This window comes from Triturus cristatus, chromosome 8, assembly GCF_964204655.1.
Source record: "Triturus cristatus chromosome 8, aTriCri1.1, whole genome shotgun sequence".
NCBI classification, from domain to species: domain Eukaryota; kingdom Metazoa; phylum Chordata; class Amphibia; order Caudata; family Salamandridae; genus Triturus; species Triturus cristatus.
Window position 1 is genome coordinate 1,304,576,838 of NC_140591.1, and position 144,179 is coordinate 1,304,721,016.

The window sequence follows — 144,179 nt, forward strand, 5'->3', positions numbered from 1 at the left end:
TGACGCAGCAGGACCAAATCTTGTTCCACAATGTCTATAGCAGAGGATACATTGTTGCCCAGTGAATATATCCTGGATGAGTCGTTAACCCATGGTCGACCAGAGCAAGAGATTTCTTTAAATTAATACGATGAATATCTCGTATTCTTTCTGCGGCGTCTGCTTGGGTAACCTTCCATATTTCATTATAAGCAGCATCGATGCCGGCATATATGAAACGTTTTTGACGCAGTTTTCTTGGACCTAGCAAGAAATCCTTAAGGTCTGCACCTTCTTTAAGTAAAGATAAGTGTTGTTTCACATCCTCTAGTGTAGAGTTTTGTAGCCAATCAAGGCATAATTTTCCTACACTGTATGTTGTTACTACCCCTGGATGCTGTCTTTAAATATTACGTGGGTCTGGCCTATCGATTGTAAAACCCTGTATTCTGTTCAGGAATCTTTCTTGACAGACGTTTGTGTCCATGGGCCAGAGCAACCATTTTTCCCATTCAGGATCTGATCTGTTGTTTTGTAAAATAGTATATACGTCGACCTCCCCCTGTGTAGTGCTATTACTTGCAGGTGTAGGTATGGACATCACGGTGTGTTCATGTCTTTGACCATCGCTAACCCAAGGCAAGACATTTGTTAGACAGTGTCATTCAAAAACAATATTTGCTGTGGGATGATGCAGGCTCTAAACAAAGCTTCTATACCCTGCACTTGCCAATCTTTTGTACCCCGACATATGTTGTGTCAATTGTGTCTTTCCAAAAGTCGAAACCCTGTCTAGACAGTTGGGCAATAAAGGCTGCCGAATAAATCTGTTTTGTATTAGTTAACATATTTTTCGTTCCTGTTTTGTTCACATTTTTAAAGTAAAACGTTTCCAGATTGGATGTATTTTACCCTGAAAAATATGGAACCTTCATTGCAAATGTTTTTGAGCTACCCCTTGGTGGTGTAGGACAATGTTCCCATTGGTTATACATAAATACATTTCTAGGTGTTGCAGATCTATGCAAGAAATGATGACCATAGTGGTTGTAACAATAATGCTTTTCATAGTCTGTTGAACCCTCTAAGTATTCATGGTTAGAGAATGCAGCAGATCTTTCTAGATCAAACATCATGTTATTAACAGTCTCAAAGTGCAAATCATCAGAATAGGTACAGGAGGTAATAAAGTCACTTAATAACATTTTAAATAAGTGTGGAATCTTCAGAAGTTCCGACGGGCAGAATATATCATAATCCGTTTTGTCCCAAACTATACCATTTTGTATAGGAACGGCTGTAATGATTACTGCTGACAAGTCTCTTGCTTCACGAAGGGATGTTTTGTGTGGTTTCAAAAGTAAGTTCACATTTTTACTTTCTGTGTCCGAGAGAATATATCTTCCATTTAGCAGCATGCTCAGAGTCATTACTAAAGCTAGCCAAAGCAGAGAGAAAAGTATTCCAGAAATAATCCATAGTTCAATCCATGGTGAAACCAGCTAAGTCTTTTTCAGGAGATGAAAAAAGTTGTGTGCTCGTTCTTTGAAAGTTCTTTTGGCTGGCGTTGTTTCCGGTTCGCTTGGATCCTCAGAAAATGTATCAAAGTTAATGAAATAGCCAGAGGCAGTTCTGTCAATGGTTGAAATTGCATCAGGATTCGTTGAAATCGCTGGTACCAGTTGATCACGTGTTACGTTGGTGTAGACAGGTGTATCAGGACGAACTGTTATTTGGGTTTCAAGAGGAATGAGTTCCATAGTATTGTTGCTTAGTCCTTCATTTCTTACTGCTGAATTCTCAATGGTGATGAGTCTTTCAGTCTGAACCTCTTGGAAGGTAGCTGGAGGAGCGCATCTGCTACTTGTTCAGAGTCCACAAGGCCTACTGCTTAGTATTGGCCACATAGAGTGGTTTGATGAGGTCGATTGCCACAAATCTTTTCTCCTTTTTTCCAGCAAGGGGCGGCAGTAGTACTGTTCTTGTTCCGTGGTTGGCTAGGACAGGTACTGGTTGTCTGTAAGAAGCCCCAAATTCCTTCTTGTCTGCGATCTTCTCTCTGACTAGATCCCCAAGCTTTGGGATCCAGACAGGCCTTGCTGAGATGGCTGGAATTTCCCCAGTGGTGGTGGGCTTCAGGAACACGGTGCTTTGTTTCGATCTTAGTTCATTTAACTCCTGTAAAACAGCCAAACAATCTTTGATATCAAATGGTTTATTTTCCACCACTGTGCCTTTACATTCGAGATCAGGAACCCACATTCTTGACCCAAATAGGACTTCAGATGGAGTGACCCCCCCTAGAGAACTTCTTGGCAAATTGTTTAATGCGCGTTGGACCCCATTAAGATGTTTGACCCACCCATCACCCGAACCTAATACCCTAGCTGTTATAGACTGCTTTATGTCCCGGTTTTTCCTTTCCGCAACAGAATTTCCCTCAGCATGGAATGGAGAGGAGTACCTCAATGCAACGCCCAAACTGACCATGGCTTCTTTGTAAGCCCGAGAGCAAAACGCAGGGCCCTGGTCAGAATGCAGTGTGGCAATTGCGTATGTGCCGATAAAGACTCGCAAATCTTTTATAACAGTTCGAGAGTCAGCCGAGCGCTGAGGCCACATCCATAGGAACCTTGAACATGAATCGTTACCATCCCTTTGCAAGGGACCGCAGTGATCCAGGTAAACACAAGCTAATGGTTTATCTGAAATTAACAGGGGCGTCTGCGCATGACGTTTCACTGTAGAGACTTTCATCTGTTGGCATATTTCACAATCCAGAACATAGTTTTTGGTCTGTTTCCAAATGCCGGGCCACCAATATCTCTGTTTTAATAACAATACTGTGGCAGAAACACCTGCATGGGCAGAGGCTATCTCTTCATGGGCTGCTTGGATTAGTCCTGATCTATGTTCCATGTTTGGAATTACCCTATCCCCCACTCCAGGAAGTCGAGCAAACAGAACGATGTTCCCATCAATTATGTACGAGTATTTGAGTGGAAATTTTTTAGGTAATGCTGCACCACTGCCTTTGCTTGATGCATTGACAGCCAATAATATCTGCATTGACAGCCAATAATATCTCACTGTCTATTCTCGTTTTTGAACGAGTGATCGCAGCTACAGAAGCCGTTTGCACAGCCCCCTTCGTGGCTTCGTCAGCCAATGAATTCACTGCAACGTGAGTGCCATCACGTTGATGACTCAGCGTGTGTATCATGTGAGTGTTTTGTAGTCAGTTTCGCAACTGAACTACTTGTTCCCAATGCATTTTATGCTTGATTTTGCCACCTTTCACATCTTTGAAACCATTTTGAAGCCAATTCTGTAAATATTCATTGTATGATTGAACACAGTAAAAAGAATCGCACACTATAAGTGTGGGGAAATCGCGATCCATATTTTCAAGTGCCAATTTGAATGCTTGTAGTTCAGCTCGCTGAGCTGTACAATTTCCTAGAGATTGTGTTTTAGTGACCATTGGTCGGAATTTACCATTGCGCATGCAACCTTTAACAATTGCGCACGCTGCACTGTAAGCTTGCTTACTTTCCGTAGCGGGTTGTGCTGATCCGTCAGTATAAATTATAAATTCGTACTGCTCAAGAGGGAGAATCTCAATAGGCAGAGTACATTCATGTTCATATTGCAGGAATGCTTGTGTTTTTAAATAAGGATCAAAAACATATTCAACATCCGTTGCAGCAAGAAAATTAACCCATTGTATCCATCTTGGATGCAAAGCTTTTGCATTTGGAATGCTCGCTTTTGTAACTGCCTCTAAGGCAGGTACCGGAGTCACGACAATAATGCGTTTCCCCTGAGCTAGAGCTCTTTCTTTTGCTACTGTGGTTTGAACCTGTCAGAATTTTTTCTGTTGAAGTGAAGCTAATTTCCGCTTGTGTATCCAAATGTGATTTGTATGCAATTGGTATTTTTTCACCTTCATTAAAAGTTAAGTAGGTGAATCCGCATTGACCTGAAATTATTCGGATCACTAAATTGCGTGTATTTACGCGTGTTTGTAAGTGATTTGTTGCTAACATTTCAGCTTGAAGTGAACCCAGGATATCTGTGTGTTCCTGTGTCCAGTTTTTGATTTTGAAATCAGATTTGATTAGTTCGTAGAGAGGTTTTGCCCTTTCTGCATAATTTAGAATGTAAGTTCTTCCACAAATCAGGAAACCTAGAATCAACTGTAAGTTTTTCAGCGTTTTTGGAGGTTGAAGCAGAGCACACTTTTCTAAAAAGTTAGCTGCCTTCACTTGAAAGCTCATATCCTAGAAAAAGGACATTGAGATGTGCAATTCTGGATTTTTTAAAGTTGAATTTATAGCTCTCAGAGGTGAAGCCCAGTGTAATGGTATTCACCCTGTTCAAGTGCCTATCCAGGTTATCGTCTGTCAGATAGATGTCATCGACATATGACAATGCCTCGTCATCATAAATTTGTAGTAACTCTGTATAACCCCGGGTTATTCTTGAACCCTGGTGGGAGTCGGCAAAAGTGATGCTGGGTCCCCATTATAGATAAAGCTGTCAAGTACCTACTTTCAAGTGCTATGTTTTGACAAAAGAAACCATTTGAAATGTCTAATGTGGTTTTATATTTTTTACGCACAATGTTATTCATTAATGCTGTACTGTGTGCATTATGCGCTGCAAATGTCTTAGAACAAGTGTTTAGGTGTCTGTAATCCAAAATTAGACGGTATGTATTGTCTGGTTTGGATACAGGAAACAATGGATTGTTCATTGATGAGGTGCATGTTTCAATCTCCCTTTGGTATTCATGTTGATCTAAGAGCTCCCTGACCTGTTTTTTAGCCTCTTACCTAATTGGGTACTGCCTTTGTGCAGTAGGTTGATTTTTTAACTGTATCTTGTGGTGAGGTGAGTCCTCATCCTATCCTACATTATTTTTGTATAATGCTGGGGCCTGGGCAACTGCCCATTTCCTGGCATATGTATATTTTAGGTGTATTGGAACATGGTTGGAGAAGGCTGGCATAATGATGTCTTCGCCATGTGGGCACTCCCTGACAAATACTGGTGGCCAGTCAGGTTCTGCTAGAAGTGTATCATAACCCCTTGAAAGTTTCTCCCAAAAGAGTGCTCTAACTTTTCTTGGTATGTCTCCCTCCAGTGTTATTTCATATAACCTTTGTGGAGTACTAACCCTGGTGTCTACAGTCTCAACTGTGATGTACTCATTCAAGTCCACTATCTCCAGAAGTTTCTTCAGGTTATGGCGAGCTATTGTTACTTCTGCTGCACTGCCCAGCATTGTCTGAGCCCATTCTCCGTTCTTGAGTTGTGTTCTCAGAATTCTCGGCATGTCTGATTTTCAGACCTGCTACCTTCTTCTTAGTGAATTGAGGTTTTTGTTTGTTTTTCTGAACGTGTTGATCGTCTTTGGACTTCACGCGTTCTTCTTTGTGATCTGACCGTCCTCTTTTTCGGATGTCTGTGACGATATCTGAAAGGTACGAGAGGAACGTGTATCAGTATCTTGATACCTGTCAGGTTTTCTCAAATTATCCCTATTCCTGAGGTTATACCTGCTTTCAGAGGGCTCCTTTTGAGGAGACCTACCTCGGGATTGAGAACGTTTCTCTTTTGAATGTTGTGTGTTATTTTCCCACTTCTTTTTAGAAGATGTAGGATTGTGTTTAATAGAGTCCTTCTCCGGACCTTCAGACAGTTGAGGTTTAACTGGTTTTCCACCCAAACTATCTCTGCCTAATTCTTCATAGGATTTTTCTATTATTCTGTGTAGTTCTTGTTGATGGTCTGTTACATCAAATTCCCTGAAGCGTTGGCGGATCGCCACTGATGATGCCTCCCCTTTAATATTAGATAATATTATTGTTGAGACCTGGTCGAAGTTCTTTTAGTAATTTCATACCTAAATTCAGAGTAGGCTCTGCCCCGTATTCATTTTGAATTTGTTTCAGGACATCAGGTATTACCGCAATAGACGGAACGCCATGTGTTTTAGTATAGATAGCAGCAAAGACTGTGCCCCAAGTGGTACAGTCTTCCAGATGTAGTGTGATCCCCATTGGTAAACAGATTGTTAGGATTCTGTGTTTCTCATAAGGGCTAGTATTAGGAAAGACTGCTTCGATTTGAGTAATTTTATTAGCTATCCAGAATGGAATTTGTTCACGTTTTGTGGGCATTTTACCCATGACTGTGTGTAAAGTCTGTGGAGTAATTTTTTGTGTATTCCCCTGGTGAGGGGTTTGATTTGGAATAGTTAAATGGTGATTGGACTGTGAAAGTCCGCATGACATATTGTACTAACTGTCTGTAAAATTTTATTAACTCTTTAAGTTGAGTGAGTAATTCATCGGCTGACATCTCTTCAATGTCAGGATGAGGTGTGTAGCCGGCTAAAATCGGCCATGTTGCTCCTGGTCTACCTAGTGGACCGAGCCTGGTAATGTGATTGTAATGTTTTAGGTCGCCTTTAAACCAGAGATTATGCTCCTGGTATGTGAGTGGAATTTCAACATCCTCGGAAATGAATATATTCCTCAGATGGTTCATCTTCACTTTTATTACTGGATTTAATTCTGGGAATACTATTCATGAATAGAATACCTCTGTCTGAAAAGAATCATGTGCCTCTATCACAAAAACTGCTCTACCACCTCTTGGTGTTATGTCGTGTTTTATAAGTTTTAGAGTGATGGCTCTCCTTAAATTTGGATGGATGTTTATAACACCCTCATCGGTTTCATTTAAACCTGTAAAATTAAAAGCTGTTACAACTTGGTCAGTCGTAGCCTCACTGGTCATGGTATTATCATCTCCGTTTTGGGACATTGTTTTTGAAAAATGTAGACCAAGTTTCAAGGAAACAAAGATAAAGTGCACAATATTTTGGAACACTGTATCCTTCAACGTTGAACAAACCAAACAGCTAATACATAGGATTTTCGTCCTACTCAGCTATGGCGGATATTAACCCTACCCACTCCAGACGTCTTATGGAGTATTATGAGTAAGGGTCTCTGAGAAAAGCACGACTGAGTTACTTCAGTGTCTAGCATTAAATTAGTGCCTTACCAAACACGTTGTGCGCCATGTAGTGTAGTTCCTATTTCCCTTATAGGCTCTGCGCATTGGAATAATATACACTATATTTGTGGCATAGGACTGAGGTCGTTACTCGGCTGATTTTTGGTGAATATTTTAAGATTTGAAAAGTCCACACTTAGAAGAAATTTCAGGAAAAAGACAGTCAATGTTACCCTCTGAGGAAAATAGAGTTATCGGTTTAGGGTAAGTACTCGACTGGCAGAGTTGAGGTTCTGGGCATAGACTCAGGGGTCCCCCAGGGTCAGGTAGGTACAGTTGGTTCACCCTTAGCGACTCTAGGGCGGCGGGGTGCAGAGAGAGTTAGGCCCAATGTTATCCTATGAGGGATAGGGGGGCCTTGGTTGGTGGCTGCTGACTGGCAAGCCACACGGCTGTGGGAGCTGGGCTCCTGGTCACTTACTCAGGGCAAGTGGGGAAGTAGGTAGGTGTAGAGTTTTCACTGCAAGGGCCACTCGGGCGGCTGGGTGCAGGGTGCTTTTGAGCCTTCGGGCGCTCAATTGATTTGAATGGGAAATCTCCGGTTTAGAAAAAGACTGCAAGCTCGGGGACGAGGACTCTTCATGTGCCACCACCACTTCGAGAGGTAAGTTGGGTAGTTGGAGGTTAGGTAGGTACCCCGGGATTGGGCACAGGGGGCCGCAGGGCGCCGCGTGCAGGGGTGCCTTTTGGTGTCGGGAAATCTTACCCTCTGTTGATCGCGGTAGGGGGGGGCACCTTGTTCTGAGGCTGCAGGTTTCTTCAGGAGTTTCGAGGGAGGTCTTTGGGTGCCGGACTCGGGGTCACAGTCGCCGTGGGGTCGTCCTCGGGGTCTTTGTTCACTCCGGCACTGGCCAGGCTTGGCTGGTGCAGAGTGTGCTGGGTTCGCGGTTCCGGGCTGCTGCCAGGGATTAGAGGTAGGTTTTGAGTAGAGCCTCTACTCGTGGGAGTCCCAGGGGCTTAGAGCCAAAAGGTAGCCAGGTTCTCTGGGGTTGGTGAGGTTGCTGGCCACAAGAGATGCCGGGTTGGAGCAGGAGCAGGTTCGAGGGTCGACAGGCAGGTAGGGCTTGGGCCAAAGCAGTTGGTGTCTTCCTCTTTTTAGCAGCTGCAGGGCAGGTCTTCTTTCTTCTTGCTCTTCTTTGTAGTTTTGAATCTGGAATCTGGGGAAGGAAGGTTCAGGGTGCCCCTAAATACTAGATTTAGGGGCGTTACAGGTAGGTGAAGGGCAGGGACCAATGGGTCCCTGTCCTGGGGTGGGTACACCCCCTATCCTGCCTCTCTCCTGTGGGGGGGGGGCAGTAGCCTAGTCCTGATAGGGTAGGGCTTCCCATCTTCAAGATGGCGAGAGCCCGGAGATGTGCTTCACCTCGCCTCCCCCACCTGAGGGGTGGGGTTGGCAGGCTGGCACATCCCCTGTCCTTATTTGGGGTTTCCGGCCAAAGCTTCCCGCCAGAGTGGGGGGTTGCAGTGGCCTGGGAAGCTCACAGAGGCGGCATGCCTTTGAAGCTTCCCCCTGTCCATCCTGGGGGAGGAGATTTAGCACCCCGCCCAGGATGTGCATTGTTGCAGGCCCAGGAGAGCAGGGGCTCTCCTACCCAGGGGTCCAGCAACATGTCTGCTAGGTGGCAACCTAGGCAGCCTCAGAGCAGACGGGGGTTGTAGGTTAGGTTTAAGGGGGCACCTCTAAGATGCCCTCTGGGGGGCTGGGTACATTAAATCCCACACTGGCATCAGTGTGGGTTTAATGTGCTGAGAAGTTTGATACCAAACTTCTCAGTCTTTAGTGTTGCCATTATGGTGCTCTGGAGCTCGTGTTTGACGAGCTCTCCGCACCATGTACTTTTAAATGGCAGCACTGCACTTACAGGGCCCGATTCACAGAACTAACTTAAGATAAAATCCTAAACTTACTACTTTTGGTATTCACAGAAGTTAGGACTTAAGACAGACTTAAGACAGACTTAAGTCAAAGATAAGACAGACTTAAGACAGACTTAAGACAAACTTAAGACAGACTTAAGACAGACTTAAGACAGACTTAAGTTAGGATTTTGTCTTAAGTTTGTCTTAAGTCTGTCTTAAGTCTGTCTTAAGTTTGTCTTAAGTTTGTCTTAAGTCTGTCTTAAGTCTGTCTTAAGTTTGTCTTAAGACAAACTTGAGACAAAATCCTAACTTCTGTGAATACCAAAAGTAGTAAGTATAGGATTTTGTCTTAAGTTAGTTCTGTGAATAGGCCCCACAGTGTTCAGGAATGGACCTGGGCACTGTAGGGGCATAGGGCTCCTGCTCCTGTGCCCACACCATTGGCATAAGGCACCCAGCTAGAGGGGTGGCTGATGTATGCCATGGCAGTGTAGGTGATGGGCATGGCACACAGGGATGTGTGCCATGTCGACTTTGTTTTTGTCTTGCACCCAAACACTCAGCCTGCAAAGGCAGTGTGTGTGTGTAAGGGTACAGGGCCTCTAAGGGTGGCACAAGGAGTGCTGCAGCCCTTAGAGGCCTTCCCTGGTCACAAGGCCCTGGGTACCTAGGGTACCATTTACCAGGGGCTGACATGTGGCCAGGGTTTGCCAATTTGGGTTTGGTTTGTTTTAGGGAAGGAACATAGGCCCTGGGCACCTGATTGGCAGGAGCCCAGGGCACACTCAGTCAAAATACATTCAGCAATTCAGCAAAAAGTGGGGGCATACCATGCAAGAAAGATGGCACTTTCTCACAGCAAGCATAAAGCCGCATTGGTCTGGAGTATCAGTGTGTATAGGACTTGTTTGAGCCGGGTGTTCAGCAGGATCGCAAAGATCTTAACTTCCCCGTTGATGAGCGATATTGGACCGTAATCGACGCATACCGTAGATGGAGGTTGTGTTTAGGAGTAACCACAATCGTGGCAGAGTCTATCTCCATTGAAAGGGTGCCCAACTGACCAACCTCCTTATAGAGGGCAAGGAGTTGCGGGGCCAGGATATCATGAAATGTAGTGTAGTACTCCACAGGAAAGACGCAGGGCCTAGTACTTCCCAGGAATCACCACGAAAAGGCTGTTACAATCAAGGGCATGCACGAAGACAAGGCCTTCATGCAAATGGGTGAATGGTGTGTTGTGCAGCTGATGTGTGTGTAAATTGACGGTGTCTCGGATTCCATACCCTCCAGGCTTCGCAGTGGTCTAGGGTGGTAGAGGCAACAGAGTCCTGAGTCCTGAGTGCCTAGATACAGCGGGCTACAGAGGGAAGTCCAGTGGCATGGTCGTCCGGGACAGGGACAGGGACATTAAAGTCACCTCTGATTACTGTCAACCCTTGTGGAAGATCCAGGAGGATCTTGGACAGATCGAGGAGAAAGGCACCAAGAACCCCGGGCAGAGCATAAACACTCACCAGTGTAATTGTCTGACCTTCCCAGTGAGTGCAAGGAAGTGGCCCTGTGGGTCTCGGACCTCATGAGAGATCGAGAGGGGGAAGGAATGCAGCAGCAGGCTGGCCACTCCATGGAACCCACGGATGTGCCACGCATGAAAGACCCTATCTTACCCTTTGCGTGCCTGGAGCAGGAGAACCTCGAGTTGGTGTTGGTGGGCAAAAGTTATGTTATGTTATGTTATTTCCACTTGTAACGTGCTTGGCTACTCAAGAATGTCCCGGCGCGAACCTGAGGGCAAACAAAGACATTCAAGCAAAGAGGAATGTTTTAAGCTTCCTTTTAAAGGCTACAGGCTCCTGAGTGAGACGGAGATCAAGGGGAAGGGCATTCCAGGCCCTGCTGGCTCTAACCACCAGAGAGCAGCCCCCAATCCTCTGTAGTTTATATCGCGGTATCAAGGCCAGGCCTAAAGAAGCCGAGCGCAGGACCCGCGCGGGGACATAGAAGGAGAAGCGCCTCTGAAGGTATAGAGGGCCCTGACCATGGAGAGCACGATGAGCCACGACCAGAGATTTAAATTTGATTCTGGCCGCAACAGGTAGCCAATGAAGAGAGTGCAGATGAGACGTGACACTCTTCCTTGAGGAAATACCCGATAGCAGTCTAGCCGCCGTGTTCTGGACCACCTGCAGTTTCTTGATCAAATAACCAGGAGACCCAACATACAAGGAATTGGCATAGTCTAGCCGAGAAAGAATCAGAGCACAAGTAACTGTAACTCTGGCTGCCTGCGGAAGAAGAGGAAAAAAGTTCATAAGGGTTTTGATAAGACCAAAGCAGCAGCCAGCAGTTTTCTTGATATGGGTGGAAAATGAAAGATTCTCCTCAAACCAGACACCCAAATTCTTGGCGGGCTGTCCCTCAGAGAGAGGAAGAGGAAGCTCCTGTGGCCACAGCCGTTGACGAAAATCAGATGGAAAAATGCCAAAGAGCAGAATCTCTGATTTCTGCTCATTACACATGAGCTGAGCACCTGCCAGCCAAGTGAAAATGGAGTGAAGGCACTGTTGGGCCGCAAGGACCGAACTGGAGGCCTTATCCCAAGTAAAGAGCAGCTGGGTGTCATCAGCATAGGCCAAGACCTTAGCACCAAGAGCTTCTGCCAGATGGATCAGAGGCGTAACATAAATGTTAAAAAGCAAAGGGCTAAGGGAAGAACCCTGCGGGACACCTGTAGTGACCAGGTGGGGGGTGGAATGAAAGGGAGGGAGCCAAATCTACTCAACCCTTTTGTCTAAAAAGGACCTGAGCCAGCCCCATACGGCCCCAGACACGCCAATCTCAGTGAGACGAGTCAACAGAAGATCGTGCGGGACCGTATCAAAGGCTGCCGAGAGGTCCAGCAGAATCAGAGCTGCTCTGCCCCAGCATCCAGGCACGTCCGAATTGCCTCCACAACCTCAACCAAGACCGTCTCAGTGCAGTGGCCCGCCCGAAACCCTGATTGCGCTGGGTGGAGAAGAGCCTCCGACTCCACAAAGTCAGACAGTTGTTTGTGCACCACCTTCTCACAAACCTTAGCGATGGCTGGCAGGAGAGAGAGGGGGCGATAATTGCCTGGATTAAGCAGGTCTAAGGAAGGTTTTTTAAGCAATGGAAGAATCTTGGCCTGCTTCCAGACCTGAGGTACCACCTCCCACTGTAAGGAGAGATTCATAATCAGAGTGACTTCAAGATAAATGCTCTTAGCTACATCTGCCAGAAGTCTGGCCGGACAGGCATCTGCCGGGGACCCCGGTTTAAGTCCTCTAAGAATTTTGAGAATTTCCAGAGGGTGGACAGGGATAAAGTCAGACAGCAAAGTAGGAGGAACTGCCCGATCAGTCCATGTCCCTGTCAGAGCACCAATGACAGGAGAGAAAGAGGCCTGAATGGCCATGATTTTATCTCTGAAAAACCCAGACAGGGTATTGCACCAATCAAATGAAGAAGGAGTCGCACTAGTTTAGGCCAGCGGGGAGGTGAAGCTCTGCACTATGGAGAAGATTTCTTTCGAGTTATTCCTGGCCACATCAATGCGGGCCGCATAGAAAAGACCTTTAGCCACAGAAATGGCGGCATAATAAGATCTTTGCATCCCTCTAAGTCTGATTTTCGCCACAGGGCAGTAGTTGCTCCTCCGCCACACCCGCTCCAAAATTTTGCACTCATGTTTAAGTGCTTTAAGAGCAGGAGTAAACCAGGGTTTGGAGGGGGTGACTCTAGCCGGTCTGATGGGTCGACAAGAGGTGATGGAATTCACTGCTCCGGACACCCAACCCGTAAACCCTGACATACACTCCTCCAGACCTCCAGACAACACGGGCCTGGCTATGTCCAGAGCCTGAGCAAGTTCCAGAGGATCCACTTTCCCCAGAACAGGCTTCGAAGAGCCAAGCACCAGAGCCTCGACCCTGGAGACGGTCCAAGAGAAGTAGGATATAAAATGATCAGACCACGTCACTGGGAGAGGATCTGTTACCAGAATAGGGAAATTGGAGCAGATAGGGTCCAATATGTGACCAGCCCGATGAGTGGGAAGGCCAATGTGCTGGACAAGTTAGGCAGTGTGAAGATTGTCCAACAAGTCAGTCACCTCCCTATCCTCAGGCATATCCATATGAAAGTTCAGATCAGCCAACACCAGAAAATGGGAGAACCTGACCGCCCTAGATGTGAGAGCATCTCCCCAAGCCTGAAGAAAGGGGCCAGAAGGTCCCGGCGGCCGATAGATCAGGGAAACCCCAAGTGTAAAATGGGCTGACAGACGGGCACTAAAGTCAAGTACCTCGCAGCTGGCCCAGTCCTCTGAGTCCCCCCAATGAAGATCCCATCGATCTTTATATATAACTGCGACACCACCTCCCCTTGACCCCTGGCGATCGACTCTCAGGATCCTATAACCCACCAGGGTAATCAAAGCAACTATGGGAGCGGAGGAAGGGTCAAGCCAGGTCTCAGTGAGAAATAACATGTCTAAGGAGCCATCCTCCAGCAGGCCATAAACGTCCTCATGATGTTTTTTTAGTGAGAGGACATTGATTAGTGCTGCCGAAAGCTGCGCAGATTTAGCCTGCTCATTGAGACTAGGGATGATGTTGGAGAGCAAGCTACAACCCCCCCCTAGCTGGAAGCCGCAGAGACTGCATGCTCCTAACGGCCTCTTTGCCACATCCAAGGAATGAGGGTGATGACAAGCCGCCACATCCATGCCCCTAAGAGCAGCACCAGAGTAGGAAACCCGTGGAGTGGGTTCAAAAGAAACTAAAGCCCCCAAAGTAGCCTCTCTGGCGCTGGTCACTAACGGGGCGCGGACGGGCGCAGACGGGCTTGCCTTAGGCGTGCCTTCGGCGCGCCAGCGGCACGCCTGCTGCGCGCGTCCGCTGCGCGTCTGTTCGCCGTGCATTACATGCGCCCTGGAGCCGAAATGCTAGAGCGCTAACCGGCGCCGAGCGGCAAGATGGCGTCCCGAGGATCGGAGAAGCCCTCCAACCCTCGCAGGGATCACCACGCCAATGAGGTAGGAAAATAAGTAATGTGCAAAAAAATGAGCAAAGATTTCTTTTTTAAAGTGCGGGTATGAGTATGGTGTCAACGGAAATAGCAGCAGGCAGAGAAGGTATAATTAAAAACAGATTCACTAAAAATCAGATTCACTGAAAACACATCAAAGTAAAAACACGCAATCAATCAAAATGAATGTCTCACTGGAGAAACCAAGTAAGCCCCTCAGGTGAGGCGCGTCCGTTCGGCGCGCATTAAATGCGCCCTGGAGCCGAAAGGCTAGAGCGCTAACCAGTGCCGAGCGGCAAGATGGCGTCCCGAGGATCGGAGAAGCGCTCCAACCCTCGCAGGGATCACCACGCCAATGAGGTAGGAAAATAAGTAATGTGCAAAATGAGCAAAGATTTCTTTTTTAAAGTGCGGGTATGAGTATGGTGTCAACGGAAATAGCAGCAGGCAGAGAAGGTATAATTAAAAACAGATTCACTAAAAATCAGATTCACTGAAAAAACATCAAAGTAAAAACACGCAATCAATCAAAATGAATGTCTCACTGGAGAAACCAAGTAAGCCCCTCAGCAAAAGTGGGGACTGTGGTGCGTATAACATGGTCTAGGAGGCCGTTATCGATCCAGTATAAAATGCAAAAGGATACCATTGTGGGAGTAAAAAGTGGCCTGTGTAATAAGGAGGAAGCGGAGGGAGATGCCCCTTTATATATTTGTGCACAATTGATGGACGGAATGTTGAAATATGCAAATATTCACCACAGTCACAAAGATCTGGGTTTAATCTATAGTTCCTTTGCTCACCACGCCACCCCGTATGTGTGGACATGAGTGCAGCCTGCAGTGCATGAGTAGGATCCGACCATTAGCATACGGCGCTTAGAATATATGAATGTGTGTCGAGTAAATGGAAACAAAAAACGAACAATAAAACAATTTAATATTAACAAACGTGACATTATACTGAATCCTCACCCCCAAACTCCCTCCCCACCCAATACTTACATCCCAAAAGCATCTATCACCCTTAAAAGGAAAACAAGGAAGTAAAACAACATGTATGAAGGGGGAATAAGGAGCAGTGGACCCCTCCACAGTTGAAGGAATAATGACTGCCATGGAAGTAGGGTCACCAATGTTCAGTTTAGAATGCAATCATGTTCTGGAGACACTAAGGGGCATATTTACAACGAGGCGATAAAAAATTATCGCCGCTTTAGCGGCCGTTTTCGGCCGAAAAGCGGCGATAATTTTATTGCTATATTAGCAAGGCCACGCTAACGCATGAAACCTTGCTTTAGCGTGGGGATGTCTAACGCCCAGCTTTGCATCTCTAATGAGATGCAAAGTGGGCGTTCCTGACCTGACATGATAGGAGAAATGTCGCTAAGCGACATTTCTCTTATCACCAAGCCCTACGCTATGAAGCATAGCGTCAGGAAAAGTAGCGATAACACCTGTTATCGCTACTTTCCTAACACCTGCTTCAGGACTGACTTAGCCATGATATCCTATGGAAGGTGGATATCATGGCTAAGTTTGTGAGTCCCTATCAACTAGCTAACGTGAGATTATAGCTGGGTTTCCAGCGATAATCTCACGTTAGCCAGTTAGCGCTAGGATTTTTATCGCTGATGAGATAAGCGTTGCTAATACCACGCTATCTCAGCGATAAAAATCGGCGCTAGCCGGCGATAATTATCCGAGCGCTAAGTGTGCTCAGCGATAATTATCGCCGGTTGTTGTTGATATGCCCCTAAGTAGTGGAAGGGTTACAGTGTGGGACTCTGAGAGAGATCTGTGTCTGCCAGGTTCTCTGCAGGTAATGAGGATGCTGCGTCCAGGGGAATTTCTTTATCCGATCTCTGCTGCCCTCCACCAGAGGCCTGAGGGGTGCTGCAATAGAGAAGGAGAGTGTCCTTGTGTTTGAGGAGATCTGAAGGGAGATTTGCAGTAAGTGACACGCACGGTGCCCCCTCTGTGAGCAAGTGCAGTATCTGTGTGGCTTGGGTGGTAGGGTGCTCCCAGCTGGTCCAGTGGGATGAGATCCCCGCCGCAAAGCCTCCGCATGGGCCCGAAGCGGGTGTTCCTCCATGAGCCATGACCAGGCTGACTCTGGATTTTCACAGAAGAAGGATTTGTTGGAATGGATTACTTGAAGCCTGAGGGGAAGCAGGGGGCAGTATTGGATGCCCATGGCCCTGAGTCTCTGCTTGACCGCGATGTAGGAGCACTGTTGTTGCTGCAATTCCAGGGAAAAGGAGGACCCTGATGTCTCCACAGTGAAGCTCTATCCGGGAGTGGGCCTCCCTCAGGATAGCATCCCTGTCTCCGAAGTTGAGCATGAATGCAATCACTGGTCTGGGAGAGGCAGCAGGGGAAGATTTTGGAATAAGAGCCCGGTGGGCACTTTCTATTGCGAACCAAGAGGACAGTTGGTCAGCGGGCATCCATGATTTGATCCATGTTTCCAAAAAATGCACAACTTGCTGAAGTTCAGTGCCTTCGGGATGTCAATCACGTACGCATTGTTGCATCGGGATTGATTCACAGCGTCTTTGGCGGGATGGTGCAGTTCTGATGTGTACATGAGAAGACTGGAGACCTGAGATTTAAGAGATTTGACTTCATGCTCTGTTATGGATATCCAAGACTCATCCTCAGTGTTCTGGGCCATGGCATCTCGGAGATCTTGATGGTCCATGCGCAACTACTCTGTGAAGTTTCAATTGCCTGGAGGATTGTGGCAAGATTCCCCACCATTGAGGTGGCATCCCCCCTCTACCCTGGTGTCTCTAGGATGTCCGTTTTACAGGTCCAGTAGTGTTTTGCACCATTTGAGTCTCTGAGGTCGGTGGGCGGGCAGGTTTATCTTTACCGATGACACTGGCACAGGGACTTTACACAGCACCCCTTGCAGTGGAGATACGGGCCGCTTGCCACAGCTCTGCGGCAGCATGAGCAGCCGATCTTGCGGCAGGAGAGAGTGTCGTTCATGACAAGGAGAAGTGACCGGAGACGGCTAGTTAGATGAGTGCCGGGCGCTGCCATGGTTGGCACGAACAAACTCCACAGGGTCTCCCCAAAGGCAGGGCAGGAGTGGAGCAAAGAGAGAAGGAGGTCTGTAGCCCCCCCACGGCTCAAAGGAGGAGAAGGTGTGGTGTTGAAGCCTGGAGTGTGGTGTTAGGCGTTAAGGCGGTTAGGTCAACTTATACCAGCAGGAAACCCAGGCCAATGAGTATGCCTCTCAAGGTAGTCCAATAAAAGCAGACAATCGTGCAGCCCAACGGAGGCAGGATAGGACCAAGAGCCACCACCACCCACCTATAAATGCAAAGAAGAGCGAGGGGTGGCCAGCCACCTCCAAAATATAATATGCTGAGGTTGTTTTATAGTGATGCACCTTGTGGGTAATGGGGCCTCCAAATCTGGGTGCTGAAAGAGAACAGTTGTGCCACTCCTGAAAGTTGGTCTAGGCCCCTCACCCCTCACCACTCACTTCACCTGCACCAGAAACAAATGGGCTACTCAAGAGGGTTGCGCTGCCCTTCACTCACCACTGTGGACCAGGCCCGGGCTCCCATGTTCCTCTGGTGGGCCCCGGAATTCTGTGGCTGGTGGCCCTTGGAGCACAGCATGGGAGGAGAGCTCAATGCCTGCAGCCTCTGGGCCTAAGCTAGCTTAAGCAGTCAGTGCCCAGCAGCAGGAGTCTCCAAGGCCTCCAGTCCCTACTAATGTCTGTGATGGTGAGCGGTGACATGGCACAGTGCCCTAGACTCACCCACACAGGTTTGCAGGTCGCAGCACAATCCTTCATGGGCCCCAGCACCCTCAGCGGTGAAATGGGTGCTCCTCATCGTCAGCCTCTCAGGGCAGCACCACAGCAAGTCCAAAAGCCCAGGGGGGTCCAACAGTAGTTAGGGCCGGGTTGCAGGCAGCGAGAAGGGAAGGGCAGAGTGGATCCGATCCGTGGAGCACCAATGCCGATCGCTTGGCCCGCACCTCACGGCTTAGACAACCAGCGGGTGCAGTCAGACCACCCCCACAGCAGCGCTGCAGTTTAAGGTTGTTGGGGGGAAGAACCGTCACCGATGCTCCACCTTCCTCCACCCTTAATGAGGGCATATGCTGCAGTGCAGCGTCTCACCACCAATCAGTGCAGTCCAGCAACATAGCAGCACACTGGTCACCTCTGCAAGGAGTCTCAACAGCATAGGTCACATCTGCCACTATGCCTTTCAATAAAGAACGCAAGGACTGCAGATTGATGGGCAATGGCAGGTATATTACCGGATAAATGCCGGATTAGAGGGGTTCCACTCGGAGCTCCGTTAGAGAGCGTCCACCATGTCGGCCTCTCAAGCCTCACCCCCTTATATTGATATATTTGATGGAGTTTTATTAAGAATATATGAAGAAATAGGGGAACGACCTATAGGACCAGGAAGACGATCTAAAACTAATTTGTCTTCATTAAGGTAAATTCAAAATTAGTACAAATTATGGACTCCTTCACACTTAAAATTATGCCAGTATGGTGTATTTTCAGGTATAAGTATATCTTCTCAAGGGAGCGGGTTGTGGAAGTTCCATGGTGGAACACTTGCAAAAGGTGGTGAACTTGGACACACTAGCAAATGTGATGGCATTTTTCAATTTTTGGTGGGTTTTATCCATGCTGAAAATGTTTTCAGGTTTAATACCTACAATACAAGGAGTAAACCAGTTTTTGCTATAAAAAAAAATGTGAGAGAAATGCTCCCCAAAAGAGGTTGGGGTGGGCGGAAAGAGAAAGAAGAAAACACAGAAATTAATTGATTATTCTTTTGTCTTGTGCATTCACACATGAGGAAATGTGTACTTGCTGCATTTCTGAATGTGTAAATATTGAAATGTGTAAACCTACAAAGTGCTGAGATAGAATCAGTTTCTGAAGAGTTAACCGGCAATTCTTTGTGAAGGCCAAGACAGCAGGACATTTGCTTGAAACATAGAAGTGACCCTATGCATGCAAATTTCCAACAACATTGTGATTTTGGTACAATAGTGTTAATGCATTTCTAAAAACAAATATTGAACTTTGAATGGGTTGTTGCAAGGAAGTCAAAGAGGTTCGACCAGTAGTATCATCCCGGTATTGTAATGGTCCAATGAATTTGTATGCAGAGTGCAGACTATGGTTCCTTTACATGTCAAGCTACACGTGGTTTAACATGCAAGAACCCGGTGGCGAGTGTTTAGAAATGTCACCTGACAGATATACATTGGTCTAATGCCTTGTCCAAGCAACCATTGGTAGAGTACCTGTAAGATCCACCTCACGCAGGAACATAGGAGGAGGCAGCAGTAAAGTTGAAGTAATCTTTATTAAGATGCTAAACAACAGAGACCCCATACAGCACCGGAGACTGGCAACTGTCAACTGACTAGTTTCACAGTCTACCTTAGCAACCTGGAGTTCCACATTCCATGCATGGTCATAAGGCAACATTATTTTATGAAGCAAGACACTACAGTACCGTCCCTGCAGCACAGGGGTCAATTCCACGAGGCTGTTCGGGACATTTAAGATGAATTATATTGGGGGCATCACCCCCTCCCTCTAAAAGAATAATATCCAACTGTGAACACAAGGCCGGGCATTAGGAAGTGCAACTTCTGCAATTACAAACGAGAATCCTTGGCCCACATTCTATTCTGCTGTCCAGCCCTTCAGCCAGCTCGTAGAATCTATCTTAGACCGATCCTCCTTCAATTGGGCACCCGTACCGCAAAAGAGGCCGTCCAACAACTTTATACTTTGGATATTGTAAAGCACATGGCCAGCTTTGGGAAATTTGTTTACCACACCCGCACATTATTGAAGGGTAAGTGAGGTGTACCCTCTTGAGTTCTTTAGAAGGGAGGGCCTGGGTTGTGGATGCTTGGACAACACTGAACTTTTGATTTGCTTTGCCCATAAAGGTTTTTTCAAATCACTGTCTTATTTTATGAACAAAAACAATTGCAGTTTTTAACAACCTTTCAAACAAATATTTATTGTTTTATACTTATAAAAGTGGTTTTCTTCCTTTTTTAAATATGGTGCGTTTTGTAATGGTTTTGATTAACTGCACAAATAAAGTATTAATTCATTCTTTCATTCATTTCTCAATCGGGGCTCCCAGAGGTACTGTTTTTATTGATTTTTACAAATAAATACCAATGTTTTTTGTTTTTTTAACGGAAACTTGGAATTTCTTCAAGTGGTACTATTTACTCTTACTCTTGACTGTCAAGTCAAAAGCTGCACATACTTTTGGCACAGGGAGTTACAAAACAAATGCTTTTCCCTTAAGAAGCGTACATTCTTGCAAATACAGGTGTCATTTTCCATAGTGCTAATTTGTTTACGAGTATATTGCTGCATTCTGTATGGCTGCTTTCAGCACTATAAACCTAAAGGCCATCCAAGAGAAAATGCAAAATCATTTATTTAAATAACATGGTCATATACTAGCTGCATCATAATTTCATCGCTAGAACAAACACTAATGTGGATAAATACTGATGGGAAAGTCAAAAAGATAAATGCCATAAAGCCATGAGCCCTAATTATAAATCATACACTGGTGCTGCACAAGCTGAGATGGTCCATCTAGGGACTCCTGGGCCGCCTTCCAGATTGTTTTTTTTTGTTGTTGTCTTTGAAGTGCATCCCCTTGAGCTAAATGTGGCTGCTACTTCAGTTTTAGCGATATTAAGACCTGGGCGGCGATAGGACGTGGGCACAGCAGTGTTATTATTGCTATCACAGTGAAGCCTCAGAAGCTGCCAGAGAAAGGTCACGGGGCACTTTAAAGTAAGCATCACAAAGTAGCTGTCACTTTACGCGCTGTGTAATGGCCGGAATAGCGTCAGGGAAGTATTTCAGTAAGCGGGAATGTAGGGCAATCACTTCCAATGTTTTTCAGTGTAATTTGTTTTGAGGGGTCAGTTTATGTAATAACTCTAAAATTAGAGGAAGGTGCCGTTTACATTTTTAGTCTATACAGAGCGGTTTATTTTGAGAGAAGTTATATGTGAATGGACTGCAGGGAAAATTAACTGTTTTTCAGCAGCAGCTGAAGAATTCTAAACATGTGATCGCGCAATAACTACACTCCACGCTATTACTTGAAGTGTAAAAGGCCATTTTATTAGGACAAGGTTGCAATCAATTAGACTTTATTCACAATACATAAATGCAATAAGTATACTTTTCCATCCCATACCGACTCATTCCCTTTTAGCCTTCTCAAACCATCACCTGTTTGGCTCTTCCTCATTCACTCAGTGACCTCCTTCCTCTCCCCATTCTCACCTTCACTTGCCCTCCAAGCATCCGCTGTTGAATTTCCTTCATTGCTCATTGCCTCCCGCACCCCGCTATCAGTCACCTGTGTACCGTTCTCCCCCCCCCCCCGAGGGGTGGATCTGCCCGTATGTGACTCACCACCCCTCCAAAGTACCGCCAACCAGGAAACCCCCTTTGGGCAGTTCCCTGCCCCACCCCCCTAGTTCTTGTGCACCTTTCGCCTCCCGTCAGCCGCCCCTGCGGCACCATGCGGACGACCATCCATCTCCTAGAATTTGCATCCCGTGTAAAAAGTCATATTTCAGGGACAGTCCCCAAACCGCGAAAGGTACACTATCTCTAACAAGACCACTTGTTTCCCCAGTTCCCGTGAACTTCTCGCCTCCGGTCAGCCGACCCTGCGGCACCCTGTGGACGACCATTCACCACCTAACTTGCTTCCTGTGTAAAACTGAATATTCCTGGGACAGTCCCCTGACCGGGAAAGGTGCCCCATCTCCAAACCAAACCACTTGTTCTTTCCCAAAAATGTTCCGTTACCTGCGGGCCATAGCCCTTGAAGCATGTTTGACAGCCCCTTCCCCCGTTCCATCCTCTGCGAGGCACAATTCATTCATGTAACCCACTACCCCAAGTTCCATTTTACTGAACCATATCTCCCCTCTATATCTTTGTGTGATGCGGACCCGACATACCCCAGAATACTTACTCTCCCACCTGTCCTACATATCGGGGCAATTCCTGTTACTTATTGACACGGTTTACCCGTCCTGGCTGCAACGCCCCCCAGGTACATTCCACTGTATCCCCCATCATATCACATCCTGGTGACTGTGCTCCCGCCAGGTGCCATCCATACACCTGCTAGTCTGCATCCGTTGCCGCCTAATGGCCGGGAGAATGGCCACCTATCCAGGTGACCGTCCTGGTTCCTTGTCTACTCCCACGTCCTGTAGTAGAAAAAGAATGATTAGTCCCGCCAGAAATACTTCCCCGTCCCCTAGCCTTCTTTCACCATTTGTTCCAAAACCAATACTAACACCCCTTTTTCAGTACCTACATCGTCACAGCACACCTTTCTGACTTCCAACTCCCCCATCCTTCAACTTCCGTTCTCCCCCAAGGTCCCCCTTGAAGTCACCTCTGCTACAGTCCCAAGGCACAGGAATCGTATGTCCCCGTAGGTTGGCCCACCACTTCTACATGGCCCTTGTATGAGACCCCTAGTGGCCAGCAAAATTGCCCTTCTCCCTTCCAATTTGGAAAACAAATTCCCCCAGCCAAAAACCTTCCCTTCCGTGACCCCAATCACTACTATGCCCTCTCTATGCCTCCCTCTGCTCTGTTGACACACGCTCCACTTTTCCTGGCCGCTGCCTCCAACATCACCAACTCAACCATCCCAACTCGCCTTCGCCCCAGGCACACTATCCCATCCTCCCATATGCTCCAAAGAGCCGACCCCGCTCTGCCTGAACCTCTTGCCACGTATTCCACCTCAAACACGCCTGGCACTAAACAAACCTGGCATCTCAGCCAGGGCCCCCTTGCCCACTCTCCACATTGAACCATATCATCCTGTCTCCATGTTTTGCAACTACAGACCCCCGTTCCACCAACCCTTGCAGAATTTACCATATGGTTATATGTCTTTCCGAGTCGACCACTGTGTGATGGCTCCTTTTCATACATTCTCAATCGACTCCACACATACCCTTCTTCACCCGCACTTGCTACACCCTTTTGCACCCGTCATAACAGCATCCCCCTCCGACACCCATTGTCATCCTCGCACTCTGCCTTACTTCTTCCACACCCCAACTGTTCTCCCCCACCTGAACCACCCTCTACGGTACCGCAATCCCACCCACCATGTCTTGGCATCAGCACTGTATCTCCCAGGTACCTCCTCCCAGCCTACCCTTTTTGTAACTCCCCCCAAGCCCTGTACTCGCTGCCGCACACCCTTCCGTATATCCTGCCCTTGGCTCAAGAGACCTCCTGACCCTATGGAGAAACTTTGTCACGCCACCACGCTCCCCCTTATTAAGATGTCACCGACTACAACCCCATAGACCACCCTGGGCCCAACCATTTCTCGCAGCACCAAAGCCCCACCACCTGTTTACTTCCCCCCAAAGCATTGTCCTGTCTCTCCCCCTGAACCATAGGCTCCCCGTCTTTCGCACCCTCCTGCGCTCAGTTACTGCGACGCACCAGAGCCCCCACCACACCATCTGACACAAAAACATCCCCTTGAGTATCCTACCCAGTTCTCGACAAGGAAAACGTACGTATCCAGCCCCCAGGCAAGTTTCCCCTATATATAGTTGCGCCCATCATGCTGCACAAACGCTTGTGCCCAGTTACTGAGACCCCCGCAGCTCCACCGTTCTGCGTGACCCAAACCACCCACCAAGTGTACTAAACTTATCAGTCAAGCCCTACCCGTGCATTGTCAAGCATTGACGAAAAACCATATGCGCACCAACATTTCACTCTTCAACTGCGCAGTCGTCCCTTCTGACAGACATCCCCAACCGCCGAGACACACCGCCCCCCCCGGGGACCTCTATTACTCCCAATCCTGAACTTCCCCCTTTCAGATAAACTTAACCATGTTCTCCCTTAAAGGGGTGGGGCGGTCCGTACAGGACAGCAACGTCCCTCTCATTGCCCCCTTTGTCCCCAATCCACCAGCCCTTGCCGTAGTCAACCCATTTCAGATTGCCTGCCTCTCCAGGCCCTCGTAGTCTCGTTCTCAATCCCTGACCCACATCAGACCACACCCTCTTTTCGCCATACCACCGGCTTCTTCTTGGGAGTCGTTGAGCGCGATAGACCCATGGCCTCCAGCTAACCGGGAAGGACCTCCTGGCCCCTGACTACCCCTCCATTGCCTTCCCCCCTTTCTTCCAGAGTGGCCCAGCTTGACCTCGTGAGTGGATGACTCTCCTGCCCATGTACCATCCCTCTTAACTTCGTTGGCTATCTGACACGGGAGCATTCACCGGTCTCCCTCATCCCCAAAGTGACCTGTCTGTTTGATGATGTTCCCAGGAAACTCGCTCCCCCTCCCCCCAGGTCAACTTCTCTGCTCCTGTTTAAGTGACCCTTAATGTAAGGGCCTCCTGTAAAGTCACTAGCCTGCCCCAGCTGTGGGTAGCATCTGAGTATTGTGCTGAAGCCCCCCCCAGTTGAACCAAGGTTGGACTGACCTTATCCCTTCGCCCACAGTTCCAAGCCCAGCGAAAACCCGATCCCTCGTGCCACACAGCTGCTATCACTGGCTTTCTGCAGTGCAACTGCCCTGCCCCCGAGCCCCACACCTTAATATGCTGTCCCACTTTCTCGAGACCGATGTTCTCATTTTATGTTAATTGGCATCCCCGGCCCATATGTCACACTCCTCCAACATGGCAAATAGTGATAGGTGACCCAATGCTTGCACTTTTTCCTTCCGCTTGGTACCCCATCGTCCATTTCGACCCAACCCTACTCATTGCTTGGCACCAAGTTGCCCCTTTTTTTGGAAGCATGCCGCATCTGAGCCTGTATCTCCACCAAAATCCCCCACAGCCCCCAGCCGACCAGCTGGATTTAATTTTACCCTGTGCTCCCTAGGCCCCTGGCATTTCCCTTATTCTTTTACCTGAGTGTCCGTCCGGGACCTCTCCATCCTGACCAGAGTCGCTGTCTCCATTTGGGCTTGTCGCCACCAGCTCCGTCTTAGGCCGCACTTGCCTCCTGCAACAAACAACAAAACAGTCTGGTTACCTGAACAAACTGGCAACCCCCCTGGCAATCCCCACTCAGCATCATCCCTTTTCGCACTTCATCTACAATACCACATTCTCATCCCCGGCACACACCATTACATTCCTCATCTTTATCTCCTCAACAGCCACGCCATCCATCACAAAATGCACTCATGACTTTGTAGCATTCATAATGTTGCAGTGCGATGCGCGATCCCACGTCGGAGGGTAGGCCGCCGCGGATCCTCCCTACTGCTTCCGGCCAGCGTCCCGAGGCCATCATGCACCCCGCCGGCATCACTCCCTTTCTGCCGGCCTCAATCACCGGTCCTGGTTCCCCCCACCCGGTCACTCCAACCAGGTGAGTCACAGGCACCACCGGGCCTCGTGCCGTGCTGGCAGTCCCTCGCCCTAACTCTAAGTACCCAGGCAACTGCTGCCTGCAGCTCCCTGACAGCCCCCCCAAGCTCCCCCACCACCTTCCCGAGCAGAAACTCTTGCACAAAGCCCTGCCTCGCCCTCTCCCACACAGCATCCCCCTCCGGGCCCCCCCAGCACCCCGCCACCAAAAACCCAGAGCCGGTCTGCTGTGCCTGCTCCTAGACAACGGTGCTGGGGAAGGGCCCACTGCTCGCCCCCTGAAGAGGCTCCACACTCGCTGAAGGTATGCACTAGCCAGCTACCGAGGCCACCCCCCCAACCACGCCTCATCAAACTTCTGGGGCAGTACTCTGATACCGGATATTCCCTTTCTGAAAAAACAGCCCCCCCACCTGGGGAGCAGAAGAGGAGGGCTCCCTCCCCTGTACCCCAGACCCCGGTGCTCGCAACGTGCCAAGAAAAAACCCAGCCACAATGCCCCCCCCTGAAACCCCACCTTGGGGTGCCTGTCTGCAAGTAAGGAGGCCCCCCACCCTGCAAGATTTGGTTAGGCCCCATCCCAAGGCTCCATGACGGGTCCTATGCGCAAAGACCAGAAACCTCCCCCTGTCCTATGTGGCCTACCCACTCGCTCCCTCCCTCTACTGGGCATGTGCAAAACCACCCCCCCTTCCACCCAGGCCCACTCCATGCACTGCTGGTCCCGGGCCCAGCCGGGCCAACACACGATTGACCCCCCCCTACTCCAGGCCTCCCTCGGTGTAGGCGCCCTGCCGTGCGGGCAGTCCTCCTGCTCATCCCCCCTCCCACATGAACGATCACGGCATGTTCGCATCAGCAGGCAGACGTGCAAGCAGACTCTGCCGCCTGCCCACGCGCGTCCCGGACACCAATTTTGGCTGCCCCCGCCCCCTACCTGAAACGGCCGTCGTTTCCCGGTAGTGGCTCTTCCTTCCAAGCCACAACCGCAGCAGAAACTCCCACGTTCGCCCTCCTGGGCACGTGGGCCAACCCAGCCCACACCTGCTGCCACACACCAGGTTGTAGGAGGTCCACCTGACTGGGCTAGCCAAGGCCTCGGCGCGGTGCGGACGGCTTCCGCGACGAATGTCGCCATCAAGTACAGCAAACATCGAGGAAATCTCCCTACCCTACCCTGCCTAAATGGCAATAACAATCCCCCGCCGATCTCCTGACACCTTATATATCCACCCAACTCCCGCCCCTTCCCATAGTCCTCTAATCCCACCCCCACCTTGCCCTTCCGGCCATTGTGCGAATAGCCCCGGGGGAAGATTGGTCTGCGACTTTCACTTCCCCTGGGGGCCGTCATTGTACTGAGGGCAAAAGAAGGAGCGCAAAGATTTTTTGGGGTTTTGATGTTTTTCCATGTTAACAGTAAAATTGTTAGTAAATTGCGAGGCTCCCAAAGGAAACTCATTTCGGGGAGATAGCCCAGCTCTTTCACGCCTTTATAATTTAAATGAATAATAGATGCTTTCGCCAAGGCTAGGATTCTCAGCTGCAAGTGATGTGCTGTTTTTCCCAATACAATGATGTCTAATTTCAATGCACTCCTATGCAAATTCGATGGTAGAGAAGGAGTCCTGCCACAGTTAAGGTGGCCAGGTTGTGAAAAAAAACCACAGGAAATTCAAAAACATAAAAGAAAGACTACAGTTTTGGAGCAACCATGGGGAACAGGATGACTTAACTGATGGTACCTATCGACAGGGAATACCCTCGCCAGTAGGGTACTGCGAGGAACTGTTTGGAACTGTTTTGTAATTGCCTTTATGGAGCCTTGATGACATCTTGGATCGGTGTTAAAGTGCTTTATGTTGAGCAGTACAGTGCTACCGAAACCAAGGTTACGAGTTAATCCAGTGTAAATAAGTGAGTAAAATGTATTGATTGATTACTAAAAATCATGACAATATATACTAATAAAACAGGTGTAATTTTTTTCTACTTATATAAACAAATAAAACAGTTGCCACACTCATCACATCAGTTAAAATCAGGCCAAAAATACAATTTGCTCAATCATTAGATGCATATTATTTACCTGCTGTTCTTAAAAACAGGAATACTACCTTAGGTAGCAATAATCAATGCATACATTCCACAAGTTAATTCAATAACGTAGTGTGAGCTGTGATTTCAGGAATTATTGCAGATTGATATTAAAATGCTTACAAGCTCCCGATCAACATCAGACGCGCCCCCACTCTGCACATCTCCAGGAAGGCCCTCATGATCTAGCTCTTTGACTGACTGGAGCTGGACCGCCCCCCCCCCCCCCCCAGGGCCTTGAGACCCATACGAGTGAGTAGTGCGCTTCCCAATTCCCTGGTTGATTGATTGATATAATGAGAATGCAGGCTAGACATTATTAAATGAGTAAATCCTAAGGCAATACCAGACTGGATATAATTTTAGGCAGCTGTTATAATACTTTTGAGTCTGTCAAAACAATCTTAACATTGCAACTAAGACTACCATTCTATGATCATTTCAGGATTCTATTGCTTATTAATGTTAAGAAACCTAGGCCATCTATGCCATAAATGCGATCAGTCCATCAATATTAATAACACAATACATAATATTCAAAAGTAAAACATATAAGTAATCTCGATAAGGATAGTAATCATTCTTTCATATTCCTCACCTTACTTCCAGGTCTCCACCCAATTCACTTTGGCTTCTGTCAGACATTGTTCTGTGGCCCACCGGGCAAGCAGGGGACACTAGGCCTCAGTGTGGGGAGTAGGGTTTGATGCCTCTGCTTTCTTGGTCTGATAGCTCTGCAAACTGGGCCAAGTGCAACCCCTTTAGCACTTGACTCTCAATGGTAATGATGGTGTGCCATTAGTCTTCCAGTGAAGTAATCTTGGGGTACATGTGCTCAGCACTCAACAGTCACCCAGAAGTGCAATAACTGAATGTTCAATCTAGTGCTTTACTTTAATAAAAGAAAAAATATTTATTCCACACACTGAACATATTCTCAAAACCAACCACAATACTTATCTGGAAGCTAAGGTCACTGCACCTTGTAGTCTGCTCAAGGTTGCCCCTCCCTTTGGATGGATTTAAATACCTCCACCCTGGGGTTAAGTGTATTTCTAGAAAGTCTCAAGGCTTAATTTCAGATTGCCTTTTCCTTCACTCTCAGTGTTCCGTGTCTCTGGTAAATACCATCTCAGAATTACAGTCTCATCCAGTTCAGGCCTCAGAGAGCAAGTTTGGCTCTACCAGCTGGGGCCTGCAGCACTTGTCTGACCTTACTTCTGCTTCTGGGACAGACCTGCTGGCAGCCATTATGGGGATCACTTCTTCAATGGCTCAGCACCTCATGTATAATTGTTTAAAAGGCAGCTGCATGGCCCTTCTGAGCACAATCATAGGAACAGCGGCACACTCTGTCGTGGCACAAGCTTCTTCATGATGATACACTCCACCTAATAACAACTTTGTCATGTTGGAGAACTCTGCTTCAACACAAGGCTATGATTGGTGGCATGATCTACCTTGGGCACAGTCTTCTTTGAGGCAACGGCAATGCCTTCAAAAATCAAATACACATGGAGTCACATGGAGTCTGCAACCCAAACGCCTTAGGGCACACATATAACTTTCACTCTCCTCAGTCTTCCGTTTGCTGTTGGACCCAGAGTGCTCCGGGGGTCAAGCAGCTCTGGGGCTTTAGGTCAGTCACTTGTCTGTAGGGTTGGCTGGGTCCTTCCCTATTTCAGTAACAGGTTAGCTTCAGGATGCTTCATATCAGAGATTCGGCCTCTTCTAGCAAGGCCAGACTCCAGATTCTTCAGACTTTACAAATGCACTGGGGACCTTGTTGCTAGCCCTTCATCCAGTGGGACAGGTGCATGATGGTACATTGGAATTTATTAGGGTGATAATACACTTGTCTATGGATAACCTAATGTGGTCCATTTATTAGTGTTCAATTAGTCTAGGGACCCAAAGGATTGGGACATAGGACCAAAGTTGGGATTTCAAATTTGTGAGACTTTTGGAGTCCAGGAATTGTGCTAGCCACTTCCCTTGCTCCCTCTACCTTCAAAAAGGTCAGAAATTCACTTCCACTGTCTGGGAAAACAACCATATCTCCATCGTGTGCATAGGAACAGGCCAGGGGCTTCCAAAGTGGAACCCGCAGCACTCCATTACCCTGTTGCACCCATTCACGCAATGCATGTACCACATGGACCAAAAACACGCACATGCATAGCACACACTGAGGACGTGTTAGGTTTGAAATCCCCATTCCCGCAATGCACTTGTTTCAGGCTGTATTAGGTCAACAATGTGTGGCTAAATAAACGATATATGTGCTCGCGTTATGCAACCCACTGAGTTATCCCCGTAATGTGTAGGCTTCAGGTAGGAAGTGTGACTCCATTTTGCATTTCGTAACCTCTATTAGGCTGCTTAGACTGTGCCCAAGTTAGGCCTCGCTCTCAGATTGCCTGCCTCAGCAGAACACCGTATTTAGTTATTATTTTCTATGTTGTTCAAGGCTGTTTTCTAACTTGCTAATGAAGAGGCCGTTCTGCCCTGCCATACTTATCTGAATGTGTAGTTACTGCTCCCACGTTAGTAGATGCTGAGAACTGGCACCATGGCGTTGGAGCTGTGATAGCGTGTACTCATCTGGCAGATGTTAGCTCATCCAATTGTGCCTCTTTGTTCATGTGCGGCCCAGGCCGGTATTTTTCCATGGTGGGCGTGGTTGTGGGCATCACAAGAGGAATTATTATCCACTGAAGACTGTTAGGGGGCCAGTCCCTCGACAAACATCTTAGGGTGCAGGTCATGATGGACTCCTCTGCAGAGCATTGCTAATAAAATTAACTGCTGGTATGCTCTTCTGTCTGACCGACTCTTCATTCTCGGGAAGGCATAGCAGGTGGTTGTAAGTAACCCGCGTGGCCCCTAAGGGCCACGTCCTTCAGACGTTAGCACTAAGAGCTGTGTTATACATAGAACGTTACTTTACACAAGTGGGTCAGTAGGCCCACTTGGGTTGATAGAGATAAAAAGGCCTGGCCATAACTACTGATATACAAAACATGGTAAACTGCCACCACTGCTCTATTGGCCAAAACCCATGACAGGCCCACAGTTAGTGAAATAAAGGTACACTTTGTGTGCCCCTACTCATAGTTTGCGAGTACAAAATTAGTAGACTTACACAAAAGTGTAAGTTTACCTTTGTGAATCAGGGTCCAGCTCTCCTTACAAGCACTAAGAGTATTCAACCAAGTACCCGAAGACCTCATAAGCAACCAAAATCTTCCTTGTCTATTTGTTTACGTATACGCTATAAGGCTACCTTGAAAAATAAAATAAACTATTTGACATTCAGAAGAAACCTTTAACCTATGTATGTTAACATTTTCCCATCATTCTCAATATGCTAGAAAAATTATTTTATTACCATTTTTTTTCAGCTTTCAGCCAAATGGAGACCGCGGCCAGTGCATCATTGCTGTTGATTGGAGGCAATGAGGAGTGGCCCCTTCAGTTTCACGTGCACATGTCGGTTTGGCCGGCTATCTTTCTACGACCAGCCCGACATGCGCAATTCAAACTCTCCAACCCTGGTTAGAGAGCAAGCACAGACCTCCAGTTTCCTTTGGAGCTCTGAGACTCCCCGCTCCAGCAAATCCAGACACTTCACAGCATGAGAGCAGCTTCTGCATTGGATAAGGTAGTTAGCTTTGGGACGTCACCTCACGTTTGAAGGAGTCAGAGGCACAGACTGGAGAACATGAGGGCGTGCTGCAAGCTAAGGTAAGTGAAACTTTTTTTAAATTTGTTAAATGTGGTGCCTTCCTGACTCACGATATATTTTGATTGTGTGTGTTTGTGTGGCTGTGTTTCTGGTTGTGACTGTACGTTTGTATGTGTTTGTGAGCTTGACTGTGTGCAGCACCATTTTTGTATGCCACTGAAGTGTTATGGTGCAGAAATAAAACACCATATACCAGGAATACGAAACAAAGGATTTATTATAAATAAACAAGCCGGTAACAGCTTGCAATCACAGGTTGAAAGTCCACAGCCAGTGGGAAGAAGAATGCCCGTCCCCCACAGTGACGTGAGTTAAGTACGTCTACAGAGTTCCAAAATGACGTAGGATGTACACACCAATAGGATTAGGCGTAACACAAAATCATAACCCAATCAAGTATACAACATCTCCCTTTCTAAATGAGATAAAAATTAAAAATGCAAAGTACTAACCAAAACATTTACACTAAATGGTACCAACCCTCCATTACATTTACTTATAAGTCAATACACAATAAAATCTTTATACAAGTTTGGAAAACGTAATACTCTTCCAGATGTGGTGCATGTGTTCTCATTTATTTTATGAGACGACGCCTCACTCTTTGATGAATTACTGCCACTTAAGTCTTCAACATTTGGGATGCTTGCCCCCTGGATCTCATCTTGTGTTACGTTTAGACTTTTGTCCTCACACGCCTCTTCAGAACTATTTTGTGCTAGAGGACTTGTTTTTACATTAACTCTCAATGGATCAGACTTTTGCTCCACTTTTTTCGAATGAATATCAGATCCAAATATCTCATTTTCCTTTTCACAAACATTATACCATATGTTGCTTTGATCAACGTCAGCACTTACTCTGCCTTCTTTAAGTATCAAGTCTTTCTGGTTTTCTTTAAGTTTAATGACATCGGATTTATGCCTCCATCCTAATTTTTGCAAACGAACTGAACTATTTGATACATCCATCACTTCTTGAGGTTCATAGTATTTAGATTCTCCTTTGAATTTTACAAAAGGTTTCTTGACTAACACCCAGTCGCCAATTAGGATGTCCTTTATTATTGCTCTACGAACCTTATCGTGGTACTCCTTTGACTTCAATTGATGTTCAATAATTCTTTCTTTAACTTTAAGCTGAGAATTCTTTATTTCAACCATTTTTGAACTTCTTTCTCTTTGAATTGTGAAATTAGGTGAAATTGGTGAGATACAATGTCTACCCCTCATGAGGAAAAATGGAGAATATCCAGTAACACTGTTGGTTGTATTGTTATATGTATTCACTCTTTTTTGAGTAAATTCTTTTATAGGATAACCTGCTGCCAGTGCTAACTGAATACTTTCTTTTAAGAAACGGTTTACCCTTTCCACTTGTCCATTTGATTTTGGCGAATAAAAGGGTTTTTTTTCTTGCAAGATATTATTTTGCTTCAAAACTTTAACCATCTTTTCTGAGACAAATTGTTTGCCATTGTCCGATACTAAAATTTTTGGTAACCCTTCAACTGCAAAACAAGACTCCAAAAATGTAATCACACAATTTGAATCGATGACTGATACAAATTTGAAATAGATCCACTTGCTGTAATAATCTCTTAAAGCAATCAAAAATTTAGAATCATGTTCTAAAACATTGAATGGTCCAGCAAAATCAATGGCTATTTTGACCCATGGAGAATTCGGAATTTGACTAATTGCATTTCTTGTACACGTGGCTTCCAATGTTTGTCAGAATTAAGACAAACCACACAACTGTCTACAAACATGTTTACATCAGCGTCTAAACCTGGCCACCAATAATGATCCTTTAACAGTTTTTTAGTCATAGTTGATCCCAAATGGCTTTTGTGTGCAAGCTCAATTAAATTTCTTCTTATTTTTGTCGGAGGAACTAATAAATCCCCCCTTAGGATAATACCATTATCAATACATAATTCATTAGCAAACTGAAAATATGTTTTGAGATCAGCTGACAGATTTCTAATTGGAGGCCAATAGCTCACAATAAATTCCTTAACCTTAACTAGCACTGGGTCAATTTCTAATAAATTCAACCATTCTGCTTCATCACAAACTTGTACTTAATGGTTGAAATCATTTACAAAAGACACAAAAAGACACAAAAGAAATTAAATTTCTTCTTATTTTTGTCGGAGGAACTAATAAACCCCCCCTTAGGATAATACCATTATCAATACATAATTCATTGGCAAACTGAAAATATGTTTTGAGATCAGCTGACAGATTTCTAATTGGAGGCCAATAGCTCACAATAAATTCCTTAACCTTAACTAGCACTGGGTCAATGTCTAATAAATTCAACCATTTTGCTTCATCACAAACTTGTACTGAATGGTTGAAATCATTTACAAAAGACACAACCCATTCAGTGTTTTCGTCAACTCTTGGTTCAGAGATATTCAAAGGTAAACGTGACAAGAAGTCAGCTCTTACATTGCATCTGCCTGAAATATGTTGTATTGAAAAATTGTACTCTTGTAGTTTTGCTAATAATCTTACTAATCTTGCTGATAAGTTTCCATTACCTCTGCCATAACCATCCATTAAAAATGTTAACGGTTTATGATCAGTAATTAACTCAAATAGTTTTCCCCATAAGTACATTTTTAGCTTTGCTACAGTCCATACACATGCTAGAGCTTCCCTTTCTATTGTACTGTAATGTACTTCTGCTTCTTGCAATCGTCTAGAAATGAAGGAAATCGTATGTACTTTACCTTTTACCTTCTGAGTGAAAACCGCGCCAATGCCGACTGAACTTGCGTCAACTGTAACAATGTTGACACCTTCAGGATCATATGGTTTTAACGAAGGAGCAGAGACTATGGCATTTTTGATATTAGCAAATGCTTCATCTTGAAAATTAGACCACAAAAACTTTTCTCCTTTGCGTAATAACATGCGCAAGGGTTCGACAACATCTGAGTAATTTTCAATAAAACGTGAATAGTATTCACTAAGACCCAAAAATGATCTTAAAGATTCTTTATCATTTGGTACAGGGGCATCTGTTATTGCTTTTACTAAATTAAGTTTAGGTTTAATTCCCTCACTAATTATAATGTGGCCTAAATACTCTATTTCAGTTTTTAAAAACTTACATTTTTCTTTTGAAACTGTCATACCTCTTTCACTTAGCCTGTACAACACAGTGTCAAGAATATTGTTATGCTCTTCAATGGTACTGGCATAAATAAGAATATCATCTTGGAATTTCTGTACACCATTAACACCATTTAAAATACATTCCATTAGTTTCTGAAAAACACTTGACGATGAAGCCAAACCAAATGGAAGTTTTCTAAACCTGTACGCTCCTAATGGAGTGATGAATGTCGTATAATCTTTTGATTCTTCAGACAATTTGACCTGGTGATATGCCAATTTGAGGTAAATGAGGGAAAAATACTTTGATCCATTAGTTGCTGCTAAAATTTCTTGGATTTTTGGTAAAGGATAACAATCAACTAAAATATTTTTATTCAAAGATCTCAAATCGGCACATAGACGGACCACTCCATTTTTTTTAAATTAAAACTATAGCAGAAACCCACTCTGCAGAATCAGTAGGCTCAATTACTTCTTCGTTAACTAATTTGTTAAGAACTTTTTGCAGATCTGATTTAACTGATAAAGGATTTGACCTTACCTTATGTTTTATTGGAATTGCACCACTCTTGAGTTTGATGTTGTGTTCAAACCCTTTAACGCACCCAATTCTGTCTTCAAACAAAGACATATACTTGTTCAACACCTTTTCTACGTTGCCTACAGAAGACACAGGACTAGAAGAAGAAATTGAGAACACCCCAGAATCATCCAAAACAATAGGGTCCTCGGCACCTGGCTTTAAAATAATTCCCAAACGTGCCAAATCCTTCCATCCTACTATATTTCTGCCACGCTCAGCAACATAAACCTTTGTAGAGATAGATATACCTTTGATGTTTAGATTATCCTGAAAATAACCTAGCATATTGATGTTGAAATCCCCAAATGCCTTGGGGTTGACATCTGATGCAAGAAGATCTACGTGCGGCCAACATTTTTCATACTTTAGGTCAGATACAATTGTAATTGGTGAATCAGAATCTGCCATAATATTTAACTTCACTATGCCAATATGTGCAATACCTAGTGGACCTTTAACAGAATCGCATTGATCACCCAAAGTTAGTACAATATTTGAACACATATCTTCATCGAAATCTTCTACAGTATTACTGAAAGTGGTGCAGTTAGTTCAGGTGCACATTGAGACATTTGAGGTGCTACACAAATTCATCCCATGCCATATTAAAACAAAAATAAACCATCTGCTAAACTCACGCTTCATTCATTAACCCAAAAAAATTTAATACCAACTTTAGCAAATTATAGCAGGGTTGTTTCTGCTTAGGCACCTGGGCACCTGCTATACTCCTTCTGCTGATATAGAAAGTGGACAACCCAATAAACCCTTGAGGGCTTGGGTAAAGTTAAATGAACTGGTAAAAAGATGCCTTCAAGGGATTAGTTTAGATACTTAGTTGTATAGTTGTCAATTATTTGATATAGGATAATTATATTCCTATAGAACTGAATTCAATCAGCATTCATGTATTGTAGATTGTATCTCATACATCATTCATATAGATCAACATGGATGAATAAAAGAAACAAATTGCACTGAGAGTCAATCAAACTAGAAAAAGCAACGGGTGTGTAAAAAAAGGAAGTTTATATCAATCAATGAAATCAATGAAGTCAAGGGTACTGAAAATAGACAGTTATACATACTTGAATGTGTGCGCATTTCTTTATGTGAAAATGTTTTCATATTCCATAACACCTTTTACCAACAACAGAAAGGAGTAGCGATGGGAGCTGTTTATGCCCCAGATATTGCTAATATCTACGTATCCGCATTCGAAAATGATCTCATCCTCAATATATCTAATCCATTTTTTACTAACATCAAGAAGTGGCTTAGATATATTGATGATGTGTTTATGGTTTGGCGTGGCACACAAGAAGAACTTGAAGCATTCCATTGTTGGTTGAATTTGAGAAGTCCACATCTACAATTCACCATAGAATTTGACAAAATCAAGATGAATTTTCTAGACATCATTATCCAAAATGACACTACTAATCATCTATATACCTCTCTATACACAAAACCCACCTCTAGAAATACACTTCTAGAATACCAAAGTCATCATCCTCAGGCATTAAAAGACGGCCTGCCGTTCGGCCAGTTCCTACGCTTACGTAGGAATTGCACGTTCAAAGAGGATTACTTCATAGAGGCAAATAAACTGAGAGAAAAACTTAAAGCTAGAGGTTATCCATCTAAACTCCTCAAGAAATCCATGAAACGTGCATGGTTTAATAATAGAGAGGCACTACTTAGTGTTAAAGAACGTCCAAAAGAGCCACGATTAGTCTGTGTTTCCACATTTGGTACACATACAAATGCGATCAAAAAGATCGTAAATAAACACTGGAATCTGCTGAGGAATCTACCTGAACTTATCGAAAAACCACTTTTCTCTTTCAAAAGAGGCACCAACTTAAAAGATAGGTTGGTGAGGGCCTATGAAGAGGATACAAAACACACTGTGGATAATATGAGACAACTGTCTCCTATTATTGGACACTACAAATGCAATATGTGTCTAGCGTGCAACACCACACAAACTACGAAGACTTGTACCATTAACAACATTACGATCTCACTCAAAACTTTTTCCAATTGCAATACACGAAATGTGGTATATTGCATACAATGCCCGTGTAATCTTCACTATATTGGTAAAACGGTTCAACCTGTGAAGAAAAGAATTTTACAGCATCAATCCCGTATCAGATGCTTGACGGAAAATGCACCTCTTGTGGACCACTATCAAAAATATGGTCACTCTGAAAATGAAATGAAATGGTGGGTACTGGATGTAATAAAACCCACTAAAAGACAAAATAATGTAGATCAGGTCTTAACCATGCGAGAAGGTAAATTAATATGCCTTACTAACCTGATTCACCAAGGACTCAACTCATCAACTGAATGGCATACTTTAGCATGCTTATAAGACTGCCAGGTTCCCCTGATATCTTTATACTCCCAATATTTATTCTGATATCAACACTATAGCAACACTTTCTGTGAAATGTTTGAATATCATCATCTCACTGGACAGATAACTAATTGTGCTTTTTCAAAATGTACGTTTTGTATTGGATGCTACTGTATTGATAATCAATTGTGACACGATGTTTAAATGTACGTTATAAGAATGAACTTGTAGACGCCATTATTTTTGCAGCTTTGATATAAATGTTGTTTAAATTTGTTGTGTCAACACTTTGTTTGTTTTATTATCCCCGTCTACATGCCCCTAATGTTCACGAAATTAGATTGTTCATTATATATAATGATTAATAGATTGTATTTGTTTAAATCAAGTTTTACTATTTTGATTGAAGATCTTTATGTGAACATCATAGACACGTTTGGATAGGCTGTGTAGTACAAAACAATATTGCATATTTATTCTTGTTGATTTAACAATATCGCTTTAAATTAAGCATTTGATGACATACACTTTATAAATATAATGCAAAACCATCTGAGACTGATTCACATGCGTTTTAATATTTTTAATATAGATAAATTCATGTGAAGCCGCTATGTTCGCTAACTTGTTATCCCAAACCAAGATGGCCGATCGATTATCTTCGTGCTAAATATGTTGACCAATTTAAACACTTTCTTTCTTTTTCTACCATTAATAAGTTTGTAGAGTAAGTCAATATTAATACATGTTTTTGGTATAATAGAAGCTAGAGTTAGTGCTCATCTGATATCCAAAACGGATGACACTTTGTCATGTTAAGATGGCCACCATATGTAGTGACTGTATGTCCCAAGGCTCTGGTTAGTCCCTTTTCGGTTACTACGTATACTTTAAATGTGGTTCAGTGGCGCGCGGTCTCTGCTACTCGACTGCATGCTGCCCGTATAATCGTTGGTGAACCGCGAGGTACGTTTATACCATTTGGATGCGGTATATCGCCCAACTTGACGATTTTCAGACACGTTGTCTTAAAAAATGTTTAAATATTCCCTCTCCTAGTTTTATCCGAATGAGGACACGTGCCGGTTGAAGTGAGATTTAAATTCTCCTTCTATGTGAGTAAAGCCACTCGATTTTTGGATTTGGCTACATCTACAAAATAACCACTGAGAATTGCCAGGTTGGCATTTGATAATTTTGCGCGTCTTTCATCGCTTGGTATTGTCTGCCGACATATTCTAAACGCCCAAATATTCTCTTTCCTGGTAGTATTAAATTGAAGATACGCGCTTCATACAAGTGAGATTTAAATATCACCCGACTTCTACACTCTCCAATTTCATCAGATTTTTCTATTGGGATACAATCCCCCGAAGAATAAGGTACTATGAAGTCTACATGCTGTTGTCTAATTAAGTTCATTAACACTCTTAAAACGTTCCAATATCCGCTTTATAAAATATTCTGTATTGTAATCTCTGAATGGGGATATATACATTTGTGAGTATGATTCATTGATCACCTTGTTTTCTATACTAAGCATTTGGTGACTCTTTTACTCTCTAAGGTTTCCTAATATAATGCTATATTCCTCTGATTTGGAAATGACGTTGGTAGTCACATCTTATGAAAATTAGACCAATTATTAATTTGGATCTACCATTATATTCAGAAAGTTAGATTAAAAATACAGTATAGCATAGTATATTGCAAGGATACTGGACAGTTAATTGTCATAACCAATATATACGTTTGCTTCATTTTGGATAAAGCAAATTGGCTATGGTTCGATCTTGCTGTTATTTAATTAAAAAAAAGTTAAATATTCAGTATATTATAAATATTTGTTGCAATCTAGGATGCTCAATTGGATGTACGACCATCTATATGTTCTATGGAAATAATTCAGTAATGATTGTCAAATTTGTACTGATTGCATCTCTTCAATTGGATGCTTATTTTATGCACTTTTTATGAATCGTATTTCTTTATGATGTGCAATTGAAATTGATTTGTCTATTCTGCTGTAATAGAGATTCTAGACTATTTTGTACGGGTGTGTGTTATGTTTAATTTGTATTTTTATTTTTAGGGGTCAACTTTTAATCGACTTGTCCTGAAGATGGTCTTATGAATGGATATTTAAAAGACCGAAACGTCGACTGTCACACTGTTTTCTTTATAATTATTTACTATTATTATGAAAAAGTGTTTGATTAAGTTTATGTGAAGGAACAATTGATTGTACCATCTCCTTCCAATATTTGTATAACTGTCTATTTTCAGTACCCTTGACTTCATTGATTTCATTGATTGATATAAACTTCCTTTTTTTACACACCCGTTGCTTTTTCTAGTTTGATTGACTCTCAGTGCAATTTGTTTCTTTTATTCATCCATGTTGATCTATATGACTGATGTATAAGATACAATCTACAATACATGAATGCTGATTGAATTCAGTTCTATAGGAATATAATTATCCTATATCAAATAATTGACAACTATACAACTAAGTATCTAAACTAATCCCTTGAAGGCATCTTTTTACCAGTTCATACTCCTTCTGCTGCACCCAAAGAAAGTTATATGCCATCTACATCACAATAAAAGACATTTTATTAATATTAAGGGTTTCAATTTTCAATACCGAAAAAAACAACAGGGATTTGGAACATCAAACCTGACCAATATTCAAACGAACAAGAATCTAAATGACAAACTCGTTATCTCTTTCTTCTTTTGTACTACTATACGTACTATTTAGGAGCTGTTATTTTACTCCAACTGACTTAGTGGCATTTAAAAAAAAGGAATTAAAATTATTAATGTCGTTGAGACCCATACGAGTGAGTAGTGCGCTTCCCAATTCCCTGGTTGATTGATTGATATAATGACAATGCAGGCTAGACATTATTAAATGAGTTAATCATAAGGCAATACCAGACTGGATATAATTTTAGCCAGCTGTTATAATACTTTTGAGTCTGTCAAAACAATCTTAACATAAATGCCATCAGTCCATCAATATTAATAACAAAATACATAATATTCAAAAGTAAAACATAAGTAATCTCGATAAGGATAATAATCATTCTTTCATATTCCTCACCTTATTCCCAGGTCTCCACTCAATTCACTTTGGCTTCTGTCAGACCATGTTCTGTGGCCCACCGGGCAAGCAGGGGACACTGGGCCTCAGTGTGGGGAGTAGGGTTTGATGCCTCTGCTTTCTTGGTCTGATAGCTCTGCAAACTGGGCCAAGTGCAAACCCTTTAGCACTTGACTCTCAATGGTAATGATGGTGTGCCATTAGTCTTCCAGTGAAGTAATCTTGGGGTACATGTGCTCAGCACTCAACAGTCACCCAGAAGTGCAATAACTGAATGTTCAATCTAGTGCTTTACTTTAATAAAAGAAAAAATATTTATTCCACACACTGAACATATTCTCAAAACCAACCACAATTCTTATCTGGAAGCTAAGGTCACTGCACCTTGTAGTCTGCTCAAGGTTGCCCCTCCCTTTGGATGAATTTAAATACCCCCACCCCGGGGTTAAGTGTATTTCTAGAAAGTCTCAAGGCTTAATTTCAGATTGCCTTTTACTTCACTTTCAGTGTTCCGTGTCTCTGGTAAAGAACATCTCAGAATTACAGTCTCATCCAGTTCAGGCCTCAGAGAGCAAGTTTGGCTCTACCAGCTGGTGCCTGCAGCACTTGTCTGACCTTACTTCTGCTTCTGGGACAGACCTGCTGGCAGCCATTATGGGGATCACTTCAATGGCTCAGCACCTCATGTATAATTGTTTAAAAGGAAGCTGCATGGCCCTTCTGAGCACCATCATAGGAACAGCGGCACACTCTGTTGTGGCACAAGCTTCTTGATGATGATACACTCCACCTAATAACAACTTTGTCATGTTGGAGAACTCTGCTTCAACACAAGGCTATGATTGGTGGCATGATCCACCTTGGGCACAGTCTTCTTTGAGGCAACGGCAATGCCTTCAAAAATCAAATACACATGGAGTCACATGGAGTCTGCAACCCAAAAGCCTTAGGGCACACATATCACTTTCACTCTCCTCAGTCTTCCGTTTCCTGTTTGACCCAGAGTGCTCCGAGGGTCAAGCAGCTCTGGGGCTTCAGGTCAGTCACATGTCTGTAGGGTTGCCTGGGTCCTTCCCTATTTCAGTAACAGGTTAGCTTCAGGATGTTTCATGTCAGAGATTCGGCCTCTTCTAGCAAGGCCAGACTCCAGATTCTTCAGACTTTACAGATGCACTGGGGACCTTGTTGCTAGCCCTTCGTCCACTGGGACAGGTGCATAATGGTACATTGGAATTTATTAGGGTGATAATAAACTTGTCTATGGATAACTTAATGTGGTCCATTTATTAGTGTTCAATTAGTCTAGGGACCCACAGGATTGGGACATAGGACCAAAGTTGTGATTTCAAATTTGTGAGACTTTTGGAGTCCAGGAATTGTGCTAGCCACTTCCCTTGCTCCCTCTACCTTCAGAAAAATCAGAAATACACTTCCACTGTCTGGAAAAAAAAACATATTTCCATCGTGTGCATAGGAACAGGCCAGGGGCTTCCAAAGTGAAACCCGCAGCACTCCATTACCCTGTTGCACCCATTCACGCAATGCATGTACCACATAGGGCAAAAACACGCACATGCATAGCACACATTGAGGACGTGTTAGGTTTGAAATCCCCATTCCCGCAATGCACTTGTCTCAGGCTGTATTGGTCAACAATGTGTGGCTAAATAAACGATATATGTGCTCGCGTTATGCAACCCACTGAGTTAACCCCGTAATGTGTAGGCTTCAGGTAGCAAGTGTGACTCCATTTTGCATTTTGTAACCTCTATTAGGCTGCTTAGACTGTGCCCAAGTTAGGCCTCGCTCTCAGATTGCCTGCCTCAGCAGAACACCGTATTTAGTTATTATTTTCTATGTTGTTCAAGGCTGTTTTCTAACTTGCTAATGAATAGGCCGTTCTACCCTGCCATACTTATCTGAATGTGTAGTTACTGCTCCCACGTTAGTAGATGCTGAGAACTGGCACCATGGCGTTGGAGCTGTGATAGCGTGTACTCATCTGGCAGGTGTTAGTTCATCCAGTTGTGCCTCTTTGTTCATGTGCGGCCCAGGCCGGTATTTTTCCATGGTGGGCGTGGTTGTGGGCATCACAAGAGGAATTATTATCCACTGAAGACTGTTGGGGGGCCAGTCCTTCAACAAACATCTTAGGGTGCAGGTCATGATGGACTCCTCTGCAGAGCATTGCTAATAAAACTAACTGCTGGTATGCTCTTCTGTCTGACCGACTCTTCATTCTCGGGAAGGCATAGCAGGTGGTTGTAAGTAACCCGCGTGGCCCCTAAGGGCCATGTCCTTCAGACGTTAGCACTAAGAGCTGTGTTATACATAGAACGTTACTTTACACAAGTGGGTCAGTAGGCCCACTTGGGTTGATAGAGATAAAAAGGCCTGGTCATAACTACTGATATACAAAACATGGTAAACTGCCACCACTGCTCTATTGGCCAAAACCCATGACAGGCCCACAGTTAGTGAAATAAAGGTACACTTTGTGTGCCCCTACTCGTAGTTTGCGAGTACAAAATTAGTAGACTTACACAAAAGTGTAAGTTTACCTTTGTGAATCAGGTTCCAGCTCTCCTTACAAGCACTAAGAGTATTCAACCAAGCACCCGTAGACCTCATAAGCAACCAAAATCTTCCTTGTCTATTTGTTTACGTATACGCTATAAGGCTACCTTGAAAAATAAAATAAACTATTTGACATTCAGAAGAAACCTTTAACCTATGTATGTTAACATTTTCCCATCATTCTCAATATGCTAGAAAAATTATTTTATTACCATTTTTTTTCAGCTTTCAGCCAAATGGAGACCGAGGCCAGTGCATCATTGCTGTTGATTGGAAGCAATGAGGAGTGGCCCCTTCAGTTTCACGTGCACATGTCGGTTTGGCCGGCTATCTTTCTACGACCAGCCCGACATGCGCAATTCAAACTCTCCAACCATGGTTAGAGAGCAAGCACAGACCTCCAGTTTCCTTTGGAGCTCTGAGACTGCCCGCTCCAGCAAATCCAGACGCTTCACAGCATGAGAGCAGCTTCTGGATTGGATAAGGTAGTTAGCTTTGGGACGTCACCTCACGTTTGGAGGAGTCAGAGGCACAGACTGGAGAACATGAGGGCGTGCTGCAAGCTAAGGTAAGTGACACTTTTTAAAAATTTGTTAAATGTGGTGCCTTCCTGACTCACGATATATTTTGATTGTGTGTGTTTGTGTGGCTGTGTTTCTGGTTGTGACTGTACGTTTGTACGTGTTTGTGAGCTTGACTGTGTGCAGCACCATTTTTGTATGCCACCAACCGCCACTGAAAGTGGTGCAGTTAGTTCAGGTGCACAGTGAGACATTTGAGGTGCTACACAAATTCATCCCATGCCATATTAAAACAAAAATAAACCATCTGCTAAACTCACGCTTCATTCGTTAACCAAAAAAAATTTAATACCAACTTTAGCAAATTATAGCATGGTTGTTTCTGCTTAGGCACCTGGGCACCTGCTATACTCCTTCTGCTGCACCCAAAGAAAGTTATATGCCATCTACATCTCAATAAAAGGCATTTTAATAATATTAAGGGTTTCAATTTTCAATACCGAAAAAAACAATAGGGATTTGGAACATCAAACCTGACCAATATTCAAACGAACAAGAATCTAAATGACAAACTCGTTATCTCTTTCTTCTATTGTAGTACTATACGTACTATTTAGGAGCTGTTATTTTACTCCAACTGACTTAGTGGCATTTAAAAAAAAGGAATTAAAATTATTAATGTCGTTTTATTTTTCCCTACTTCCTCAATGTGCTGTAACATTTTCTTGCTTTTACATAAAACACAGACAGCATGTATTTGAAGATTTTCAGATGAGCAGATGGTTTATCCTTAACAGCTGCACCCTATTAAAATAACAAAAGAAATAGACCTTTTAAACTTAAAAAAGAATTTTGAAGATGACCTTCCACCAAGGCGCTCAGCTTCAGTGACTGCCAGGAGAAAACAGTCTGAGGAACAGGATGTGTCTGATGGGAGGATTTTGTTAATGCCAAGTGGCTCAATTGACAAATTACTGGTATTCACAGTGGGTAAAGACAGCCTGTAAATCACATTAACAGTTCTAATCACTTCCACGCACAGTACTGTATACGTGCACCCATATGCCCTTTTGTTAAATCACAAACACGAATGGCATGGCAGAACGCCAATCCGAAATGCTTGTGCTGTAAACACAGAACAGAGCCCACAATCGGCCCCTGGTGGCTCGTAGTGAAGAGCGTTTTGCTGTCGCTGATGGAAGTGAGAAGTGCTATTTAATGGGCATGCTGAACTAGGAGAGAAATATGTAGAGTCGTTCTCTCTCAGATATTAAAGGTTTGAATGCAAACGTGTGTTTGTGCCTATTTGTGTGTAAGTTTATATGTACGTGTTCAGTTGAAATCAGATTACAGATGTGATGGGGATGTAATTGGACAGTGGCGGACAACAACTAGAATTGTAGATGGGTCACAGTGAATTACGGGGATGTTTTTCACCGAGGGGGTTCTGAGTGGTAATGAGACTTTCCACATTTTGCAAACTAAACACATTTATTTGAAAAGTGCTAATTTTAATGCTGTATTAAACATGCATAGTAAATGAAAAATATTTTAGTAGGTAAACAGAGGCATTATTAGCAAACACATGAATAAACATATTAGTTTGACTAAGTTAGCCTAACTGCTGATGTCAATTCAAGTGTCTAACTTTACACATTAGCGCTAAGGTGCCTGTTTTCACATTTGACTATTGTTTTGCATGATATGCTTTTTCTTTCTTCCTTCTACAGATACTTGCAGAATCTTTCAGTGAGGTTGTGAAAACGCATTTGTTATGTATTGGAGTAATGATAGTGAGGTTGTCATTGGTGAGGAGGAGAAGGCAGGAAACACGACTCAGGGGGGAAAATCTGTAACACACCAAGGACATGATTATGTAGCCCATTGTGAAGACAGGTGAAAGTGGTAAGGTTACCTGCTACTTGCTCCCAAAGTTTGCTAAAGACTGATTGGTTCATGGGAGGGGGAAATGAGAAAATTGTTGCCATTAATTTTTTTATCAAAACATATTAATGTGTGTTGCTCAGAATAAGAGAAAAATACCCCCCAAGAGTTTGGTTCAGAAATTGGGAGGCAGATTGTAGAGATACTTGTTGACATAGAGCTGAGAATACCCTTCCAGCCTCTGCTAATCTTCACTGCTTTCCTTGGCTATCGTCCCATGAATCCGCAAGACCAGAACTGGAGGAATGTCCATCTCCTACCTCACCTCCAAGACATGGAACACCCTGCACATTCACCTCAGGTAATCACCCTCGCTGATGCAATTCAGGATGGACCTCAAGACCTTGCTCTTCCGATGAACTCAGCACTTAGTCTGATCTACTGCACCCCCCCACAACGCTTTGAGACCCTCGTGGGTGAGTAGCCGCGCTTTACAAACCCTGATTGATTGATTGACTGCTTGAGCGCTAAGGCTTCATACATAAACATTCTTATATTCTTATCCGAACCCTTCATTTGGGTTACCCTACTTGCTGAAATTAAATGCCCCTTTGCCCAATCTTCATTCATTTAGATTAGGGATTTCCTTTAGGGAACACACTTGCTACATTTTCTCTATCGTGTTTGTGATATGGTCTTCTATCTTGTTTTGAAATATCAAATTTTAGATTATTTGAATATGAAGTATGAATGACTAAAAATGTAAATACTTTCAGAACTACTGATTGATTTGAATTGATTTGTTAATAAACCCTCACACTAAATCTCTTTGTCAATTTCTGTGAAGCCCCAATTTGAGTTCACTGCTCATGATAATTAATGTAAATGATAGCTCCTTATCACATCTCCTTGTCGACTAACAAAGGTCTATATGACCAAAGCAGGAATTATTTAATGAATATACTTGATGAATAAGGTATATGAATCCCTACTGCAGCTTGAGTGACATGAAATAGACAGCAAGAGCAAAGCTCAAGTTGTCTGTGATGTCATTCAGAGCCCTGAGGTGAAACACATTCCCATAATTTGCTTTTTACCCATCTATAATGCTATGGTTGCCCCCCCACCAACTCTTCTACCCCTTCTTTCAGCTGCTAAGCAGGGGCAGAAGAGTAATGGGAGACCTATATATAAAATGGCCACTTCTTCTTGTCCAAAATCAAAAAAGAAAATACCACACCTCTCTCTATGCCTTCCCTTCCCTTGGGGAAGCACACATTTTGTACAGGCGAAGTCTCTACAAACTCTTCTAGGGTACAATTACTGGCGGTAGCGGAACCACAAAAGGGTATCTGCCTGCAGTGTTTGGAAGGCCTACCCTATTGAGGGCGGTCATTCTTATGTAGATATTCTCTGCCACAATCTGCTATACAGGCATGGCAGACCCAGGAAAATAAAATCGGTGATGGCCATCACAAGCAAAAGAAAATACTTCCTTGTCATCAGTCATTATTTTTTTGCATTTTAGAAACAAACCCTTGATTTGGCAGTTTGCATCTGATATAAGAGAACAAATTTGGGGCAGATTGCAATAACACTTCGGCCCTCCAGGCATTTAATTTTGATGAAACCACTTCTACAGTATCAGTTGAAACACTTTTGTCAGGCAGACAGGGATCCCTCCATGTGGTGGAAGTTCTGCCATTGGGCAGGCATCAAGGCAAAGGTAAACATCTATGCCATCCTGATAGTAAAGTGAATCACTCGCTGGACCCTCAATAATCCTCTAATTTTCTTGATTAAGGCCCCTATTACGCGTTCAGTCGGCCATAGGATTGTCATACCTGTGGTGGCGGTCCGACGACCACTCTCAGTTTTACGAATGCAGCGGTTGGACCACCACAGAACCGCCGGGATCAAGGATCCCTCTGGGCTGGTGGTATTTCACTGGCAGGAAAATACTGGCAGTGGTGCAGCTGGCACCACAGAGCATATTCTGAGTTGCCATTTCACCGTCCTTTTCATGGCGATGAACCCGCCATGAAAAGGGTGGCAAAATGGCAACATAAAGGGACCTAACAGGGCCCCCTGCCAGATTTGGGCCTGGGGTGCATGCAGGTGGGCACATTTAGTGCCCTCCTGGATTTGCCCCCCTTGCCACATGGTGTGGCATATATGCCACACCACGCAGGAAGGTGGAGTCTGACTGTGGTGGTCTGCATAAAAGGCTCTTCTATGAGCCTAGCAGACTGCTGGTAGTCAGACCACTGCAGGACTGCCTGCCAAACCAGGATTAAACTCCTAATCTGGCAGGCGGTCACAACACAGCTTTGGTTGTCATACCATCTGCTGTAGGACCGCTAAAGTCGCAATAATGCCACAAATCTCATGCCCTTGAGTCGGAAAATTATGCTTCACCAAATTCCACAAATTATTATGCTCTGACCAAAGAAACAAATTGAGTTTGGCTGACAAAAACAAGGGTGATCTATAAGATGCACTGTACTCTTATGCTTAGTTTTAGTATTCACAAGCACTAGGGATCAATAAATATGTTCATGTCAATGCACAGTTAGAATGTATATTGTTGATATACACCCTTTGTCCTTAAGACTACATTGTGTATACAATCCGTTGCATAGAGTACCCATTCACAGAGTTTGGTGAAGTTGACAAATATCTCTTAAATATCAACAGTTAAATTACAGAAGTGCATTTTTTGAATAATAAAAACTTATCTCATGATGTTTCTCATTTCATTGTATCATTAACTTCATTCGTAACAGTTGGTAACCTGTTTTTCATAGTAGTTGCAGTCAGCCTGAATTATTGTGTGTAATAGATATTTTTACCCCAAAATATTGATAAATTGTGTCCACTATTTCTAAGGACAATGGGGATTACTGTGTAACTATGCCCTTGCAATCCAAAGCCAAGCTTCAGTAATAGTAAAGTATACAATAACTGCATATTCCTGTTGAATCTCAGAAGACTATCCAAACACAATGGGCAAATGTAACTTACACTTTTGAGTAATTTACATTTTTGAGTAAGTTTTCCAGTTTTGCCTATTCACAGTGCCCAGTGTTTTCTGAGTGTAAATCACTAATAAAAATAAAAATCAAAGCTCTGGTAATTTTATCACCACACATGGTTAACAACTGGTACTGCAACCCCCTCCCATAGAAATTAATGGAGGTAAGGAACTAAAATAAAACCCCATAGGAAATAAAGTTACATTCATTATTTTTAAAAATGAAATACGTTTAATTTAATGCAAACAAATATATAAGTAATATATATTTATTATTTCATTTTAAAATATTTTAGAACTATATTTTAACTTGTAATATTAATTTAACAATATGTTTATTAAAATATAATTACATTTATTTTAGATAAATCTATATACCACTTTTAATAATTATTAATGCATAATACATTTCTGTTAAACTTCAAAAAATGAATTTAGTTTATTTTTACATATGTAAATTTAAAAATAGTATATAAAATGAATTGACATTATTATTTAATGGAAAAATATTTTTAGTATTTATTCATTTACTTTTGAGTTAAATAATCTTTTTTATTTTATACTTTAGCATGCAGAGACTTTTGCCCACACTGGGGATAGCCATTGAATCAACCAATAACTTTTTCTTGTAATGGAGGGGTAGGAAGGATTTGAGATTAGGATTCTGAATAAGAAAAGGGTTTAAGGCAAGGCTATGAATGGATAAGGGGTAGAAGGGAATGCAAAAGACATTGGCTGTGTTAGTTCATTCGTGCCATGCTGCACTGTCATGGACGTTGCTAGTATAAGACAACATTGGGGGTTCATGACCATGATGACCACTCTTTCTCTCTCTGCCACAGAATGTTTTGACTGTTTGATCAAGAAAACCACCAACATGTTTGGTGACTAGAGTACTACCTGGGTTTGGCTGTGTAATCCTCTTTACATTACCAACAATCTTTTCTACTCTTGGTACTACACAACAATACATGTAAGAGGGGCAAGGGGATGCTTAAGAAAAAGGGAGCAGGAGTGAGGCATAGACAGGCGAAAGTCAGCCACGGAAACAGGAAATATAGAAAAAACACAGGGAACTGTAGGGATAACAAACAACATCCAACATAAAAAAAAGTATGTATACTCAAGAGCATACTTTTAGTAGTGGGGAATAAAAATAAACTGCAGAGGGCAGAAGAACCATCAGCGGTGGCACTGGTGCTGGTGGTACCAATCACACCTGCTGCAGCACTGGTGGCAGCCAGCCCAGATGCCCTCTTGCCCTTGGGTGCATAAGAAAAAAGATACAAAACAATGATTTGTGGTACTCTATACAAAAAAACATTTTGCAGGCACAGCATTGTACTTTTTAAGTTAGATAGCTTACTCCTTATTTCATAATCTTACACCTCAAAAATAACATTTTGAACCTGGCAGTATCATTCGCTTGACTTCCACTCCCCTCCTACGTTCCTAACTTCCTACATCCTCCCTATCAGTCTTGCACCACGCACCACCACTGTACTCGATCAAGGGTTTGTGTTGCCCTTGCTTCTTAGGATTGTTTTCTATTCATGGAGGTGTCCCTGCATGCCCAAAACAATCCAGTGTAATGTGTCATGTAATGTGGCGCGCTTATGGCGCAAGGGTGCCTTTATTGGCGCACTAGACAGTACTGGGTGTGGCAGCGTAGTGAGAGCAAAGATATTATATCTTCCTAAATAAATGTCACATTCCTGCCCTCATCCTTTGAAGCAGCTAAGCAAGTTGTCTACCTCCCCTGCACCGAATTTTGATAACTCTGGGGCCATAGGCACTGGTGCAATCAGCACTATATTGACTAAAACTTGGCGTATTATTATAAAATAATACCCACATTCCTCTTGGAACAAAGACAGTGGACACAATAACAAGCACTCTCTGATGCCAAAAGTACATTTAATTAAGTGAGTGGCACAAACTAACATTTAAAAACCTCTTGTATGAACATGGTACCAACTAAGAAATAACATTTCTAAAATGTCCTTTTTGGCTTTGGACCAGAGGGCACATGGCCACAATCATTGCTGCAAAAATACCTATCTATCTATCTATCTATCTATCTATCTATCTATCTATCTATCTATCTATCTATCTATCTATCTATCTATCTATCTATCTATCTATCTATCTATCTATCTATCTATCTATCTATCTATCTATCTATCTATCTATCTATCTATCTATCTATCCACACACACACAAAAATATTCAAAGTTTTAGAAAACATAATTATTATTTACGCATCAATCTGCCACCTTAATGCCCAGCAGGTCGAGCAGGTCTTGTTTCCTGTCAATGACATCTGCCCAGTGGTGCATAAGTTGCAGCAGAGTGCAAGTAATCCCAGTGCAGTGGTGCACACACCGCCGCACTCGCCCCCAGAGCACCCGATACTCCCGCAGGGCATAGCCTAGAACATAGAAATTACCGGGTCTGCTGACAGCTTGCAGGGAGGTTGTGCTGCACCTAAAAAGTGAGTGCAGCCACCTCCACCTCACTAAAGATTGGGCGGAGCTGAAGCCCTGCCCTTCTGTGATGCCTGCATGTGCTGCGGGTGGAGCATGTGCTACCTGCTTCTGCCATCAGGCAGAGTGGGACTGGAGTCTGGAGGGGAAGTAGAGAAATATGAGCAGGACAGACAGAGGACATGTCAGGACAGGAAAACAAAAACACAGTCAAAAAGTCACTGTAACATAAAATAAACACAAAAATAAACACAGAGAAAGGGAGATAATAACAACATAAGTACAAATAAATTGGGATTAGGAATAGTGAAGAGCAGATGGGGTTGGATTGGGGTTGGGGATGGGGAAAAAGGCAGCCAGAAAGGAAGCAGAAACAAAAGCAGGAAAAACAAATTGCCGTGTGGTGCTGTTTGTGCAGATATTTCAGTGTGGAATGCACTGCTGGCCTCAAAAACCAGCGTAAACTGCTGTGTCCACATCCAAGTTAGTCATCTGATGTATTTGGTATATATATCTTTCTGATTTCTTGCAGGACGTCCAGCATAATCTGCTTGTGCATTTTATTGTTTTCATCTATGCATTTAACAGTTGCATTTGCCAAGTGTGTTATTATTGCTTGCATATATTATCTACTGGCGGTCGCCAGTAGATAGTTATAGTTAGGACCGTGTTTCCATAGGAAATCTCAAAATTCTATTTTGAATAACTTTGGTGCCGGTTGACGAATCCTCACGAAATTTTAAAAACTAATGGGGCGCTCCGTTCAGCTCCTACCCTGAAAGTCTCGGGGTGATTCGTCAAGCGGGGGCCGAGAAAAAAGGGGGGTCCCAAAACGCGTTTTCCCCATGCATTTTTCCATAGGACCTTTAGACACAGCTACAGCCCGAACGGCTGAACAGAATTACTTGAAATTTGGCAGAGAGGTAGCCATAAGGTCAAGGAAGTGCCTTTTGCAGGTCTGGTGTAAATCTGTTCAGTACTTCCTGAGAAAATAGCATTTAAAAGCATATCAATATCTATACGCGTGCAGGGTGCGCGCACCGTGCGAGCACCCTAACGTGCGCGAGCGTAATTCTGATTGGTGGTTACATGTTAGTCAACGTTCGAATCGGTCGAAATCAGGAAGTGTCGGCCGCCATTTTGTTTGTTTTCAGTGCGAGAGTGAAAAAGGAAGGTGGCGAACGTGAAAAGGGGGCAGGGCAGAGAGTTCCTGACCCCCTAGCCTTTGTCAGGGGGTCCCTGAAGGACTCCAAAGGCAGAATTTTTTTTAAATTTTTTTTTAAATCGCGGGGGTGCGCACACGGTGAAAATTTTTTTAAAAAAATTAATACGTAGTTTATTGTAAAATAAATATATAAAAAAATAATAATACATAAATAAATTAGCATTTAAAAAACCATACAAATTCACTGAAAAAACCATAGGTTTCACACACGTTATAGTTAGGAATTAGCATTTAAAAAACCTTGCAAATTCACTTAAAAAACCATAGGTTTCACACATGTTATAGTAAGGGGATATTTCACTCGTAAATAACCAATGAAATTCCCCCGTTATAGTTAGTTCAGATAACTATAACTCGCGCGACCGCCACTCTATCACAAGGATGATGTCATCAGTGATGTCATGAGTGATGCCACTGACCATGTCATGAGTGATGTAATATGTGACGTCATGAGCAGTGAATTGCGGGCGCGCGAGTTATAGTTATCTGAACTAACTATAACGGGGGAATTTCATTGGTTTTTTACGAGTGAAATATCCACCTAACTATAACATGTGTGAAACCTATGGTTTTTTAAGTGAATATATATATATATATATATATATATATATATATATATATATATATATATATATATATATATATATATATCCATATATTTGACTGTTGTTCATTTGACATCTGGAAAAGCCTTTCTGTTAGAGAGCATTGCATAAATAAAGCCCCAAGCCTTATTCTGAGAACAGTATTTGATGTGCTTCATTTTATAAAGTAAAACTCCTTTCCAGGGCATGTGGTGTTGTGTTTATTGCTTCGTCGTGTTTGAGCCTCCGTGTGGGAGAGTGGTGTTCTATATTATCTGGGAGTGCTAAGCAATACAGGGTCAGTACTCAAAATTTTGCCAGGCAATACCTGGTCTTAAGCAGTCAATACAAGGAGAAATGTCTAATGTTAATCATATGAGGGAATGGATCCTGGTTTATATGGCCAACAATTTAAGCAGTGCCTCCGTTGGTATAATCTAGGACGCCTTAAGGCCGGTATTCGTAGGGAGACATTACAGTTTAGCTGGTCTCATCAAAAGAAAGAGAAATTACACGTACTTGAATTCTATGATATATTATCACTGGCAGAGACCAACTTGATGGATGTAGCATTAATGAGATTAGAGACTGATCTGTGCAAATTTAATTGGCAGTTGCAAAAGCAGCAATAGTAGATATTTCTTCCAAAAAAGCTGCTGATAAATATACGCTGTGGAGACATAATTTTTATGAGTTTAGCGAAATGGTGGGGCATCTTTTAGCGACAGTAAACAGTCTGAAGCCAGAGTAGGGAAATACGGTACCCTCATTTGGGTTTAGTTTCAGATCCGGAAGGCATACTGACAGCCTTTCAGCAGCTATATACTGATGAGGCGGGATACCTAGAATCAATCTCATGTGAAGTGCTCTGACATCTACAGGTCTAGCTAGCGCTATATAAATAAATAAAATAAAAACAGAAGATTTAAATGAGAAGGACTTTGAGTATTTAGAACAACCTTCTGATATTGGGATGGCTATTTCAAGAGTGACCAGGGAAAGTAGTCGGTAGGATTTTATTCCTGGGGAGTTTTATAAGACTTTTTCAGCCAGCCTTATAGCGTATATGCTGAATATTTTTTTGCAAGTTCAGAAGAGCTCAGACCCACCTGAATCCTGGGCTTCTGCATATATAATAGGGTACCCCAAGAAAAGCAAAACTGTGTAGGAATAAGGTTTGTATCGTCCTAATACATTAATGAATAGTAACACCGAAATCTACTCGAAAATATTAGTGAGGTGACTGTGAGGGGTACAACTGCCCATATCCACTGGGTTATCACTCTCTTTGATGCGGCCACTATATCAACAGACCTTGTGGCTTTAATACTTTTGTATGCAGAAAAAGCATTTGATGGGGTCTCCTTGTCATACCTTTACGGTTATGGAAAAGATGGGCTTAGGGCCAGGATATATGAAGTCTGTGAAAGTACAATATCAGAATCCAAGAGCTAAGATCTCAGTGATAAGGGGCATTCAAAGTCAGTTGTGAATCAGCGCGGCTGAAGGCAAGGATGCTCCATTATTATTTACCATATATATTGATCCCCTGATTAGGAGAATAAAGAATAACCCACTAATTCCACTGGTTTGCTCTCAGGGATAGGAAACTAAAATGTTGGCATATGCCACTAACCTGTCAGTCGTTACCCTGAATCCAGGGGCCGCATTAAGAGAGATCAAAAAGGAGGCAGGTAGTTTTGGTAGCTTCTCCGGATATTTATTAAATCAAGGCAAAACTCAAGTCATTACTAATGGTAACATACAGTTTGAAGATAGGCGGATGGTTGAGTATGCGGTTTGTCTTGCAGTCAATATCAAGGCAGATATTGAGAGAATTGTGGAAATTAATCTTATATTTCTTTTGGGGCCATTCTCCTTGAGGTGGGGAATCAATGGTTGAAGGCATTGGACGAGATGATTTTTATGGGATTATCTAAGCCAAGAAGGACGTTAAAGGTCTTGAACCTACCAAGAGAGAGAGAGGATTAGGCAGTCCCGAACTTCAGATTATATTATTGGGCTACTGCACTTCAACAGATGGCTTTTTTTGTTCAAGTCAAAGAAGAGGGGGAGGGGCGGTGGCTAATAGTTTCCCTGCTCCATATGAGCTGCTATTAGGGGAAGAGGCTTGGCGGTCCCTGTTGCGGCAGTTAGAATTTGGCTATTTTAAAAGAGTGCATTTTAAGGCTATTTGCTGTACATACTAAACATGGTAATCTGTCTGGAAAAAAGTGGGAATTGGTCGTTTTAACTTGTATACACTGCTGCATAAAAAACACATTTTAATGGACATTTTTTGGAATGCTCATGTTAGATGCTGTAAAGAGCATGGTCCTTTTAGACTTGGAGAGTTCATTTTAGATAATTGCATCACCACGTTTGAGGCTATTAGGTTTAATTTTAATCTTGAGCATAATGAATTATTTAAATACTTGCTGATCCAGGATTTTCTTGGCAAAAAAGAAGGGGGGTGATCTGGGCTCTTCAAGATGGAGCTCGTTCAGTTGATTAATGGGAAAAAGACTGCAATAGGGTCATTATACCGGATATTGAATAGTCGGATGCTGGACAATGTTGATAAAAATGCTTGACTATGGCAAGAGAAGCTGCAGACAGGAAATTATGATTTGGTCAATTCTCTAGTCCTGCCCCAGTCTTTACAAATGTCATCTAACTTGCAAGTCCAATATTTTAAAACTTGTTTTAGCTTATATATCACCCCGGGAAAAATTGCAGAGTCGAGAGGGTCTTCGGGATGTATTGTTTCCATTGTGAACTCTATGGTGCGGGTCTGAACATATGTTTGTAGGGTGCCCCAATCTGGGAGGGCTAAAAAAGGAAATTAATGATTTTTTCGAGAAGAAACTGACTCTAAAAACTATGGTAACACCCCAACCTATTTTACTTGGGATCATAATGAAGTAGTTCTTAGTCATGCTCAATCATTTATGTTTATTGCAGCAGCCTGGCAGGATTTTTTCTTCTCCTTCGTTACATCAATGGTGGCAGTTCTCTACGCCACTTATTATACTGAAATTGCTGTCTATGCATGGAAAGGCAAATCTGCTTGAAAAAAGGATTACAGGTTTGGGCACCTATGATGGATTGGATATCTTCAATGTCAGAGGAGGACTAACTGGGGAATAATTTGGGTGTTGGAATTTGAATTCAGATATTGTTAGACCTGACATCCTTGGCGTGGGTTTTTCCCCTATCTTTCGCCTCTGCTACATGGATTTTTGATGCTGTGCTGGATTTCGTTTTGCTGGTTTAGATGCTTTGGACACTCTGCCACTGCTAATCAGTGCCAGAGTGTAAGTGCTCCCTGTGTAAAATATCATATTGATTGGATATACCTGATTGGCATATCTGTATCACCATGAAGTCCCTAGTAAAGTGCACTGTGTGTGCCAGGGCTGGTGATGACAGATGCTACTAGTGGGTCTGCAGCGCTGATTGCGCCACCCACCTGTGTAGCTCTAAAACAGTGTCTCAGGCCTGCCACCGCAGGCCTGCCTGCAGTCCCCGGACTGCCATGTCCTCCTGGCCAGTGTCCACACTGACCGGGCCTAACCCTTCCCTTTTTATACACGTCAGTCATCCCTATGGAAGGCCCAAGGTACCCCCCTGGGCAGGGTGCAGTGTATGTAAAAGGTAGAGCATGTACTAGTGCAGGTAACATGTTCTGGTAGTGAACAACGGCCATTTTGTGTGTTCACTGCTGCAAGGTTATCTTGCTCCATAGGCTAACATGGGGGAGGCTGGTGCCAATGACTATCCGCCTATCTTCTCATAGGAACAAGATAAGACATGAGTGTTTGATATCCCTGAGCTCAGCATTTAATAACACATCTTTTAGGAGAGGTTGTTTTTAAATCCTGAGTTGGAGAATAGTACTTTTTAGAGAGTAGCTGTTCTCTTTTCTGACCCTTCTGTGTGCCTGGGCGTGCTTGTGGATTGACTGTCTGGCTTGAGAGTGACAGGGGCTGGGGATCCCCCGGGAGGTTGGCTGAGTCAGCCCTCTGCTGAATGGCGACATTTGCAAGGAGAGTGGAGGGAGGAGATAGCACCTGGGATTGAATAGGGCTGTGCCTGCCTGCCACACTGCTGGCTCCACCTCCTGCTGGGCGGCTGATGACTCTGCCCCTCACTCTGAAAAGAATGTAGAGGCCAGGAAAACAAAGTGCTCCAGCAACACCCAGAACTGGATCAGACCGGGCTTAGGACCCACTTGCACAAAGACTTCAAAGACTTTTAGGGGTATAAGTACACGACCCCTGACAACAGATTTTTAGATTCTACCATCAAGAGGAACCTCTGCTGAAAGACGGACCGCTGAAGAACTAAAGGAAGATTGCCTTGCTGTGTGCTCTAAGGGCTGACCTGTTCTGCTGTACAACTGAAGCTGAGGAGGAGAAGGGGTCTTGCTGTGTGCTGACCCTACCCACTTGACCAAACAAGACTTTGCTGTGTGCTGTGTCTTAAACCGAATCTCCAAGGGCCTGAGAAGAGCTGGCCTCCTGTTTTGCAACCTAGGGATAGAAAGGTTGCCAAGAACTCAAGACTCTGCTGTGTCCCCCCTGCGCTGCTGTGTGCTGCAGGGACCGGGGACTGTTCTACCAAGCTTCTCAACATCTGCCTGTGAAGTGGGCTGGCTGCTCTCTGTCTTGCTGGAGAGTGCCGCACTGACCCGGGCCTGACACCGGTTGCCGCATCAAGAAGACCGACGTGCTCATCGGCACGTGCCTTGCCGCGACCCGGGGGCCTGAAGCAGATCGAGAGTCGTACTTCCCTGCTCTACGAAGCCGCGCTGTGAGTGGCTGACTCCGGTGACGTCGACATCGTCACTGGGGGCTCGTCGAGGGAGTTGTGGAAACCTTGCACCGAACAGCCCGAGGAGCACTTTTACAATGAGTGCGGCGACACCGCCGGAGCAACGTAGCTGCCTAAACATCAAGAGCCTACAAACTGATTCATTCTCAGTGAGTATCGAATCACACAAGAGACTAGAGACTATCGTCTTACGATCCCGACCAACCAAGAAAGCGAATATTGTGTAAACCTGTGATGCTTGATTTCAACTGCGGAAACTAGATAAAGATATATTAATTTTGATATAACTCACCTGTGTGGTCTAAGTTTGTGGTGTACGGAAGGGGGATCATTGTGGTGTCTACGTGCAAATACCTTACAAATTGCCTTGGGGATAAGCCTGTCTGCTCGAGCCAAGCTACCTAGAGGGTGAGCAGGGGTTATCTACCGTGTGTGTCCTTGTACCCTGACTAGAAGCAAGGGTCCCTATTTGGTCTAAGGTGAATACCTCTGCCAACTAGAGACCCCCAGATCTAACAGATATGCTATAGGGCACAGTATTTACTTCAGAGAGCAGGATGTTATGCACTAGGTCTCTTAATGTCATAATATTTGCACTATTTTGTGATGAATTATCAATTGTTTACTATTTTTCATGCGTATCATATATGAAATATCTAATTATTTGTTGCTGCCTATTTGTATAATGTATTATCATGAATTGTCTTCCTGGCTTGGAGGAGAATAAAAATGTAAAATATTTAATAAATATATTGAAAAACAATGGCACCAAAGTTATTAGCAAAACAACAATGGTCTTCCTATGAAAAGATATTGTAAGTTAGTTCAATCACATTTATAAGCACTTCTGTGCCAAACACACATTCCCCAGAGTTTGTTGATAATGTAATCCACCTTTGCAGGCAACATAGCAGTAGCCGCGGTCGGTAGTAGGAGTAACTGCATGGCGGCGACGTTGGGAGGGGAGGGGCAGGGTGGGGGGAAGTAAACTATGGATTACAGAGGTTTACAGGTAAGTTAACATATAAATTAATAAAAAGAATTTAGTTGCGTGCACTGCATCCCCAAATGCGATGCAGTGCACGCAACGAAATTCGTTTTATTAATTTATATGTTAACTTACTTGTAAACCCCCATAATCCAACTTCTTCTGACAAATGCAATGCGCATGCGCGGGCGTCCGCGCATGCGCATTTGTCAGAAGAAGTTCGAAATGAGGAAGAGGGAGCGCCGGAGACGCCGCGCTTCAGGTAAGTCTCTTTAATTTTTATTTCTTTTACATGCGGGTATGATTTAAAAGGAGGGCGGGCGGGAGGCGGGTGGCACGTAGTGGGGCTACGCAGAGCGCGTAGTGTGCGTAGATTTGGGCACACTACGTGCTGCTTCACGTAGCCCCACTACGCCCACCCTAAGCCAAAAGCACAAAGAGCAACTGCAGCTATTCGTTCGTGCTAGACCAGGAAAAAGCAACAAGTTCAGTTCGACTGCAATCGAGTGTTGGTCAGATATGGGGACCAGGGTTGTCTTGCTGAAGTATTTCTTTCTCAAGTCCATACGAGGATCTGCCTTTTGCATTGGCAGGTCATTGTAGGTGTGAGGAACAGGTCAAGTATCGTGTTTGGTTGCTGTTTTGCCGCGAAGAGCTGGTCATCACTGAATCTTTGCATTGGCAATCATTGTAGACTGTCGGCACAAAGTGCAGGTCTCACTGGAACCTCATGGACCGGTGTAAAGTCACAAGTTCATGTTGACCATGATGGAGTGTGTGATAGATACAGGGACCAGCTTTAATCTGCTGAAGATCTACCTTCTCAAGTTTGTGCGTGTACCTGCCGTTTGTGTTGGCTGCAACAAGGTCGTTGTTGGTGCGAGGTACAGGTTAGTCTTCACAGATGCTTGCTGATTTGCAGTATCAAGCCAGATGTCACTAATGCTTCACATTGGTGATCATTGCAAGCTGTCACTATCGGCGCAAAGTGCAGGTCTCATTGGAACCTCACTGTTTTGATGATCATCACAAATGGTTGTTGTTCAGTGCGAAAATCCCATGTCACAATCAGAATAAGCCCAAACATCTGTATTTTTCACATGGAGTTTGCTCTGTTGGGAGCCAAGGGTCCAGGACCTCAGAGGCACCTCTCGTGGATCAGGACTCACTCGAGCAGAGGCCAGCAGGGTACAGGCAGGTCGAGCCAGGTCCAAATGGTGTTGGTCAACTGGGAATTGCAGGGAGGATTCTGGAAGCATGTTGTGTCCCTTTAGCTCAAACAGGATGTCAGCATCTGACTCTTGGAGTCACTTCTTGGGAGCCTAGTCAAGTAGGTCTAATCTTCCTTCTTTAGACAGCAGGGCATTCCTTCTTCTAAAGCTTCGACAGGTGCAAGAGTGTTCTGATGAGAGGTTCTGAAGGTGCTACTTTTTTACCTGGTGACAACCTTTGTGCAGGGGAATTTTCTGGCCTACCCTCAAATCTGGTTCTGGTAAGTTCTTCTTCCCTGGGTTTAGGCTCCAAACTGTCTATCGTGACAAAGACAAGTGCGGTTCCTTTGTTTGTGTGGCAGGCAGGATCCTTTGAAGTGTAATCAAGGCATTGCACAACTCCCCCTGAGGTATCCTATTTGAAAGGCCCTCTAACTCTGCACCTAGGCCTTTTTTGTCCCTATATCTGGAAGCAATCCACAAAATACCACGGAGATCCATTCACAGTCATGCGACCCTGGACAGGGGCATAGATGTACATTTGATTTAGGGCAGAAAAATGCTAGCATTCTAAAAGTGGCATTTTCAGAAGGGCAACTTAAAATCTGACTTTGGCAGTAAAGAAGATTTTAAATTGCAATTCATTTCAGTGCAAACAGCAATTCTCTATCTGGTCCCAAACTGAAGTTATCACTCAATAAGAGCAAATTTTTCACTGCCAGGACTTTTAAACTTAAACACATGTGTCCTACATCTTAAATACCATGCACCCTGTCCTATGAGCCGTTAGGGACTTCCTTAAGGGTGACTTATATGTATTAAAAAGGAAGGTTTAGACCTGGCAGAAGGTTTATTTTGCTAAGTCAAAATGACCAATCATGTGTGGGCTAATTTCACCACGTCTTCAAGGGACAACACATGCAATGTACCACTTTACCACTCATTACCGGGAGTAAAAGCCTAGAAAAATAAGATCATCAAAGGAAGGCAAAAATCGTAGGTGACCCTGCAGGGAATGCCCAGTCCAGCAGTAGTCCATCAGAGTGGCAGACAACATTTCCTTTACAACCTATATGGACCAAACACTGTCCTCCAAACCCTAGCTCTGGCCATAGTTTTAAATTTTGGAAGGCCTGACATGTTACACCCAGCGTTGACTGGCATTTGAGTCAAGACCATTGCCTCTATGTTTGGAAAGATGTACAGAAGACAGCTCAGTTAGTTAACTGCCTGCTGTGCACATGCAATCTTTGTGACGGACAGTAAAATTACTTAATGTTCTCAATTTACCAAATGCTTACTTTAGTGTGTTCTAATTGCCTGTTTTCCTTCATAAGCGTGCACACATTTTGCCCTGCTACATACTATTTTCATTTTGTATGGACCATCCCTATGGAAAAATGTTTGTATTTAATCCTTTGTAAATGATTAACCGCTTCATAAACATACATTTTTGCACAGATTGTGAGTTTACTAGTTACGCTGCTACATGTAATTTTACTGTATCTGCGACACAGTACTCCCACATCCTGTTTACTGTCAGCATGAGACTGAGATAAAATATGTTGGAAAATGTTACGGCACATTACTGCTGATTTCTTTACTTAATTAATACCTAGAAGGGAAAGCCCAGCATGAGCGGCAATCAGGTTTTACCTTACAATTTTGCTCTATACTTTAAATAAGCATTTACAACTTACAGCTTGATTTTCAGTATAAAGTGTCAGCTTATCTGCTAGATTGGAACCAATTCAGAAATCCATTACTGTGACTTGCATCTTTATGACATTATTGATTCACAATGTTGTTTTACCCAGGCAGAACTGTATTGTATTCTGTGTGTGCATATTGTGAAACATAGCAACTGAATTTGGCAACATCTGGATAACCACGATGGTGGCATGCTGATCTGTGGCAGCTAGCTGATACAACCTTCCCCACACCCATAATAATCTGAGTGGCAAAATGCTTGAGGGTTACCATGGCAGACAACTCCTTCAAACGGTTAATTATTGACAAGTATACAAATGAAGACTGCAGATGCTTCACTCCTTCTTTATTGAGCAATGTAGGATCTCCTGGGCCATGCTCAACATGGTGGTAGCGCCCGCTGCACTGCTGGTCACACACATGTAACTTCTGTGCTTTTTTGTCAAATGGGGTACTAGCAATCAGGAATGGTGTGTCATGGGCATGATACAGCACAGAACCTCAGGCTAGAGCAAAGCCAAAAATGATCAAAGCAGGAGTCGGTTTCCTCCCTTAGAAGAACATACATGTGAGCCAGCCAAGTGCGATGAAGGTGGTCAAGGGAGGTGCAACATTCCAATACACAGAACTGAGTAACCACTCTATGGGAGAATTCCTGACCAGTACTTCATCTAAGGGCTCAGATACTTTATGGATTATTAAGGATGTAGCACAATACAAGTAACTAAATAGTCTACACATTGGCAGGGAATTACCCCCGAGTATGCAGATAGCACCGGGCCCCTCCAAGGTAAAAGGGAACATTGTCAAAGACAAGCAATCATGGTGCTAGACAGGTAGATTTGCCACATTCGCTGCCTGAACTGGTGGGCTAAGGCAGTAAGGATATCCATATATCAGGAACCTCACACATTTCCAACATTTCTCTCCTCTTGCTAAAATCACAAAAGACAAGAATACATTACTGGACTGCTCAGGAGTTAAGAGGGACAAACTAAAATAATAACACTCATGCTGGCGGGTAAGCCTCATGAGTTTTACCCATACCGATAACACCATTGTAAAAAAACACATTGTAATGGATGAAAAGCGTAGGGCCCATCTACTAATGATTGGGTGGAAATTGGTGTTAGAGGGAAATGAGATATAAGAGAGGCAAAAGGGCCAGAGAGCCAAGAACAGCAAGATGTTTTATTTTCTTTCTCCAACACACGCATACGAATTTCACCCTGATTCTGGACCTGAGGGGTATATAGATGCTTCTTTACTCAGAGGAAGTTGGACTCGCCACCTTCTGTATTGGGAGGGGATATCATGGATGACATGATCAAGTGGGGCTCTGTAATGGCACAAGGAGTGGAAGCTCTGTGGATAATGGTGTGGATGGATCATTACAATAAGACCATTCCATTGATAGCCTCCTCTGCAGATGTAACAGTAGTACCTAAGGATTGTAGGAAACTGAGTTACTGGTTGATGGAGGTTAAGCCCCACTCAAGCAGCAACCACAATTCTTGTCAGTGTGAAACACAGGCAAACCCCAAATTAACATGTGCTCAACCCTCCGGTAGTTTGGTACAAAAGTTGGCAGGCTTAACTTAGAGACACTTCAAACAGTAATAAAGTGAGAACATAACTCAAGAAGGTAACAAATTATTTGACACCAAAGTGTCAAAAATTCAATTTGTAGAGCCAAAGATATGCAATTTTAAAGGACTAAGAAGCAAAAAAGCTCCAACTGCAGTTATCTGTTCAAAGTGGACTGGGTCCAAGTCACAAGTTCAGGCCACCCGTGATGGAGTGTAGGCGTGATACAGAACTGAGTTCAGTACACTGACAAAGTACCATGTGGCATGGGCATCAAGATGCAAAGACTTTGCGTTGAAATGTGCAGGCCAGTGCCAAGGAACCATTGACAAAGAGCATTGATGCAAGGTCCGACATTGAAATGCGCTGTCATCGAGGATGCTAGTGGATCTCGTGTAGACTTGTGCTGCAATGCGTCGGTGCAGTGGACGAGATGTGTCAGTTGGGCCAGTGTCGGGCTGCATTATCATTGAAGAAGTTGTTGGTGCTTATGAGGACTTGCGCTGAGATGTATCGATGTCGAGTGTGAGTTGTGCCGCACTTGTCTGGAGTCAATGCCGGTCTGCATCGAGATGTATGGTGTGACGTATGCAAATTAAAGGAAAAAAAAACCTGAGAAACCACATTGAAGGCAACCAAATCATGGAAAATCACACTTTTAAGGAAATACACAAATTGAAAATTAAAGAAAACATTTTAAAGGAAAGATCATTTTAAGGGGAAATCTAAAATTACATTAAATATGGGCGGAGTTTAGAACTAGTGAGGATTTTTTGGGTCAAGAGGTCGGTAATGTTTAGAAGTGATGAGGGGTTTTAAGGGTCAGGTATGGGCAGAGTTCAGGTGTGGAAATGGGTTTTTAGGTTTCAGGGATGGGTGGAGTTTACGGCTGGTGATTGTTTGTTACTTATCTGTAAAAGTTGGAGTTTAGGGATGGTGAGGGAATTTTAGGGTGTATAATTTAGTGGAATTTAGGTGTGGTGTGGTGATTTTTGGGTTCAGAAATGGTAGAGTGTTGGCGTCTTGAGGGGTTTTTAGAGTTCATGGATGGGCGGAGTTTTGGGTGGGTGTGGCTTTATAAGGTTCAGTGATGAGTAGAGGTTGGGATGGTAAAACATTTTTAGAGATCAGGATTATATGGAGTTTAGGGTGGTGAAGGGTTTTAAGGATTCAGGGATAGGTGGAGTTTAGATGTAGCAGAGGTTTTTAGGGTTCAAGGATGGGTAGAGTTTAGGGTTGATGAGGAGTTTTAGGGTTATTGGCTTAGTGGTGTTTAATAGTGGTGAGCTTTTTTATAGGGCTCGGGGATGGTTGGGGTTTAGGCATACAAAGGGATTTTTAGGTTTCGGAAATTGGTAGCGTTTAGGGGTAGTGAGGTTTTTTCAGGTTTATAGATGGGTGGAGTATAGGAGTAGAAAGGGCTTTTGGGCTTCAGGGATATGTCTAGTTTAGGGATCAGAGATGGATGTACTTTAGGTGTGGGGGTTTAATATTTCTGGGATGGGTGGAGTTTACTGGGTAGAAAGGGCTTATAGGTTTCAGGGATGGCTGTTGTTTAGGCATTGTGAGGGGTTTTCAAGGGACACGGATGGATAGTGTTTAGGGGTTGTGAAGGGTTAGGGATAGATGGTGTTTAAAAGTGATGGGGGGTCAGCAAATTAAAAGCATTTGAAGTAATCTTTTGACAATGTAAAATACATAAATATGCAATAATATCCCTTGAAGTAAAGTAATGAAATAAATACCTCCGACAAATCTGTTTATGAAACTGTTTATGAAATTAAGACCTGCAGTCATTGCACTTACAACTTACAAATAAAAAATGCAAAGCGAGTTTGGAAGAAAAAGACATTCCATGAATTAGTTTCTATGAAATAGTAAGTGCCATTCATTCTGAAAATTTATAGTAAACAGTTTAGGTGAAATGGTTTCTCAGTGATGGTATTCTATGAAATTGTTTTTCCATGAATATCACATGCATCCGTTTCAAAATTATCAATGTTGAAGAACCCTGTTATGTCTCTGTGGCATGAACAGGGGGCTAGCCAACTAACCTTTGGAGATTTCCTGGATTTTTGAGTCCACAAAAGCAGCCTGGATTCGGCAGGGTCGCTCACAGCAGCAGAAGAGTCCTGGGCAGCAACAGCAGGCCTTGGCAGCAGAGCAGATCTCAGTCAGTCAGCAGGTAAGCAAGGCAGACTTCACAGGTGGGCTATCCTATTGAAGAGATGTGTCTTAGGGTCCAATATTTATGCCTGGTGCCCACTTTGAAGTAGTAGAAGCTTCTAGAGCCCTTCCCCCTACAGAGGTGTATGGAATTTCCTACCTCCCTGTCCTGGCCACAGATTGTCTTGGGGCACAAAAGACTAGTGTGAAACACCTTATGTGTGGACTGAGACAGAGTGGTAGTTGACAGGTCCACTTCCCTATCAAGACAGAGATGGCCCATCCTGCCAACACCTATTTTCCATTTGTCTCAGTGTCTGGGAGTAATACACAAAGTCCAACTTCTAGCTGCACCTAATCATATGACCCAGGATACCGGCCAAAGACATCAAATGGATAGGACAAGAAAATACCAGCATTTTCTGAATTGTGACTTAAAATCCAAATTTACCATTAAGGAGGTTTTTAAATTACAATTCTTTAGAGACGAAACTCGATTTTCCTACCTGCTCCCAATTGAATGTTATCACTTATTAAATGTAATCAGGATATGTAAACATTAAAAGTAAATGTCCAACTTTTTAATTACACTGCACCCAGTCCTATGGGCTGTGAAGGGACTACCCAAGGGGTAACATATGTATTAAAAAAGGTTTAGGCCTTGATAAAGGTTTATTTTCACAGGTTGAAATGACAGTTTAAATTACACACACAGGCAGCAATGCATGGCCTGAGATATGTTTAAAGGGCTACTTGAATGGATGGCAAAATGTGTGCTGCAGGCCCACTAGTATAAAGCAAAAATATTGGTTCTGTTGGGCCCACTAGTAGCATTTAATGTACAGGCCCAGGGTACATGTAGTACCACTTTACTAGGGACTTACAGGTAAATTAAAGGTGCCAATTGTGTGGAAGCCAATTTTACCATGTGTAAAGGAAAGAGCACAAACACTTTACCACTGGTTAGCAGTGGTAAGATGTGCAGAGTCCTGATGCCAACAAAATCAAATTCTGCAAAATAGAAGTAAGGCAACAATTTTGGGGGAAGACCACCCTAAGGCTGACAGGTCTAACAAGGATGTTGCTGCCTCCCTCTTACAAAAGTTGAATTGGGGGTGCTAACATCAATCAAGTGGGGTCAGAACCCTCTTTGTCTTCAATATATGAGCTCCAGTGCATTCACATGGAGGAATATCAGAAAGATAGTACTGCCATGAAAATGGGCAATTATAAAATGCAGTGCACGATCCACAAAGGTGGATGGTATCATGCCTTGGTACTCACTTAGTAGACACAGTTGAAGCACATCTGTGGTTTGGAAGACAACTCGACAAGTATGCAGAAACAAATAACTAAACACGAGCGGAAGATGGCAGATGTTGCATGAAAGCTTGAGAACAATAAGACACCATTACATTTAAAGTTTTGGAAATTAACGGAGGGATGGACAAGTGATGACCTCAGAGCCTTTATTGTTCATTTATTTCAGAAAGGCTGACAGGGACCATGGACAGTCAATTTCAGCGAGTGCATCAATTTCTTTTCTGGTCAACCAAGACCACAAAGGACAGGTCGTATTCATAGGCAAATTTCATATGTTTGGGACATTTTATCCACAGACAACTACTAGTTCAGTCCACCAACCCTTCCAACCTGGGGAAGGGAGGGATTTCTTCTCTTCCTTGATCAAATTTGATCATGCCACAGAAAAGAGACACTAGCGGCTGCGACAGTCAGGCTGTGTGGGTGCAGGTTTTCCTATAAGGACCAACAAAACTGATATTCATTAACAATACATGTATGTAGATTTGCACAACAGAATAGAAAAGGAAAAGCTTTTAAGACGTATGGAAAGAAGGTGGAATCTTGGATATTGACTGATTATGATGCAATTCTGAACAACTGTATAGTGATGATATTTAATATTGGTTTTAGAATTTATGGCACGAGGGTAATGATGTGTTGGTAAGGAAGGGTTGTGCTGACTAATGGGGTGGAGCAGAGTGAGCCTAAGGGCATGAAAAGGGTCAAGCATTCCTGAAGGGGAAGATATGAGGAAGGGTTTGGGCACGATTGTGCGTTGGGAGGGTCACATATGGGTCAAGGGAGATTGGTATGCAGATGAAAAAAGAGAGGAGATAAATTTATAGAGGCAACATGTAGGATTCAAATAGAAACTACCTAATTGAAGCAAGGTAAGATGAGAGAAAAGGGACTAAATGGGCTTTGCTCAGCTATTAAAATAAGAAATTTTAGGGAACACAGACGTTTGTCTTCAGGAAACACCCCTCGCAAAGTGAGTAAACAGATTGGGGAATGGGGATGTTATTTGTAAATATATATTTCTAAAATGAATAAATTTTCATAGGAAGAGCTTGTTTGGAATAGGTCATTATTGCCACCTTCATTTAATTTTTTTGTCTAAGTTTCTTTTACATATTCGTCTGAAAGAGAAGGGGCAAGAAACAGGAGATTGACAGTGTCTTAAAGGACAGTTAGAGCAAGAATCAATTTTGAAATTAAAGAGAAAGATTGAAACTACTTTTATTGAAACAAAAGCTTCAACCAAAAAAAGGGCAAACCCAAAAGTAAGAAGAGACTATAAAGAAACCAAAGACAAGGAAGAAAGACCTAAAAGACCTTCAGTAAATGATAACCAGGAAGCTGGTGAAAAATCTTGAATAGAACAGAGAGAGAGAAGTCCTGGAATAGACAATGTTAGGAAAAGACAAACAGGCTATTTGTGTTGGTAACTGTGCATTTATTTTTCCTTATTAATTCTCATGCATACTTACCTTTTTTCTGTCTAAGGGTTTCAGTTGGTGAAAAACAAGCCAAATGGGAAAGTTGGTATATGTGCCTGGAAGAAAGAAGATCAATATTGTGAGAGATTTGTTTGACTTGTGGAACTAAGAGTATGGTTTGAAGATTAAAACAAGACTAGCCAACCTTAACTATTTGTAAGATGCTGTGATTTATAGCTCATTTATTGGCCATTCCACCCACCACATTGAAAAGCAGTACTTTCCTCAATTGCACAGACACATGTTGCATATCAATCCAAAGAAAGTTGTTGTTTTTGCCCACTCAAGTAAAACATTTGGTATACACCCTTGGCAAAGGAAAAATAAGACCACAATGCAATATAGTATAAACAATCTAATAATTCCTGTTTGAAGGTATCTAGAAAGTACTGCGGTAGTTATTTTAATCTAAACAAGAAAACAATCCTACCAAAAACCAAAAGGAGGTACGACAATAAATTAGTCTGCAGCAATGACATTTAACAAGAAACAGAAAGGCATTTGAAACACATATTTTTGGTCACATGAAAATGAAACAACTATATAAGAAATACAATTAAGAAGTAAAGCCCTATGTGATGGATTAAGAACATAAAGTGGACTATGAACACATTCCAAAACTATTAAATACCATCGACTACCATAGAGACTCTGCTGACTGCAATAGAACTCTATGGGGCATATTTGTAAGCCTCTAACGTCAGTGGAGTGTTACTTTTTCTGATGCTCCAGTGGTGTTGTGCCATTTCATATATTAACAAGGGGGCGCTAAGCCACATAACAAGGCTTAGCACCAACTTGTAAATATTCCCTTTGTCGCTGCAGTACGCTGTGGCAAAGGGGCGGGCAATGGGTTTTGCTCTGAGCGTTCCACCACAACACACATTGCTTTTTGATGCTGCCCAAGATTTACCAGGCTAAAACTAACACCAGATAATACCTTGTCATAGAATGGCGATCTGAGGAGGAATGTTTAATTTCTCCTTGTATTTTGCTCTTTCTTTGTGTGCTGCATAGAAAGAGCAAATCACCAATATTGATTGTTTATGTGCAGGAAGGTGTCCCTTCCTGCACATATCCTATCGCCCCTTCAGTGCAGGCACCCTTAGAACATGGTGCAAGGGTCCCTGCACTGGTGCTAGGCACTTTTTTAGCGCCTGCGCTAGGGGAAACGATGGGGTGCATCGTATTTTTGTAAATCAGTGTTTAAAATATCTTGGAGTGGGGTGTTGCATTTTTTTGTAAATATGCCCCATGTCTCCTTCAAAGACATAACTGAGTAATTGAAAATGATACTTCATCACCTCTGTCTATATATTTCTACATAAAGCAGGTAAATTTCTATATGGATCGATATGGCAGTTCTAGGAAATAGTACTTATGATTTGCAGTTAGATAATTCAGCAGATATGTCATTAGTTGCTTGCCATAGGTGAAGACATTTGTAAAGATTTGCTTTAAGTATTCTTGTCTTCTATGCTTTCACATATCTCAAATGACTTACTAGGACATCTAAACAGCTGGCCATGTGCAACATCTATTTTTTTTTCACAATCCAAATTATTTGTTTTCCTCAGTGTTTCATAATGACTACTACCATGTGATCAACTTGAACTGTAATTGTTCTAAATTATCACATAGTAGTGTAAAAGAAAAGCTAGTTTTGTCTGAAAACACGTAAAAAGGAAAACAACTATTGACTGATTTTGTGTTCTGTTTATTAAATACAATCAAATGTCGCTCTAGGTGTCTATCATTAAATTACCTTCTATAATGAAGTCACAATAAAGTAAATTTTTGACTTACCTTACACTTACCATTTATCTCTATATTAAATACAATTTATTATTTCCGATACCTTGCAAAATATGGTTAATATTGGGAGAATCTCATTATCTTATGATACATAAGGTTAGTTCAGCAAATATATTTTTCTTGTTTGCTTTTTTGGGGGGATTTCTTCTGGATTTACATTTTTTTAAAAGTGAACATAAACAACCAAAACAATAGTCTCAACACGAAATAAGAGGATAACAAAGACAAAAAAACTAAGGCTGTTGAGGAGGACACTGGTGAGCCATGATAAACTCATGATTGATGGTCTTATTTCTCTCTCCCGCAACAATGACAGTATGGAAGAAGAGACAGTAGCTTGCTGTACTGCCAGAATTCTCTGTTATATCGCAATTCTGACTGAAAACATATATTGCCACCACGGTACCAAGAACTAGTACTGTAGGAAGGAATAGATGCACCAAGTGTTGGTGCTGATGGAGCAGAACAATTAAATGGTGCTACTGGAGGGAAAGCTGGAGTGAAGATGCTGATGAACCATAAGAAGTTAAAAAAGTGCCTGCTGCAGATCTTCCTTCCTCGGCCTCTTCTATCTTCTTACGCTTTCTTTGTGCATGCGCCGACCTGGTGGAATGAATTGCTTGCAGGTGTATTCTGATTCTAGCAGACATGCTCAGCGTCTATAGAGTGTTTTCAAAATCCAGTTGATTTGTTTTATGATGACTACTACCATATGGTCATCTTGAACTGTAAATGTTCTAAATTATGACATAGAAGGGACTGTACTGCCATATTGCTATATTATATGTCAATTTTGCCTGAAAAAATGTATTGGCATGAGATACCAGGAGCAGGTACTGGTTGAGGGACAAATGCATTGGGTTTCGTGGAGGTGCTGATGGAACAGAACAATTAGAAGGTTCTGATGGAAGGACAGATATAGCGGATGGTGGAGAAGAAGTTGAAGGTGATGCACTGACAGAAGAAGTGGCCACTGACTATCTTCCTGTTTTGGCCTGTTCTATCTGTTCCTTATGCCTTCTTTCCACACGCACCAACCTGGTGGATAAAATTGCCTGCTGGTGTTTTCTCATTCCTGTGGTTCCGAAGGAGTATTGTTTAATGTTCCCATGGGATATAAGTTTGTATAATAGGTTGTATGTGACAAGTTTGAAATTAACTGTTTTCACTTCGGGTGACAAAGAAAAAACACACCATCCAATAGAGTCCTTCAATTTGTTGTTCCGCGTCACCTGTTTTCAGAAACTAATTAAAACAACAGGCAAACTCAATGAATAAACCAAAGGTTTAAGAGTAGTTATAAATAGGAACAATGAATTTATTATTTCTATGCAAAACCATCTTAAACTGCACAAACATTAGAAATTCAAAAGTTATAGTTATAACTTTATAGTTTCAACTTAAAGTTATAATTTACACCCCACCCTAAAATTACTTTAAGTCACACACATCCATACAGTGTTGTCAACTCGCTAGCCAGACTAAATTAACTATAACTCATGCCTCCCCAATGCACTGCAGATACCCTATCATATTTGTTGGAGCGGGGGTCCTAATCACTCACCGCTGCCACCAAATGCTAAAGGCGGGAGTCCCTGTCCCACACCGCTGTTGCCAGGTGTGAAATACGGACCTCATGTTTCAACGTTAGGCTAAGGAAGGACACCTTCTGAGATAGCCCTGCTCACCCCCTTAGTAACTTGGCATGAGCAGCCAGGCTTATCTCCAAGGCACGAGTGTACAGTATGTGCAACCATGCTCACAGCAACCCACTGATGTCAACTCGAATAGACTCCACACGAGTTTTTATAAAACTAGTATAATCTTTATACAAGAAGATGTACGATATGACCACACGCTACAAAACCAACATATAATAATGGGTATTATTCCTTCCGGTGGATTGGTAGATTCTAATCCCAACCACCACTTCTAACCAACAGTCATGTTTACTTCTAACCGTTCCCAAAAGGTTAGGCAGGGCGTATTGCTAGAATCACACACGTTGCAAAAGAAACTAAATACTGCAATGCGTAACAATATATCCCCGTACTGTGCACTAGAGAAACAATGTCATATGTAATGCCACAATCATGTATTTTGCAACAGTAGGAATAATGCAATGCGTATCACTACCAGCATGCCCTGTGCAAGGAAGAAGCAAAGCAATGTGTCACGCTACAATCATATACTAGTGCAATAGAAAAACCATGCAAGGCGCCACGTTACAATCATGAACTCTGCAAGGGAAAAATAACGCAGTGCATAGCGCACCCAGCATGTAGTTCGTCAGGCACAAATTAGATCAGGCGTCATACGACAGTTTGATAATTAGTTAGCAGCAGTAATGCAAAGTGTAATACGACCATCTGGTGCTCCGTTAACAGTTGCCCCCAATCATGGATCAAAGATAACACAAAAGTACCGCTTCTCATTCTGGCCCTTGTACTGTCTCTCCTTGGGCCAGCACGGGCCTAGATCCGAGCCAAAGCAACAGGCTCGCGCAGCTGACAGAAGCGAGAGGCCGAGAGACTGTCCCTCCAGGCCCGCACCCCAACCCAGGTGGTGATCCACGTTACCTGGGGGGGACAACCCCACTCTCCTCTCCTCCTTCAGCGACTTGGGCCTTGATCCAGAACTCCGTCAGATGGGCATGACAGGCTCGGGCCAGCAGATCAGCTCCTCCGGGGCTGCTGGTCCGGGCTGCTACTGATTCAATCCGAGGTCCCGATGATCTGGCCCTCCTTCTGGCGGTCTCAGTAGACTCCGAAACCCACCCTCAGCACTGTGGAGAGCTACTTCGGTGCACACACCACCAAGGCACTCTTCACCAGCGCCGGAGGTTGCACCGCAGGACACGCTCTGGCGCGTCCGAGACTCGCCTCTCCTCTGGTGCACACAATGATCAGGCTCTATTCATCAATGCCTCAGCTTGCACCTCGACACCCACCCTGCGCGTCGGAGTCTCACCTCTTCTCCCGGTGCATACGATGACCAGGCGCTCTTCACCAATGCCTCAGCTTCCACCACGACACGCACCATGCGCGTCCAAGACTCACTTCTCCGCTCGGTGCACACCACGACCAGGCGCTCCTTACCAACACCCTGGCTACACCACGACACACACCATGTGCATCCGAGACTCACTTCCTCTCCCGGTGCACACGAGAACCAGGTGCTCCTCTCCAACGCCTTGGCTGCACCACGACACACACCAAGCGCGTCCGAGTCTCCTCTCTCCTTCCAGTGCACACAACAACCAGGTGCTCCTCACAAACGCCCTGTCTGCACCATGACATGCTCCTTGCGCGTCCGCGACTCAGTTTACTCCTGTGCATGCACGATCACAAGGCATGACTTCTGAGGGTCTCAAGCTGCAAAAGCATGCGCACACCGCGTTGCTTGGGACGTCTCCGGAAACTTTTATGTTCCTGTGTTTCCAAACAGGGGGCCAGCTCACCTCGGGCCCTTGGGGTTCAGGACACAGCACAAAGTACAGTCCTGTTCAAGAAGGGAGGACACCACCCTCTGCAATGTCCCTTCAGTCTCTTCCTTAGTAAAAGCTACAAACTGCAGGTCAGCCCCAGATCACGAAGCAAGGGTCAGTCCTATCCAGAAGTCTCTTCAGCAACTCCTTCCTTGGCAGAGGTTCTTCTTGATCATGAAAGAGGCCAAAGCCTTTGCAGACTCAACCTGTCCATTTCACCATTCAAAACTACACCAAATTCTAGGGGTTTCAGTTCTCTCAGTTATAACCCTTCATGTCTTTGAAGTTCTTTGTGTTCAGGGGTCCCTGACCCCTCCCTAAATCAGTTCTGGGTGTCTCTCCTCCAGTGTCATCTTTCTCCCTTTGATACTGGGGGTCTGGATCCTTACTCACTCAGCTGGAGATGGGTCAATTGGTTTATAGCACCAGCCCAGGCTTTTCCACGTCCTGCACTTCTCCACCCCCTACTCTCCAGATGCAGGACAGCCTGGTGCCATCTCAACCCCTCCCTGGGTCAAGACCTCTCCCTGATCCTCTCACCTCACAGATCCATACAGTCAATCCACATTCAGCAGAGACACACAAAAATGCTTAAAGCCCAAAACTCAGCCACTTTCTAAAAGAGTGGTTTATGAATACACAGTGACAAAACCACCTTCACAGAAAGATGCATTATGACACTGTGAGTTCATACATACTAAACTTCACCTCTCCATTATAAACTTACAGGAAACTAGGCTACCAAACACAATACCCAGCTTCCCCCCATTCTATCCTATGGACAGAATGGCCTTTCACCAGTGAAAAACAAAATGGAGTGTTTTTCACTGTCAGGACATAACACCCACCTCCTGCCTTTTACCTACACTGCACCCTGCCCAGGGGTTACCTGGGACCTACCACATGGGTGCCCCATGTGTATGCAAAAGGGAAAGTAAGGCCTGACAAGTGGTTTTACTTGTCAGGACAACATGCTAACTTAGCACTTTGCACGCAGGCCCTACACTGATGGCCTGAGTCCCCTTCTGTGCGTGCCTTTGCATTACTAACCCCTGCACACACAGTGCACATCTCTAGGGACTTTACTAGTAAAGCCAACATACTAATCATGGCCAACTAATTACCACTACAGTTTACATAGGGAACCCTTGTACTTTGACAGTGATTAGCAGTGGCAAAGTACCCAAGCTTCTAAATTGGCAACTCTATGTCAGGAAAACGGTCTAGGGGAAAGCAAAAAGTTTAGGAAACTTTAGCCAAAAAGGCCAAGTCCTACAATATTACATTCCTTATAGTATGTTAAATCACAGTATTCATAAAAAAACCTCATGACATCTCCAATGACAATTTATGACAAGAGTGGGCAAGGGTGAGGGCTGAGTTATAGAAAAGGCCCTGGGAACCCAATTCATCGGGCCGTACCAGAAACTAAAAGGGAGTGGGGTCATGGGCCCCCCTACCTGAGCCTTTAAAGACCCAGGGACCCCATCCCCTGGTGCCAGCTCAATCACCGTATTCCATGGAGCCCTGACCCAGGACTCAAGGTTTTCCATGCCCACACTGATGCACACAGGAAAACATATGTTTGCTCTTCCAGGCAGGAGCATTTTTAAACCTTCCACACGACGAATGTTCTAAGGTAACTATACCATGCATACTTGCCATGCAGCTAATTACCCCACATATCACATCACTTATTACATCTTCTATGACACCATTAATAATATCACGGCAACATTTGCAATGATATTATTGAAGAGAAAACTGTGCACGGCTGGGGGCGCGAGTAATGATTACCTAAGGTCATGAGTTATAGTTACCAGAGCTAGCTATAACTGGAGAATTTCACTGGTTTTGTACATTTAAAACATTTTGTCGTCACTGATGTTCTCACTTAACTAGAACATTACTTTAACCTTGGGTGACTGTGTTGTGAGCCCTTCTCAAGCAATAGCCACATTCTCTTGCAGGGTGACCCACAAAAAGTTACTAAATAAAGCTGTGCTTAACCCTGGGTAGCTTGGCACAAAAATCAATCAGGCTTAACTTAGTGGCAATGTGTAAAGTATTTAGGCAGCACACTAACAGTAATAAAGTGAAAACACAACACACAAACAATTCCCATCCCAAATTAAAAATTTAGAGTAAATTTAAATAAATTATTTGACACCTAAATGACAAAAATCCAATCAGTAGAACTGGAGTTATGAATTTAAATATGTTAGGGCAACATAACGCCAAAAAGCACAAAGCGCCAACTGTGGCTACCTGGTCGTGTGAGACTGGGAAAAAGTCACAAGTTCAGGCCAACCACAATGGTGTGCAGGTTGGATTTAAGGTCCAGGGTAGACCCGCTGTAAAGTTAACTTCTCAGTCCGGTGCCAAGAGTCCCGTTCAGAGTGGAGGGGGCCGCAACCAGCCTGAAAGCATCGCATACAGTCATCGATGCAGTGCAATGAGCAGGCCGTGCATCATGGGCGGTCATCACTGTAGTGCAAAGATACTGTTGGTGTCGCAGACTGTTGGGCCGGTGCTTTACAGTGTTGCTCCACACAAGTGGTTAATGCTGTAGTGCGAAGTGTAGGGCTGATAGAACTTTGCTTTACTGGGCTGTGTGAGTGACATGGATTCGGCATCACCTGGCCCATTCACAGTCAGCAAGACCCCAAAACCTCAATGCAGCCTCTTTCATGCCACACGAAGGGCCCAGGGCCTGAGAGGCACCAACTGGGGGTTAGGTGCTTGCTCCAGCTTCATCAGGGTGCTGGTGCAGGTGGTGGAGCCCGGTATGTCCCTGTGGCTCAGAACAGGAGGCCAGCAGACTGGCTCTTGGAGTAACTCTGGGAGTCCTGGATTCAAGAAGTGCAGGCCCAGTACTCCTCACCCAGGTAGAGGGCAGCAGGGCAGCAGTTCTTTCAGAACAGCAGTCCAGCAGGGTTTTAGTCCTTTCAGCATCACAGCAGTCCTTCTTCCTGACAGAGTAGCCACATGTTCAGAAGTGTACTAAAGAGCTGGTGTTCGAGGTCCAGTATTTGGAAAGCTTTTAGAAATTCCTTATGAAGTGCCCAGGCATTCTGCTTCCCCTGTTTTGGATTCAGACTGGCTCCAGGGGGTATGTGGTTCTTTGCCTGGAGGCAGGACTCAGCCTATTCAAATGTAAGTATGGCTGTGCCCAGCTCCTCCCACCCATCCTGCCAGTGATGGCCATCCAGACACACCTAAGCTCTATTGTGTGTGACTGTCTAGGAGGAATACACAAGGCCCAACCTCCAGCTACACTCAGTCATGTGACAAGAGACAGGCGGCAGGCACTCAGTGGCTAAGGCAGGAAAATGCAAACTTCTAAAAGTGGCAGTTTCAAAATTATATCTTTAAATCCAACTTCACCATGAGTTTGGATTTCTCTTTACAATTCCAAAGACACCAAATATAATGTAATTACCTGCCCCTCATTTGGAAATGACAGCTTATTAAATGTAATGAGGTAATGATGGAGCGGGTAGTACAACATTTTGTATACCCCCCCAAATTTGCAGGTGCATACTAATTAGAATAATCTATTAATTATGATGATATTAATGTGTTTGCACGAAAACCTAATCAACCTTACTAATGTATGAATTACACATGGGATTTGCATTTTGCATGGTTAAATTAATTTGTAAACTAATATAAGTACGCATACTAATACTAGAAAAATAGAATATTGCATGATATATGTTGCTTTTGTGACGTTATTGTATGTTGCACCAGATGACATCATTGGGTGAATATGAACGCTTTAAATGTCGCCATTATGCTAGATAATTACATACACATAGGGGAATTAGTGAGGGTTAAACATTTTATTCGTTATTTCTATGTTTTAAATACTTTTTGTGTTTGTTTCGCTTAAGTTGACCGATTGGGCCTAGGACAAGATGGCCGACCGACACACACGACAGGACGGCTACTATTCCACGAAGTTTCAGACCAAGTGTGCATGTACAAGCTGCATGTACCAGTGGCCTCGATATGACCCTCAACTAGCTGTACCCATACAAGGTCGCGATGGATGACTGCCAGAACTTTAATCAAAGGACAGTTATGAAATCCGGAACTAGCAAGTGCGATGAGCTAACCTTACGAACTCTGAGAAACCTCACCAGATGACCCCAAAACTGACTTTCGTTACATTTTGACATTATTTTCATTATTAAATGATGGTAGAGTAGAGAGTTGCGCGAACCTTTTCTTTTTCCTGACGTTAAGCTGACGGAGAGGACGGTGACACTACAGGACAGCTGTTTCCCTGAATCTTTGACAGACTGAATTGCTGCCCAATTTCCTGATGAACTGAAGACTCTTTGAATTGATGGGCATTGATTGATGCGTACACGCTTATGGTCTCGACCCAAATCTTTGGAACTGTAGCGTGCTGCATGACGACTTGATTGACTTAGAGGACGACTAATAGCCAGATTAGGTAAATATGGTGTTCTGTGGCTTGAATAACGATTCATTAAATTTTGCATTAATTAGATAAACAATATTATTGATTAACAAGCAATGTGTTGGGTTATTTATTGAAAGGGAATAGATTATGATTTGAATGAAAATTAAAGGGGATTAAAATCACTTCTCCAACTCAACTAATTTGATCCATTGACCAAGTGGAAGGAATATCTTAAGGTTCAGGTTTAAGATATGCTGGACAAAGGATATTTAGTGAATGGTTATGTAAATAAATTTCCTTTAGGTCATAAGGTATTCCTTTCATGTCAGCGATTGGAACACTCATCTCTCCCGTTAGAGCAGATCAGTGAGTGAATGAAGTGTGAGTGTTGGTGTTATGGGCCCCACCAATGAATGCATTGAGTGAATGTGTTAGTGTGATATTTGGTCTGTAACGAAGGGAGGATTTGAATTTCCGCGCCGCATCAGTTTTTCTGGCAGCAGAATGATGGTTATTATTGTTATGGTATAGGTGATTATTGCTTGTACATTGCTTATTGATATTGATTATTAATTGGTATTGGTTTATGTATTAACAACTCATTTGCAATGCTTCCCAGTATGTGTGCAACAGGGTGTGGTCAGACAGCACACAGTGTATGCACTGAACTCTGCCAGCAGCGCACAGGCTCAGTACTTGTTATTGCTACAATAACAGGCTGCAGCCAGCACTCGGGCCACAGCGCTGGACAGGCATAGGTGCTAATATGCGTGACTTTGTATTTCAGTGCAGTGATGCGGACCACCACATTGAAATGTGTTAGTCTAATGCCTAATGCGTGGTACTTTGCATGGCTTTTTATGAAAAGTGTTGCATCTCTGCGGTAAAACAGCGATGCAACACTTTTCACTGCGACCTCCTTGCGACTCCATGGATGCACCATATTTAATGTACAGTTCTCATGACACATGTGTCAGGAATCCTGACGTATCTGTCGGCGCAAAACTCATGCATTGCTGGAGTTGTGTCATAAGCATGACCCAACTCCAGCAATGCATGGGAGAGGCCTATACACATTGCACTGCATCACCCTTACGCCTGATATGAGGCAGGCGTAAGGTTTTGATGCAGTGGCGTCCTAGAAGTGGCGCATTGAAATTGGATAGATTTCACTTTGCCCTTCTATGAGGCTTTCGTGCGGGGGAACAGCCACCCTGCATACATTATACCTGACGCAGGAATAATGTGGCGCAGAAGTTTACAAAGTGACACATCTGCCTAGTGTTATGTTGAGTCGCGTCAAGTTTTATGTTGTCTGCACGGCTTCTGGGATGTAGGAAATCGGAAGTTTGTAACAGTTCCGTAGTAGGGCAGAGGTAAGCGCTGCTCTCGGGAAAGACGGAATTGTTGTTGCCCTGTAGGTACACAGGGGAAACGTGTAACGAGTGAAGTTGGACGACGCATTGTCTGGGTTCGATTCGGTAGCATCGTCGTGTGTTGCCATTAGAGACATTTTTTCTGTATGAAAGAAGTGTATGGTAGCGAAGGTCACTTGTGAAATTTTGGTCTTATGTACCAGGAGTCCAGAAGGAGCTCTGATAATGCTTATCACTGGAAAGGTGATAGGTGTTCCCTTAGCTTGCTAGAAGGATAAAGTAGAGGGAAGTGCTACTTTATTGGAGTATGTTATAATTCTGTAGTAGGACAGACTGTTCGCTGTTCTCGGGAAAGACAGAATTCTGTGTGAATGCACTACAATTTTCCGTGTGAAAGTGCGTGAATGAAATAGCATTCAGGTTGATTGTGAAACTCTGGTTTTATTTCTCAGGAGCATTGGGTCTCCAACTAGGTGTCTTAATTCTAGAGAAACAGTTAGCTAATGCTTGCTAGAAGGGTAAGGTAGAGTGATGTGCTACTTTATCAACGGAAGTAACGATTCCGTAGTAGGGCAGAGGTAAGTGCTACTCTCGAGAAAGACGGAATTCTTGTGAAAAAGGTCTTTTGCTATTCGTTGGTTAGCGAAGCGGACAATGGTGGTGTTTTTGTGTTGTTACTAACAGATTTGTAAATTTGAAAAAGGTAAAAAAATTACAGAGAAAATTTTGTAGAGGAGGGGTCAACCGGAGCAGGAGTAAGAGCAGTGGTTGCTGACATCAGAAAGATCTCACTGGGATCGGCCAGTCAGCTAGAGACGTAGACGCTCCTGGTTGGTGCATTAGTGTACGCCACGCTAGAGGAGGAGAATTACAGGGTGACGTAGACGCTCCGGATTGGTGCGTTAGTGAGAGTCGCGTTGGGATTGGAGAAATTGCAGAAGTGTCGTAAACGCTCCTGGTTGGTGTGTTAGTGTGAGTCGCGCTACGATTGGTTTAAAACAACAGTACAGTCGTAAGGAAAGAATAGCGATACACGGAAGACAGAAAAGATGTATTACGATCCACCAGAAAAGGAGAAAAAGTCCTGGTTTGGGAAAATTAAGAAGTGGTTCAAAAAGGACAAACCGATTGTGACTAGGGAAGGACAATTACTTCCTCCACTGAAAACCCCTGCATCCTTTATGGTTGCGAAATACGGACATCATACTTGTATTTGGTTAGACAATTGGGTAAAATATACCAAGAACGACGAAGTCTTGGCATTTCCAGAGCATGGTTCATTTAATTTCGCAGTTTTGAGAAATTTGAGAGAGAAAATGATGAATCTAGAACCAAGACCTAGACCAACACAATTTGAAGCATTGACAGAATGGGAAGATGAAATGTATGACCAAGAGAGACAGAGGAGTGGCAGAAGATGTAGGTGCATGTTTGGTAGATCATATGGACATGAGAATCATGATGACAGAATGAGAAGGTGGCGGAATGCGAGTATGACTGAAGGTCTATTTCCTGTAAGAACCGCAGAAGAAATTGGAGGTAGAAAATGCACAGAAAAAAGGCATAATGTTGAATCAAGAGGGTATGGAGTAAATGAATCGGAGGATGATGTTCTTGATGACATGTTTTATAAAAATCCACCTCCGTATCAACCAGAACCAGAAATGTTGACACCAAGTGCCCCAATGAGAGAAACGTTATGAATCATTAAGTCAGAGCCAGTGTCCCAAGATTTAGAGAAAGGTAATTCCATTAGAGAGGTAGAGAAAAAATCAGATGGTAAGGTAAATGGTGAAAATTCAGCAGAATTAGCGAAAACGACTTTAGAATTAACTGAAAAGATACGAGAATTGACTAAAAATCTAGAAGCTATGACTGTTCCATGGACGATAGGCCCTGTGATGCCTATTTTTGATAAACAGAAAGATAGCGCACATTGTTTAACAGTTCCTTATAATAGCAATAAACAGGCTGAGAAGCCAAAGCGGAGCCAAAATGAAAACCCATGGAGACAGACAATGAGTATGATCAGACCAAATGTTTCAAGTAAACCTTTTATAGGCCAAAAGAGATGAAGGAGTCTTGGCAGAGCATGGTTCATTTAATTTAGCAGTTTTGAGAAATTTGAGAGAAAGGATGATGAATTTAGAACCAAGACCAAGACCGACACAGTTTGAAGCATTGACCGAATGGGAAGATGAAATGCATGACAGAGAGAGACAGAGGTGTGGTGGAAGATATAAGTATATGTTCGGAAGATATGGGCATGACACTCATGATGATAGAATGAGAAGGTGGCGGAATGCGAATATGACTGAAGGTCTGTTTCCTGTAAGAACTGCTGAAGAAATTGGAGGTAAAAAATGTACAGAAAAAAGACATAATGTTGAATCAAGAGGGTATGGAGTGAATGAATCAGAGGATGATGTTCTTGATGACATGTTTTATAAAAATCCACCTCCGTATCAACCAGAATCAGAAATATTGACACCAAGTGCCCCAATGAGAGAAACGTTATGAATCATTAAGTCAGAACCAGTGTCCCAAGATTTAGAGAAAAATAATTCCATTAGAGAGGTAGAGAGAAAATCAGATGGTAAGGTAAATGGTGAAAATTCAGCAGAATTAGCGAAAACAACCTTAGAATTAACTGAAAAGATAAGAGAATTGACTAAAAATCTGGAAGCTGTGACTGTTCCAGTGACTATAGGCCCTGTGATGCCTATTTTTGATAAACGGAAAGATAACGAACATTGTTTGACTGTTCCTTATAATAGCAATAAACAGGCTGAGAAGCCAAAGCAGAGCCTAAATGAAAATCCATGGAGACAGACAATGAGTATGACCGAACCAAATGTTTAGAGTAACCCATTTGTAGGCCCAAATTTAGCAGAAAGACATACAGTGACCATGGAGTCAATATTAGAGACACAAAAGGATTCAGAACAAAGCAAGGTAGAAAAACCAGTAGGTCCGTCTACAGAAGAATTAAGTGAATGGTTGAGAAGCTTGCAGAGAAAAGACAAAGAATCCCAATCAATAGATGTGGCCAAATTACGAATGGTACTGGAAGAGTTAATAGTAGGAACTATTCCCACAGAGAAATTAAAAACTTATCAGGATGAGGAATTACTATTTTTGTGCAAAAGTGTAACATGGAGAGCAAAAAATCTGCATGAAGGACTAGAAGAAGTAGCAAATGAAATGGTTATAGATATTGAAAAGGTAAAAGCGTTACAAAAACCATATCGAATAGATTTCACTGAAAAAGATATTGAAAATTTGAACACCACAGGACGGATAAGTCAGATTAAGAAAATAATTATCTTGTTGAGAAAATGGGGAGATGTGGATAAATGGAGAAGCAGGTGGTACCGAAAACGAGATGATGCCCCAGATAAAACGTTTGCAGCATTCCCTGTAAGAGAAAAAGAAAAAGTAGTAACAGAATGCCCCATGAGAGAAATTCCAGGAGGAGGATATGTACATGTTCCATGGACAAGGCAGGATATTTTGTCATTTACAAATGATTTCCCTCGACTACGCGAAAAGCCTGTTGAGTGGTAGAGGCAAGTGGACAGATTTGTGAAGTTGTCTAAAGTATTATGGATTGATCTGAATAGTCTATTTGACATAATAGTACCAGCAGATTTATGGACAGAGTGTAAATTAATGATCAATTGGCCAACTCAGGAATACCCTAGAGGTCCAAAAACCGGAGCTCCGGATCCCGAGGTAATGAAGAAATATGAACAGGTTATTGCCTTTCTGAAAAACAAAGTACCTCCTAAAGAGTCAGATTGGGTAAAAATTGACAGAACACATCAGGAAAGCAAAGAGTCAGTACATGCATATTACGAAAGGCTGCTTTTGTCCTTTAAACAGTTCAGTGGTGATGAAAATTTGAATGAAAAGGATTTAAGTCATTTTGTATACAGATTTGTATATGGTATACATCCAGAGATTAGTGAAATGATAAAACAACATACTGTAGATTGGCAAAATAAGAAAATAGATGAAGTATTGACTCGAGACATGCAAAATATTTCAGTGATGAGATTGAAGCAAAACAGCGAAAATTAAAAGAAAAGGCTATGTGGGCACAAGTAAAGGTAGCAGAGAGGCAGGAAGCTCAATTAGCAGAACAAGCGAATAATACAGGCTCGAGACAAAAGTTCATTTCTGGAAAGGTAAGGGAAATTTTAATATAGAAGAAGCTAAAAAGAAATTCCCATGTCATAATTGCGGTAGGATAGGGCATTGGAAATCCGAGTGTAAATTTCCCCCAAGTACTAACAATGAAAATGCATCATTGAATCCACAGGTGCAGAATGAGGTGAGTGGTCAACCGCAGTGACAGCAGCAGGTTGTAACCCAACAGAATCAGGTGTCAAAACCGCCCCTTCCACAGAGCAAAAACTCCCAGAAATATAGTAACGAAACAGGATTCTACAACGAAGAACAGGTAATTAAGCTGCCGCGCGCTAGCGCTGTTTCGCAGTATTGGTTACAACGCGATGAGAGTGATTCAGAAGAGGGTTATTGACGGTGCCGAAGGGAGGAAGAAGAGTGCGTACTTGGCGCAACTCTAGAAGTAGACCAGACAGGCCCATTTGTAGATGGGAAGATAAATAATGAAAGTATTACTTTCCTAGTCGATACTGGTGCTACTCGATCAACTGTCAGGACAGCTGATGTTAACAACCTTCCTCTCTCGGATGAAATGATCCAAGTAGTTGGTGTATCCAACAGACAGATTAAAACTTATCTTACAGAGCCAGTGAAAGTTAGCATAGGGAAATTTTCCGAAATGCACCACTTTGTCATTTGCGATACCAGTCCTGTGAATTTGTTAGGTAGGGATTTGCTGTGTAAAATGAATTGCACTATATTCTGTACCCCTGATGGGATAGCCTTTGAGACCTCTGATGAAGATGTGTTGTATAAAATGACAATGGCAAACAGGGAAAAGGAGGTTACTGAAACCTATGCTGTGTTTAACCCTGATGAATTACCTAAAGAATGGAAACAGTCCGTAAAAGCAGAAGTTTGGGATTTCACAGGAGAAGATGTGGGATTAATGAGAAATGTAGATCCAGTAAAAATAACAGTGAAGGAAGGAGTAAGCTATCAAAATGTCCCTCAATATAATTTGACACCTGAAATAATTGAAGGAGTTACTCCTGTGATCGAAAAAATGCTAAAACAAGGCATTCTGAGAGAAATAATGAGGAGTCCATGTAATTCACCGATTATGGGACTGAAAAAGCCTAATGGAAAATTCAGGATCATACAAGACCTGAGAAAGATAAACAAAATTGTTGTGTCTTGCTGTACTATTGTACCAAATCCATCTGTGATTTTTCATCAGATTCCCCATGATGCAGAATGGTATACAGTGATTGATCTATGCCATGCTTTCTTTTCCATCCCCTTGCATCATGACAGTCAGCAAATTTTTGCGTTTCGTTTTGGCAAACGTATTTTGGCTTGGTGCCGAATTCCACAGGTGTATACAGAAAGCCCCTCAATATTTAATCAGATATTGAAGAAATCTTTGGAAAGTCTAGAAATGCCCGAAAATTCAGTGTTAGTTCAATACATCGATGACCTTCTTGTGGCGTTGAAAACCCGTGAAGCTTGTGAAATAGACACTATAGCCTTGCTGAATCATCTGGCAGATGGAGGGTTGAAAGTGTCACCATCAAAATTACAATTTTGCCAGAAAGAAGTACAATATTTAGGCCACAATATTGAAAAAGGACTGAGACAAATGACAATAGACAGAATCAGGATCATAAAAGGAAGGAGAGCACTCATGACCCAAAGAGAGGTGAGAATGTTTCTTGGAATGGTTGGATACTGTCTTCAATGGATTAGCAATTTCTCATTGATTGCAAAACCTTTGGTACGATTGACAAGAAGTGATGTGAGAGATCTCATTGATTTGATCAAAGAAGAATTGGCAGCTTTTAAACGATTGAGAGATGGGTTGTGTGAAGCACCTGCATTAGGTATGCCTGATTATGAAAATGAGTTTGAGTTGTACTGAAGTGAGAGGAATGGGTGTGCACTCTCTGTTTTAATACAAAAACATGGAAAACTGATGAGACCAATTGCATATTTCTTATCAATGCTGGACCCAGTAGCTGTAGCCCTACCTGGGTGTTTGAAAGCAGTGGCTGCTACCTGTCGGAGTTTGGAACAGAGTGAAGGAATTGTAATGGGATATCCTGTGAAAGTGTTTGTACCTCATGATTTGGCAATCCTTTTAACAAGGAGTCGCACTCAGTATGTGACACATAGTTGGCTGACTAAGTATGAGAAAGTCATATTAGGTGCAACGAATGTACGTCTTGTGAGATGCTTGAATGTGAATCCTTCAACATTGCTGCCTGATACTGCGAATGTAGAAGTCAGAGATGAAGCAGATCACGACTGTCTGGATGTACTCGATTTCTGTACAAAACCATGACCTGACATAAAAGATGTACCATTACCAGAAAGTGATTTCATCATGTTTGTAGATGGATCTTGTTTGAGAACAGATGATGGAGTGTTGAGTGCAGCATATGCGGTATGCACAGTTGCAGCAGTGATGGAAGCATCCTACCTGAAAGGAGTAAAATCGGCCCAAGTAGCTGAAATTGTTGCTTAGACTAGAGCATGCAAGATGGGAAAAGTGTGAGAGTGACTGACAGCCAGTATGGTTTCGGAGTCGTACACGACTTCGGTCAAATATGGCTGCAAAGAGGGTTTTTGACATCAAGTGGAACTCCCATTAAGAATGCTGAAGTGGTTGGAAAATTGCTTGAGGCGATACAGATGCCTAGGCAATTAGCTGTTGTGAAGTGTGCTGCCCACAGTCAAAGTGGTGATTACATCGCCACTGGCAATAAGTATGCTAACGATATGGTTCAATACTGCGCACGTAATCAGAATTCAATAAACAGGGCCAAGGAGAAAGAATTGATTTCTTGTTCTTTAATGTTTACTAACATTTTGGGTACCTGGGAAGAAGTGAGACAATTACAGGAAGAAGCAGGAGATGAGGAAATCAAGCAGTGGGTAAAAGCAGGATGTGCACCAAGAGAGAAGGATCATGTGTGGGTGTATCGGGATGGAAGACCAGTTATGCCTGATAGCATGATGTTTGCCATGGCACGGATGTATCATGGTCAGGGACACATAGGGAGAGATGCAATGATCAGTTCATTTAAGCAGACCTGGTACAATGCAAAATTCAGACTTGTAGCAGAAAGTCTTTGTCAGAGATGTCTAATATGTCAGCAATACAATCCTGGAAGAAAGACAGTAGTGAGCCTTGGAACCATAGGTCGAGAAGGAGGGCCTTTTACCAGAATGCAAGTGGATTTCATTGAGATGTCTCCCTGTAACAGGTTGAGGTATGTTCTAGTTATGGTCTGTCTGTTTTCTAGATGGGTAGAAGCATTTCCAACAAGAAGAAATGATGGAATGACAGTGGCAAAGTTACTTTTGAGGGAATTTATCCCTAGATTCGGATTCCCAGTAACAATTGAATCAGACCGAGGAGGACATTTCCATAATGAGATCATACATTGATTTGTGAAGCATTGAATGTACGGCAAAAACTACATTGTGCTTACCGCCCAGAGGCTTCTGGTGTGGTGGAACAGATGAATGGTACTATCAAAAACAGGATAGGGAAAATGTGTTTAGCCACAGGTATGAAATGGCCTGATGTCTTGCCTCTGGTACTCATGACTATTAGATCAATTCCAGACAGAACTACAGGGTTGAGCCCCCATGAAATTATCATGGGAAGGGCAATGCGACATGTTTTCATACCAGTCAACAAGCTGATGACTATAACTGAAGACATGGTGTTGGACTACTGAAAAGCCTGGCTGACGCAGTTCATTCTGTGTTTCATCAGATTGGAGCGGATGCCACCACCCTTGAAAAGAAGCAAGCCCATGATCTGAGCCCAGGGGACTGGGTGAGAATAAAAGTACTTAGAAGAATAAACTGTTTGGTTCCAAGGTGGGGAAAACCACGACAAATCATCTTGACCACAACAACAGCTGTGAAGTGTGCTGGACTGAAAAACTGGATTCATGCAAGTCATACATTGAGAATTCCAAATCCAGTGGATAGCACAGAAAAGGAGTATTTTGACGAATCAGAATTCAGTACTGAATCGGATGACGGAGAGCCAAAAACAAAAGAAAACCCTGAAAGGGGGGAATCAGAGCCAAGTCTAACGTTTGTCCCTAGAAGTATTTCCTTAAGAAGAAGGTTAGAGATTTCTGATACCAGCTCAGACTCAGAGACTGAACAAGTAACTCAATGTTCTAGGAAAAGACAAGGAAAAGACAAAGTAAAAGACAGTGAAGAGACAATAAAAGAAATTACTGAAAGAGAAGTTCCGGAGGAAAGATTGAGAGAAATTCCACCTGAAATAACACATTTAGACGGACAGGTGCCAGATACAGAGAGAGAGGGAAAGATTACTGCGGAAGACCCCCGAGGAGGTGTAGGGAACTCCAACATCCAGTTAGAAGTATGGACAAGTAGTCAGCAGGAAGATTGCGTGCCGGAGATACAAGGAGGGACAGATGTAGGGAAAACAAAAGAAGTAGTGGAAAAAGAAGCTGTTGAAAGTAAAAAGCAAGTTGAAACAGAGTCAGAGGAAAGCGAAGATGAAGTACCTGAAGGTCGAGTTCTAAGAAGGAGCGCTTGGAGAACTGAAAAGAATGATAAAGGAAGTAAATTGAAAAAAGCAGCAAAAGACGACGTTTGGCCGAATAAAATAAAAAGATTGCGATATCGACTGACACGAGTAAATTCACCGAGGGCTGAACAGGTGAATGAAGTGACGAGTCAGGAGAAATCCAAAAACGAAGAAACCATTGTAATTAAAGAAGGCAAAAGATCAAGAAAACCTAACCAGAAGTATAAGTCACCAGAATGGACATATGTGGCTCTGCTTGAAGTAAAAGAAGAGGCGGATAGCCAAGGAAATCCAGAGGTGATTGTACCAGAAGTGGTTGAGGAGGATGAAGAATCGGAAATCCTGAGAGTTATCTTATCCGATATTGGAGAAGAAGCGGATGTTCAGGACATTCTGTATTCAGATCACGAAGGAAAAGTGAAACATGATGAGATGCCAAACTGAATGAGACCAGAAAGCTGCTAATGGAAAGATAATAAAATACGGAAAAAGACAAAAACTGGTAGAACCAAGTAGGTGCTTAGAGCCTTGGGTTAGACAAACTAGTTGTGAAGTAGAAGAGGCTAAGTCAACAGACACTGTTCATTTTATCAAATATGGCAAACACAGATAGTAGAAAAGGTAGATGTATATTTTTGAGAAGATGGTGTATAATGTGTTGTTGTTGTACAGGATTACTAATGCTTCTGTGGAGCATACTTGCTCTCCTGATCTCATTTAAGGTTACTATAGATACAATAGAAGGACATAGTGAAAACAAAACGAATATAGAAAAGATTCAAAAGGTAGTTCCGACTAGAATAGATAAAAACTATTTACTTAAAGACAGGTCTATAACCGATTTTTCTAATAATGTGTTTTCGAAATTGTTGTATGAATATGTAAAGACAATGGACGTAAGGGACTCCTACATTTGTATGCAGGTACCTGCCTCTGTATCGGAGGGAGTGACTTATCACCACCTTCCAGTAACTTATGGAATAACATGTAGTGTGATAGCTAGTTTATTTTACCAAACAGGGAAATTAGAGTATTATTTTTCAGATGTAGATAACATATTTTCACAAGTACCATCAATTAACAAGCTAACCAAGGTAAAACCTGCAAAGGTATTAGGTGAATTTTTCTTAGAAACTAAAGAACTAACATTAGAATATATATTTAAAAACAATTTGACTTGCAGTTTAAAGAAAGAGGAAAAGACATTTTTAGATATGGTTGAAGAAAGGAGACTGAAAATGCAAAGAAAGGCATCTGAAGGAAAGGTGGAGAAGACAGTCTGGGATGTAGAAATGGAAAAACACTTGAATGGTGAAGCTATTCCAACAATGGCTTTAGATTGGCCTCAGAAAGGGAAATTGTGTATTAGAAGGAATCAAACTGCATATGATAATTATTTTGTAGGTAATAGTGAGTGCCATGATACATACCGAATCATGGGTGGATCGGGATTTAAAGGTGGAAAAGATCCAGTTTTTCCTGGGTTATATTTCATTTGCGGGAACAGGGCATATTATTGTTAGCCAGACCATTGGTATGGCACATGTTATGTAGGCCTGGTTTTCCTGAAGATTTTTCATATGGATAGAGGAGAAGATCGTGTACATAGGTAAATTAGTTATTTAGCACGTAGTAAGAGAGAATCTTGGTCAGAAATTGTGGGTGTCATCTTTGGAGCATTGATACCAGCAGTGGGAATATCTCTGAATGCAAACAAAATTAGAAGGCTTTCAACAGTAGTGGATCGCTTGTCAACAAGCACCGCTGGAGGATTTTAATTGGTAAACACTGAAATGGTTGCCATGCGTGCCATGGTAATGCAAAATCGACTTCCCCTTGATATATTATTGACAAAAGAGGGTGGAGTCTGTGGAATGCTGAAAGTTCAACATTGTTGTACTTACATTCCAAATGAAAGTAAGGATTTGAAAATTTATATTAAAAATATAACTGAATTGCATGACGAAATTGTACCACTGGAGGTTGAAGGTGTTTGGGAAAAGATTGGAAAGAAAAAATCTGCTATTAAAAATGTCTTAGTAAACTTAGGTAGTACCTTTTTTGGTAAAATCTTATTTCCATTAACATGTGTGATTTTCATGGTATTAATAATAAGATTAGGGTGTATCTGTCGTAAAAAGAATAAAAGTCAGAAACGGTTAAAAAGAGAAAATTTAAGGAGAAAAGATAAGAAACAAGAGAGAGAATTTGAAGAAATAGAATTAGAGGAAGTTAAGGAGAGCATGTATAAGTCAGCGAAAAGAGAAGAGACAGGGGAAACTGAGTTAAGAATAAAAACAAGAAATTGCTTCTGATTCCATAAAAAGAAATACAAAATTTTGATGGTGTGGTGATATAATCACCAAAGAGGGGATTGATGGAGCGGGTAGTACAACATTTTGTATACCCCCCCAAATTTGCATGTGCATACTAATTAGAATAATCTATTAATTATGATGATATTAATGTGTTTGCACGAAAACCTAATAAACCTTACTAATGTATGAATTACACGTGGGATTTTCATTTTGCATGGTTAAATTAATTTGTAAACTAATATAAGTACGCATACTAATACTAGAAAAATAGAATATTGCATGATACATGTTGCTTTTGTGACGTTATTGTATGTTGCACCAGATGACATCATTGGGTGAATATGAACACTTTAAATGTCGCCATTATGCTAGATAATTACATACACATAGGGGAATTAGTGAGGGTTACACATTTAATTCGTTATTTCTATGTTTTAATTACTTTTTGTGTTTGTTTCGCTTAAGTTGACCAATTGGGCCTAGGACAAGATGGCCGACCGACACATGACAGGATGGCTACTCTTCCACGAGGTTTCAGACCAAGTGCGCATGTACAAGCTGCATGTACCAGTGGCCTCGATATGACCCTCGACTAGCTGTACCCATACAAGGTCGCGATGGATGACTGCCAGAACTTTAAACAAAGGACAGTTATGAAATCCAGAACTAGCAAGTGCGATGAGCTAACCTTACGAACTCTGAGAAACCTCACCAGACGACCCCAACCGACCAATCAGAAGTGCCCAAAACTGACTTTCGTTACATTTAGACATTATTTTCATTATAAAATGATGGTAGAATAAAGAGTTGCGCGAACCTTTTCTTTTCCTGACGTTATGCTGACGGAGAGGACGGTGACACTACAAGACAGCTGTTTCCCTGAATCTTTGACAGACTGAATTGCTGCCCAATTTCCTGATGAACTGTAGACTCTTTGAATTGATGGGCATTGATTGATGCGTACACGCTTAAGGTCTCAACCCAAATCTTTGGGACTGTAGCGTGCTGCATGACGACTTGATTGGTTTAGAGGACGATTAATAGCCAGATTAGGTAAATATGGTGTGGTTTGAATAACGATTCATTAAATTTTGCATGAATTAGATTAACAATATTATTGATTAACAAGCAACGTGTTGGGTTATTTATTGAAAGGGAATAGATTAAGATTTTAATGAAAATTAAAGAGGATTAAAATCACTTCTCCAACTCAACTAATTTGATCCATTGACCAAGTGGAAGGAATATCTTAAGGTTCAGGTTTAAGATGTGCTGGACTAACGATATTTAGTGAATGGTTATGTAAATAAATTTCCTTTAGGTCATAAGGTATTCCTTTCATGTCAGCGTTTGGAATGCTCATCTCTCCCGTAAGAGCAGATCAGTGAGCTGAAGCCCTGCCCTTCTGTGATGCCTGCATGTGCTGCAGGTGGAGCATGTGACGAAGGGAGGATTTGAATTTCCACGCTGCATCAGTAACTCCAATGATATCCAATGGAGAGGTAGTGCTTTCACTAGTGAAAAATCCATTTAAGAATTTTTCACTACCAGTATATGTAAAACTTAAATGTACATGTCCTACATACTAAATATACTGCACTCTGCCCTCTGGGCTGCCCAGAGTCTACCCTCGGGGTGATTTATATGTGTGTAAGTGGAAGGTTTGGGCCTGGTAAAAGATTTATTTTGCCAGGTCCAAATGGCAGTTTTACTGCACACACAGGCTGAAACAATCCAGCATGCTTTAAGGAGAGAGCACAAGAACTTTAGCACTGGTTAGCAGTGATAAAGTGCACAGAGTCCTAAGGCCAGCAAGAATGAGTTCAGAAAAAGGTAGAAGGTAAAGGCAAAAGGTTTACGGGTGACCCTACACAAAGGGCTTAGTCCAACAGTCACCCCTTAGTAGCTGTGAGCGATATCTGCCCAGACAGGTTTATGAATCTTCTAAGCCCTTTCCTGATTCCTGAACTTACTTCTGTGCAACAGCTGCCTTAAGACAGGCTGAAATGTGTTTTAAATAGCAGAGTCAATCATTTACTCAGCCACCATACAGCTTCCAACCCAAGATAGCCAGATGTGGGGTCTGGCAAGGTTCCATTCTGTCACTGCTGATTTTTAACATATGCATACTATCCCTGACAAAGCTACTCCATCAACATTTGACACGGTTTTATGTATACACAGAGTAATTTTCAGCTACTTTTCAAAATGGCACTTAAAATGTTCCCAGCTTTATTCCCAGAATCATCCACTGTGATAGCTGTGTTAGGCCTCACCAGACAGTAGATGTCCACTTGTTATTTGAAACTGAATCTCACCAGAGATAAGTTTCTCATGTCCAAGAACAGCCTTCTCAGCTTAAATGTCAATCTATCTCCCCCCATGTAAATCAAAACATGTTCATAATTTTGGCATATATTTGGCACTAATCTGTGTTTGGAAAAACAGATGACTCCTTTCTGACTCTTGCTTCCCTTCATTCATACTTTGAAGACAATTGTACCTTACATCGATGTTGATAACCATGTTTATCTTGATACGATCAAAGTTAGATTATGGCAGTTCAATCTCCTATCACAACCCTGAGGATATTTCAAGGGTAGTGTTACAGTCAGTGCCCTAGGTCCGTAACATACATGTGCCAACACATTTTATGATAGAAGGGGCCAGATGCTTGTGCATCCCATTATATAATACAGACTATGCCAGTGCTTATTTCATGCTGGCACAGTCACTAGAGATAAAAAAGATTACAAATTGTTTGTTTAGACATTAGTCTTTTAAACAAACATCGCCTAAGAAACTGTTACAATTGAATTAGCATAAGTATTAAATATTGACAATTAAAAGAATTAAAAAATATATGGCTTCACCTCCTACTTAAATCCCATATTTTAGTAAAACTGGGTTTAATAATTTATGCCGTAGGCCATAAAATGTAAACAATCACACAAAATGTGCACATGCGAACAACATACCTTAAAGTTACAACTAAAAATTCCATCTTTATTTTAAAGCTGATTCAACCCCAAACCAAGTGAATGCAGTGGATTCAATCCTAATTACACGGCATCACCTTAATCATACAGCATTACGCATTGTTGGATTGTGTAGGTCCATCAGATACAGGAAGGTGATTAAGTTCTCCCATTGTGGCCTCAGGTGAACTGTTAGGGCCCGATTCACAGAACAAACTTAAGACAAAATCCTAAACTTAGTACCATTTTGGTATTCACAGTATGCACTTACTACTTCTGCTATTCACAATTCCGGCCTGGAGGCGGAGCTTCCGGCCCGGAGGCGGGGCTTCAGGGCCGGAGGCGGAGCTTCCGGCCTGGAGGCGGAGCTTCCAGCCCAGAGGTGGAGATTTTGGCCATGGCTAAATCTCAACCACTTGAGTACCAATAGACCATGAGAAAGTTTACTTTTTGCCAAAATGCCATAATATTTGTTTTTTCTATGTAAATTTCAAGATGATTGGCCCTGCAATAATCACTGAAGGCTGTTAGTCCCCTTTGAAGGCCTACTTGTGTCATGTCCAGTAGAGCAAGATCATCTGCATACAATATATCAGGCCATATATCAACTATCAAAAGGGTAAACCGAGACGGGGGAAGAGCTTCCTCAGTCCCCAATGTTTAATCCAAAACCAAGAAAGAGATAACTCTAGGTATTTTACAGAAAAAAGAAGCAATGAGAAATAATACAGAACTCCTGTTTTCTTAGTGTACCCTTACTCACATATTAATATGTGACATGCTTAATCTTTGAGTCCTCACCTGGTATAGATGTTCGGACCAGGTGGCCGCAAGCCCGTTTATGGAGGGGCACTTAAGATAGTGGTCTGTACATTTTATGCAAGGGGACTTGTAAACAAAAAAGTTTAAAAATGTGTAAGGTTGCAAAATAATTTTTTTATAATGACAAGCAACTTTAGTATCACTAAAAAAACAGTGAGGTGTGTGGAAGGGACTAATGGATTCTCCACCTCAAGATCAACATGTTTCAGGTGCTATTGCCAAATGGTCTTCAAGCTGTCTTCAGAACCATCCTAGTCCTGCAGTATTTGTGAAAAATGAGTCCTTCATGGTAAAAAATGAATGTGGGGAGGTGTCATACACTCGTCATGCATGCATTCAGACATTACTGTTGTGTTTTTATCCCAACAGCTTTATTTATGGGTTATACACTGCTACCTATGAAAAACAGAAGAACATTTATCAAGGTCGATGTTTATTGAGAGTGTATATGGTGCTTTATTCAGATATTTAGTATTCCATGTGATGTAGTGAATAGCATATAATCAAGTGCAAATCTATAACAGAAACTTGTATACATAGCAGTGTTCTTCTCAACAAATGTACAAATCAAAAACATCGCAAAATCATGCAGGTATACTACACACATAAGGCCAAAATTCAGAAAAAGTCACCAAAGTGCCCTAATGTGCCCAATGATTCCAACATATCCATTAAGTCGGAGACAGGCAGCCCCATAGTCAAACAAATACTTATTAAAAACAAAGTATACTCTTTTTAGGGACCTACTGTCTCCATGGGTAGTCATTGGCAAGAGACTCAGTGTTACACACTGTGAAACAAAAATGGAAATTGTAGACCATTTGTCAATGTAACTACACCCAAAATTAGAGCATAAATGGGTATTGCTGTAAAAGAAAAGAAGGAATTGCTTCCTTTGTCATGGGATCATCCCGGCTCATCACCTAAGGCAGCTCCTGCATGTGTCCTGGATGTGGTTGCTCCTTTTTGCATACTCAGAATGCGTGTAATGTCAGCACGTGGAAAAATGTCCCGTCATTATGTAACATGCGGCACAGGCTCAGCGGCCATCTTTGAGCAAAGAGAACAAAGTGGAATGTACAGATGCTCCTGGTAAACTTATAGTCACATGGGAAAAAACACGCGTATATATCGCGGAATGTACTTTTAACCAACAAAGATGTCTGTGTGTTATAGAAAAATGTGTTGAAAGCGTCATAATGGTAAATTTAAAATACCCACTAAAAAATCAACTAATAGGTGAAAAATGGAGTTGAGTCTATGTGGGAGGTTAATTTAATTAACACAATCCCAGTTCTGTTCATATTTTAATTACAAATCAGGACACAAACATTTCAAGAGTACACAAAGTGACCCATTTAAGGCTTATCCAGGGTATTGATAAATGATGAATCCACCTTTGTTCTTTTTCTAGTAGCACCTTGTTATTAGAGGTACTTCCTCCATTTGGGTGTAGTCGTTTGATTACTGTCCTGCAGAAATCATTCACTGTATCTCCTGATATAATATGGTAATTGGACATCTTTGTGGTGCTTCTCTTTGATCGCAGATTACTGAGGTGTTCCACTACACTTATTGTTACTTTTCTGTCAGTCATACCTACATATAAGAGACCACACGGGTAAATTGAATGATATCAAATGGCTATAGTTACAGTTTGTTTGTGCCCATTGAATCCAATCGGTATGTATGCACAAATCTGGAATTTTTGATGGTTTTGTAAGTAGCAGACACTACAACTCCTGGAAAGGGTAGTGGCCTGTGACATGTTGTGAGTTCTATAATGTCTTTGAATTGATAGTTGAAGGGCAATCCCTTTTATGAACTCAAGCATTTCTAATGTTTTTACCATGCTTGTGCGTGAATAGATGTTTTTCAAACTTTAAATCGACAGTATTTAAAATGCACCTGTATTTGGGGGTGGCATTGGCAGTGGTTGTTGTGTTCTTGAGGGAGTTGGAGAGCATATGTGGTTACGCATTCCAGATGATCCCTTTCATTTTTTCTTCGTGAGCACATTCCTGTTGTAATTGTGTGCCCTTTTTTAAATTGATTTATGAATGATGTGTTTAGAGTATTTTTGTTGCCTCATATGATTACTGAGTGCTGCTGCCTGAATTTTGAAATCTACTAGTCGACTACAGTTCCTTCGCACCCTAATAAAAAAATTGTCTTTAATAGGCCATGAATGGAAACTATCAAAGCAAAGTAGGCTGTTTCTATCAGTTAGTTTCATTTGTAGATCATTTTGTAATGTCCCATGTTCATGGGAAATATTAACATCAGGGAACATCATAGTCTTACTATCAATGGAATGTGTGAATTTAAGAAATTCATTCTGGTTGAAATTCACTCTACAAAATTGTTTGCGCCTGCATGGTCACCGTTCTAGATGACTAAGACGTCATCAATGTATCTCTTCCATAACTGGATGTTATCCTAAAGGGATTTTCATCCATTATAATCTTAGTACTTTCGACATGGTGGAAATTGAGGCTTGCTATGCTTGGAACAAATGTATTACCAATTGAGGTACCATGTACTTGGAGGTGTAAACATTGTGAGCGATAATCTCATGCACTCTAGTTTAAAAAGTTGTGGAGTGTTATGTAGTCAAGTGCCATAAAAAAGAGATCTTCAATGAGTTAGAGACATTCTTCGTGGGCTATGTGAATGTATAGACTCTCAGGGGCATTTAATCAAGGACTGGCGATAACTAACTCTAACCGAGCTTAGCGCTAGTTTTTCTATCGCAGTCTATCGCCTGTTTCTTCCACCCTGTTATTGCTCTATAATCAACACGGTGCTAACAGGCGAGAGCTTCCGCGAAAACTGCCGCTAACTGCTGGAAGATGGTGATAGGAAAACCGGCGATAGCGGACAAAAACAAGCTATAAGCTCTTACCGATAAAAAAACGCATGCTAACCCGCAAGTGTGGACTTTGAAAAAATTGCCTTTCAGTCCACCTACCATAGAAAAGATGTACAATAACAGTTAAATGCAGATTTGAGCACCCAGGGCCAAGTGCAGCACACATCAACAACCCCCATCAAGACCCCCAACATCCAGGATTACCATGATGAGATCATGGATGCCCCGCTGGACTTGCGCCTGTGACGTCTGTGCAGTACCCACTGTCTTCTTCGTCGCTGCCTCGGGGGTGGTCCTGGGGGGGGGGTGGCATTGGCAGTGGTTGTTGTTGCCTTTATGGGACACCTAAACTGCATGATCACCCCTCCATGGCGTCTGTGGCTCTTCTGATGGAGCTCTGTTCATTCACCATAATGTTAAATCATTTAAAAAATGGCACACAGACATGAACAATGATCACACTGACCAAACGTCTGACGCCGTCTATTGATTTGACTTTTAAATCCTTTAACTCTGTGATGAGTAAACAAGGAGCAGCAATGCAGAAATGCATCCCTGGCAGGCAGAAACTATGCTGCAGGAGAGTGCTCACTCCTTTACACCCCACAAGCCTTCCTCTGTTCTGTGGGAAGCAAAGATCGCGCAGAGTATTACCCCCAACCGGCCCTCCCTAAACTGGTGAACTGGGTTGTTTGTTTACAGCTAGACACCTAAAGAAGAAAGAATGACAGGATTGGGATGAGTTTTAAAAAACAAATCTTGCGCTTTCACTTTCTCCTCCCTCCTCCTCTGCTTCAAGTGTGTGTTGTGGGTGGTATTGGCAGAAATGAGCCATGCATTAGCTCACTGCCTGCCATGTAGTGGTTTTTTAACTGAGTGGCACTCTGTTTTTATTTTTTTGCTGGCTAGTGATGGATAAGAAATGAGAACTCAGTACGCCAATAGGGTCCCATTTCATAGTCTTTTTTTTTACTGCTTAGCACAGAAATAAAACCCTTTCTTCTAGTCCCCTCCCTCTGCATACCCGAGTGACCACACTTGCCTGACAACCTAACTGTCTCCTGTCCTTCAATCACGTCTGCTGTTCGCCTCATCATGAGGCGCGTGCGCTGCAGATCAAATTGTGGGCAGCCAGGCTTGTGTGCACCTCAAACCTTTCCCAACTCTTCCCAGAATGAGATGGTGCCATGGGGTCTTGCTCCCACCCCACACTGTGACGAATTAGGAAATAGGTGGGGTGCAGATTGACAGACATTCTTAGCGCTTAAACTTAAAGCTTCCAGGATGTTTTCAATCAGCGAGGACGCAGAACATCATAGAGAGCAGTGGCCCTACAGTGTTATAGGGCACAGAAGGCAAGACCTGAAACTAGGTAAGCCCGATAAAACCTGTGACGGCATGCACATGCACTTTAGCATATATGTCTCTTGAAATTTCTTAATTTTTTCTGACCGTCGCCCAGAGCGGGGGCCACAATCCGAAAGTATAGTGATTCTGAATGCAAAAATTGAAAAAATAGGAGATAGTTTTCAAGGCAAGAATTGAAGTGGGGATAGGGACAGGGGAAAGAGCCCTGCAGCGGGGATAGGGACAGGGGACAGAGCCCTGCAGCCCTAAGTAAGAAGAAGCTGCTGCCGGGAGTCCATGTGTGACAAACATGGACCTCCAAGATGGTCAGAAACTAGTGGTCTGATCAGGATACGTAGTCATTACAGGAAAATGTGATAATACCTAAACATACCTGTATATTGTTAAATGAAAACCTGAGAATGTCTAAACTAAATACTGCAGTAAATATTCTATTTTCCAGATCATTCTCAGCCATGCTTTTTAGTATAAGGAAATTATCAGCGTGACCCGTTAACTATGGCAACTAAGTGAACGCTAATTCAAATGTCCTTGAAATCTGGACTCAAAACTTCAGGGTTTCTGGATTCTGTACACAATGCTGTCTTTAGTATTGTCCTCAAGATTCAGTATCCCAATAAAACATCACTCACTGGGATATCAATTTGACTGAGGAAATAGCCCAATGCTAATTGGATTTTTTTGTATACCCCTATGCATCTTTGGAATTCTTCTTTTGCTGACTGTGAAAAGACTGACACGCTCGGTGTGAGCACGCATCCAACAAAACATTTGAGGCAACAGCTGTGCTGGAGGTAGAGTGACAGGCTGCATTCTGGTAGAGGAATATGTTAAACCTGAACCCAAGACTGGACTGTGGTCAGCACTCTGATTAAACTGGTCATCTGACAAGGGACTTCAGTCTGAATACAAATATCCAACATATAACAAAATTCCAAATTAATTAAAATTATATATGTGTTTCACAGAAAGAAGGGCAGCACTGACACCCATATCCTCTCCCAGCTCTCTAAAATACATTTAGCTAAATCACAGGCTTTGCAACCTGAACTCTTATATGGGATAAGCCCATATTTAAAAGATTCATGCATGAGCAGTGGGTGACTAACTTCTATTATGACCTAGTAGAAAGAGGACCTGGAGTAGCTCCTGTACACTAGATGCAAATTTCCCACCTTTCGTACTTGTGAACTGTGCTTGCTTATGGGTGTGCCAAGATCATTCATCTGGACTGTGACTATATTTAGACAAAACCTGCATGCAGGACTGCAATCTGGCACTGAAGTTCACGTGTCTTTCAGAGATTAGGAAAGCAAAGCAACCAATGACTAAAAAGGGCTGACACAAACCCCATCTTTCTTCATTGTTCATTACAAGAGTGAAGTCTATGCTTTTCTTATTGAGCACAAAGTTCAATTGGGCAACTTTTGGACAAACAGACACCCTTGCAGTGAAAATCACCACAGGGCTATGCCTACAGCCAGATATGGGATGAAGGTGACACTCGAAGTGTTTAGTAACCCCTGTGGACATTAAGCTATTATGGCAATTCAGCCAAAGGGAGGATGGTCAGGAGTACTGTTGTGACGTAAGACAAGTAGCCAAGGAGTATACTTGCATATTATTTATTAGTCTTAGTTGCAGGATGGTATCCAAGTACAGCAGCCCCACCAGGAGCAGCCTGCCTGCTGCTCAGCCCATACTCCACACCTCACCACACAAGCACCCAAACATTCCATTCAACTCCATCACACCAACATTCCACTCAGAACATTCACATTGGCTGAGCAGCTAGGAGCCAAGGTAAAGAGGATATGCATGAATGCCTGAGCAAGATACAAAATATCCTCCCCCTTTTAAACAGAAACTAAAATGTAATAAACTAGGTAGAAACAACTATTCACAAAAAGGTATACATGAAGGAAAATAGTTCAAAACCCAGGGATGCAAGATAGAACAGAACATCTCGGGAGGAACTAACCAATAAATAAAGCAGGGAAGATGAATAAAAAGATACATGAGAAATATCACTCATCCTACCCCTTTAAAAAAACAGATAAAAATGTAGAAACAATATTGTCTAACACGTCACATGTAACTAGACAGCTGACTAGGAAACACAAAAAAACTCCAAATGAGGAACTGACACAGACAAAAACACGTGAACACATAGGAGAAATGGGTAAGAAACATCCGACCAAACATCCCAAAGAAAATTCAAAAACATGTAACTGTAACCACGGGTGACATGCACCTCAGAACTCCATCTGTAACGTAAGAGAAACAAGTGAAGATGGGGCTACAATGCACCCCATCAGTAATCCCTCAGGTAAGGGTTTGTAATGTAAACTGTGGAAACGTAAAGGTCAGTATCCTAACCTGTAGAAATGGGACTATAACCCATTTAACCATCCCTCATGTAAGGGTGTTGCAGCGGAAGCGGGATTCATTTTTATACTTCATAAATGATAACACTAATTGTATTCACAAGACTCTTATAGTTAGCAGTTCGGACCCATGAAAACTCAATAACCACTTACAACATAAGGTCCTCAGATGGATCTTTTTGTAGAGCTAATAGGGGCTTGTCAATGAAAAAACAGATACAATTCTCCTCATGAGGACCCTAAATGAAGGAAATATTTCATTGCAAATATCAATATGCAATTTGATTTCATATCAACCTAGAGAATTATTGCAGAGCGTACAATAAGAAAGGAAGCTAAACTCTTGGCCAAAAAGGTATAGCTAAGAGCAACATCACCAGACGATGAAGTGCAAAGAATCAGGACAGTCTCAGTCAGGTTTAGCAAAGACAGCAGCCAGCCATAGTAGCATAGAGAAAACAGAAGCAAGGCTCTCCTCTCAAAGAAACAGCTACTCTACTAATTCTCTTTTTGCACAAATATTTATACTCTAAATATTAATGTCCAATCTCCTAAAAGTATCATTCATAGCTTCTTCATGATTTGATTGGTTTTCAGAATAAGGTGAACATCTGACCATACTAGTTCCACAAAGTTCATTGAAGAAATTCATTGATAATTCTAATGAAATCATCCTTCCACGGAAGCAGGAAAAACATCTTGCAACATTATCCACATACTCGCACATGTCTCGCTGGTTTGTAACTTTTATCGAAAAGTTCATTCACAGAGAACAATCAAGAGGAAATTCCTTGAGATTAATTTGTGCACAGCTAAACAAACTAACACAGCATTTTAGAACTAGTGAAGGACAAAATACACTTTTTTCTAAGGCCTACATTTTTAAGAAAAGAAAATATCATTCAAGCAAGGTTTTGAGGCCTTTATAGAATTTTGTAATGCATCTCTCTCTAGGAAATAAAACACATTTCATTTAAATGTTTACAACGAAAATTCATAAAAGTTCATTATAGATAATGAATCATCATTTTTCTATTAAATCCACAAGTGTTTTCTAATTTGACTCATTATTAATTAATATGTCCCTTTTACATTATAAGTGAAGTTAATTAGCATTTCACGTAACATTTTTCATAAGTGTTTCTGATTACTATTTCTATTTCACTCTTCTCCCATAAATATTTTAGTCCACATAAAAGAAAACTTAATTTACTCATGCTTTACGCAATGTTTAATGCTAATTTCATTCTTTATATGTGTTGTGCTTTGCTTCATTTTGCACTTTACACTAATACTTTAAATTTGGTCACTCATGTTAATGATTTTTCACACCATTAGTAATTTTTTTCATTAGTAACACAAATATGAGTAGATTTAATCAAGCTGGATCTTATTTCACAAAATAATGCTTCATCAAGATTGTATAAAGTCAAACCTAGAAATGGGTGAACCCCCACTTAACCATCCCTCAAATAAGGGCAATTGGCTAAAACAAAAGAAATGGGCAAACAACACTCATAGAACAATCCCATGTGGGATATGTAATACACAATGTAGCAATGTAGCGCACAATGTAAAGTATAATGTAAGGATAACAACATAGCACAAAATGTGAAAATTGAGCAATATACATGTGGCAAAAACACCAACCAATATAGTGTAGAAATATAGTGTAGCATGTGAAATACAAGACTTCATAAATGCCACCACGGGAAAAACAAAACAGCACACCAAAGAACTGACACACATAACTTGTAAATAATTTGTGACCGCAGAGATAGACAAAGAACACCCATGACACAAAAAAAACAAATGTACAATATTGCAGGACTTGGTAAGATAGTAAAACAATGATCAAAAACAACAAAACACTTCACCGATAAGCAACCTCTCACCAGTGTCATGCCACACTGGCCCATATTTTATCTAATGGTCCCTGGGAAAAAGAAAAAAAAAATCTTCTCCCAAGTGTAGAACAGGCAAATGATCCCAAAAGGTTTGTTTCCGAAAACGTCTCTTTAGTTAGCAAATGCAGACCAGCTTGTGGAAGCAAAGTCACCAAATTTAGAATAATGCTGTAGCAAAGAATGTCCCCAAAGAAAAGTACTTCAATACTGGGGTGCTGAAAATAAAGACAACTGACAGCTCTCATTGTAATTGTAAATGCTGATATCCATTGACTGAGTATTGTCCTGATGTTAGAATGATCACTAGTACATCCGATGATACTTGTGTTTAAAACGTTGAGGAAAATGACAAATATCTGTCTCCCAGACACAGCTACCTTATCACAAGTGACTGGAGCACTCGCAGACGGTCCCTCGTGCCATTAGCATGTGTTGCCGAGGAGCAACGGCTGTAGCCGCATCACACCTCCAGACATCCTTGCACATCACACATGGCCTACCATCTGGAAAGCGGACTGAAAATTACTGCCAAAAATGCCATCTCAAGACCCGAGTGCTGCCCCCAACAAAGATGTTGGCATGCAGTACAGCAGCATGCGGTGTTGCTCACAGTGCGTGCATGCACCAAACAGTGCAGCACAGCATGTGTCCTCAGGCTGGAACTGCGCATCATCAAAGTTTGGTGGTGTGAAGATCCTCACGGAGGCATTCACGTGGGCATTCAAACAGATCAGCCTCGCACTTGTCTCATGCTATGGTAATGGTGCGTTTAAAAGTTCAAACCCAAAAACAACTCGTAAAGCAAAACACGTCAATGTACTTACATGTAGCACACCGCAATAATCGCCAAACTTCACGTAGCGATGCGGTTAAGATGTAGACGTGACTAGTAATACCCCAGACAAACAGTTCCCTTTGCTTGATGCTGCTCGATCACTAAAAGACAAAGATTTCTCCCATATCCAAACGAGTTGCCTGTAGCTGAGCCAGATAATTTAAGAAGTTAAGTCTATAAATACTCCTACGTGCAGGCATGGAGCTGTATGATAAGGCAGGAAGCAATCACTGACAGCTTAAGCAGGCTCCATGAACCAGGTGGCTGGTCTCAGACAGTGCATTGTAAGTTGTAACTAGACAGAAGATGTAAACAGACACATGCTGTGAAAGGCCGACCGATGTAGAGGTCACTGGTGGGGCTGAAAGGCTGTAGGGCAATGTGTCTTTCTAGTTGCTGTAAGTTTCCTTAATTTTCTTTAAAGTATTGGTTCCTGTAGACTCTTCTGTACCATGCAGGGTCTGAGTCCTTCGTTTCAGTAAACATAATCAGATTTCCAGTGTACTTTCAAATGTCAACGTCCGTAGTTTCTATCTGTTCCTTCAGGTCAAAAATCTTCTTTTGAGTGCTAGCTTCAGGAAATCCAGTTGTAACCCATTGGTCTGTCTCCAGATCATCGCCAACATTATTTTGTGATGTAAGACAAGTAGCCGAGGAGTTGCAGGATGGTATCCAAGTACAGCAGCCCCAAAATGAGCAGCCTGCCTGCTGCTCAGCCCATATGCCAACTTTCACACCTCACCACACAACCACCCAAACATTCCATTTGTCTCCATCACACCAACATTCCACTCACAACACTCACACTGCCTGAGCAGCTAGGAGCCAAGTTAAGAGAGGAGATGCATGAATGCCTTAGCAAGATATAACAAGTACCATTTGACTTGATATCAACTTCAGATGAACCCTTACAACTCTCCAGAGCATTGAAAGACAGCCACTCAGGCTCCTGCACTTTTGGCAAGACTGTCAGCAGCCTCTTCACTGGGCCCCAGTACAGTAGTGCCTGACTCTAACCGGACTGCTTCCTGTTAAGATCAACACCAACCAAGTCAAGGCAGCAGAAGAACAGAACCCAGGCATGGCCGGGTCAATTTTTACACTGCCAGGCAAGTGCTGTTATCACTGGGGGGCATCAAGGTGTATTAGAACAACTGTCTGTCAGTGCCAGTTGATTCTCTTGCATTTGGTCGTGGAAGTAGGTGTTGCTATATGTGGTCTATGATGTCCTTTGAGACTATGGGGGCCCAGACCCAGTTAGGTTGCTTAGATTTTCAAAACAAAAATTGGGACATGACAATGAAAAACAAGTAGAATTATAGGATTACAGGACTATAATGTACAATGTGGCAAAGTGATTAAGGAAATGCCAAGTCTGTCTGGGACAGAAAATAAACCCTGGAACCAAAATAAAAGTGGCCCTGATTAGTGAATTGGAAAGCTAAAAGGTGGCCCTTGTCTGCAAACTGGGGCAGTTTTGAACTTTTAAAGACATGTTGGACATGCGTTTTGCAAAGTATGGATGGCTGTTTGAATCTGAGTTTTCTGCAAGCAATGTTTATTTTAATGTCTGAGAAATCAACGGTAGAAACCACCCCAGCAGAAAATAAAACAGGCCCACAAGCAGCAGAAAAATGACCCACACACTGACCTGTCAGATCCTTAAATCGGGCACTCCCTGATTGCCCCTACCGACCAGACCGGCCGTGAGGACAGAAAAGATTGATGAGGATACTCCATCTAGTAGCGTTCAAGGATTCCAATGACACATGCAGTACATGTAATTGAAATATTTACAGTAATTAGACAAGAAAAATGAAACACAAATGTATTTTTTTCATACTTGTATTTGCTATGATATATTTATTTAGAAAGTAAAATATTTGTCAGAGCATCTAGGCACTGCGGTGGAACATACCTGGAGCAAACTTCAGGCATTGGGTATCTTTAAGGGTAAATTGAAGAAAAACAACATCAACAAAATGGAAAAATAAAAAAATAACCCAATCATGAAGCACAGAGAGAGAAAAAAAGAGAAAGAGATTACTGGTGCCAGGGAGCCGTCTTATGGTGCTTACGAAAAATTTGGTGGAAGTTTTCCAATTGCAGGGCAGTGTTAAGGAATTGCAGCTCCTGGCTTCAGCCATCGAAAAAGTTCTATCACTGAAGTATACTGTTTCAAATTTGGAAACATCAAATATTGCAAAGTGGCTACTACAGAGAGAATGTGGCTTGTGGAGTCAGATATTGACAACAAAGAATTCAAAGGAGGGCTGATGCATGGCTCTATATAGAATGAAGAGTGAAACAAAACTCTACAATGAAATGACAACCAATACAGATATAGACATCGCTGACATGACCTCTAGGGTGCATTTTGAAATTAAGTGGGCCTCTGCAATTTGATCAGTTGGATCTGCGTTACATATAGGGCGCACTGTCGTGGTCTGCGCACAGACAGCGAGAGAAGACTGAGACAATGTGCCCTATTACAGTAATTATACACCCAAGAGCAGTTTCAAACTAGCACCTGGTCTGTGGACATTGCATCAGTGAAAAGCAGAACCACTGTTTGATGCTGCCTGTCCCCCTATCACTGTGCAGGTGGCCACCGGGTGGCATTTGAAAGGAGGAATAGATTTTCTTGGTAGGCGGGCACAGTGAGTGATTGAACGTGTGCACAGGGAAATCTCTGAACATTTTGAATTTGCAATCTTGGGTAATTGATAAGGACGAAAGCCCCCAGAGTACACAGAGTTAATTTTGAGGGTGGTAAACTGTTTGAAAACCAAATTAAAGATGAGCCCTGCCAGGTTGAGGGTTGAGCAACGAGGGTCCATGTAGAAATCCATATGGTTTGACAGTCACTGCCTTAGCCTAAAAAGAAAACTTAGGAGATGTCATATTAGAAGTAGGGAGATAAGGAGGCCTAAATCCTACAACACAATAAAAACAGAGTACGCTACATGAATTAAAAGAAAAAAGGTGCCTTATTTTAGGTCTAAGTGGGAGGAAATAGTAAGAGTACTTGGCTTGCATCAATGAATATGTGTAGGTTCTGAAGATTACTCCATAAAGGTTGAAGGGTGAATAGTAGTGCCCCATCATGTATGTTTGCAGAAGAATGTTGGGTTACATTTCATTGCAGCCTGGATAAGTGCACCTGAGAAGAAAGAGAGATTGGTCCATAGTTAAATAGGACATGCTGGATTACCTGTCTGCAAGCTCACTGAAAATATAATTTCAACAATCAATTTAACATACACTGCTGGCCCAGATGTTTGCCTTCTCTAATAATTCAAAACAAAATAGAGTAGTGAACGAGAGTAATAGGACGCTTTCCGGATAGTTGGAAAGCTGCAATTAGTAGACCCCTATTAAAGAAAGGTAATCCGCGTGATCCCAAAAATATCGATTCATTCGCTTGATAGATATGGAAGGAAAAATCTATGCTAAAGCTTTGATCCAATACATGAAGGGTTGGATCGATTCCAAAAATCTTATCCCAATTGAGCAGGTTTGATTAAAAAAAAGGTCACTCAATGATTGATCATTGTTTTAGCCTCAGGGCTATGACTCAGAAAGGAATTAAAATGAGGGGAAATATTTATTGCTACTTTGCTTGCCATTTAGTTTAGTAAATTGAACAACCCTGACGCATAATTAGAATGTATAAATGTACCAAGGGGTCTGCTAATGATTTTAAAGGGACTACACAAAGAGAACTGGGCAAGGGTGCTATTAGATAAAGATGTTTCTAAATCATCTAAAATCCCATACGGTAATAGGCTTTGGCAAGGGTGCATTTTAGCACCAATGCTCTTTCCCCTTTACCTTGCAGATCTCCCAGTAACCTTTGAGAAGTTTCAGTTGTATTCACCTAAAATGGGTGGTAAGCATGTCCCTTCTTTATGAAGGGACATGAAGGCTATTTCCAACGAAAAAGAAAGTGATGTTGAGGATCAGGATTCAGGCCTGAGGAACAAATCTACATTTAAAAAGGGGTGGGCGAAGAATTACGCTCTGACGGCGGTGTTAGTAGAGTTTTCCCCACTCCGCGCTATGTGCAGAGTGCGGAGTTCCAAAAAACTCTGCGTAGTGATGCGGGGCAGAGGTTTTTATCTCAAGCAGCTTAACAACGAGCAGTTGGTGAGTGCTTGCAAGAAAAAATAATGCGCTAGACCTCCTCCTGGTGAGATTTTTCATCGCTGGAGGTTGCGGCAGCTTGTGATTGTGACTGCTTGCATTGAGAAACCTGCCATTCGCCTTGAGACCAGCCACCTGGTGTTTTGGTTCATGGAGCCTGCTTAAGCTGTCAGTGATTGCTTCCTGCCTTATCATACAGCTCCATGCCTGCACGTAGGAGTATTTATAGACTTAACTTCTTAAATTATCTGGCTCAGCTACAGGCAACTCGTTTGGATATGGGAGAAATCTTTGTCTTTTAGTGATCGAGCAGCATCAAGCAAAGGGAACTGTTTGTCTGGGGGATTACTAGTCACGTCTACATCTTAACCGCATCGCTACGTGAAGTTTGGCGATTATTGCGGTGTGCTACATGTAAGTACATTGACGTGTTTTGCTTTACGAGTTGTTTTTGGGTTTGAACTTTTAAACGCACCATTACCATAGCATGAGACAAGTGCGAGGCTGATCTGTTTGAATGCCCACGTGAATGCCTCCGTGAGGATCTTCACACCACCAAACTTTGATGATGCGCAGTTCCAGCCTGAGGACACATGCTGTGCTGCACTGTTTGGTGCATGCACGCACTGTGAGCAACACCGCATGCTGCTGTACTGCATGCCAACATCTTTGTTGGGGGCAGCACTCGGGTCTTGAGGTGGCATTTTTGGCAGTAATTTTCAGTCCGCTTTCCAGATGGTAGGCCATGTGTGATGTGCAAGGATGTCTGGAGGTGTGATGCGGCTACAGCCGTTGCTCCTCGGCAACACATGCTAATGGCACGAGGGACCGTCTGCGAGTGCTCCAGTCACTTGTGATAAGGTAGCTGTGTCCGGGAGACAGATATTTGTCATTTTCCTCAACGTTTTAAACACAAGTATCATCGGATGTACTAGTGATCATTCTAACATCAGGACAATACTCAGTCAATGGATATCAGCATTTACAATTACAATGAGAGCTGTCAGTTGTCTTTATTTTCAGCACCCCAGTATTGAAGTACTTTTCTTTGGGGACATTCTTTGCTACAGCATTATTCTAAATTTGGTGACTTTGCTTCCACAAGCTGGTCTGCATTTGCTAACTAAAGAGACGTTTTCGGAAACAATCCTTTTGGGATCATTTGCCTGTTCTACACTTGGGAGAAGATTTTTTTTTTTCCCAGGGACCATTAGATAAAATATGGGCCAGTGTGGCATGACACTGGTGAGAGGTTGCTTATCGGTGAAGTGTTTTGTTATTTTTGATCATTGTTTTACTATCTTACCAAGTCCTGCAATATTGTACATTTGTTTTTTTTGTGTCCTGGGTGTTCTTTGTCTATCTCTGCGGTCACAAATTATTTACAAGTTATGTGTGTCAGTTCTTTGGTGTGCTGTTTTGTTTTTCCCGTGGTGGCATTTATGAAGTCTTGTATTTCACATGCTACACTATATTTCTACACTATATTGGTTGGTGTTTTTGCCACATGTATATTGCTCCATTTTCACATTTTGTGCTATGTTGTTATCCTTACATTATACTTTACATTGTGCGCTACATTGCTACATTGTGTATTACATATCCCACATGGGATTGTTCTATGAGTGTTGTTTGCCCATTTCTTTTGTTTTAGCCAATTGCCCTTATTTGAGGGATGGTTAAGTGGGGGTTCACCCATTTCTAGGTTTGACTTTATACAATCTTGATGAAGCATTATTTTGTGAAATAAGATCCAGCTTGAATAAATCTACTCATATTTGTGTTACTAATGAAAAAAATTACTAATGGTGTGAAAAATCATTAACATGAGTGACCAAATTTAAAGTATTAGTGGAAAGTGCAAAATGAAGCAAAGCACAACACATATAAAAAATGAAATTAGCATTAAACATTGCGTAAAGCATGAGTAAATTAAGTTTTCTTTTATGTGGACTAAAATATTTATGGGAGAAGAGTGAAATAGAAATAGTAATCAGAAACACTTATGAAAAATGTTACGTGAAATGCTAATTAACTTCACTTATAATGTAAAAGGGACATATTAATTAATAATGAGTCAAATTAGAAAACACTTGTGGATTTAATAGAAAAATTATGATTCATTATCTATAATGAACTTTTATGAATTTTCGTTGTAAACATTTAAATGAAATGTGTTTTATTTCCTAGAGAGAGATGCATTACAAAATTCTATGAAGGCCTCAAAACCTTGCTTGAATGATATTTTCTTTTCTTAAAAATGTAGGCCTTAGAAAAAAGTGTATTTGGTCCTTCACTAGTTCTAAAATGCTGTGTTAGTTTGTTTAGCTGTGCACAAATTAATCTCAAGGAATTTCCTCTTGATTATTCTCTGTGAATGAACTTTTCGATAAAAGTTACAAACCAGCGAGACATGTGCGAGTATGTGGATAATGTTGCAAGATGTTTTTCCTGCTTCCGTGGAAGGATGATTTCATTAGAATTATCAATGAATTTCTTCAATGAACTTTGTGGAACTAGTATGGTCAGATGTTCACCTTATTCTGAAAACCAATCAAATCATGAAGAAGCTATGAATGATACTTTTAGGAGATTGGACATTAATATTTAGAGTATAAATATTTGTGCAAAAAGAGAATTAGTAGAGTAGCTGTTTCTTTGAGAGGAGAGCCTTGCTTCTGTTTTCTCTATGCTACTATGGCTGGCTGCTGTCTTTGCTAAACCTGACTGAGACTGTCCTGATTCTTTGCACTTCATCGTCTGGTGATGTTGCTCTTAGCTATACCTTTTTGGCCAAGAGTTTAGCTTCCTTTCTTATTGTACGCTCTGCAATAATTCTCTAGGTTGATATGAAATCAAATTGCATATTGATATTTGCAATGAAATATTTCCTTCATTTAGGGTCCTCATGAGGAGAATTGTATCTGTTTTTTCATTGACAAGCCCCTATTAGCTCTACAAAAAGATCCATCTGAGGACCTTATGTTGTAAGTGGTTATTGAGTTTTCATGGGTCCGAACTGCTAACTATAAGAGTCTTGTGAATACAATTAGTGTTATCATTTATGAAGTATAAAAATGAATCCCACTTCCGCTGCAACACCCTTACATGAGGGATGGTTAAATGGGTTATAGTCCCATTTCTACAGGTTAGAATACTGACCTTTACGTTTCCACAGTTTACATTACAAACCCTTACCTGAGGGATTACTGATGGGGTGCATTGTAGCCCCATCTTCACTTGTTTCTCTTACGTTACAGATGGAGTTCTGAGGTGCATGTCACCTGTGGTTATAGTTACATGTTTTTGAATTTTCTTTGGGATGTTTGGTCGGATGTTTCTTACCCATTTCTCCTATGTGTTCACGTGTTGTTGTCTGTGTCAGTTCCTCATTTGGAGTTTTTTTGTGTTTCCTAGTCAGCTGTCTAGTTACGTGTGACGTGTTAGACAATATTGTTTCTACATTTTTATCTGTTTTTTTAAAGGGGTAGGATGAGTGATATTTCTCATGTATCTTTTTATTCATCTTCCCTGCTTTATTTATTGGTTAGTTCCTCCCGAGATGTTCTGTTCTATCTTGCATCCCTGGGTTTTGAACTATTTTCCTTCATGTATACCTTTTTGTGAATAGTTGTTTCTACCTAGTTTATTACATTTTAGTTTCTGTTTAAAAGGGGGAGGATATTTTGTATCTTGCTCAGGCATTCATGCATATCCTCTTTACCTTGGCTCCTAGCTGCTCAGCCAATGTGAATGTTCTGAGTGGAATGTTGGTGTGATGGAGTTGAATGGAATGTTTGGGTGCTTGTGTGGTGAGGTGTGGAGTATGGGCTGAGCAGCAGGCAGGCTGCTCCTCGTGGGGCTGCTGTACTTGGATACCATCCTGCAACTAAGACTAATAAATAATATGCAAGTATACTCCTTGGCTACTTGTCTTACGTCACAACAGTACTCCTGACCATCCTCCCTTTGGCTGAATTGCCATAATAGCTTAATGTCCACAGGGGTTACTAAACACTTCGAGTGTCACCTTCATCCCATATCTGGCTGTAGGCATAGCCCTGTGGTGATTTTCACTGCAAGGGTGTCTGTTTGTCCAAAAGTTGCCCAATTGAACTTTGTGCTCAATAAGAAAAGCATAGACTTCACTCTTGTAATGAACAATGAAGAAAGATGGGGTTTGTGTCAGCCCTTTTTAGTCATTGGTTGCTTTGCTTTCCTAATCTCTGAAAGACACGTGAACTTCAGTGCCAGATTGCAGTCCTGCATGAAGGTTTTGTCTAAATATAGTCACAGTCCAGATGAATGATCTTGGCACACCCATAAGCAAGCACAGTTCACAAGTACGAAAGGTGGGAAATCTGCATCTAGTGTACAGGAGCTACTCCAGGTCCTCTTTCTACTAGGTCATAATAGAGGTTAGTCACCCACTGCTCATGCATGAATCTTTTAAATATGGGCTTATCCCATATAAGAGTTCAGGTTGCAAAGCCTGTGATTTAGCTAAATGTATTTTAGAGAGCTGGGATAGGATATGGGTGTCAGTGCTGCCCTTCTTTCTGTGAAACACATATATAATTTTAATTAATTTGGAATTGTGTTATATGTTGGATATTTGTATTCAGACTGAAGTCCCTTGTCAGATGACCAGTTGAATCAGAGTGCTGACCACAGTCCAGTCTTGGGTTCAGGTTTCACATATTCCTCTACCAGAATGCAGCCTGTCACTCTACCTCCAGCACAGCTGTTGCCTCAAATGTTTTGTTGGATGCGTGCTCACACCGAGCGTGTCAGTCTTTTCACAGTCAGCAAAAGAAGAATTACAAAGATGCATAGGGGTATACAAAAAAATCCAATTAGCATTGGGCTATTTCCTCTGTCAAATTGATATCCCAGTGAGTGATGTTTTATTGGGATACTGAATCTTGAAGGACAATACTAAAGACAGCATTGTGTACAGAATCCAGAAACCCTGAAGTTTTGAGTCCAGATTTCAAGGACATTTGAATTAGCGTTCACTTAGTTGCCATAGTTAACGGGTCACGCTGATAATTTCCTTATACTAAAAAGCATGGCTGAGGATGATCTGGAAAATAGAATATTTACTGCAGTATTTAGTTTAGACATTCTCAGGTTTTCATTTAACAATACACAGGTATGTTTAGGTATTATCACATTTTCCTGTAATGACTACGTATCCTGATCAGACCACTAGTTTCTGACCATCTTGGAGGTCCATGTTTGTCACACATGGACTCCCGGCAGCAGCTTCTTCTTACTTGGGGCTGTAGGGCTCTGTCCCCTGTCCCTATCCCCGCTGCAGGGCTCTTTCCCCTGTCCCTATCCCCACTTCAATTCTTGCCTTGAAAACTATCTCCTATTTTTTCAATTTTTGCATTCAGAATCACTATACTTTCGGATTGTGGCCCCCGCTCTGGGCGACGGTCAGAAAAAATTAAGAAATTTCAAGAGACATATATGCTAAAGTGCATGTGCATGCCGTCACAGGTTTTATCGGGCTTACCTAGTTTCAGGTCTTGCCTTCTGTGCCCTATAACACTGTAGGGCCACTGCTCTCTATGATGTTCTGCGTCCTCGCTGATTGAAAACATCCTGGAAGCTTTAAGTTTAAGCCCTAAGAATTTCCTAATTCGTCACAGGGTGGGGTGGGAGCAAGACCCCATGGCACCATCTCATTCTAGGAAGAGTTGGGAAAGGTTTGAGGTGCACACAAGCCTGGCTGCCCACAATGTGATCTGCAGCGCACGCGCCTCATGATGAGGCGAACAGCAGACGTGATTGAAGGACAGGAGACAGTTAGGTTGTCAGGCAAGTGTGGTCACTCGGGTATGCAGAGGGAGGGGACCAGAAGAAAGGGTTTTATTTCTGTGCTAAGCAGTAAAAAAAAAGACTATGAAATGGGACCCTATTGGCGTACTGAGTTCTCATTTCTTATCCATCACTAGCCAGCAAAAAAATAAAAACAGAGTGCCACTCAGTTAAAAAAACACTACATGGCAGGCAGTGAGCTAATGCATGGCTCATTTCTGCCAATACCACCCACAACACACACTTGAAGCAGAGGAGGAGGGAGGAGAAAGTGAAAGCGCAAGATTTGTTTTTTAAAACTCATCCCAATTCTGTCATTCTTTCTTCTTTAGGTGTCTAGCTGTAAACAAACAACCCAGTTCACCAGTTTAGGGAGGGCCGGTTGGGGGTAATACTCTGCGCGATCTTTGCTTCCCACAGAACAGAGGAAGGCTTGTGGGGTGTAAAGGAGTGAGCACTCTCCTGCAGCATAGTTTCTGCCTGCCAGGGATGCATTTCTGCATTGCTGCTCCTTGTTTACTCATCACAGAGTTAAAGGATTTAAAAGTCAAATCAATAGACGGCGTCAGACGTTTGGTCAGTGTGATCATTGTTCGTGTCTGTGTGCCATTTTTTAAATGATTTAACATTTTGGTGAATGAACATGATGTTGTGGGCAGATGTACCATCCATTTCTCCCCTTGCAGTCTGCAATATGGTGGTCTGCTTGAATGGGTTGAAGAAACTCTCTCCTGCTGCAGTAAAGGGGTAAGAACCCCCTCCCCCCCCCAGAACCAGGACTCTGTGTGCCCTAAGTCAGTATTAGTGGGGGTGTGCAGATGTGCTTCTGTTGCCTCCCTGAGGCTCAGTGTAATCTGACTCTGCAGCAAGGGTTGGGGAAGGGAGAAAGGCTCTATGCTATGCAATAAGGGGTTCAGCAAGGCTTTACATTTGTATTGTGCTGCACGGAGTATTCTGTCCCCGATTGAATCAGCAAAAATCCATGAGGAAGTGACTAAAGATAAAACTCTAGTTTTGAAGGCTCATTCCTGAGCTGCTCATCCAGTTCAGGTTTTCTGCTTGCCTTCTTAAATTTGTAGTCTCATAATTTAGCCGGCTATAAACGTGGAACTACAAATCTGAGAATCCAACCCAAAAACCTTGCCTGGATGAGCTACTCATGCATGGACCTGGTATAGTTTAGAGCTCTGTGAAGAGTGGTAAAGGGGGGAGGACAAAATGAGAACAATATGGGGAAGTAGGACCGACTGAGAGATGGGGGAAACAGGAGTGAACGGGTTTTCCAAGTACCACAAGTCTTTAGGTCTCGCCTGATCCAGCGCATGCGCTGGTCTGGCGAAACTTTTTGTGAGGGCTCAAAAAAATGCTACCATGGCCAGTCTAGAGCTACAGTGCATGTGCGAGGGTGCGCGCCGCGCTTAATCGTGATCACTTTCACTTTCGCGGCCGCATGGCGCTTTGATGTTTGATCGCGATCACTCTCACTTTTGTGGCCGCATGGGCGCTTTGATGTTTTCCGTGAGCCAATGCTTGTTTTCTTAGATGCCAGTACCTGCGATGCCGAATGCTGTGGTTGCTAAATTCTAAGCCTGCCGAGTTTTGGTTCATTCCATTTTCCTCCTCAGTCTTCTTTCTTCCATCTCCTTACACTCTCTGTCTCTTTAGCTCACTCTTGCTGTTTTTTTTTATCCCTACTCTCTCCCTTTGTCACGATTTTCCAAGCTCTCTCGTCCTCCTCCAGCCTCGATTTTTCTCTTTCTAGCTATGGGTGAAAGTTAATGACTAAAAACTGGTGCTGGTGCCCAAAGCCTCCAAACAACTGCACACATTCAGCCACAACATTGAAGAGACCCCACTGACAGTTCAAGGGCTGTCCGACAAAGAACTTCCACCAATATAGAACACACACCATGCCATAAATGACGAGTGGGAAACACATAATTGATGCCATGTTGTTCACAGCCAATTGCACAACCAATAAAGCGGCATCCCGCTATCATTTCAAAGTAAAACACTAGACAGAAAAGTGACAGATAAACAGACTTGGTTCATTCTTCCTGTTGCCCCCTTGTAGCAAAGAATGCGATCATAAATATCAGTTGAAAGTATCCAAGTTCTGGCCACAAAACAGGCCCACACCGTCACACCATAATAAGAAGTAGCACAAATTGCAGTTTGAGACTTTTTACAACATGCACTTTGAGTGGTACCTGGGTGGCACGCTTTTGGTGACATTTGCTGCAAATGATGAATTTTAAAGTATATTGGTCCAGTATGAGTGTGTTAAAGAGAGTTAGACTGTAAAGTATCTTTACAGGATAATCATGTTTATCAACCTAAAGGACTTTTAAGGTAAGTTAGTGGGGTTCAGTGACTAAATATCGAAGGACATAATATAGAATGCCCAAAATATCGATGCCAAAATATAGAAGGACAGAATATCGACTCCCTATCTACAAACAGGTAAGTACTAAAATATCGATTCCAAAATATAGAATGTTAAAATATAGTTAGTTAAAATATCGAATTTTTTAAATGTAGTAAAAATAATATAAAAGTAATTAAATATTAAAAACAATTAAATAAAACATACACAATATAATATAAAAAAGCTTGAAATGTAAACATAATAAAAGTAATGTAAAAAAAGTAGAGCTTTTGTTGGATAGTGACAGTGTAAAAATTACTATTCCCACTCCAGTGAGTGCAACAGTAGGGAAAACGTTGGATAGCGTAGGGGTAAAAATGACTATTCCCACTCCAGTGAGTGCAACAGTAGGGAAAGCGTTGGATAGCGTAGGGGTAAAAATTACTATTCCCACTCCAGAGAGTGCAACAGTAGGGAAAGCGTTGGATAGTGGGAGGGTAAAAATTACTATTCCCACTCCAGAGAGTGCAACAGTAGGGAAAGCATTGGATAGCGGGAATGGAAAAATTACTATTCCCACTCCAGTGAGTGCAACAGTAGGGAAAGCGTTGGATAGCGTAGGGGTAAAAATTACTATTCCCACTCCAGTGAGTGCAACAGTAGGTAAAACGTTGGATAGTGTAGGGGTAAAAATTGCTATTCCCACTCCAAAGAGTGCAACAGTAGGGAAAGCATTGGATAGCGGGAAAGTTAAAATTACTATTCCCACTCCAGAGAGTGCAACAGTAGGGAAATCGTTGGATAGCGGGAAGGGAAAAATTACTATTTCCACTCCAGTGACTCCAACAGTAGGGAAAGCATTGGATAGCGTAGGGGTAAAAATTACTATTCCCACTCCAGAGAGTGCAACAGTACAGAAAGCATTGGATAGCAGGAAGAGAAAAATTACTATTCCCACTCCAATGAGTGCAACAGTAGGGAAAGCGTTGGATAGCGTAGGGGTAAAAATTACTATTCCCACTCCAGTGAGTGCAACAGTAGGGAAAACGTTGGATAGCGTAGGGGTAAAAATTACTATTCCTACTCCAAAGAGTGCAACAGTAGGGAAAGCGTTGGATAGCGGGAGGATAAAATTTACTATTCCCACTCCAGAGAGTGCAACAGTAGGGAAAGCGTTGGATAGCGGGAAGGGGAACATTACTATTCCCACTCCAGTGAGTGCAACAGTAGGGAAAGCGTTGGATAGCGTAGGGGTACAAATTACTATTTCCACTCCAGTGAATGCAACAGTAGGGAAAACGCTGGATAGTGTAGGGGTAAAAATTACTATTCCCACTCCAAAGAGTGTAACAGTAGGGAAAGCGTTGGATAGCAGGAGGGTAAAAATTACTATTCCCACTCCAGTGAGTGCAACAGTAGGGAAAGAGTTGGACAGCAGGAGGGTAAAAAATAAAATACTATTCCCACTCCTGAGAGTGCAAAAGTAGGGAAAGTAATGATTTAATTTTAAAATAAGATTACATTAATTATCAATACCAATAAAAAGTTAATTAAAAATAATTTCCAATTAATAAGAATGAATTACCATTGAAAAATATTAATTAGCAATTAATAAAAATGAATTACCAATTAATACAAATTAATTACCAATTAATAATTAATTATCATTATCATCATCATTCAAGCTTTATTGCGGTTTGGTTTACCATAAAAGCACATAAAAAAGAGTAAAAACAATTCTATACAGTAAATTAATCAGTCAATACGATTCATGCATATAATCACAGTTGTATAGCTAGGTTATTAAACATATCCTTTAAGACTTAAAAAATATAAATAATGTCTAGGACTCTAAAATTGTTAAAACAATGGTTATTGTGCTAAATAAAATGCAATCTGTTCTCTCATCATCCAATAAACTTAGTGCAGATGTGTATCAATGTTAGTTATCAAATTCCTTCGGATTGACCACATAGAAAGCAAATATTTGGCCCCTGCAGACACAATCACTGCATTGGTATCAGATTTTAGAATCCTAAAAAACCCCAAATATTGCTTTACACCCAGATTTTTACACAACTGAATTATCCATTTCCTCCTGATGTTAACATATGCTGGACAGAAAAGGATAACATGCACAGTAGTTTCTTCCTCAGTTCGGCAACCTGGGCAAGGGCGTGCCGGACCCCCTGTCCACCTATCAGTGTTAGAGTAGAAAGGCAAGGTGCCATATCTAAATTGCAAATAGAGCTTCTTCGCCAAAGTTGGTTGTATTACGACCGGCTCAAAGCTATAAAAAGTTTTAACATCCAAAAAGATGTCGGTTAAGCTTGAAGTTTTTACTGAGCGGAAGGGATTCCTTAGATTAAAGTCTTTTACAACACATGTCATGGTTTTCTTGGAAATGGCTGGGCAGGAGACCTTAGGGTTTAACCAGAGATCCTCGAGCCCAGTCAATGTAAGTGATTGTCTTACAAATGTTAGCCAAGGGATCCTATCAGATCCTAATGAAGCCATGACTACTTTGAGCTCCTCCTTGTAATTCACCAGCCCAGGGGTGCTCCACAGCCGCCTCCAATAAAGTATGGGCCGAGCAGCAATAGCGTCTGCGATTGGGCAAATATTCAAGTCCAATCTGAGCGGGCCCAAGGGAGTACTTTTTAGCCAATCCAGTAGTTGCCTTATAAAATTATTTTCTGTTATAGATAGGTCACTTGCTGATATATGTCCCCAGAGTTCCACCCCATAAAGGGATGATGCCCTGGCTTGAACTCTAAAGATTTCAAGGGGGGCACTTATTATTTTGTAAGTACAATTCTTCTGCACTTTTACGATACCCCCAGCTGCCTGGGTTAATCTTAAATTGGCCTTGGCCAATTGAGGACCCCACCCCATTTTGTCGTTCAAGGTTAAACCTAGGTAATCAAAAGTTGGAACCCTTTCGAGGGGTCTGCCTTCCATCATTGGATGGGGGCAATTAACGGTACTAGCATTAAAAACCATGTACTTGGTCTTATTTATGTTGACCACCAGGTTCCTTTTATTACAGAATTTGGCAAACTGATTCAACACCCCCTGCATCCCCATTGGGGATTTAGAAAGCAGCAGCATGTCATCCGCAAACATTAATGCGGGAAATCTTTGGGCGGCTAATTTGGGGGAGTCAATGTCGTTTATGGCAAGGAGATCTTCAATAAGCCCGTTGAGGAAGAGGGAAAACAGGGATGGGCAAGCACACAGCCCTGTCTAACGCCTTTCTCAATCGGAAATGGTCTGGTTAACTGACCTTGCCTGCCAAATGAACTCTGGCAAAAGTGCCTTCATGTAGGATCTTAAACTGATGACATAAATATGGCGGAACCCCCATTGATAATAAAATGGTCCATAACTGGTTCCGGTCCACCATGTCGAATGCGGACTTTAAGTCCACAAATGTAAGATATAGACTACCCCCTTCCAAGACCACATGCTTCCAGTGAAGGACCTGCAACCGGAATAATTGGTCAGTTGTTGATGTTTTAGCCCTAAATCCCGCCTGAAGCGGGGTCAAGATGTTGTTATCGTTAGACCAAGCCTGTAAACGTTGTAACAGGAGCCTGGCATACATTTTTTGGGTCACATTGATAAGGCTAATAGGCCTATAATGAGAGGGTTGGAGCGGAGAACCCTTCTTATGAATGGGAATTATCTCCGCCCCCAGCCAAGTACTTGGAAGTGGTAACCCCTGCAATATCGCATTAAATAATACTTGAAGGTATGGGGCCCAAACTGTCGGTTCTTCTCTATATAAATCACCTGGGATCCTATCCAGTCCCGGTGCTTTGTTCGGCTGGTGCTTAAAATGGCCGACTGGACTTCGACCAACGTAAATGGTTGTATTGACCACATGGAGTTCGGAGCCAATAGGCTCGGTGGGGACTCACTTATAAGTGTAGAGGAGAGAGAATAAAGATCTTTAAAATAAGAAGACCATGCTTCTTCAGGGATGTTTGGAGCAATTGTAGTCCTGCCCTCTGATTTTCCAGTATGGGCAAGATTCCAGAATGACCTTGGGTCCTTTGCCACGAGTGCAGATGTAATAGCAGACCAACGATCTGCCTCCCATTCTAATTTTGCATTACTTAACATTTTCTTGTATGCCTGCCTGGCTTCTGTAACACAAAGTCTATTGCCTTGACTTAGGGCCAACAGTAGTGCCGCTTTCGCATCCCTACAGCACCTATTAAACCATGGGTTCCCATCACTGCGAAGTTTAGGCTTAGCAAGACCTGTCTTATAGAAGGTGTCCTTTAATATCGAGACCATTTCCCTATGGATACCTGTAAGTTCACCCATATCAATATCCAAGGAATTGATAAGGGTAGTATTTACCCTTTCAAGCAGGGGGATTACATCTCGATATATTTTTGCCATAGATTCAGTGGACAATTTCACGGCTGCCCATCGGATTCTTCTCCCACCTTGCACTATTCTTAAGTCACTACTTGGGGTAATCATCATAACACTATCCTCCCTGGTTAGTTGAAAGTCCATCTCAATTATCAGGGGATTATGATCACTTTCAGTGCGAAAGGGACCACTAAGGTCTATGATTTTAGGCCACAAAGCCAAACTGGCCAAAAAATAATCTATTACAGATGCATGCCCCATGCCACTGTAAGTTTGCTGAGCTGGAGTGTCACTCTGGAATCAGCCGTTACAGGCTCTAATAGAAAACGTATAGGTGAAGGAAGTCAGCTGAAGGACAAGAGCTGTCCAACTTTTTACAGGATAGGCGTTAGGGGGCGAAACTGACCAGATTTTGTCTTCTTCCATTGTGATCGGACGGACCCCTTGTAATGGTTCAAAGTGACAGTTGAAGTCTCCTCCGATCAACAAGGCAACATCACCCCCAAGCAAATGCAATAGGGTGGTTAATTTGTCTAAGGTGTTGGATGTTCCCCCCGATCGCATTGGCCGTGAGTATATATTAATGAGTGCCAATTTTGGTGTTTCTTTGTGAGACATCAGGATACACGTGAGATAAGGACTATTTATTTCTAGCCTTTTCAACGTGAATCCAAGATGGACACCCACCCATATACACAGCCCCCCTGACGGCCTGCCTCTCGGGCCTTTTACTGCAGGTTCCGCAAAGGTTACATAACCGATTCTATGGATAGGACCTACCGCCCACGTTTCCTGGAATAAGCAGATCCCGTGTAAATCCACGAATGTACACCAATCCGGGATATCTAAATTGGATGCGAGGCTCGCTATATTCCAAGATAAAAATGTTAAGGTCCCCTTTAACCTGCCTGCTTCCCGGACTGCCCTCTTGGCCAAGCCTGGCAAGACCACGGACCCCAGGACTGACTAAATGCTGATCCAAGTGTGTGCGGACAATCTAATGTTGCGGCACAGGGATAAGGTTATCAATCACAGGGGGAGGTGGACCATCCCCTAAATCCCCTAAGGTTACATAAGATTTTCCCTTGGGGATCATTCTTGCTTCAGTAGAGGGTGAAGGGTTGATTACGGTGTTTGCCACCCCCAAATAATCCCTCCTGATAATCTTCAGACCTTCCTCCCTTTTATTAACATCCATTCGATGGACGGATAGGAGGCTAGGGGGCATGTGAAGTCAATCCACTTGATCCAGCAAACTATATCTATTGTTTACTGGAAAGCCCAACACTTCACCCCTAACCTGACCACCCCTACTTCTGTCTACGTAGTGCCAGGAGTCCTCTTGCTGGGGCCATAGGTCGTAAATCCTATAGTTGGTGGCATGATGAGCATAATCTGTTTGATAAAAATGGTCTAGCCTCAGTGATTTAATAATTGTGTCAGGGCTTGTCTGGTACCTGCTACATACATAATCAACTGCCCTATAATCCTCAAAATTAATAATTACGCAGTCCCCATCCACATTTTTTGGATTACAACCCACCCACCCCACCCTTCTAACAAACATGATTTTACTTTGGATGGATCTAGGCAAGGGTCTATGGGTGTTCAACCAATGCATCGTCTTATTCTTAAGTTCCTCGTACTATTCATGTCTAGCATTCGTCAACTTTGGAACTCCAGTAAGGACAACCACGTACGGAGCACAATCCGGAGGTAAGTTGACGCATTACAATTTCACGTTCCAATACCAATGATGCTCTCGTGATAAATTGATCTAGGGTGCCAGCTACAAGCCCTATTGGTGTCGGTTTCATACCCCTTCTGGCTGCCATAATAGTCAAATGTAAGAATTAGGAACGAATTATAGATGGTACTCACGTTTCCCACTGGATGTCAGGGGGTTGGCCCGGTCCGGTCTCCTTCGGTCTTTGATGGGCAAGGACGGGCCCGCCCTTGGCCCGGGCGCGGCCCTCGCGCGTCATACACTGAGGGGGTGTAGCGGCACTTATATGCGTCCCAGGCGCTGCCAGATGACTTCTGCGGCAGGCGCCTGTGGCAGAGACTGCTGGGAGTTGTGGTTTTGCGCGGTGGCCGTTCCCTTCACGGCGGCGCTATAGGAGATAGGCAAGCTGCAAGTTGGTTTATGCCCCAAACGCTGGCCGTTTCCCTCACGGCAGGCTCACTAGAAAATAAAGAGAGACAGGACTGTGTGGTGCGTCCCGCGCTGCGGGGCTGTAGCGGCGCTTATATGCGTCCCAGGCGCTGCCAGATGACTTCTGCGACAGGCGCCTGTGGCAGAGGCTGCTGGGAGTTGTGGTTTTGCCCGGTGGCCGTTCCCTTCACGGTGGCGCTATAGGAGATAGGCAAGCTGCAAGTTGGTTTATGCCCCAAACGCTGGCCGTTTCCCTCACGGCAGGCTCACCCACAGGAGTCAGTGTAATATCTCAGCTGTCCTTGGCTTAGACGCTCAAGAGGCAATCACGTCTCCAACCGTTACTGCTATCCGCTTGTCTACTCCTTCATGATCATTTACATTCGTTCACATTTACTCCTGCTCCAATAAACCCGCCGCTTTCCACAAGGCCGCTCCTCGACTGGGGCGCGATTAGCTAACCCGCAATCTGCAAGGTGGTTCCTCGTTCGGGGTATCGTAGGGTCCTGCCTACTGGCCAATTATCAATATACATAAATAAAAAAAATAATATTTACTTTATTACAATTAATTTACTTCCCACCCAATTCCCCTATAAACCCACAACCCACTCCCAATAATAAAAAATACAATTAACATTATCAATTAATCAATTAATAAAAATAATTTAGCAATTATTAAAAATTAATTAGCAATTGATACAAATTATTTACCCATTAATACAAATGAATTACCAATTAATAATTAATTATCAATTAATTATCAATACACATAAATAAATAAAAAATATTTACTTTATTACAAATAAATTACTTCCCACCCAATTCCCCTACAAACCCACAACACGCTCCTAATAATAAAAATACAATTAACATAATTATCAATTAATCAATTAATATAAATTAATTACCAATTAATAAAAATCAAAACATATAAATTTAATTAATATTGAATTAACCATAATTAAATTACTTCCCACCCTATTCCCCTATAAACCCACAACCCGCTACGGAATTAAATTACGCAAAAATTAAATAACATAACATTATATAATATATATTAAATAATACATAATTTTAACACATATACTACCATACATAACACTAAAAAAAATCGATATTATAGATATCTATATTTTTTAATTCGATATTATGGTAATCTATATTTTAAAATTCGATATTATGGAATTCTATATTTTTTAATTCTATATTATGGAAATCGATATTTCGTACCCCAATTTCGATATTCTGACCTATCTATATTTTGATAATTCGATATTCTGTCCACTCTATATTTTAATTTCGATATTCTGGGCAGTCGATATTTCGGAATCGATATTTAGGGTGTTCACCAGTTAGTGGCAAATAACTCTTTTAAGGAACACCATTGAGCTCTGCCCATGGTGTGTGCCTGTATTTGTTGTGTGTTTGTGGTGAGGGCTCACTACAGCATGCTTGCTTAGATTCCTTGTACTACAGACCCAAACCCAGGACAGAGTGAGCACAAGGTATGACCTGTGCCTGCTAGTGCGGATGGTGCGTATGACCGTGAGCTACTTATAGCAAGAACCAGATGTTCATGTCCGAGGTGGCACCTTATAGGCTGTTCAGTGATCCAATGGGAAATTTCTATTTTACTGTTTGCCCTACCTAGGAGCTGCTAAGAGTAGGCACAGACCCACAGATCATTCGAAGAGCACAACCAAGGTTGGTCTGTTACTTTGGTGAGAAAAATCTCCCAGATTTCTCCCATGTCAATCATCACTGCTTAGATCAAAGTTGTTGCTCTCCCCCCTCACTCCCTTGGCCCACTTGCAATTTGTTTTCAGGCTTCCAAATCAAAATGTCAGTCTTCACAGATTGAACGAGGTCTCTCCTTACGCGTAACTTCTACAGCTAGGCAGGCGAAGTAACGGCCCAGCATTAGTCCTGTATTCAAGTGCATCCCCGTAATCATGACATTGGTGATGCTGGCTACTCCTTACCAAGAGTAAGTACAGCAACACCAAAACATTCCATCAACTATTACATTCTTCTTACATGTACTTTTTCTATTTTATACCAAGTGAAGAATTATCGTTAAATGAGTAGTTGATTGAATCAGCCTGGCAGGCACACTGATAGCAGGCTAAAGGAAACAAAGAAAACAAGCATTGGCATAGCCAATACGTCTCACCTTTGGGACCTTATAAGTATTTGGTTATGCAGTACAATATCCTTGGTGCAGCAACATCAACTGTTGCATGGCTAAACACTTATAAGTCCCAAAGGCGAGACCTATTGGCTATGCCAAGGCTTGTATCTTTTAGATTTGGATGCATTCAGGCCAGACGATTATGTATTCTTTTCAGTTTTTTTGTATTTCACAGAAGCGTATAGATAATGTTGCATTATTCGAGGCTAGCGAAGTCTACGGTTCATGTACATTCAATGAAGTGGTTGCCCTGTAAGCGAGAGAGAACTTTTCACAGCATGCAAAGATAGTACTTTGTGATTTTTAATCAAACGTTTTTATCTGGGGATCAAAGAAAATCTCTGTACCGGACGGAAGTTTTAGATTTATTTTTTTCTTTCGGAGTTTGAGTTGGAGTTTACTCCTGCACAGATGGCCATGTAAACAGTAGGAATGAGTTGGTGTTAGGGTCCCTCCCCAAAAAACACGTTTAGACAGAGGAAGCGTTCCTTTATCATTGAAAATGTATTCCATGCATTTCATCGTGTTAAGTTGATCACCTTAGTCTCTTTTCAATCTGAGAATGCTATTGCGGTCACTGGCATGTATCTAATTGGTCTCGCGTTGGATTCAAAAGCAGATTTCCTGGTCTTTTGGGTCTTGTTCGATAGAAAAGGGCCACTCCCACCCAGTGGGACACACGTTTACTAGTTCAGCCAGTTTTTAGCGACCCCCTAAACTCGCACTGAAGTTTGCTGCTGGGGCCGGAATGCCTTGTACCTAGGCACACCTTGAAAAGTAGGTTCAAGGACACTCTAGCCAGCCTACTACAGATGTTGCTCTTAGATGTTGATTCTAAACCTGGGGGCAGATTTACAATACGGCGCACCATGGCGGAAGAATTGACAGATGCGTCAGAAATTCTGACGCATCTGTTGGGGCAAAAGTCACGCATTGCTGGAGTGGTGTCGCAAGCACGACGCAACTCCAGCAATGCATTTTGGTGCCTATTCCTACTACACTGCATCACTCCTTACGCCTGTTTCAAGCAGGCGTAAGGTTTTGACGCAGTGGCGTCCTAAAAGTGATGCAGTGAAATCTTGTAGATTTCACTGCGTCACTTTTACGAGGCTTTCCTGTGTAGGAACGCCCCCCTGCATACATTATACCTGACGCAGGTATAATGTGACGCAGGGCTTTACAATGTGACGCATCTCCCTAGATGCGTCACGTTGTAAATAGGGCGCATTGTTTGCGCCGCCGCTGAGTCAAAAAAAGTGACGCAATGGTGGCGCAAAGAGGCGCAAGGCGCTTGTAAATCTGCCCCCTGGGGGCAGGTTTACAAGAAAGTGACGCATCTCTTGAGATGCGTCACTTTCCTTGCACCACCCGGAAAAATGCTTGCGCCACCATGGGGCGCCGTATTTACAATACGGCGCACCATGGCGGAAGAATTGACAGATGCGTCAGAAATTCTGACGCATCTGTTGGGGCAAAAGTCACGCATTGCTGGAGTGGTGTCGCAAGCACGACGCAACTCCACCAATGCATTTTGGTGCCTATTCCTACTACACTGCATCACTCCTTACGCCTGCTTCAAGCAGGCGTAAGGTTTTGACGCAGTGGCGTCCTAAAAGTGACATAGTGAAATCTTGTAGATTTCACTGCGTCACTTTTACGAGGCTTTCCTGCGTAGGAACGCCCCCCTGCATACATTATACCTGACGCAGGTATAATGTGACGCAGGGCTTTACAACGTGACGCATCTCCCTAGATGCGTCACGTTGTAAATAGGGCGCATTGTTTGCGCCACCGCTGAGTCAAAAAAAGTGACGCAATGGCGGCGCAAAGAGGCGCAAGGGGCTTGTAAATCTGCCCCCTGGTACCTAAGCATTTGTACAGTATTGGTAGCTGATGCCTGAAGCACCCTACTTCATGGACATAAGGTCAGTGCTCATGGCTAAGACCTAGCTGTGGGTGCTACTCAAACGTATTCTTCGGCTTCAGCTGAAGGCAGAGCAGAGTTTAAGGAATTGAAATTTGGGTGTGTGCTTCAAGGACTAAGGTGCTATGCAGTTCGGCAGGCTATGTCACTGAAATACATGGCTTAATGTTTGAGAGGTCAGCCTTATGAGGCCAGGCATAAAATAGACCTTCAACACCGGCAACGAATATGGATTTATGACTATCATGACAAACAAGAAACTAATAAAATCTAAACAACTTATGGAAACCCGCTCAGCTTTTATTAAGTTTGCCCTACGCACATGCTTATTGTCACTTATAGTAACACATTAGAGAAGTTAGCTAAATTTGGCCCCCACATGCCCAGCATATGATGCAAATCAGAACACAAGTATATATGCAAATGGAATGATGCAACAAGTGTGCTGACAAAAAGGCTTTCATCACCTAGACCTGTGGTTCTGAACCTTTTGACCACTGTGAACTTCCACTTTCCTGGAATCTGGGGACCCTCAATGAATCATTACTTAAATGCAGGGACCCCCAAAGAGTCAGTAATGGAATCCGGTGACCCCATCCTAAACATTTTCGACGATTTGAATTGCAAAACTCTTTAAACAACACACGGAAACAAGAATGATTAAATGTATTCAATCCAAAAACAAATATTAATTAAAATTGTAATTTTAATGGGAAAGTTAGAGTTTATCTAAATGACATTGAGGCTGCCCATTTTCCATGCTAAATTCTGTTTGATGCACTTGCACTGCCCCCGCAAATCATTCACAAGATACCACCTTCATTTCTAGACACTGGGTGCTGAGGACTCTGCGACAATCCTCTCGTCAGAGATTTCTGGTATTAAGAACCAACTACTGCGTTTTCTGGTTCACCTTTGTATATAGCTACAAAAGTCGTTTTCCTTTTGTGTAATGTCACCATGGTAAATAGGACCAGGAAGGTATATAGACACATCATAATGTAGCAACAAGCATTGGCATAGCCAATAGGTCTCACCTTTGGGACCTTATAAGTGTTTAGCCATGCAACAGTTGATGTTGGTGCAGGAAGGATATTGTGCTGCATAACTAAATACTTATAAGGCCCCAAAGGCTATGCCAATGCTTGTTTTCTTTCTGTCAACCAAATATTCACAGGTTTGATGAACAAACCAGTGTATGAAATATGACAGGAATCAAACACCTCTGATCAGGTCAGGTGAATGTCCCAACCAAGTAATACAACATGCACAGCTCCTAAAGTACATTGCCTCACGCATTCATTTGAACTGACTGGATGTTTTATTTCGAGTCAAAGTGTTTTGGCTGCCTCTCAGATACAACCCTCGATGTGTCTCAGATTCTGAGACTAATCTGAGACACACCTGTGGATGTCTCGGTCTGAGTGATCAGAATGCCTCATGCATGATTACCAAGGTGTCTTGAAAACAGATATGGATGACTCATGTACAGTCATCTACAGAAGTGTAACTCTCAGACTCAGTCCCACAGGAATCTCATTTTCAGACAGTTCTGTGGTGTCATAGTGTGAAACCTCAGGGTGCCTTTGAACGTCTCAGGCACAGTTCCTCCGGTTGTCCCATTCTGAGTCCTCGAGGTGTCCCAGACGCAGTCATCAGCACATCAGGCCTTGGTGTCTCAGGTACAATTGTCTTCCGGATATCTCTCTGGGAAAGATATATCCAGCCACATGCGCAGTCTTCTGCGTATCTCACTTGCACCCACTCTGGGTGTGTCTTTGTTGAGTCCTTCGTGTGTCTCAGACATGATTATCAGGGTGTCCCAGAAACAGTCCAGGATTTCTCAGGCACATACTCCCTCTTTGTTCTCACTTTGAGGCACTATACTTTGGGTAACTGTCATGCTTTACCTGTCTGTGTTGGCAATGGAAAGAGCCTGGTAGTTCTATATATATTTATTTATCTCTTGCAACCAATTTCATCCCCTTCAAAGATGTCTTTGTGGCAGCTGTGCTAGTCATGCAGGCAAGTTTAGGATTCCATCTTAAGCCTCACCACCTTCAAAGTTGACCAGCCGTCACTGCATTGACTCATAAAAAACATGTGCATCATCTTCATGCATTGTGCACAACTGTCATATTTTGTATTCCTCTGTTTGCTCCTTTATTCAAGCTGTATGTATTGTGCATAAATATATACATTTTTAATGGTTTGTGTGTTCGCTTTGTGCCTACTGTGTAAATTACATGATTGCCTATTTAGGGCTGTGTCCCATGAAGTAAGCATTGAAATTGGTAATTTAAAACATGGGCTGATGGGTGTCTAAATAAGCAATATGCAATATTGAGGCACAAAACACAATAGCGCTAAAAGGAACAAATCATCTGTGTGGTGCAAGCTGTAATGGCCTCCTAACGAGAGTCCTGGCAGTTATTTTTACAAATTAAGTACTGGGACAAACTTTCTTGTCAAAGAACCATGATGTATTTGTATGAAGCATTGTCATACCACTAAGGACATGTAATAGCGGCAGCTAAAATGTGTTTTTGATCCGGGCTTCAGTGTCTTAATGTCATAATCTACTCTAGAAAGGGGTTTAATTCGATGACCCAAAGTCATCCCTAAAGCATAGATTTGTAGTTAAAAGAAAGACACACAGCCATCGTCATCCATCAAAAAGACAAATGAAATTCACTAAAAATAGGCTTTAAATCCTTGTCACTGTTTCCACCTCGTGCAAAAACTAGACCCACTGCTGAAAATTAAGTAAATTAATTTATGAAAGAGATATATTTATTATTTTCGGTTAGAAAAAAATATGATTTAATTTCAGCAGTGGTCGGTGCAGGTAAGTGCGGTGAGTCGCGGCGGGTCTTGGTGCGAGAGTTAAAGTATAGGGAACATTAAATAAATAAATCCGATTACGTCTTTTATCGAAATCCCCCCACCCTGCCCCACTGCACTTACCTGCACTGACCGCAGCGCTTTAATTCTAGAAATTCTTTGGTTAAATGTTCACTTCTCTCAGGTTTTATTATGAATTCACTAATGGTAGCATGAAAAAACCAACCAGCACAAGTTGCCAGAATAATTCTGATGCATTAGAAATTGAAAAAATCCAAAGTGCATGTCTGGTTCAAGAGTCCAATTGCCTCTATTCATATCCATGCCCTAAATAACTGCAAAATCACTGAACTGTTAATGGTCAAAATACAATTCCAAGAGCATTGCAGAACAAATGAGTGGAGTGCTTTTTAAAAGGTTTCGCTTTTAAGAATAATAACACAGACAGTCCTCATATTTATTTGAACAGTTTTGAATTCCATCAAAATATATTGTTATTACCTTTAAACATTTAGGGCTAGAGTAAAAGGCTCTCTTTATTAAAGTGTAGATGCTTTGAAAAACATGCACTGCTCTTACCAATCTCTAAAATTAACAAAACAAATTTGCCTTATCACTTTGTTATTAATCAATACATCCATCTGCAGGATTGCCACAATGTTTGAAATTCACATCAAGGCATGAATTGTAAACACGGTAGAATCTGGCACCATTTTTCAGCCTGGAAGCAGTTCATATATGTAGAAATATAAAGGCTAGTACGCCCGTACATGGTGAGCTGTGCGCTCTACAAATATCCTAGAATAATAATAATAACTTGTAGGAAAACAAAAAAGCGAATTCACTAGATGTAAGAAACTGGGCTATTGCTTGTCAGGGTGCACCACAAAGGTCACTAAATTAATTTGTTCTTAATCCTCAAAAGCAGTTAGGCCTAATTTGAAGGCACTGTGGTAAGTGTTTATGCAGCACACAAACAGTCATAGAGTGAAAACGAACACAAGAAAAACCCCACACTGATTTAAAATAATATAGAAAATTGTAATAAAATAAATACAATACTATCAGTAGAACCAGAGTTACGATTTGCCTTCATTTTCAATCAAAAAATAGCCCCTAAAATATCAAAATACCAATCGCTGGTATCAGGTCATGCGAGATGGGGGCCAAGTCTAATGTTAAAGCCGACCACGATGGAGTGCAGGGTAGACGAGGTGAATTGGGACTGGCCTTGGCTTATCTTCAGACTCTGGAGTGGAAGAAGCCGGTATTCCAGGTCAAGGGTGTTGTTATCGTCGATGGGGACCTATTGCCGCCGAGCCCGGTAATGATTTTTACCTTCGGTCTTAAACAAATTTGCAAATTGAAAAACCTTCAGCAGGGCAAAGCTGCAAGCCGTAGCCAAAGAAGGCTCAATGCGGCCGGAACACATCACTTTGACGTTATGCTGAACAGTAGTGGCTGCTGCTATGAACGTAGTTGGAGCTACAGCGAAGTCAGGCCGAATGGCGATGCACCTTGGATGGATCGACTGGCAGGTAGGTCCCAGACTTCTGTCAGTTCTTCTGGCACTTTTTGATGAAAACTGTTTTAAGTACCAAATTTTAGGATTAGGCAGGAGGAGAACTCTTAACACCACTTCCAAACGGTGTTAGTACTCACTCAGTACAGCAGCAGAGGCCAGGTGCAGAGTTTAAGGTCTTTGGAGCTTTTTACATCCCTGTAGCTCACACTAGAGGCCAGCCAACTACACCTTGGAACCACTTGGGTATCTTGGGACCAAGGAGATGCCCCTCTCTCTTTCAAATAGCAATGAATTCCTCGTGCAGCAGGGCAGCCCTCAGGAGTACACCCAAGCCTTCTGAAGTCTTCCACAGGTCCAGGAGCAAACTGAAGAGATGTTTTAGGAGGTCCAATATTTATAACTTATGCCAGCCCTTGAAGTGGAGGTGACATCATGGCTTCCCTCACATCTGGTTCCTGCAAGGTTTTTTGTTCCCCTGCCTAGTTCCAAGTAGACTTGGTTGGGTTCCTTTGTGTGTGTGCTGGAGGGAGCCCTTTGAAATGTAAGTGGGGCAGGGAACAGCTCCGCCCCACTCATTCTGGCAGGATGGCCAATCCTGCCAACAACTAGCCCTGTGTCTCACTGTATAGGAGAAATACAGCAAGGCCAACTACCAAAGTATTCACAATCATGTGACAGAGGCACCACATGTTTAGGACAAACAAATGCTAACTTTCTAAAAGTGTCATTTTGAGAATTGTGACTTCAAATCCGACTGTACCGTTAGAGAGGATTTTAGATTACAAATCTTTGGAGCCTAAACTTAGCTCTCCCATCAAATCCCAATCAAGGGACAGCACTTATTAAATGTAATAAGGTAACCTAATGTTTTCTAATGTGAGAGATAAGCCTTATAGTAGTGAAAATCGAATTCAGGAGTGTTTCACTACCACAATGAATGCAGGATGTCTAGTAGGATTTAATTTGTGGACCCTGGATACACGTAGTACAATATACCAGGGATGTATAGGTAAATTAAAGATACCAATCAGGGTTAAGCCAATTGTACCATGTTTTAGAAAGCGAGCACTTTAGCATTGGTTAGCAGTGGAAAAGTGAAGAGTCCTAATGCCAACAAAAATGAAAATCAGAAAATAGGAGGGGTGAAGGCAATAGGTTTGGGGAAGACCACAACAAGGATGACAAGTCTAACACTAGACCATCTGTTTTTCCTTACCTCTGGGACCTTTAGTTTTGGTATTCTCAATGTATTATTGCATAAAAATTAACTGAGTGCAAAGACCCACCCACTTTACTTGAGTATGCATTTGAATCCTGTGACAAAAACACACATAGCAATTTGGGGAGTAATAAAAAGGGAAACAGACAAAAACATGAATAACACAATTTTACTCATGATATTGCCATTTACAAACACGTTTTAAGAATAGTTCTGACTGAGCAACAATAGAAAAATGCAATTTTTTAAAAAAATGCAATTTTTTTATCTAGCATTCTAACTTAATATTGGATTGTAAGTTTTCATATCTATTTTTTGTTCATTAGACTTTATCATATGAAAAGCTGCATGTTCGCTACACATGAAATATCCTTATAAGCGGCAGCTGAGTTATTTTCGGACAATTAACAAACAGGATATATCCCTGTGAACAGAAGGGTCTGACAGACCTAAGGTATACTACTTTTCGACCCTTGGGTGAAACATCTCAGGTGAGAGCGTCATCATCAAAAGCTATTTTTTTCTACAAGTTTTCATAATTCTTTTTATTTCAGCCATTAATTTTTGGGGGAAAACCATAATCAATGTACAAAAAGGACTTCTTGCTGAATTTGGACTTTTGTCTACTTTTCAATAACTTATAGTTTTCTGAGATAACCCATGGGTTTAACACCTGTTTTCACAATAAACTTCAAGCAGGCTGAAACCACAAACATTAGGATAAATAGAGGACCATTTAGAAAAATGCAACAACTGTAGCACAAAAAGATTGCTCTTTAGTAGTCTGCTTGTTCCTGAAATTGGTAAAACGTTGTTCCTAGCACAGCAAATCTTTCCTAAATACCATTTTTAGAGAAACACAGGATTTCCCACAGAACCATAAGTTTGTTATGTTTACTTCTCAGCACCAGGAATCTCTGTGTTAGTTTGCTGTACATATAAAAATAATATAACATAACTTAACAGTAGGATTGCAATTGCCTTTACAAGGTCACTCTAAGGTGCTTTATCAAACCGTTCCAACAAAATTAATTTTAATGCATGTCTTTTAAAAAATGGGCCGCTCCATCCATTTTGTCTTTATCACCAAGATTTAAAAAATGTTGCCATCATGCTTTTTCTTGCCATAAAGAAACATTAGTGATTAGTGTTCCATTTTTCTTACTGTGAAGTTGTTTCTTGTGATGCCTGCTTCCCTTCACTATATATGTTTGTCCTCCTTTATACTTTCTCTACCTTTAACCTTTTTAAATATTCTTTACTGCTGTGTCTAGTTACCCAACTTTATAGGCGAAACATTTGCTGGTATACCCAATATGCATTTCTCCCATTGTGAGTTGAGGGGACATGGATGTTCAAAATATAGAGTATGCAAATGGCTTGCCACATGCTTTGTGAGGGAAGATTTTGGAAAGGCTCCCAAGAACTACCTCTGTGATTGGGAAGTGTGGCAATAGGGTTGTGTTTACCATGTGAGCATAGGGTTGGGCATTTTATTTGGCAATACAGGTGGCCAATTCTGCATCACAGCTCACCTGTAAAATCTTATGACAAATATATGTGGTATCACTCGTCCTAATACTCATTTGGATGTACAAAATGTGCCTGTGATATGAAAACTACTTTATTGTGCAAAAGTTATACTAACTCTGCAACATGACTTTGTGTTTAGGCTACATCACAGTTATAGAGCACTATTTTTTTTCTCATAATTCTTAATTAAGCAGTTTTTCAACTACAATAGTAAGTCAGATAAACTTTATTTCGGTTCAATGAACCATAAAAGTGCACATATAAAGTTTACAATACATTAAAAACTTCATCAAACACAGTGACATTCCATACTTTTTTAGAGATCATGATCTATCTTGTTTCTAATATAGGATAAGGCCCTAAGACTGCGATCAACACCTAGGTGACAAAAACCTCAAATAAGTTCTGAAAAAAGGGCCAATAAAGGGTCCTCCAAGTCACCCTGGTCACTATTTTATTTCTGGGACAAGTATGGATCTAGAAGGTCATTAGGAAGAATAAAATAAGTAAATAAACAAAATAGTGCACCTGGGCCAATTAAGAGAACTTAAAACCATCAATACATATCAGAATGGCTAGACCAATCCATTCTACGTGTAAGTTGGGACATCTTAATTTAAAGAAACAGAAAGGTATACCCACAAAAGGAATTTCTAAGTAACCAGAAATCATTAAGTTCCTAATACAGGGTAAGTTAAAAGGTTAAAATTGGGCTGTTAAGTATTAAGCTACAAGTGGGCCCATTATCAATTCATGCTGGCCTGCTCCACCCTTAATGATCCAGAACCAATTTCACTCATATCGTTTGTGATCACAGCAGCGCCTCTAAAGAAGTTTGCTACTGCGATACAAATATTGGTAGAAGCCAATGAGTGCAGATGGCTAAAACCCTTGATATACCTGCACAGTCGAAGCTTTCTCAATAACAGGAGAAACAATCAGACTCTCACTCACTTACAAAGTGCAAAAAAAAAGTACAAAGTGCAATGTGCTTTGCTTAGTTAAATTGTCACAGGGGCATGGTGTGAGCTTATCCAACCATCGTTCTTGATGAGGGAAAGCTACCAAAAAGTGCACAGTGCCTGCCCGAAACCTAGTGAGATAAAATTTAGTCTGGAGATTTGTGTTGAAAGTTAAATAAAACTGTTTGATGGCCTTAATGGGGGAGCTGGCTCCCGGATAGGCTAACGGCTGAGGATTACGCATAGTGCCCCTAAAAAGGAAGCCTGTTTGATAGTGTCTTTGGCATTTGGGGGAATATTATGGAGGTTATCAGAAAAGTGACCTAGGCCTAACTCATAAAACCTGTCCTTCAAAAAGTGAAGCTATGGGATCTTATCAGCACTATGAGCAGTAAAACAATCCATAATGATCCTAGGACCGGTTTCGGGCTTTCAGCCTTCATCAGCCATGATGGTTTGATTCCAGTGGCACAGTGAGCCATTGGGCGCAGGGTCAAGACTGATTTGCATATGTCTGGGTCCAAACTGGAATGGCATGGTGAGCAAAAAAACAATGGATTTAGACCCAGATCTCTGTACTGGGGTGAATGTATGACATTGTTCTGCATTCTGTCCATCAATTGTTCTTTTTGCATTTGTCACCCCGAGTGGGACGGGTATGTCCAGACATGGGTCCCGTGCTCTCCATGCCACTGGAGTCAAGCTATCCTGGATGATGAGAGCTAAAAGCCCCAAACCGGTCCTAGGATGCTTGTTTCTGGTCCAGGGAGGACCTGGCTTGGCAGTTCGGGCTGGACTGTTCCCATGAGGCACAAGGCTGATTTGCAAATGGCTGGGTCCAAACTGGAATGGCATGGTGAGCAAAAAAACGATGGATGTAGGCCCAGATCTCTGTACTGGGGTGAATGTATGACATTGTTCCGCATTCTGTCCATCAATGGTTCTTTTTGCATTTGTCACCCCGAGTGGGACGGGTATGCCCAGACGTGGGTCCTGTGCTCTCCATGCCACTGGAGACAATCTATCCTGGTTGATGAGGGCTGAAAGCCCCAAACCGGTCCTAGGATGCGTGTTTCCAGTCCAGGGACAAGCGGGCCTGGCAGTTTGGGTTGACTGTTCCCATTGGGTGCAGGGTCAAGACTGATTTGCATATGGCTGGGTCCAAACTGGAATGGCATGGTGAGCAAAAAAACGATGGATTTAGGCCCAGATCTCTGTACTGGGGTGAATGTATGACATTGTTCTGCATTATGTCCATCAATTGTTCTTTTTGTATTTGGCACCCCAAGTGGGTGGTTATGCCAAGACGTGGGTCCGGTGCTCTCCATGCCACTGGACTCAAGCTATCCTGGCTGATGAGGGCTGAAAGCCCGAAACCGGTCCTAGGATGCTTGTTTCCAGTCCAGGGATGATCTGGCCTGGCAGTTCTGGATGGACTGTTCCCATTGGGCGCAGGGTCAAGACTGATTTGCATATGGCCGGGTCCAAACTGGAATGGCATGGTGAGCAAAAAAATGATGGATTTAGGCCTAGATCTCTGTACTGGGGTGGATGTATGACATTGTTCTGCATTCTGTCCATCAATTGTTCTTTTTGCAGATATATCAGTGGTACAGGCAGAAATAGATAATGCCACTTCTTAGGCCGCCCCTTAAGTTTCATTACCGGTGAGGCCTTACTTAATTGTTCTGCACTGCCTACTTAAACATGCTCTCTTTCCAGGCATGCTTTGGCTAACTGTCAATCTACGTCTGTCGAACCAGAAAGAACTTCAAAGCGGTTTGTCTACTCAATAGGCTCTCTGGTGAGAAAGTTAGTCTGTTTGATTATAGGCTTGCCACTGGTAAAGGCTAGGACCTGTGTGGGACGGGTAGAAGAAACCTAGGGGACTCGCCCTTATAGAGACAGACTCCCAGTCATATCAGTCAGGCGAGTTAGCAAAAAGTGCACACACATGGGATCTTTAAACTTTAAGACTACACAATCTCCCTCCACCGATTTCACTGTGTGGCCTAACCACTTTACCCTACACAACATGATGATGTTTTCTATTGTTTTCACTTGGCAACATGTTTTTCTAATACATGAGTTGGCTGATTTGTTAATAAGACTTTGTCAATCCTCATATTGATCTAACTGATATCAGTCTGTATGTAGAGCAATCTGGGGGTAGGTTGAGCAAATCTTGCACCCCCTTCCCTCGGGGAGGGTTCAAGATTTGTATGATTTCGATTATTGCAGCTTGTTTGCCATAGTGCAGGTCAGCGCCAATACCTATACCTTCCCCCACCCCTGCTCTAAGGTCTTTCCTTGTAGCCGTTGGCTCCCCGATATCCCTCCTGACTTGTATAATGGGTTTTTAATTGCAGAACCCAGACATTTTGGGGATTGAAGGTGGTGTGGGGGCATTACATCTTTTTGAATGTGCAGCTTCCTGTTTTCTAGTGTAGGCAGTATGGACAGTTTCAGTAGTATCATCACTTCTTGTTTTACAACTTATACTACATTCAGATTTCTCCTTTAAGTCGTTTGCCACAAGGCGGAGATGCTCTTCAATGCCGCCTAGATGAGCTAAAATAGGCTTTAAAGCATCCAAAATAAATTGGCTGACCTGAATAAAGAAGGGATCCTCATGTTCGGGAAGTGCCATCCTCCCATCCCCCAAGCCTGATAATACCCTCCTGTGTTAGATCTTGCTGAGTCTTTTTCATCACATGACACTGCCTTTTGGATTTTGTGGCCACCTCTGTCCTTTTTATTTTCCCCCAGTTGCTTGCCTCTACCTCGGACATAGCAGGGACTTTTGGATTATTTGCACTGTTGATTACAGATGCGTTTAAAGTATTGATGATAGTTACCATTCGTGAGAGGGGGGTCAGTGGGTGGGGCTCGATTTCAATGTCAATAGCCTCCTGTTTCCTAGTCAGGTTAGAGGAGAGAGTGAGGGGGAGACTAATGATAATCTTCTTTCCGTCAATTCAATTTCTTTGATGATTGCACCCACTACTTTTTGTTAAAAGCCATCCAGAGTAGAGATCGTGGCTATTAGGACGGGAGTGTTTTTATGCTTGCCCATAGCTTCAATATCATTAGGGCACTGCACTTGCCGCGCAGAGACTACTTTTCCTTTTAAACGTTTTTATAACGTGTGCATTTGGGAACGGGGTCCAAGTCAAAACAACACAATTGAAGACCTTACACACAACCAAAAGCTGTGCTCTCTCATTTACCCTAGTACCTCTATCAGCTGCCTCGGCTCGCAACTGGTTGGAGGAATGTCCAATAGTGGGGCCAAGAGGGCTTGCCCAGCCCAGCTTCGTTCACCCACCGCCGGGCTCAGATGGGCTTGCTCTTGGCCCGGGCTTTGCCTAGGTGCCGCTGAGCACACCTTTGTGTGTCCCATGCTGTGGGAGTCTCCTGGTGATAAAAAGGCGTCACTTCCTCCTCCTCCTAGGCAGCAATGAGTTCTGGGTGTCCGAGTCCCACCCCAAAGAAAGTTGTGGAGGATGGTGTCTCCGACCTCTGCTCAACCACTGCAGCACCAAATCCCACATTGTGGGAGTCTCCTGGCGCTGAAAACGCATCACGTGAGGCTCCTCCTCTTGGGCAGTGATGAGTTCTGGGGGACCGAGTGCCACCCCAGAGCAAGTTGCGGGGGATGGTGTCTCCGGCCTCCTCTCGTCACCTGCAGCAGTGCATCCCGTGCTGCGGGAGTCTCCTGGCACTGAAAAGACATCAGATGTGGCTCCTCCTCCTCTCAGGCAGCGATGAGTTCTGGGGGACCGAGTCCCACCCCAGAGAAAAACGCAGAGGTTGGGGTCCCCAGCATCTGCTCGCCCCTGCAGCTACGCGTACCACGCTGCGGGTGTCTCCTGGTGCTGAAAAGGCATCACAGGAGACTCCTCCTCCTCCTCCAGTGCAGTGATGAGTTCTGTGGGACCAAGTAACACCCCAGAGAAAGTTGTGGAGGTTGGTGTCTCTGGCCTTCTCTCGTCTCCTGCAGCAGCATTTTGAACTTTTTTGATTTAACATGCTTTTTCCTTTCTGTACTGTTCTGTATGTATGCTTTTCACCAAAAGGTCTTGTTTTTAAATTGAGTAGGAAGATATTCTCAGAGGTTCTCAAAAGTGTTTTTACTGAATACATCACATTAACATATGCTTACACTTTGGGACTACAAACTAGGAAAAAACATCACATTGTTTCCTGTGCACTCAAAGTGGTATCTTCCTCCATTATTGAAACTAGTGAAAAGGGGGTACATTGAAAGAGACAAGATAATTGGGTAGTTTCCGGGGATGGGTGATGCCTAATATCACTAAGTTGCATGACCCATTATTCACTATTTGTTCTGTTCACTGCCTGTGGTTATCGTGACACGACGTAGACTGCAGGCTGGTGTTCAATACCATATTACTTGAGTTTACTGTATATTCTACAATGGCAATGAAGTGGTTGATAAAAAAATATGAAAGGAACGATTTATCTTTTTATGGTGTATTTAAATGCAACCGCCACACATATAGTAGTCAGCTGTTCGCAACCACGAAAACATCTAAATAGACAATAATTAATTATCTCCTCATCCGTCATCCTCATCCAAGTCCTAAGTAGGGAGTGCCTCGATCAAGAGACAGAATTGCCTACCCTAAAAACTCTTATATGAATATTTCTACAAACTGATGCTACCTTACTCTGGGTAGCTCCTCCCTTTCCTACCTCTACAAAACGCCTCCTTTGCCTTTCCCTTTTCCTGACCAAACCAGCCATTGTGGTGAGGAGAATGACAGGAACCCCGGAGGGTGGGATTTCAGTACTGTTACAAGGAAGACACAGGGGCATATTCTCAAGGACTTATCGCCGAGTTATCAGCACCTAGCGCAGCAAAAGTGGTGAAAGAATTATCACCCCATTCTCAAGCTGGTGCAAACTGCCGATATCGCCAGTTTTCCAGCGATAGCTTCCGCAAAAAACATCGCCACGGATGAGAGCGACAACTAACGCTAATGATATGCAGAGTAGGCGTTCCAGTGCAAAAACACACGAAAACACAACTTCGCGATATTCTCAACGACCAGCCAGACCTGCGATGCGACCCAAAAACAGGCGATAAGGCGCGTTAGCAGCAGGGATTCAACACCTGCCTTTTACTGGTGTAAAGCAGGACGACTACCTGTAGTATAAAAGGGAGCCCAGCCCAGAGCCATATCTGAAGACCAACACATGTCATGGAGCTACTGATTATGCAGCTCAGAGACCCAAGAGATCCACAACACCCACCGCCACCACTCCCATGCCCCCTCCTGACCACCCAGAAAAGGACAGCGGATATTTCGAAAACGGCATGGCCCCTCAGCCACACAATAGCAGAATGTGGGGAGAGGTGGGAACCAAGTATGTGTGAAGGAGGCAAGTCACCAATGAATAAGAATGCACACAATGCCAAGTGTGGCGGTGATGTGCTGGACAGACGACAGACATCAGTATGCAGAGCACAGACCTGTCCATGTGGACATATACTGCTGGTGTGTGTTTGTAGTGTTGTGGACAGTGGACGCAACCATGTTACCTCAGGCAGTGGGGAAGACCTCGGTCATGTAGCTGTGTTGTTCCCCCCTGTAAGCATAAACGGAGTGGGCTGGTCCGGTGTATGCCACTCCAGCGTAGGAGTGTGAATAAATAGGCCGAGGCTCTGGGCGTGGTTCACTTCCGGGACGGCCAACGTGTGTGCCTGGGCGGCACCCTTCACCCTCCAATGAGGCCGCCTCTGTCTGCATAACTGTGTGGCAGTGACACATCAGGAGCCAGAGGTGGAATGTCTGCCGCACTGTGTGGCACTGACACTTCAGTGAGCGGAGATGTGGATGGAGTGGTAGCAGCAGCATTCATCCGCGCCAGGCCTTGTGGTGGCAATGCCGTGAAGAGGATCTGCAGGGCATGGAAGTTCCCAGCTACATCTCACTGGTGTGCAACCATGGCAAACATTGTTTCCGCCTGCATCCGCTCCAATCTCTCCATCATTCTCTTTATGTGTCCCAACTCTCGGGTGACATCGCTGGAGCCACTCTGACTAGACAGTTGTTCTTGTCTCAGAGCGATGTCAGCCATGAATTGTTGGAGAGCATGGAGCAGACAGTGGGTGACTGTTAGGGACTGAAAGTGGTCCCTGATGGGACTTAGACACCCACATATGGTATCTAGTTTGGCTGCCATGTAGTAGAACCCTACCCGCAGCTGATCAGCCATCTTATCCTGGAACCCTAACACACGGCGTTGGAATGCCATGTGTTGGTCGTGGGGGTCCTGGGAGACAGCCGTGGTGGTGGGTGCTTCCTGCTGTGTGGTCTGTGGAGGGGGTGGCGGCTCCTAGATGCAGCTGGGCTGCCCTGCTCCTGGGGGTGGGGTGCCAGAGCTGTCCATGAACTGTTGGAGGACGTCTTTGTCGATGTTGGGGAGGTCCTCTTCATCATCTGTGCTGTGTTGTTGGGTCTGCTCTGCAGGAGGTGTTGATTGTCCCTCTGCAATGTGAAAAGGAGATGCATATTGACATTGTGTTCACATATATGTTCACACATTGTACAAGTTTACTAGCAGACTGCATGACAATGTACATTGTGACTGTTTGTCAGGAGATGCCTATTTGATGCGGGACAGTTGACATTTCTACACCATCAAGGATGTGAGGTTGTATTTTCTGCACACAAGTGGCAGCAGTTGTGTCCTCTGTTCTGTTGTGAAAGTGTTGGAGTTTGTACTTTATCCCTTTCAGGCCGTGTGCCTTTGATTTTTGTGATTATACAGTGCTGAGATGTTGCAGACTTGGGTAAATTGGTCTCTTGGTCGGAGTTGTGACTCTTGGGCATGGTTTGTCCGCAGTTGTGCTATACTTAATTGTGCATGTGTGCCATTGTGCCCATCTCCCCCCGTCCCCCCAGTCCCTGGTCGTTACTCTCCCTGTTGCTGTTGGCTCAGGTCCTGTTGTGCAGTGTCTGGTCCCCCAACTCCTGCCACTGTCTCCCCAATGATGGTCCCAGGCAGGTCCTCCGTGGGGCTTGTGGGGTTCTGGTTGTCCTCTGAGCTTGCTCTGGCTACCTCCATGGTGCTTCGCAGTTGTATGTGTTTTTAAAATATTTTTTGCAGCTGTTTTTATAGTGATTTTTTCCCGCCTGACTTTTGGGACTTGCAGGCGTGGTGCTGCTTATCGCTGTGTTTTTATTTCTGTTGGGCCCATCACAGCTTTTTTCACGTTCGGGTATAGATTTTTTTCACCGTCCCAGTGATTCTATCGCAGACATTTGATGCATTGTCGGGAATCTATCGCATGTTACCACCATGTTGTGAATAGGACGTTAACACAGAGTTATTTTCCCGCAATAGAAGGCGATATGAAAGATTGCGTTTACCTATTTTGGCGATGATTATCGCACGTTCTTGAGAATACCCCCCTTAGACTCGGCTTAAAGAATATTACCAGTAAGTAATCAAGGCATTATCTCCTCATCTGTCTTTCTTGTTCCAGGCATAACTTAGTGAGGATGTACCCAAGAACAAAAGAAAATCTACCTAACCCCTGGCACCACGAGAATGATCCTCCCCATGTTGACTTTCTGCCCAACTGGAATTAGGTAGGGTGATTCATAAATTGTACAAACCTTGACCTGAGAGGACTATTGAGATAAAGGAAATTAGGCAGACATAAACCTCTAGAAACAGTAAGAAATGAATCGTAATCCCAACTTTAAAAAGGCGGAAACTTTACATCCTGACCTAGGCCCTCAGTGAAATTTTCTATGAAAGAATGATAAACAAAATAGACTCTTAATTAAATCTCCTCTAACAGATCCATTTAAACACTGAATTCCAAAAGTGAGAGTCAGAGATTGAGAACAACACAGAACCTGCAAGCTCAAACTGATCAAAAAGGGCTATATTTCTTCCTTTATTGCTCTCTTTTTTCATTTTTTTATAGCAAGCACAGAAATATTGAGCTCCTGCCTTTGCCTCTTTGAAACAGCTTCTATAAAAGTTTATCTTTGCCAGGGATGAGCGATAATGCTGTCTTCACTAATGAGCCAGAAAGAAACTGGGCTGTTCTTCTGACCCGAAGCAAAGTTCAGTGCCCTCAGACTAGAGTCTAAGTCCACTGGTAGCTCATCACTGGCTCAGACAGCTTGCAGAATCCAGAGAGTAAAAGAAGGATAAAAAACACTAGGCAACATTAGTCGGACAATAGGTTTATTTGAATGCTCAAATGAAGGAATTTTATGATGGAGCTAGCCTTAATGAACACTATTGTGCATTTGGAGCAGGCATCTCAAACATTCATATGAAAGAAAATAAGTTTTCACAAAGTCTATACAGAAAATAAAGGGTAACAAGCATTGGTAATGCATCGGTTTCGCAATTGTAATGAATAAAGAGCTGTTTTCATCAATCATCGTCTGGAAGAAGTAAAGGACTCCCTCACGGATAACACGGGAGTGGAGTGGATGTAGGGCAGGGACCAGAGCTGCTGACTCAAGAGCTAGGAATCCCGTTGGAGTCTCATCATCCTGAGCAAGATCCTATGATTCTATGTAAATCACTTAATCTCTTCAGGTTGATACATTATTATATAAATATGCTGCAAGAGTAAAAAGCAAAACTTTATGGAAAAATAGTTCCACCAAAGTGGATGTTAACAGTATTTTGAATGGAAATTGATAAGAGAAGCAGATGAGAAACAAGCAGCCAATAGAAATAGAGGCAAGGTAAGTGGCACGCACAAGAACCAATGAGAAGCCAGGAAAGAGAGGAGGCGGGTAAGTCCCATTTATGTTTACATTAAAAGCAATAGATTTCTCCAGCACAGCCCAAACGCTGTGCAGGTGAAGCCTAAAAAGAAAACACTTCTGGAGCAAAAACTAGGAAATAATCTAGTGAGAGCTAATTAAAAAATTATCGCTTCACCAGGAGCAAGTTTAACCCTTTCAGTGCTCATGACAGAATGGTTGGGTCATGAGCACCAGTGCTCCTGTGCTCATGACGGAACCATTCCGTCATGAGGACAGGGGCACTAAATCCCTCTGTTGCAAAAAGCTGAGGGATTTCCATTTTTTGGGGGGAGCTTAGGGAGGTGGGGAAGAGCTCCCCCAACCTCTTGAGGCCCTTTGCTTATTTTCAGTGTAATGACGATTGCGCGCATGGCGCGCTGTTGTCATTACATTGAAAACTAAACTGAAACTTAGTTTCAGTTTCAATGTTTCAGTGCTCGTGGGGCTATATCATCCCGAGCACTGAAACACTTGGGAGAGGTATCATTTGAAAGGGGAGAATCTCCCCTTACCAAATCGTACCCTTCCCTAGTGGATCCCTGCTTGGGGATCACCTCAGGAGGGAGATCCCCAAGCAGGGATCCACCCACTAGCCACCCGGGAGGGGGGATCGGTCCCTTGGGCAAGGGCCTTTGCTCCCCCCATTCAATTTTGCCAGACAGCCTTTCTGCCCCAGTAGCCCTCAATATGCCCCCCGGGGGGCAGAAAGCACCCTAGACGCCAGGGATTTTTTGTTATAGGCCAGGGGTGGGGGCTGCCCGGAATAGGCATGCCAAAGCACCCACCCTACCCCTCCAAAAATGCCAGTCTATCTGCCCCTCCGAGGAGGCAGATGGGGGCAGTCGCCCCTGATCTGCCGCCGGTGGGGCAGA